The sequence below is a fragment of the Rattus norvegicus genome, chromosome 5, assembly GCF_036323735.1.
Source record: "Rattus norvegicus strain BN/NHsdMcwi chromosome 5, GRCr8, whole genome shotgun sequence".
In the NCBI taxonomy this organism is placed as follows: Eukaryota; Metazoa; Chordata; class Mammalia; order Rodentia; family Muridae; genus Rattus; species Rattus norvegicus.
In genome coordinates, this window is record NC_086023.1 from 17,947,643 (window position 1) to 18,091,821 (window position 144,179).

At 39.5% G+C, this 144,179-nt stretch overlaps 1 protein-coding gene, 1 long non-coding RNA gene and 1 other non-coding gene across 6 annotated transcripts; 1 reads left to right on the forward strand and 2 right to left on the reverse strand.

Moving 5' to 3' along the window:
• Window positions 1–879: 879 nt before the first annotated feature.
• On the reverse strand, window positions 880–64,792 carry Rb1cc1 (RB1-inducible coiled-coil 1). 4 transcript variants are annotated; one of them, NM_001107901.1, is made up of 24 exons: window positions 64,489–64,792; window positions 43,610–43,716; window positions 41,793–41,907; window positions 37,826–37,952; window positions 37,513–37,683; window positions 33,894–34,096; window positions 31,909–32,335; window positions 28,073–28,243; window positions 27,347–27,531; window positions 26,974–27,160; window positions 26,813–26,894; window positions 26,660–26,721; window positions 24,578–24,681; window positions 24,213–24,339; window positions 22,240–24,131; window positions 13,714–13,879; window positions 12,022–12,130; window positions 11,694–11,934; window positions 10,374–10,422; window positions 9,420–9,467; window positions 7,363–7,421; window positions 5,655–5,791; window positions 3,740–3,810; window positions 880–2,932 (listed from the first exon to the last, which is right to left on the reverse strand). In NM_001107901.1, the coding sequence occupies exons 3-24, from the start codon at window positions 41,861–41,863 to the stop codon at window positions 2,855–2,857; spliced, it is 4,767 nt and encodes a 1,588-aa protein (NP_001101371.1). In that variant the 5' UTR covers window positions 41,864–41,907; window positions 43,610–43,716; window positions 64,489–64,792; the 3' UTR covers window positions 880–2,854. The 4 variants fall into 4 exon arrangements, with proteins under 4 accessions (NP_001101371.1, XP_006237856.1, XP_038965677.1 ...); XM_006237794.5 differs by having other exon boundaries at window positions 1,597–2,932; window positions 5,664–5,791; window positions 64,489–64,627; XM_039109749.2 differs by lacking the exons at window positions 37,513–37,683; window positions 37,826–37,952; window positions 41,793–41,907; window positions 43,610–43,716; window positions 64,489–64,792 and having other exon boundaries at window positions 1,597–2,932; window positions 33,949–34,088.
• LOC120103270 (small nucleolar RNA SNORA8) lies at window positions 53,878–54,017 on the reverse strand. Its single transcript, XR_005505349.1, has one exon. It is a non-coding gene; the product is annotated as a small nucleolar RNA SNORA8 (small nucleolar RNA).
• Window positions 64,793–73,531: 8,739 nt separating the features above from the next.
• LOC102549737 (uncharacterized) lies at window positions 73,532–116,766 on the forward strand. Its single transcript, XR_592386.4, has 4 exons — window positions 73,532–94,397; window positions 108,645–108,730; window positions 110,762–110,833; window positions 111,748–116,766. It is a non-coding gene; the product is annotated as an uncharacterized LOC102549737 (long non-coding RNA).
• The last annotated feature ends 27,413 nt before the right edge of the window (window positions 116,767–144,179 follow it).

Here is a 144,179-nt window from a genome sequence, read left to right on the forward strand (position 1 = left end):
AAGTTTTAGAGGGAAACTTGAATCTGTAGTGCTCAAGCAGCTGGCACTAAGAATCAGCTGTGTGACTAACAAGTGACTAGCTGCACTAACATGAAATTTTTGCTGCTACAATTGATACTGGTTGGCCAGGGATGAAGAATCAGATGTGAAAGAGGCCAGCATCATGGAGTCAAAAATCTTCTGATAAGTGTTTCCTCAGGGTCACCATACGGAAGCTGTGACTCAGAGGGGCCGATAATATAACATAATTGAATGTGGTAATGTACAAGACAGTTCAAATATGAACTCTGAGCTGTTATCATCATGGACATCTGAAACTGTAGGCCAAACAACAGCCTTTCTTCTACAGGTTGCCTTGGTTTTATCACAGCCAATAGATTTTACTATCTTGTTTGTAAATGTAAAGAAACAAGTAAAGCTCACTCTTGAACTCTTGCAACAGGAATATATTAAAGAGACAGGGAAACATAATGAAGGGGACATAGAAACTCACGTTAGTCAGGCATGGTGGGACAGGCCTTTATTCCCAGCACTTGGCAGGGGTAGGTGGATTTCTGAATTTGAGGCCAGCCTGGTCTACAGAGAGTTATAGGTAAGAGACCCTATCTCCAAAAAAAAAAAAAAAAAAAAAAAAAAAAATCAGAATAGAAAAAAACTACATACAATTTAGTGTGACACGACAAAACTACAAAACATTAGGGGTTACAATATATTTTTTAAAACACAATTTTTATACCTTATTCACTTTTTCAAAACAATAAAATGTTAATTTTAGTTCTGTATACTGTTTTCTTTGAGACAACACAGGATCTTCTCTTGCTTCAAATGCTTGAGTGCTGGATTTATAGGCGTGAGCCAGGCACATATAATGTTTTTATTATCAAATTACCACTGTCACAATAAACATATGTAACATAAGCATTCTTAAAAAGTTGACAGTAAAAACCTTCAGATGTTGCCTTTCCCTGTTGCTCAAGTACTCCTGCCTCAGTCTTTTGTGATACTGGAACCATGTGTGGCCCCTATAAAGCTACATGTTTTTTCCCCCTCAAGACTATACTGAAAAAAGAAACCTTTACAGCAATTAACGTTTGTTGAGTATTGAACACGTTCCTAAAAATTATTTGCATTGAAAGTGTAAACTATATCACAAAGGTTCCATTACCCTGTTTTAAGTATCAGTCAAATGATCGTTTATGGAACTCTAAGTCATATCTAACTAAGTCTGAAAGTCAGACATTCTAGCTGCAAAGTTCATAGTGCTTTTAATTATGTAAAACCAAGAACTCAATGAATTTAGGTTTTTGGAAATGTTTTGTTTTCCTTCTAACAAAATCATTTTAGTTCTCACTTGCTTGAAACGTTATGTGTGAACACTGCTAGATGAATATGAAAGCACTATGTAACAAAAACAATTAACGACCACAACATTAAAGCTCAGTATTAACAAAAGAGATTTAGTGTGTCAGAACACAAAATAATTCCACGCATTAAACCATATATTAAATCTGAAGAGCACCAATTAAGAATAAAGTCATTTGTTACACTTGTAGTCTATATATAAAGATGTAATTGAAGGATTGAATAGAAACGTAATTAGTGAATTGTTTGTTTATTCATTAATATGTTGTTGAATTAGGTATTCTATACACTATGTTTATGCCATTTTTGTTCTACTAGATTACATATTTATAAAAATATCCAACTTATTTTTATGAAGAAATTAAATATTTCTGAAAAAGAATCATTTTATTACTGTTCTCTAACAATAACCCTGAAGAAACTCCTTTCCAATCAACTAGCTACGTCAACATCTTTGTTCAGTGCCAGCTTCTAAACCTTGAGTTTACATGGTTCTGTTCCACAGAACACCACTTCACCCTGTTACATAGGATACAAACAACATTTTGTAATAAACAAGTTTCTCTCTGATACAGAACATTTTTTTTCACCTTTCCCAGCAATCACGCAATATATTAAAAATGTAACCTTCAAAAGGCACACACATTTACACTTTTAATTCTTTATTGTCTTAAAATTATACAGGTCCTTTACAATACAGAATTTTGTTATTTATGACCTCTAAATGTTAATGTACAATGAATATCTTCTTCTGAAGCTCAACCATGAATTACGAGTTCATCAATATGATTATTTTAAACAGTCCTAAGATGCTGAGAGGTCTGAGACCTGCACTTGAAAAGATCAGCGGTACAGACTTTTCCTCCCTGGAGACCGGATGATCTGTGTGAAAAGTGCTTTTGAAGATTGCTCATTATGTATGGTCGATCTTAAAGTCAGTCAAATTACACTTTTTTTTTTTTGAAACATTAAAGGGTATTTTTTTAAAAATGAACAAATTTTCTTTAGCAGTCTTCTGAGGCAAACTCAAAATTACGATTATCTGCATGCAATAACACTCCTCTTTAAATAGTTTGGAAGGATTTATACATTTTATAAAGAACATGTTAAAGAGTGCAAGGACTCTTAAAATCACAAGAGGACAAATGCTGGTAACAACACTGGTAACTACTCAGCTAATGTTTATTAACAGGCAATTAATGAGGCTAATCACAAGCCACAGTTCAGGCTCTGCCCTTGGAAACATCTACTTTGGTCCGCATTTCTAGTTATTTGGGTGGAAACAAAACAAAACCATTTTGATTCAGCCAAGAATTTAATAAATTTATTGTTCCTAAGATGTAGTCACTTAAAAGGTAAGTGTAGTTCACCAATGAAGTATGTTGTCATGTTTACTTTTGTAAAAAAGGATGGCCAGTTGTTTTTGGAGTGGTTTATCAGCACTGAAGGACAAATCAGAAAATGGTATCAGATGTAGAGATTTTTTCTGTGGCTATACTTTCTTATTCCATGACACAGCTTTCACTCTGTAAAACTTTGTCCCCAAAGGAACTTTAAATCTGTTTTGTGCCTAAGAAGGAAAGGGGAAAAAAAAAAAAAGGAGTCACTGAATGACTGAACCAAATTAAATAAGCACCATTCTACCATACGGTTTACTGCTAGAGTATTGCTAGAGTATTGGAGACTGGCTGAGGGAGAGTCTCTACTTTGTACCAAACTATAAACATAGGCTCCTGACTAGTGAGAATATATTAGGTAACTCATATTATCGAGTGTTGGGTGTAGGGAGGATGCTGTAGCTATCCTATCCCCTTCCCTCTAGATCACAGATCAGTCTTACTATACCCTGGATGGCCTGGCACTCATGACGCAGACAAGACTGGCTTCAAATTTGTAGCATCCCTCCTTCGCCTGACTTACAAAGGCTGTAATATATTCATAGCCCGAGATGGCCTAGAACTATATGGATCTTCTGTCTCTGCCTTGGTTTCAAGTGCTTTGGCTAGAGGTATACTACCAACCCTGGCTTGTCAGTTTCATTCTAGCCTCCAAATAAAAACTAGAGAGCATCTTTCATCAGTGGTGTAGCATATAAAAATGACCACAGACCAACTATACTAGTAAAGTTCATTGCTGCTTCTAGTTATACAGTGTGCTTTCAATGTAAGTTACACTGGTTGTTCTCCTTTATAGGTGAATGGACTGTTGGCAATCTACCTCTTCTATCTAAAGATGATAGCAATATTTACTAGGTTTCTGTCTTAAACTCAACTTAATAAAATTATAAAGCTCTAAGTGAACAAAAATCAGAAAATATTACTAACCACTTCCATATAATAAAATTCCTAGGTTTACCATTACAGGGTATAGCTCTTACCTTTTTGGCTTGACAGTATTCCTTTTCCATTACTTTTCCAAGGACCCAGGGTCTTCTAGATACACCTGAAGCTAATAAATAAATTGTTAATATACTTTCAATGTTCATTCATGAAAAAAAAAACTTCAGAATCAAAACAATAGTGATATTCTCAAAAGGATGTTTAAGTACTTTAAAGCCAGTTAAGAATCACTGAACCAAAATTTTTGTTTATTGACGAAAAAAATCTATGATGTGTTCCAATATATAAATATGTGTGCTTTTTAAAATGCACATTATTCAAGGAACACCAGTAATCTAAATAGGAGTCACGAACCAATAACTAACTCAACACTGCCACCTACTGAAGGAACTATAACTTGCGACCTCCAGACCAGAATGGCAGCCCTTCAGTGTGTTTTAGAACCACAGTGCCTAGCACAGCAACACCAACACAACTGGGTCTCAGTGAACAATTAATACTAAAAACCAAATGAAGGGTAGAAGTGCAGAGACTGAGAACAGCCAAGACTACAATACTAATGAGAAGACAAGCACTTTGTTTTCAAATTCACTACAATAGCAGTGCACATTTTCAAGTGCACATGTTTAGAAATACACATAAAAAATACATATAGGGGGAAATGTTAACAGGTCAATCAGGGTAACTATGTGGGTGGTTTGCTTTTTTTTTTTTTGCCTTATGAATCTTCATAGTTCTGAAGGATCATTTTCATCTACGAATATAAAGAGCTGAGGTACAACTTGAGACACAAGACATTAGGGTTGATCCCCAATAGGGTTGAGAAATGAAATCCCCCAGGTAAATACAAGGAAACAAGTGCAACAAGAACAAGGCCAAAGGGCAGGAAGATGAATCCCAGCACAGTGCTCCATGCCTGGAAACAGAGCAGTGGGTAGGTACAGGGGAGATGAGTCATGAGTTCAAAACCAACCTCAGATGCCTGACAGTCTGTGACCAGTATGGGATATTTGAGACTATGTCAACATTCCAAAAATTACAATAAAAAATGCTGCCTATTTCCTAAATTTCAAGGTGAAAACAAATTATCTTCTCACTTTTCATGATTATGTAACTGCTGTCCTTAAATAGGTCACCCACCAAAAGCCACGATGGAGTTGTCAAGTGACACTGCCCTAACCCAAGGATGGGGATTTATGTACAAGTCAGTCCATATAAGAACATCAGATCATGTGGGGAAACTGATTTTCCTTTTCTTTTCTTTGTTATTTGAGCAGGATTTCTCTTTGTAATCCTGGTTGTCCTGGAACACACTCTGGGTCTAGAATCCGAGGTCTAAGTGCATCTGCTGAGACTGAGTACTGGCATTAAAGGCATGCCGTGATCCACCACACTTGGCTTGGTACACTGATTTTCTAAGCAGTCCTATTTACTCTAAGAATCCCAGAATAACTATTTTCTTCTCTTTGAACTCTTTAATGAACCAAAAACTAAAAGGTATTGTTGAATAAAGAAAGCTCAGTTTCTACAAAACAAAACTCCATAAAGCAATAATGATGATGATGAATCAATGAACAAATGAACAAGGTAGGAAAACAAATCATAAATAGTACAGGCAAGGCACTACACCTAAACTAGTTATTTGACAAACACTGGCAATATCTCTGAACAAAAAAAAAAAAAAATATACTAATTGTCAACGAAATGAACATCAAAATTCTGACAGAAATATTGCAATTACTAGGTTACATCATGTTTGAATATATATGCAGTCTGAGCAGTTAATCTACTGTAGAATACTATATTCAAACTTAGAATTATCAATTAAGTCCATAAAAATATGTGGCTAGTGTAGATTTCATTTTTAAAAAGGCAAATTTTCCTAATGACTTAACTCGGGTATAGAATACACAACAGGAAGGATGCATATTTTAGAAATGTGTGTGCACTTACCTCCCTCACCTGGTTTGAGATCCAGGGCAGGAAGAGACTCTGAATGCAGAAAATACAAAGTAGGACTAACAGTAAACAACACATAATTGTCATGCCGCTCATCTAGGATGATGAGAACCAAATCTCCCACCTGAAAACTAAGAAGAGGTAGGTTATTGTCCTAGAGAGCGCTAATCACGTGACACAAACTTGAGAGTCAGCTGGCTCAGTGTCTGTGGGTTCTATACTCTCTGCTTGTGTGGGGAAGGAAAAATACCTAGTCATAAGTTAATTTTTTTCTCTAATCTTTCATTCCTGGAATTTCAATTCTTCGATGTGTTACTCTTTATTTCAAAAGAAATACAAATACACACATGTGCTGAATCAGGCCGTAGAAAGGCACAATACAGATCTATTGAAATAACAGGTGAAGAAATAGTTACAACTACCTATGAGCGTCTACCTCTCAAACTATGCTCAAAACATTTACAGGTTCTGAAGATCAGCCTCAGATTTAGTTACCAAAGTAATTTTATGTGCTAGGTTCTCCAGCTGACAAAGTCAACTATGAAACGTTTTTCCCTTCCCTTTTTTGAGACAGGGTCTTGCTACGTGGAATAGGCTGGCCTTTGACTTGAAATCATCTTTTGTCTTTACTTTCTCAGCACTGGGATTCTAGTAGAAGCACAGTCTAGGAAGTTTTAAATGCTGCTACAATGATGTGGTAAGTAGCGTTTTGACTGAACACCAAACCTAATATATTAAAAGGAGGTAAAGGATCTTTTGCAGCTGTAATGCTAATAAGCTCGTCTCTAATCTTCCAAAGACTACTGATTTGATACAGAGCTGGTGTTAAGCTGACAGCTATCCTGCTACTTCATCAGTTAGAAAAGATAAAACTGAGATGCTAGGGCCAGAACAAGGATATCTGAGATTCATAAAAAAACACAAGACAAATAAAACAAAACAAAAAAAAAACTCTTCAAACCAATTAACAATGAAGATCTACTATAAATAAAATAAGGGTCCTCACAAATACTTAATCCAGAAGTCAAGTCCTGTGATTCACCCCTTTAACCTAACATTTGAGCCAGCAAGGCAAGAAAGTGGTGTGTGGCAGGCCAGAATGGGCTATACGGTAAGACTCTTGTCTTAAGAAAAGTAAAGAAGTGTGTAAAGCTCAAGACTTTTTGTACAACAGGGTTCCCTGAGCTGCTATGGTGCTTTTCTTTATTATTCCAAAGCTCCTACCTACCAAACAACCCCAGGGGAGACAACTACTTCTGACTTAATTTGGTCAAGGAAAGCTAAAACTGTTTTGACTGATAAAAATTTCAAATTATATTCTGAATTTATAGCACATAAGAACATAAAATGGAGAAACAAAGCACAGCAGCTTAAAAATCAACATCTTCCATTTTGAAGTGAGGATGAAAAAACTAAGGATGTTTTCAGAATGGACACTGAGCTGAAATGTTAGCCACTGTCAGGAAAAGCTTCCTGAGTTTTTGTGTGAATGATAGAATCCTAATGGGATAGCTCAGAACACAGTCCCCAGAGCTCCAGGAAAACAGTGAAAAACCTTGCTTTCCAATGAGTTTTTATCTTATCATTATGCACAAGGTATTGGCTTAATGAGTGTGGATCTAATAATCATTGTGACTACAACACATTTTCATTAATTCAACAATTTGACACAAAATGCACAAAATAAGAATGAGATACTTACTCTCTAATGGCTATTTTTTCAGAATGCCTTGAAGATACTGAGGACAAGCTCTGAGACATCTGAGACAAAAAAAAAGTGGAATCATGCATTAGCTGCACACACAGTATCGTGCTCACCAGAAAGGTCTGCTGTTACTGTTTTAATCTATGCTCAAGCTGAGGAGGCCACACGAATGTACGTTCATTAATTCAACACTGAAATCTAAATTTGTGTGCTAAATTCCATCCACTCCATTCCAAACACTATCTGGTACAAAAGCAAGGAATCGGAAACAGAATTATCTGACTAAGAAGGCCTAATAGCTTTCAGAGATTTGGTAAAATTACCCAGGAGAGTGACATATGTCCTACCAGTGAAGTTAAGCCACTTTTAACACATGTTCAATTTTATTCAGATTTTCTAAAAGCTCACTCTATAAAAAGCATCTAAGCTTGGAGAAAAACATGTCCATGTGTGGGAATGCACACTTCTCTGGATATCAGGTCTAGCTGTATGTGCCAGTTCTCTGGGTCACATGGGAGCTCCTCTACTTCTCTGGTTACTACTATTCTAGGTGCTAGAACAAAGCAGTTTTAAAATCTTTCTTTAACTTCCCTATATGAAAACAAAACAACAAAATATTAGTAAAAACGTCAGCCAAATAAGGCTTATATTTCCTTGGGGACTCTCCATAAAAACAATGTATTCGGTGCTGTCATCTGGAATAGGCCACTCTTCTTTAAAGCCTTCTTAGTAATACTATAATATACAACATCTAATTTTTGTTGTTTGTGTGAAGGCAAAGGAAGGAAGCAAGAGGCTGGCAATAAATAGTGGCGTGTGCCTGGCTGGAATCACCACACGCTAGAGGTAGGACTGTGCATTCCATGCCAACTGAAGACCCTGTCTCAAAACAAACAAACAAACAAGGAAACAGAGAGGGGATAAACAGAGAGGGGATAAACAGAGAGGGGATAAACAGAGAGGGGATGCTTCACTGCTACTGTTTGTAATGTGGTGAATCATGCTGACTGTAATATATGGGTATCTGCGTTAAAAGTATTTCTCCTTTTTTTTTTAAATCACTGAACATAAGCCTGAAACTATGTCTCCTTTAAAATATGCAATTAGCAGAAAGTAACTGCTTTAGGTGCTAGGAATTCAATCTGACTTAGAGGAAAATTAAGTAATTGCTCTATTGAAACATTATTGCCTCTAAAGTGGGCTGCTGGAAGAATTTTTAAAAAGACACAAGTCAGGACAGAGTAGTTATCTTCACTGTCAAGATGCATGAGAGTAAATGTTAATTTTCAACAGATTACAAAGCCCTCCCAACTCATTGAAGTAAACACACAAAGATTACATGCATAAATATGGAATCCCAAGAAATGGTAGTTCCTTAATAATAAAGACTATTCACTTTCATTTTTTCCTAAGTATCAAAGTAAGGTAGTCAGTCTCCTTTGTTAAATTCTTGTACAATACACTATTTTCAAGTCAAGAAAAACAAGATATGGGTTAGAGAGGTGGCACAGTGGTTAAAAACAATTGCTGCTCTGGCTGAGGACTGGGGTTTGGTTCTAACATCCATGTGATGGGTCAATTATCCACATGGACTTACAATTTGCACATAAAGTTAAACAGGCAAAACATTTTTACACACAAAATAAATCTATTAAAAAGGGGGGGGGGAGGTGATTCTACAATCAATCAAAATGGAAGCCCTGACTAGATTCCATCACTTGATGGAATCCAGTGATGGCCAATGTACAAAATGGCTTAAAAACACTAGTATGAATAAATTACACACATTCTGGGCTGGAACGATGACACAGTAGATTAAAAAGCAGATGCCACCAAGCCTGATGACCTGAGTTCAATCCCCACGCCCACATGGTGGGAAAAAACTTATTTTGTCCTCCAGTTTCCATAGTGATACCATGGTGGCACACATGCTCCCTTCTCTGATTAGTAAATGTAAAAACAAAATTAGAAAAGGATATATCCCTCAGGTGCATGATGCCTATACCAAAATACAAAGTAAATTTTTAAAAGAGACATAGCCAAAAAACTCTTACCAATCTTTGATTTAACCTCTTGTTTTCTTCTTCTTTCAATTGCAATGTCTACAAGGAGAAAGCAGACCTGTGGTTCATCCTTGAATGGTTATTAGCAAGGTTCTCATCTTCAAAGAGAGTACATGCCTGGAGAGTCTCTAACTGTTCTGATCACTAACCATTTTAGTGAGAATGAGAATACTGTCCTAAAACTTGATTTCAAATCTTGTCATTAGCTGCATAATTTATAAACACAATAAATGCTGCATTTATCCCACCCAAATTTGCCAGTTTAGAGGTGGAATCGGCATTTGCAACATATTGTTACATCCTGTGTGATCCTAAAGTGTTAACCACAGACCAAGAAGAGAATGGCTAACAGGTTTGAGTTAAACTAGACAGTTTGGCTCTGGAATAATTTCACACATCTGAGCTGGTATACAACAGAGACACTGGTAAACATCATCACGACCCAAAGAATGAAACTAGCCATTGAGGGTTCATTCTGTTTTCAAAGTACTTTTAATTCATAAAAATTGTCAAATATTTATCTTTTTATTTTTGGTTGAGTATGTGATCCATGTGTGTGTTTCTGGGGTGTATGATTTTGTATGCAACTTCATTACTTCAATCTTCACTTTTTTTATATTCTTGCTTATCTTAAAAAAATCTACTTTTGTTTTTAAAATAAACTTGCTGAAATTCTTATTGCTATTATATTACTGTTTTCTGAGCTGTTAAGTAAAATTTTATAAAATAAATCTTTTTTTGCCTTCTAGAGATGTCAAGCACTGAAGAAGTTACATAGTGAGACCTAATCCTACTAGGAACACAAATGACAGGCCTTCTAAAACTAACCATAAAAAGACTTAACTCATAAATGCAAATCAAAATGCAATGTGTTTAAAATGAAAGGCATTTAAATCTTGTCCCCGGGTCATCGTAGTAAACAAGTACTGCACAGAGTCTGCTCACCCGTTCTAGGAGCATGATCCTCTGCTTCTCTTCAGATAGCATATTTTCTCTAAAAGTGAGAGAATGGTGGTTTTTAAGGTTTAAGCACTTTCATGGAATGTACGTTCTGAATTGTACATTCATCAACAAGATTGTAGAAGCTTATCTGGGCATGGTGCTACATGCCTCTAATCCCAGCACTTGGGAGGCAGAGGCAGGCAGATCTCGGAGTTCAAGGCCAGCCTTGATAACTTGATAACTAGTAGAGTAAGAACTTGTACTAACTTTTCTAAGGTAGCACATATTTATCAGAACGGCTGATACTCTGTATTCAGACTTAGACACTTCCTAAAACTATAAACATAACTTTGAATGTTTTTATGTAGAGATAATTTCTACAAAATGCATACTTTCTCAGATATTAAACATTCTTTTCCCTACCTGAATTAGTTTTGAAAGAAAAGTATATGAGGTTATATAGCTCCCTTAGAATATTACATTGATTATACTTGGTTTTAGATCCTATTGTTTAATCTAGAAAAGTCCAATTTCTCCTTATATACCAGTATTTATACTCTTCTTAGAGGCATCAATAGCTATACATATAAATAAAGATGTGTTAAAATTTCCAATTGTACAAACTCACCTTTTTGTTAAAAGTTGGGGAAATTGATTGTCATTTCTTTTGTGTGTGTGTGTGTGTGTGTGTCTATGCATGCGCTTATATGAGAAAACCAGGTCAACATCAGGAGTGTTGGATGAGACTATTTGCTACCTTTGTGAGTTTTCTCACTGACCCAGGAGCTCATTAGTTCTGCTCCAATAGCTGGCCAATGAGCTCTGAGGATCTGCCTGCTTCTGTTCCCCACCCCACCAATATAGGTCGAAGATAATAGATGCATGTTTTTATACCTTATACTGAGCTTTCTATATTGTTTCTATATTGTCTATATTCTAAACTGCCTCTCCTGTTCATAGAAGATAGCTGGGTTTATTTCCCCCAGAGGTCAATTTTCCACTCTGGATTAATTTCTGTCATTTATGAGTTTTAATTACCACATTCTCTTAGCATGTCTCTACACTATCTTTTAAAATTACTTTTATATGAGCTGAAAACAATTAATAAAGCTAAAAATACTTCCTTTCTTTAAAATTTTGACTTTTTTGACAGCCTCAGCTAAATTGTTCAAGTTGGCTTTGATCCCACTGTTGCCCAAGTTGAGCTTTAACTTGTGATTCTCCTGCTGAGATTACAGACCCATGACACCAGGGTCAGGCCCAGTGTGGCGCTGTTGAATATAAAAGCCTCTGATGAACTGAGTGGAAACTAAGCCTACTTACTGGACAGACATCATGCTAGTCTCCATTGCTGAATCCACTCTTCCCTCGTCCGTCGTCTCCATGGCTGATCGCTCTGGCTCACCTGGGAGCTCAGGTGCACAAGCGCCATAAAGCTCTGGGGCTGCAAGCACGGGTGCTGAGGGAAGGACGCTGCTGGTGCGCAGTTTACTCACTTCCTCTTCAAGCTTCTTCTTCTCTTCAAGCAAACGAGCTCGGTCCTCAGACAGCGACTCTATCAAATCTAAGATCCCAAATTCAAAGACGCATGCATTACTTACTGAAAACATTTCAAAGTATTTTTAAAAGCATATTGTAAGATAACACTAACCTTTATCCCGCTCTTGCTGCTGCATTGTACTTTTTAGCTTATCGCTAAGATCATTTATTATGTTTTCTTTTCTCATTTTCTCTCTTGTTAAGACTGTGTTAAAATTGGTCTGAAACAATAGTAATAGTCAATTAATTGCACACACTTAGGAGCCAATGCTATGGAAACAAGATTGAGAAGTATTCTTTTCTGGGGGACATTTAGGGAGTCACATGACTAAGCAAAAATGGTATGTATTGCAGTAAAGGTTATTATTTTCTTTATTTGAACTCAATATCTTGAAAACAAATCTTATTTTCTCCTTGTCTGCACTGTCAGAAGAAAGGTATTAGCAAATGCTTGAGATTTTAGGGAAGGAAATTAAATGATGAACGGTTTAAAGAGAGTGCCGTTGTATACATGACTTTTTCTTTGGGAAACTTACTTTCCTCTGCAACCTTGGATCTTTGGCTAGCTCTTGATTACTATACTCCTGTGTGATTATCTTTCTCTCTCTTATTTGGACATGTGCAATGCCCTCCTGGCCTCTTTAGCAACTATACTTATTACTCCCAGGTTTCACCCATTCTCATTGCATGAAGTTCATATATCTAATTGCCTAGAGGGATCTGAAAGACAACTGGCAATTTTAATTGCATTTTAATTAACAAAGGAGATTAAATTTGTTAAACATTTCATTTATATTCATTAAACATATCCATTTATTAAAATAAAACAAATACATAAGTGAGAAAATGATCTAACCTGATTCTTTTATCTGCTTAATTAACATTTACCCAAAACCTTTTGGAAATCCATTAATGGCAACAGATTTTTGTTTGGTTTGTTTGTTTTAGATTTACTTATAATGTGTACATCGTTCTGCCTACATGTATATTTGCGAGTCAGAAGAGAGCACCAGAGTTATGAGTCACCATGTGGTTGCTGGGAATTGAACTCAGGACCTCTGGAAGAACAGCCAGTGCTCTTAACCTCTGAGCTATCTCTCCAGCTGGAGAGAGCTTTAACAGGAAAACAATTTGACAGTTTCAGACAAAAATCTAATGGCAAAGAACAAACTAAAAGTTTCAGGATACCAAGAACATTTGAAGAGCACTTTCTTTGAAGAAAAAAGGGAATCTTACCAATATAACTTACAATGTTTACAAATTAACTTACTTATTTTGTTTACAATGGGAAACCAGCATATAAAAGCACATTAACCATTATTTATTTTCATGAACTGTGCTATTTCTGTAATGTGAAATAGATTATGATGATCACAATTTATAATAAGCAAACTAGACTAGACTCTTATGATAACTCAGGTAGTTGTTAGCTTCCCAGCTTTGAATCCATTAATTCAGCCCCTAATTCATTTTGGGAATTTGAAATTGAGTATATATTATAAAAGAGCACAGTGAGAACTGCAGAGAAAGAGCCCAATTGCATGTGAAGTAAGTTGTGCCAAGGATGCTGCAGTTCTCAAAGGCAGATTTCACATCTATGCAAGTTGATAATTCTTACACAAACTGCTAACTACATTCACGTGACATTGTTACAAGATTTCTTTTTAAAATAAATGCTTTTATCATGAGAAGAGTCAAACAAACACTGAGATGGTCAACTAATGGAAACACAAGCCACAAGCACCCTGGACTGCAGAGCCCTAGTTAGGCCAGCGTCTCTCCAACGTCCTCAGACCTCACACACCTGCTGTTCAGCAATCAGAGAGGTGCGCACATTCTGCATTTCCTCATTCTTTCTCTTCTCCTGTTCTTCAAGTTGTTCTAGAAACTTAGCTTTTTCTTCCTGAAGTTTCTCTTGAAGTTCAGCAACTAAGCTTGAAGAATCTTCTCTGGCTGATTCAAAGGCGGGACTTAAAAAAACAGTAACAGATATAATCAAAATATATTAAACATTACACTTAGGTTATTTACCTCCCAGAAACCCAAGAAAATGAGAAATGTATTTCTGTATGAAGCCTGTCTTTCTAACTGAAAATAAACTGACTATGTAATATCTGAAGTAACACGGCTGATGACAGCAACAAATGTGGCGAAATCAGGGCTTCCACCAGCACCTAGGAAGTCAATGTTCTTGTTAGGCACTTCAAGATTCAGCTTTTCTATCCCTATAAACTGAAGAAGAAACATACCTGATGACTTCTTAGAAAAAAATTTTACTTTACGTAAGATAGATTTTTGGCTCAATTTGACACCTAATGGCAAATAACATGAAGCTAAAACAGAAACTGATTCACTTCAGTCAACTCTTGCCAATCTCTTAGCAAGGCAGCACAGATAAGAATGGCCAAGTGAAGCACAAGATAGCCCAGGTGAATGATTACACACTGGTTAGTAATCGTCAATCTTTTTTCTTATTGGTTATTTTGTTTATTTACATTTCAAATGTCCCTCTTCCCAGTCTACCATCCACAACGCCCCTCTATTCCCATCCCCTTCCTCCTTGCCTCTATGAGGGTGCTCTCTCTCCCACCCACCCGTTCCTGCCTCACTGCTTTAGCATCCCCGTACTCTGGGGCATCAAGCTGCCACAGGACTAGGGTCTTCCTATTCTACAAAACAGAAACAGAAGGAACACTCCCTAATTCGTTCTATAAAGCCAGTTACGCTGATATCTAAACCACGCAAAGCCTCAACAAAGAACTTCAATTTCCCTTATGATTATCCATGCCAAGATAATAAAATTCTCATAAACCAAATCCAAGAACACATCAAAACAATCATCCATCATGATCAAGGAGGCTTCATCAGGGATGCAGGGATGGTTCAATATATGGAAATATATCAACGTAATCCACTATGTAAACAAACTCAAAGGGAAAAACAACCCCACATGATCATCTCATTAGATGCTGAGAAAGCATTTGACAAAATACAACACCCCTTCATGTTAAAAGTAATGGAGAGATCAGAAATTCAAGGTCCATAACAAAATATAATAAAAGCAATATACAGCAAACTATCAGCCAACATCAAATTAAATGGAGAGAAACTTGAGGCAATCCCTCTAGTATCAGCGACTAGACAAGGCTGCCCACTCTCTCCCTACTTATTCAATATAGTACTTGAAGTCTCAGCTATAGCAATTAGACAACAAAAGGAGGTCAAAGGGATACAAATAGGAAAGGAAGAAGCCAAAATATCACTATTGGCAGATGATATGATAGTATACATAAGCAAACCCAAAATTCTACCAGAAAACTCTCTCGTGGCTTATAAACAACTCCCAACAAAGTGGCTGGATATAAAATTAACTCAAACAAATCAATAGCCTTCCTCTACTCAAAGGATAAAAAGGCTGAGAAAAAATTTAAAGAAACAATAACCTTCACAAAGTCACAAATAATATAAAATATCTTGGTGTGACTCTAACTAAACAAGTGAAAGATTTCTATGACAAAAACTTCAAGTCTCTGAAGAAAAAAAATGGAAGGAGACCTCACAAGACAGAAAGATCTCCCATGCTCAGGGATCGGCAGGATTAACATAGTAAAAATGTCCACCTTACCAAAAGCAATCTACAGATTCAACACAATCCCCATCAAAATTCCAACTCAATTCTTCAGTGATTCTGAAGAGCAATTCTCAAACTCATCCAGACAACCACCATCACCACCCCCAAGATAGGGTAAAACTATTCTCAACCATAACTTCTGGGAGAATCACCATCCCTGACCATAAGCTAAACTACAGAGCAATGGTGATAAAAACGGCATGGTATTTGTATAGACAAAAACAGGTAGATCAATGGAATAGGACTGAAGACACAGTAATAAACGCACACCTATGGTCACTTCATCTATGAAAAAGAAGCCAAAGCTATCCAGTGGAAAAAAGGCAGCATTTCCAACAAATGGTGCTTGTTCAACTGGCAGTCAGCATGCAATCTTAAATCTTAATTTGCTTTCAACCTTTTAAAGATTCCTAAAATACTGCTTTCTCAAGTACTGAAACAAGCCATGCATGGTTCATCCCTGCACTCGAGTTTCTGCAAGCTTTCTTACCCATACCAGCATGGGTTTAATATAGTATCTGGTGACCCTGGGCCACATGACAAGTGGTAAAACATACTACAACAAAATAGAGGCTATTGTGTCATTATTAGAAAATGAACTTTCAGTGTACATTTGGTTGATTTTAAAAGATACTGAAATGTTTTTGAATTAGAGGTGCAATTACAAACAGGGTTTTTAGTTAAAAAGTTTATGCTTTTAATGTTCATGCCTAGTTTTCTATTATAATTATGGTGGCAATGTACAATTAATACTATAGCAACTGAAATTATGAAGATCACTGGAAATCTTTTATCCATACATCCGAACTTATGGATAAAGCTAAGCTAAACTTGAATACTCAGACAAATCTTCCTCCATAAGCACTTCAACAAACAGTCTGATTTATGACTTTGTACAGATAGGTTGTAATCTTCTATTTCATATAACACAGCATTAAAAAGTGAAGGGTTTATTTAGTTTCTCCTTGGGGCTCAAAGAAATGTTGCTGTGCAAATTAAAGCTTATCAAATCAAGTATGCACGGCTGCATACAGGAAGTGTTAATGAGAAACACAAAGGCTTCAGGGCTGTGACAATAGATAAAACTAGGCCTAGGCAGCCTGTGATGAGAGGTAATCCTAATCAGCCGACAGCTGGAGGTTCACGGCAGTAATTTATAGTAGAAGGCCATAGCCACATTAGATAGTCAAGGGAGACACTGTACAGAATATACTTAAGTGAGGCTGCAGTCAGCAACAGAGTCCCAATTCAAATTTTACTGTAAATCAAATATTTCTAAATGTTACTATGATGGGAAAGAATATGTAGCAATTAAGTATAGTATCATTCAAATTTTGTGACTTTGTGTATACACAAAGGCAAATACCTATCATTTCTAATTTATTTTTTTATCTCTGTATCACTGTACACTGTGATTGGGGATGAATGCTGGGCTGAGATGACATGGATAGAAGAGATAGTTCTAGTAAGCAAGCACACACAGCTATAACACTCACTCTCTCTGAAAAGAGCCTATGATCCACTGACCCAAAAAAGAGTACCTACGTGATTACCACAGGTATACTGCACAATGACACAAAGGCTAAGGGGGAATAAAGCCTAAGGCCTGAGGCGGAAGAATGAACACTGTAATGGAACAGTAACAGTTGATAGAACACCTTCTGTTCAGTTTTCTTTTTCTAGACTACTACTTCCTGGCTTTGGGGAAGCACAAGAGTTGTGAACTGGAAAAGGAATGGTTGTGGTGATAAAAGGACAGACACACTGACATTCAAACTTAAATGCATACTGGCTAAGATTCTGAAGTGGTTCTGTTTAAGAGCAACTAGACTGAGCTTAGTTATAACTTAACTGAAGTGGTGAAGTAAAACACCAGTAGATTAGGGCATTACATAGCAAATTTTATGAAGGGACCAATGAAAGCTAGGGTTTTGGAGCATGCTTCAGCTGTCTTTTTAAATACTAAAGAGCTTCCATTCCACAGAGCAAAGGAGTCTTCTTTTTCAGATGTATTGGTATCGCTTTGAAGCAGTTCCATTCTCAAAACTCAGCTCCTTTACAAATCCTGTCTCAGAATTCAGCTGCTTCCAGACCTACTGTGACTTTTAAACTTAGGTATACAAGTAAGTTAAAAATCTAACCAAAGGATGTTTGTTTGCATTCTTCAGTTACTCAAATTTATTTTGGCAAAAACACAAAAAGAAAGGGTGGAGAATATACCTAGTATGGGGGACATAAGCTATTAGAATAGGAACAATAACCCAAATCTGTTATGGTACAAACAATGAAAGGGTTAACATAATCATCTCTGTTCTTACTATTCAACTTTGGCCAAAAGCAGTAGCTGAAAACAAATCCATGGATGTGCGTGGTGGGCTGTATTAAAGCTGTGGCAGAAGCTCCCACACTGCTGCAGGACCAATGTCTCAAGTCATACAATGGATGCCTGGCAGCGCAGATATGATGAACTCTTTATATACTGCTTCTATGCACAAATATCTAAGGCAAAGATTAACTCTTGTAATAAAATATAAACGTGCCCTCTCAAGATAGTCCATCATACTATACTCACCCTACAAGTCAGGAGAGATAGGATTATCTACCTGGTGGATGAAATAAGGCAAATGAAGTAGTCACTGTGTTAGAAAGCAAGGGCACTTTACCTCCATTACAAGAGGGATTGTGGCCCATAATGCTCCTGAAACTAAGGAGAAAAGAGGAAGCTAGGGGTGCGCATACGTAACTAGAGAGACAATACACACATTACAAAGTGTGGACAGATTCCTAGACTCCAGCTTGCCAATCCAAGCTATAAACCATCTGCTAATTTTGTTAGAATATGGTTAGCAGACATTAAACATCTACACTTCAAATCTTGATTACAAGCTGACCTTGCTGCACAGATGTCAGAGCAGTTTACTATGACAAAAGGTTTTGTACTTCATTGTCTTTGAAGAATTATATAATTAATGCTCCCTACCCCAAAACTAGTTGGCAAAGATGCTGGTCTTCCCCCTATTCTGAACATCAGACTGATCTATCACATTTAAAGGCAATGGCTGGCTAAACCTCACTTGTAGGGTGAATAAAGAATTTTAAGATATCTTGATGGGGCAAGACATATGCAGGGCACAAAGGTTATGAATATTTGGAGTTAGTCAGCAGTGCCTGTGTCCCCTCTAAAAGGGAAAAAGGGAAGAGGTATTGCTGGGCAAGCCTCTAAATCTTGAAAGTAACACGTCTCCGCCTGTGTATGTTGTTTTGGGCCATTTACCAAAAACTTTTAAGACTGTCTACTTGTTCAAATTACAAAGCAAAAACCACTCTTTTATAAGGTCTAGATTAGCATATAAGCTTTTTAACCCTTAGACCAACATTCGAGCAGATATTTGAAGTATGGCTAACAGATAAATGATGCATAGAAATACTGCATACTCTAGGATAACCATAAGACCCTAGAGATTGGGAGTCAGTATTTTCCTTTTTGCAGAGTTATCATCAAGTACTCTATTTCTTGTACAGACTAAAAACCTTACCACAATAATCTTCTAAATTACTATGTGAGGCCATAGTACTGTCTATAGTAGTTACTTTTCTGTTGCTGTGATAAAACATTATGAGCAAGACATTAGATTCATAGAATAAGAGTGACATTTTTGCATGGATGAAGTATAAAGTCCAAATGTAATAGTACTCTGAACCTAAGACCATTCTGTGACCATTGTCACATAACAATAGCAGAACTTGAAATTGGTGCAAGTAATTGGTGCTTTTCCAAAGAAAAGCAACAGAAATGTGGTCTATGCTTATTTAGAAGTGATTTACTTCTACAGGAAGTAATTCTTGGAGGTCAGTGAGATCGCTCAGTGGGTAGAGTACTTGCCACACAAGCTGATTTAAGCTGGAATTCCAGAAACTACATAAAACCAAGTGTGGTAGCATAGCATACCTCTGTAATCCAGCATGCTACTAGTAACATGGGAGGGAGAGGTAGAGACTCCTGAGTCCTGAAGGATAACTATTCTGAGTATTCAGTAGTAAATGTTAACAAAAGAGGCCCTGTGTCAAACAAAGTGGAAATCAAAGCTGCCCTATGATCTCCATGCATGGCATAATACACATATGACCCTTTCCCCAAGCATTTTTTAAATTAGTTATCACATTGGCCACTGCTGCCCCCTCCATTGTACTGAACCAATAAGTACAAATGTTATATGCTACATAGCTGGTGTAATTGCATACTGCCTAATAGAATAAAGGAAAACAGTTTACCTGGGATGCCTCTAGGCATTACCATGTCTAGTAAGGGAACAACAACAACAACAACAAAAAAAAAACAGAAACAAAAACAAAAACAAAAAACTAATGAAGAACTATACCACCTAAGAATGTGGATGTAGTTCAGTGGTGTACTTGCCTAGCATGTACAAAGCTCTGGGTTTAGACAGACAGACACGCACATACATACACACACACACACACACACACACACACACACACACACACACACACCTTTTAAAAAGTTAAAGTAAAAATCTATGGCAACTGTATTATAAAAGTAAATGGTAGTCTCCTTACAAAGATTTCAGTCTGCCACCAGATAAAGCACTGGCTAACGTAATGAACAAATGGAGTAGATAACAGAAGAAGCTACATATATTTATCAGTTGCAATGGTAATTAGAGAAATAAAGGCTAGTGATTAAATCTAACCACATTTTCTTTAATGTTTCTTAAGGTTTTATAAACCCTTCTTCTATTCTGATGGTTTATGAAGTAAGATACAATAATGGTAGTTATTCTCTATTTTTTTCAGCTTTTAACCTGTAGAATGGCAATCATTGTAACAAAACAAAAAAGAAAAGGAACAAATGTTCAATCGAGGAAGGGTAAAAAACATCAATTTGAGTCTTACCTTTGAAAACAGAGAGGATAAGGAAATCTTAGGCATGTGTGGGACAAAAGTTACATCATGTGAAACAAATATGATATTAATTGAAGTGTCTTTATTTGGACATCCAATATGAATAAAGGAATATCGACATCTGACTACTATGTTTAAAACAGGGTACAATGCTAGACTGCTCTCTCCCATAACACTGCTACCAACTCTTTTGTAATCTCATATATTCTTCAAGGCAGAGATTCTACATTTCCCAAAATCCCTTGAAGAGCTTCAAATATGCAATAAAAGAACACCTGCAAGGTTTGGAAGACAGAAGAGAGGCCCGGTCCTATTCTCCAGAAGTGGTTGTAGCCGGTTGTGTCACAGAAACTTTCTGACAAGTAACTGAAAACAACTCATTTTATGTTGTAGATTTAAGCCAACGTTCGCAGCTTTTAAGAGGTTCTTTAGTACTGTGGTAGCTTCCCAGTGAGCCATGGAGAATCAACTTTGATGGTTACTTCAGAGGATGTCTTGATCTTTAAGAGAGCTTGACAAAGTTTCACTAAACATTAGTCAGTCTTTTTTAGACTCCAAAGACAACTGTTCTTGTCAAGCTTGCACTGCTCAGCTGTAGCATGAAGTCTGTACGTCAGTTTGGAGAAAATTTCCCACTCCTGCAATCTGATCTCTCTCAATACTGGATCAAATTCTTCATCTCCTACTCTTGGCTTCTCATCACTCTAGCTTGCTATCAGCAAGAATCTTGGAAGGTCAATTGGAAAGGCTAAAATTTCCTTTCATTTCATTGCTTTTTTGATCTGTTACTGATCCTGATCCTGTTACCCAGAATAAACTTGCACTAGTCCATGCTATACTAAGTAAGAACTAAACTCAAGTTTTATAGTACAGCTACTTCAATAATTCTAATATATTCTATTACCAGTTTACCATCCAGTTCTTTAATGGGCTTTTTCACAGTCATTACACTGTTTTGACTTTTTGTCTTCAAAGATTTATTTCCACAAGTCTATTAAACCCTCTTACCTCCCATAAATACAAAAAGAGCTAGTCTAAAATCAGCATTACAATACAGGCAGAAACATACATACACATACACACATACATGCACACATGCACGCTAACAATACAATACTCACATTGAGAACTAATGATAGGACTAAATGACAGATTTACCATACTGTGTAAAATCCCACCACAAAATGGAAATACTAAACCCATCTGTGGTAACAAAACAAACAAAAAAAGACATTAAAAATATAAGAAGAAACACATAAGCAAGAAATCTAGAATTTAAAAGAATTAGCTTTCCAACCAGAGAAAACAAAAATGAAATTGTAGTGTCCAGAAAGCAATATTGAGGACCATTCTGCATATTCTCATTGGCATAAACTCTAAAAAATTGTATAGGAAAAGAAAAGCAATTTCAACTGAAAAATTTAGTAAAAAGTACAAATCACATGTTTCAAAAACATTTTTCTGAAAACAATTTGTGTTTCCTTTTTAAGACAAAGTCTAGCCTAAAATTAGTTCACTCTGTAGCCCAGGCTTGACTCCATAGCAATCCTCCTGTCTCAGACTCCCAAGCACTTGGATTATAGGCATAAGCTCTCACGCCTAGCTCCAACAGTAGTAAATTTATGTAATATTATTTTCATGTTTGTGATAAATAGTATTCTACAGGTAAAAATTCCTCAGTTCCTCTACTTAATTATAGAAAAATCAACAAATCAAGATATTATAATTAACACATACATCTGAAATAGTAAATTACATTCTAAGCTTAATACTTACCTTTTAGCTATTTGATTCTCAAGATGTTTAACTTTTTCTAATAACTCTTTCTCAACAAGTTCTCTCTCCAGCTTAAATTCATCTAGTGCAGTTTGAATGGCTTCATCTTTTTCAAAATTAAGCTTCTGAATTAACTGTTCTTTGTCTTGTTCGTGGTTCATGGCCAATCTTTGCTTGTCTTTCTCAAGGTTCTGTATAAGAGCTTTATACTTCTCTTCTTGTTGGGTTATTTTTTCATCTTTCTGTTTTTCAAGAGCACTCAGTTCTGAGTTCAATTTAGTCTGCAATTCAACTATTTGTTCTTTCAGTTTTTTTTCTATTTCAAATGCTTGGTGATGCAAAGCTGTAACACTGTCTAATTCAGCCTTAAGTATATTAGATTCTTCCTCATGTCTACTGATTAACTCTGAAATGCACTGATCTTTTTCAATTGTCATTAAAGATCTTAACTCTGATAAACCCACCTGATAACTCTCACTATTATCATGAATTTTTTGGTTTAATTTATTTATTTCTGTTCTTAAGTTTTCGGTTTCTTGTTCAAGTAGAGACTTCAGTGTTTCCTTCTGCTGTGTTCTGCTCTCTTCCAGCAAGATCTTTATTTCATCTGTTTCTGCTTCCTTCAGTGCAAGTTCAACCTCTAACTTACACCTCATGTCTGACAAGTCAGAAACCTTGACTTTCAATTCCTGCAGCTGCTGCTCTTTCTCCTGAATAGCTGAGGCATGAGATTCTAGCATCTGGTCAATTTTTTGCTGATTTTCCTTTTTTAATTTCTCCAAAGATACTTTGTGGTCTGTTATAACTTTCTCAAACTCCTCTGTGTGCCTGATGTGCAGTGTGTCTTCTAATTCCTTCAAGTGATTTTGTTCTAGGCACTGAAATTCAGCTCTCAATGACTCTATTTTTTCATCATGCAGTTTTTTCAGGTCTTCTAACACCATTTCTCGTGACTGCTTCAGTTCTTTAATTTCACTGTTTTGAGTATGCATTATATTTTCCATCTCTAACAACTTCTGATCCTTCTCATGCTGCATGCAGACAATAGCATCCTTTTCATGCTTAATTATCGCAAATTCACTGTCTTTATTTTGTAAAGCCTCCTCAAGGGATACTAAATCTTCTTTCAATTTTAAAATTTTATTTACATTTTCTTCACTGTCTTTTTCTAGAGTATTAAGTTTACATTCATACTCAATTTTTAAAGATTGGAGTTCTTGCTGATGTTTTTCCTTTAGTGTTATTTCTAGGGAACATTTTACTTTGTCAATAATATTTCTTATTTCTACAGCTGTACATTTTAAATAATTTGATAAGTCACACTGTTCTTTCTGTACAAATGTTCTGAAGTGGCACAGATCATCCTTGATGGTTTGTATACTGATGTGAGAGTCTTGGGCAGCAACTCTGCATTTCTCGAGCTGGACATGTAGCGCAGCGCGATCCCCAAAGCCCTCGTTTCCACGTGTGCTTGTGTCCTGCATGCGCCTACTATCTATTGCATTGATGACTGAAGAGTAAAGCGACTCCACCATCATTTCTGGACTTTGTGGATCACTTATAGGGTTCGGAGATGATAAATTTTCTTCTATCACAAACTCATTCACAGCAGACATAAAATCAGACTCAGGGCTTTCTGCTAATGAGTCCAAGTCTATAGAAGCCTGGTGAACTGTTTGCTCTGTGTTTGGATGGGAGACGGTTTCAAAATCAAATGTGTGAGCATCGATGCTATCCGGAGACAGCTCTTCTAAGGGACACGCTGCCGGATATAGAGTATCCTGAACAGTTAGTGGAGGAGGAGCTTTTGGTGAGGTAGTAGTTGTAATGCCTGTTGTACTTTCTATTCTTGGAGAAGCAGCTGACTGTGGAGATGCTTGACTTGTGGATACCTAAAACACAAAGTGAAAGTCTCAAAAATCTATAACAGTGCAAACATCTTATATTAATAAATATATTTAAAATTCATTTGCCTTTTGTTCATTCAGCAGATCTGTAATGGTCTGTGACATTTCATCCAAACTTTGTGCTGCTTTTACCAAATTATGTAGGGCAAGTACATGCTGGTGTAGAGGTTCAAAGTCACAAAGTAAAGGAACCCTGAAAAAGAATGATAGATTTTTAGTTTCTAACAAAAACTGCAAACAAATTATTTCACTCTGTTAAAAACAATGAACAACCTGGCCAGTCCTTCTTAAGCAAGGACAGGCAGACTGAAAGAAGCCTGTACGATCATTAAAAACATCCAGTGTAACAAGTTAGGGAAGCCACAAGAAAACAAATCATAGCGTTCATCATTTTAAGGTCAATTCTAGTCAAAAGTAGTCATGGCTGTTACCTGAGGAATGGCTGCACTTCTGAAGGACAAAATGATTGAAGAAACTGTAAATCTTTTAATGATATATCTGGAAGTTCACAGTCAAATTTTCGAGGCTTCTGAGTCTATAAATGGAAATTTATAAGAGGAAGTCTATAAATGGAATTTATTTACGATGATGTCTTGCAACAATTAAATCCACTCTAAGAGACTGACAAACACATATCAAATGATCTTCTCACAATTACAAGAGAATAATAATAAAACTAAACAAAAGACCGTGCAAACATGACAGAGCACGCTAGCTCTATGCAGCTTTAATCGTCTGGAAATTGAGTTTCTCGGTGGTAACTAGTAGGCTTGTTCTTTAGCACCATTCTATAGACATTCTAGTATCTCACCAACACTAAATGGCGCCATGTTACACCGGGTAGACGCTATTCTCCAATCTTCCCTGGACTTGAGAATGGTCACGAGAGGTCTCTCTACAGTAAACTTTGTTGATGTACCTTAGGAAGATTTTTTTTTCTTTTCTCTTCTCATTTTGAAGAATTCAAACTTTAATTCTAGATGAAAAACGAACTGTAAAGATCTACTAGCTGTTTTCTTATAATCCTGGCCAGAATTAGTATCTTTTAAAAGTAACTCCAATTATCTTAACCACTAGTCAAGAAGATTTAAGCATGTCAGGATAATCTTCATAAAACAGGCTCACTGATAAATGAGTATGTGAATGCTAATTATAACTGTGCATTCTGAAGAAGTACTGCCATGCAGAAAAATGTTTGAAATTGATGTCTTAATATGGTGGGGGGACACAGCATTTCCTAAATTTCTTTGATCATGAAACATGTTTCTTTCTATTTAAATAATTGATAAGCCCAGCTAACTGCCCTTAAATATATCGAGTGATATTTTCATGTTTAATTTTAAGGAAGATTTACTGAAGATTTAAGTTATTGACTCAAATAATGAAGTGGCATGGAGACAATGGGATGAAATGACAACAGACAGCAGAAAGACTACAAAAAGATACAATGAAAAGCAGAAAAAACAAAAAAACAAAAAAAAAAAAAAGAAAAAAAAACAAAACTGCATTGCCGCTGATTATGCCAGCCTACTCTGAGCTCTTGGACAATAAACCAGTGGTGAAGCACTCACTCACGCCTTGGTAGTAAGCTCGCTAACTGAAGACCTGCTCAACAGAAAGAGACCATGTCTGGTACTGGAAACCTAACTGCTACTCAGTCCTAGTGATATCAGGATTATTATAGGAGAACACAGAACCACTGATTCACTAATAACATAATCCCTCACAGCAATCTTCAAATATCTGTCCTTATACCTACAAACACGCATACATTCTCACCCTTCATCAAGGGAACTGCTCTTCTGCAATAAGGACTACAGAAAACTAAAACTGAAGGATACCTCTATAAATACTTCAGCACTAAAGACTCAATGGAAAGAGGGGACAGAAAGATTGTAGGAGACAGGGGATCGGGGACTTCTAGTAACATCAGAAGCTATACCCACACATATCACCAACATGACCACCTGAACATGAGTTAAACAAGACAGACACTAACAAAACACCAAGATGCATGGGGGAAAGCCCACAATGCCTTAACCCTACATAAAGAACTACAAACAACTGAGTAAAGCTGGGAGCAGGAGAGGTGACCTTTCCCAGGGTTGGGCACACTAATCAATTGTCCAGTGCCAAATGGTCAACTCTGAAAATATGCATGCATGTAGGTAGCATTATATGAACTCAGATTATGCCTAAGAATATTTATATATACACATATATGCATATAATACCAACGGCTTTTTAAAGTCCATGATTTGAGATTAGAAGGTGTATATAGGAGATTTTAGTGGGAAGAAAGGGAAGGGAGAAACACTGTAATTAAAATATAATCTTAAACACAAAATTATTAACACATATTAAAGCTTACACCAGATAACCCTTAAAGCCAGAACATTTTATGGTAATTCAATCCTATCACTCACAACTTCTTCTGTTTCTGATAAATGCCTCTAATACTAAAAAATGAGGCTTTATAACATAGAATTTAGTCTTGGTTAGAAAATACATACACAAAATGAGGAAGGCCAGGAGTCCAGTCCCTTAAACAGACGATTTCTTAAAAAGGACTTCCCTGTACAAAGAAACCAGGAACATAATTATTTTAGAAATTACTTAAGGGTCAAAAAATAAAGAAAGAAAAGGGTAAATAAATGAATACTTACTAAATAATTTCCCAAAGGACTCCCTTTTTGACTTTTCAGCTTCATACAATTGTTTTCCATCTTTGACTAAAGCACCGGCCCACTTAGAAGACGAACATTCATATTAATAAATATACCAATTATGAAAACTAGTGCATAATTAAATAATTAGAATTGCTTACCTCTCTGTAGTGTTTAATGAACATTTTTCTCCTTACAACCTCAACAACAGCTAGGCAGTACATCTGAGGAACTGTACTAAGAGCCTCAACAATTCTGACTCTTTCTAATAGCTCTATTACAAGGCGGAGTAGTGCTTGCAGTTTTTCTCCATCTTGATCAGCATGAAGCATCACAAAACAACACCACCTACAGATAAAGAATCATTTTTCTCAACAGCTCCAATATTTGCTAAAAGTCATCTTGTAGGTAAGCTATAAAGACCAAGGCTCTATAAAGTCCAACCCCAAGGTTAGTCAATACGCATTTCAATGTAATCATTAGGGGGAAATTACTGTTGTTCCTGGGAATATTAAAATATGAAGAAGTTCTTACTTCAGTCTGACATGCAGATTGTTTGCTAGCTCTTGTTTGGCAGTGGTACACTTCTGTTTAATGTCCAACAGTTTTCTGTGGTTTTGCAACATAATCATTAGCTGATTTGCATGACTCAGGCACAGATCAGGTAGCACAGATGCATCCTTCAAGTTTTCTGCTCTCATCTGATTAGCTAAAAATCCCTTTGGGAAGGAAAAGTTTTAAGAATGTTTAATTTTGTTACATAAATGACATAAGCTGTCAAGTAAGAGAAAAATGGACAACGAACTACTTTTCATTTAGATTTCTAAAATTTCTATCTCATTAACGGGAGAAAACAAAAGAAATAGCCATTCTAAGGACAGAAAGCCAATTTACAATAATCTGTACCTTGAAAGCTTTATTACAATAATTAACCCAAACACAAGCCAAAAACAAACAAATTCTTTGAAATGTCAGGGAAACACAAAATCTAAGCTATCTTAGACTTTTATAATATTTGTGTTTCCTTATTAAAAATAAGCACATGAAACATCAACATCACAAGGAATAAAAATGTAACAACCACCAGAAGACACAGCACAGCAGGAAGACGACCTGGGCTACCCGGGAAAACTGCAGTCCACGAAATACGGAATGACTGGTAGGAGAGGGTGAAAGGAATGAGGGAGAGGGATGGTGGCACAAAATGAAATTCAGCTATTTGGTTCTGGGACTGGAAACAAGTGGTGCTGAACACAATACCTGAGCAAGCTCTTTCTGTTCATTCACCAGCCTGCTACAGCTAGCAATCATCTGGTCCAAGGCATACAGCCGATCTTCAAGTCCTTTAATGGCTTTCATATTCTGATTATCAAGTTTGGCAATAGTTTGATGGCATTCTAACATAAACGGTTGAATAATCTTTGGGTCAAGCTAAATGAGAAGGAAACACATGTGAGTAGAATCTACGGAGTCAGATACAAAAGAGAAAATGATACAAAAAAAACCAATGCACTAGGAATCGAGTTATAGTTCCAAAGAAAGGTTGATAGAATGAACCTCATGCTAAACAACTGGTGTTAAACAAACCACAATACAAAAATCAAGAGCATAATTTCAGGAATCACAAATCTCAATCAATGCTCTAATTTGAACAAGACTCAGTATCCCTAAGAATATGTTATTTTCAAAGTGATCAAGGTCATATAAAGTGGAGCTAATGACGAACCCATTCTTTTGCTGGTAACTCATCAATTCATCTTCTCTCAAAGCATCTTCCACAGCCAGGTAGTTGACATATGTTTGTAATTCAGAACTCAGGACACAAGGTAGAAAGACCAAAGGTTCAGGCCAGCATTAGTTAACTCAGCAAGGGTTAAAAGAATTAAAAGAGTTGAAAAGGCAATGTTTTTCTTCTCATCTGGGACAGAATGCTTAATTTAAACTTTCTACTGTAAGGAAATGGCTTGATCAATAAGGCTTCTTAATCTTTAATCGTTCCTGTTCTCTGACTTTTTATTTCTATCTGTTTGTAGTGTAAAATTTAATTATATGATGCATTTGAAGGTGATTGTTTTCTAGTAAACTGTCTGGTCACAGGTATTAAATGACCTTGTTTCATAAAAGGCTCCTAGAACTGTGGCATAATATACTACCTTTGTTTATCTCCTCATCCTCAGGTTCTGCTGCTTCCTTCACAGATTCCTCCTCAGATTTGGATTACTCTGTATGGTTTTAGCATTCATTAAGCATAACATTTATTTATTTATTTTGAGGCACAGTCTCATTCAAGGAACTCACACTACATTGCCCAGGCTAGTCTCAAATTTTCAGTGTTGGGATTACATGTGGGAACTGTCACCAATAACTTGAAAGAACATTTTATTTCTTTATCACTATTGATATTGTAGTACTAGTAACTAAACCTAGAGCCTTGGTGGGTAAAAAGACATGAGCCAAAAAGGAATGCCCTCTCTCCTTACACAGTGAGTCCTGGGAATTAAGATGAGGTTTTAGGCTTTTACTCACTGAGTCATCTTGCCAGATCCTAAGCTCAAGTTTTAATGAAGAAAAACTACCACAGCTTTTCAAGCCTCAGAAGGCACTATGAATACCTGCCAATATAAACACATGGATAGCAACCAAGTGATTTCTTCAACTATGTTTATTTTGTGTTTGTGCAAACACATGTAAATGGATACACGTGTGTGGGCATGAATGTATATGTATGTATGTGTGTGTGTGTGTCATATATATATATACACATATATACATACATACATACATACATACATACATACATACATGCAGGTCAAAGGACAACTTGTGAGAGTTAATTCCCTCCTGAGGCCATCTAAGACCCAAACATCAGATTCAAGATATCCTTTACCCACTGAGTTATCTCATTGATCAAGGTCTTTTTGGCTACTCTTGATGTGTAAAGGAAGAATTTGACTAGGCTCTTTAAATGAGGTTAGAGGAAGGTAAAACAGGAAGATAATTCAAGTGATGTGAACAGTGGTCAGAAAGAGAAAAACAATGGATTTATCTTGAATTAGTTTAACATAATTCCTAAAAACCTTACTGTAATAAAAATTTATTTAATATTTTATGGATGATTTTATTTCATTTTCCCAAAGATAATAAAAACTACAACTTCCAGGTAATGTTTTTATTGATATAAATCATACTAATAATTATTTAAGTTTCCACCATCAGCATTTATTGATATATTAATCTTTACTCATGAGTGAAGTTATAAAACCAACTCTCTAATCTTCTCTATTCCTAACTATACAACCTTCAAACAAACTGCCCTCCCTCTATACAGAGCTAATTATCCAATAAATAGAACAGTGCACACATTTACTCCCAGCATGTGAGAATCAGAAGAATTTCAAGGCAAGGACTACATAATGAATCCCTGACTTTGAGAGACAGAAAGACAGACAAATAAAGTGGCTTGAAAGATATACTAGAAATACTAAAGATCAATAAACTCTGGAAAGTGTAAAGTGAGCTAAGTATAAACATGCAACCCACGTATACAAGCATAAATCCTCTACATTTGTGAAATAGAAGTCTACAAGAAAAATCAACAATTATAGAATCTTATGTATAAATTAAAACTGTGTTGCAAACAAAACAACTACAAAAATTATCATCTAGCAGTCAATACAAATATAAAGCTAGGGATTCAAATTTATAAACACAAGAGTAATTCACAAGTGTCAGAAATTACAAAAATTAAAACTAAAAAAAAAAAAAAAAAAACCCTTATGTCGCAACTCATTTCCTGAAGCAGTTACTGAAATTCAGAGCTGGAAACATACATTATGAAACAACAGAATTGGACTAATCTATAAAACTAAGGGCTGTAAATAGCATTTAAAAAAAAAACCATCAAGTTAAGCACCTTTTGCTTATTATATTGCTGGCAAACAAAACTACTGCTATGAGATAAACAGTACTAATTGAGAGATTAAAAAACAAAATATCTCGTGGTGGATTTGTTAGCAAGTCCTATACAGTCCCAGGTACTCAAAAGGTTGAAGCAGAAGGACTGTAAAAGGACTTAACTGGACCACACAGTTGAGTTCAAAGTCAGTCTGGATAAGTTAGTAAAACTGCCTATATAGTACAGGGGATACAACAGTAGTGGAACACTTCCTAGCAAGCATCAGGTTTTATATAAAATTATTCTGAATTCCAGCACAGTTTTAATTATAGCAATGATAACAGTTATTAGAACTACTGTTATATGGTTGATCATGCAGTCATAAATGGAAGTGTTAGTTACTAAGATATTAGTATTTAAGCAGAAATACTTGTCTCGCTTTCATTTTTTTGGCAATTTTTGCTGAATCGAGTGCCTTAAAGTGAATTAAATAATTACCTATCAGATGTTATCAAAGGCAAAGATATTAAGAAGCCAAGATCTTACGGGTCTCATTTTACTTACAACTTAAACAATGTAGGCATGTGCTGTTCTAGGTATCTTAGACTAAATATTCAGGTATTTCATTTTGTTGAAGACCGAATGAATCAAGGACTAAATCTGTTTTCAAACTAAGTACCCCTGTAAGCAAAGTCCTTTATATTCTGACAACTGAAATCTTCAAAACATTAAGTATTTTGTGTCACTAAAGCGATTTCCTTTCTGATGCAAATGTTTTCTATCAACTTACAGAGCAAATATGAAGAGAATATGAATATGAATTATCTCATGTTTACTTCTAGAATTGTATCTGAAAGCCCAATGTCTTACTGATAACTTCTTAAGGAGATGGAATAATTACTATTCTCATATAGGAAGGTGCTTACTGCGAAAAGACCACTTTCCAAATTATGGAAATGTTCAATAATACATTTTAATTGGTAGTGATTTATCCTTGAATCACTCAAAATGTATTTATGAAAACTCTTCAAACTGCACTAAAGATTTACCATCTCAAATAATCTTCCCAAGTTTATAATCAACTCAAGAGCATGATTACAAGTGATTTGATCTAATCTCAAGTTCTAATGCAAGTTGTTGTTAATCATCCCCCCCATAACACACACACACACACACACACACACACACACACACAACTTACCCTGCTCATAGAATCAAAGCACTTCCTGACCAGAGATTCCACATCATTAGGTCTATCTTGAACATTTATCCAGTCTAACAAAGAAACATTAAAAAAAGGCAGATCACTGTCTTTAGCATCTACTGGAGCGTCTTCTTGCTGGACAGTACTTTGACAAGATTCTCGAAGTTCTTTGCCTTGTTCAGCATCAGTGACATCTGGAGCTACATGCTCCACTGACTTGTGAAATGAGGTTAACAAGGATGTGTTAGTTGTTCTAGGCATATCAGGAGAGAGCACCAGTTCAGTAGATCTTTTCATATCAGCTTTCTCTGAGCCTTCATGTTCATTTAAAGAATCCGGTCTTCCCAAACATTCCCTGTAACTATGTCTGGTTAGGCACTCCAACAGTGGAATCTTGGCCATTACTGAAACCGCAGTTCCTAAACTTAATATATAAAACATGAGTCAGTAAAACAAGTGTGTTCATCCAATGAAATCACACTGTACTTCAAAACACCAGCCTTACCACTGCTCCGAGTCTTATTCACATATAAGCTTATTTATTAGCCAGATAAAAATACAGCTTAGAGGGTTGGGGATTTAGCTCAGTGCTTGCCTAGGAAGCGCAAGGCCCTGGGTTCAGTCCCCAGCTCCGGAAAAAAAAAAAGAAAAGAAAAAAAAATACAGCTTAGTAGAGAGGTGACGACTAAAATTAAAATACCAATTTACACAAAGCTAGCTACATTATACTGAAGTAGACACTGACTTTCAAACTAGTTTCAAAGACAACCTATTTATTAAAAAACATCAAAACTTATGAAGATTGACCATAGCAGTCCCTCACAATGTAACTGCCTTTAACACAATCAAATATACTTAATATATTGAAAATACAGGATTAAATTAAGAATTCTAACCTTAGAATAACTCTTATACTAACCACATCAGGCAAACAGACTGAGCGGGTTAAGCTACTGAAGGGTATGGAGGAAAATACTTAATCTTTAAGCTATCATAAAACTGTATCTTTTAATATACAGGTCCTTCAAGTAAACTAATGTGGTTAGGGTTAGAGGACTCTCCCCAAAATAGGCACTTGGGAAGGTTATTGTAATAAACATTTAAAATGGTCCTTTTCCAATTACCAATTATCCATTCTCTTTCCTACTAATTATTTCTTCCTAAGTCAACTAAGGACCAAAATTTGTCTTAAAATACTCAATCTGCAATATTAAAAACTGAAGAAAAGAAGGAGTCATGGGGGTTGGGGTACAAAATTGCTTGTTTGAAATAGGAAATGATGAGGGTTGAGTTACCAGCATCACTTTAAAAAAAAAATTGTAAAATTTGAGGAAGGAAAAGTAGATACATGCTATCACCTCTAAGGTAAATTCAAAGTAGAGGGGAAAAAAAAAACCCAAAACCAAAAACCTACTACAAAATCTGGAGAGTACATATACTAGCATGCACTCATAATTATTATTCTAAGGTTGAAGCATTGCTCATTTGCATATTAATTATAGATTAGTTTAGTACTTTCCTTCTAAAGCACAGCAGTACTTGTTGATTTATATGTAAAGGACCTATACTAATTTTCCATGTCTGTGAGTTCTGGTCTTCCTGTCCCCCATTTACATTTTCTCAACTGGAGGAAAGCTAGGAAGAGATTCTTAGACAGATGGAACAAAAGAAACCAAGAACAAAGCCAAAAGTGAGACTGTAAAAAAGGGTGAGATGGCTGAGTGGGTAACAAGAATGGCCTCAATCCCACAGCCAAAAGAGAGAACCAACATCAAAATGTTATCCTAGCTTTTCGATAAGCACTATGAAGCACACATCCCTGTACTTACACACTTATATTTAATAACAATAATTATAATAACAAAAATGCTTTAAGAGAGTCTTAAAAATAATCATTTAAATAGTGTCCTCCAGCCAACATCCAGCGACTAAAAAAACTACTGATATAGGCATGGTAAACATCCACTTAATGATAAACATACTGAGTAAGTTTTAACTTGATGTCTTCTATGGATTGCAGATAATCAGAATAAATACTTTCAAACTTGAAAAGGAGTTTTTGGTATGAAGTTGAACAGTCCTCCAGATTGGCCATGATTGCAGCCCAGCCTTGGTGCTGAAGATGTTCATCATGGACAAGGCCTTCACAGAAAGAGCAAAGCTTCTTGGCAACTTCATACATTTCCTGTTTGAAATGGAAAATAAAGAAGCAAAGATCTGTGTGTATGTTTACATACATATGCATTTTCAAACAGTTTTTCTAACATGAAAGATTGAAAATGCATTATCAGATTCTAGGATAATATAACACATCTTCAAACTGTAAGGCAGGAGTCCTCAATTTTAAAAAAAATTGTGTGTATGTGTGTACGTATGTGTTATGCTATGTGTATGTTGTACATGTATGAACATGAAAGCTTTAAGAAGATGCTGGGTGTCCTACCACTTTCCACTTTATTCCTTTGAATTGAAGTCTGTGCCTGGAGCTGGGCTGGTGGCTAGCAAGCCTCAGTGACACTTCTGTCTACTGGTTCCCAGGCACTGGGATTAGCACATGCCATCATCCCCAGCTTTTGTACAGGTACCGGAGGTGCAACTCTTCATGCTTCACCAGCAAGGTTTTTACCAACTGAACCACTCTGCAGCCCTAAGAGCTGAATAGTTATTTTTAAAAACAGATGACTGGAATTCAATTATAACGAATGAAGTATCAAGTACAAACTAATAAAAAGCAATGTGGGAGATTTCTGAATGAGAGAAGTTGCCTGTCACAAGAGATTCTGCTCCTGTGGAAAATAAATAACATCCCACTGTTCAACGGAACTCTGTCAGCAGCTCAGACACTTAGGGAGGTACAAAGAGAATACGGAGATAAATTAAGAATGGAATTTTCCAAAGGCTAGAAAATAATGAAGTAGAAAAATAGCAAATGTAAAATATAACTATGTAAAAACAAATAATCTAGAGGAGAAAGAGAAAAAGAGAGCTACAAATCTCACAAAACACTATGAAAAAAATTAATCAGATTTTACTGTGGGCCACCATGGTGGTGTACTCTTGTAACACTAGCATTAGAGTTGCAAATGTATGAGGAACAGATAATATACACATTGTATGTTGGGAGAAGTGACAGAAAGAGCAAGTTACTATTATAAAACATAGCACTGCAGAGAGGATACGTATTTTAAGATGTCAGTGGAGGAGTGTGCCAGAGGACTGCCCCACAAAAATACAACGTAGGTTATCACTCACTGTTCTTTTTTTTTTTTTTTTTTTTTTTTTCGGAGCTGGGGACCGAACCCAGGGCCTTGCGCCTGCTAGGCAAGCGCTCTACCACTGAGCTAAATCCCCAACCCCTATCACTCACTGTTCTTGGTTGTCGGTGAAAATTTGCAGTAGGACCCTACAGCTGAAGACAGCTCACACATTCATCAAAAAATGAAGAAAAGATAGTACTGACCAGGAAGCTTATTCTCTGATGACTGACTGCCTCTCATAGTATTAGAAGTTGCTATTCAAGCAACTAGTGTAGAGGGGATAGGGGACATCAACATTCTTACCCAGCTGAAACTCTGAACTGCTATTACTGGGTATGAATAGTGATCTTGCAAGATCAACGCAAATGTAGATGCAAAGTGTTACTAGGGTAATCATTCACTTTCTGATTTAGGGCTTGTTCCATAGAGAAAGCACACGCATGCCTGTGAAACACCATGCCTGGTGAATCATCTATGGTTGGAAGCTCACAAGACCCAGGTGAACCTACTATTATTGTGCAAAAGGAAGAAAGTGAGTATCAGTGGACAAACACTCAGGAATCATACACGGCATTTGCTTACCCATAGCTGAATCAATACATAATAAAATTAGAAATGAGGGAATATAAAAGGACAAAATAAAGATATTCAAATGACAGTTGTGTGGTGGTGATTTTTTTTTTTTTTAAGCTCCCTTGGTAGATAGAAGCAGGTTGATGTCTAAATTCAGGGCCAGTCTGGTCTACAGAGTGAGTTCCAGGACAAACAGGGCTAAACAGAGAAACCCTGTATCATGACACACTGACACACACACACACACACACACACACACACTCACGCCCCTTTTTATTACACAGGGTCTCTCTCTGTGTGTAGCTTGACTGTTTTGGAACTTGAAACTTGCTTTGTAACCCAGGCTGGCCTTGAACTCACACCTTCTGAGTACTAGGATTAAATCAAATGTGGCTGCTGCTGCTACCGCCCAGCTCACAGTGTTACCCTTAATACGTGACTATAATCCCACTGAAATTTCTCCTTCTGTTCAAGCTTTTGTTGATTTACACTTTATCACCACATCCTCTAATAAGGTAAAAATTATATTAAATATTTAATGTTACACTTTCTCAGGAGACCAAGAAGCTAATGCAAGAAGATGATGCCATCACCAAGAGGATCTCAGCTGACTCAAGCACTACCAAGTCTTTTATTATGACGATGACAACAGCAACAAAATGGACTCAGCAATCCTGGGTTAAGTCACTTCCTACTACCAGCCAGTCGCAAAGCCAGAATGCTTGTGGACAAGAAGAAAAGCATCTTTAAAGTCCATGACTAATTAATATACAGACAAATATCAAAGGTTAACCCACTCCAAGAAAACCAAACAAATGTCTGTGGCTCCGCATTAGGCTGAATAGCAGCCTCCTCAGCATTCATTCCCTTCTGCTTCCCATCAACCAATGTGCCACTTTGACTGTAAGGGCAAAGTGTTCTCACCGCTGTTTTCCTGCTACAAGCATCTTTTGTCCAGTATTACATAACACATCTATATGAGTTCCTAAGTTTTACTAACCAACACTGACACTTTTCTAAATGTTACTTGTTACAATAAAATATAGACTGTGTTACTTCACAGGTCCTAAGAAACATTTTTCTTCCTTATCTAAAACTAAACACAGCAACTTCTTGACAGCTTGGAGTCAATGACACTTTAGTAAAGTAGTGGTTAACTAATCAATTAAAGACTGTTCTAAACTAATAATGTGACTATCACCATCTTGGGGAGATGCTTGCCAAGTCATATTTAAGACAATCTTTTCACACTACCTAGTAATGCAGAGGACCAAAATTTTAAAACTTGGTATATTAACTATAAAATATAAATTTTTTTATTAATTTCAATTGTGTGTATGTGTGTAATAAATAAGTACAGGTTCTGTGGAAGTTAGAAACATCAGATACCCTAGAGCTAGAGTTTCAGACAGCTGTGCATTGACCAAAATGGATCCTGGGATCCAAACCTCAGGTCCTCTGGAAAAACAATGCATGCTCTTAAACTATGATCTACCTAACTTTAGCTCCAACCCTCAACCCTACACTTAAGTAGAAGAGAATGTTATAACGAAACTACTAAGCAGATGAGTTAATCCCTGAAACTATATTGAGAACCTATTGAGAGCCATTAGATATTCTTTGACAGGCGCACATACGATAAAAAACAAAAACTGTAAGAGGAGAAAGAGCTGGAATTTCTCATGTTACCTATGCACAATTTTGACTTCTTTGCTATCTAGACTTGAGTGCTTTTAGAAGCATTTAGTTAAAAGTATTGTTTATATCATACCACTGCAAGCTGTGTCCTTGAAGCGACAGTGTGAAAAACTGCAGGCATCATAAGAGACTCTTCGACTTTTATTTCCATGTCATTTTCTGTTGAAAAGGTGGTTTTAGGAATAGCAGGTGCACGGTCACATAAGATCATTTCTTTATTAAAAAGAAAAATTGGATTTGTGTCCTATGTCAAAAAAATGCAGAAATGATAGAAATATAAGTGTTATAAATGATACACTTGTATACTGTCCTTAATATAAAAACAGAGTCCCTATTCCCTTCTGCTAAGAAAGCAGAATACACAGTCCAGGGTCTTTGACACCTACCGTCCCAGCGCTGTAAGTGCACACTCTTCGATCTGCAGTCATGCATTCTCCTCCATTGACAACTAGCACCTGGTGCTGAACAGCAATCTTGTATTTGCTTTGAATGGCATGCTTCAGATCAGCCACACTTAGAAAAACAAAATCTAGTTATTTACATGTTTGTAACACCTTTGTAAAAGCACTTCATAAACACACACACACCCCATAATAAGACTACTAATTTCATTCTAAGGTTTTTCTCAAATAACAGTAGTAAAAGTTTCCCCTTTTTTAAATTGGATACCACCATCAACTGGCTGGCCGTGAATTAAATGCCTATGTTTTTCATATCTAAAAGTGAACCCATAAGATATAGGCGGGATACAAAGTTACTTTTTTGGGTTTTGTATAATGGTAAAAGGTATAAATTAACATACATGTATGTTTAAGCTGACATCTATTTTGGTAGAACTCCTCAGAACACAAGATGTGTGATTAAGATTTTCAAACTACATTATAGAAAGTACATTAAATCTAAATCACATGAAAACTGGTTCAAAAAATAAAATTCCTATAGCTACTTGCTAAAATCTGTGATCCTAGAAGGATCCTGGGCACTTGAACTTAATGAGAAATCATTCTTTTAGAAGTAAAACTGTATCAATAAAAAATGAATGTATGGGCTGGAGAGATGGCTCAGCAGTTAGGAGCACTGACTACTCTTGCAGAGGTCCTGAGTTCAATTCCCAGCAACCACATGTGGCTCACAACCATCTGTAAAGAGATCCGATGCCCTCTTCTGGTGTATCTGAAGACAGCTACAGTGTACTTATATATAATAAATGAAGAAATCTTAAAAAAAAAATGAATGTATTTAAAACATAAGTTCATGATAGCTGGGTGGATAAACTGCCCACTGTACAAGCAAAAGGACTTGAGTTTAAATCCCCAGGACTCATATAAAGGCAGTGAGTTGGTCAAGTCTGTAACCCCAGCACCAGGGTAGCAGATCCCCTAGGCCCCTGGGATGGATTGGCTAGGCAGGGTAGCCAAATCAGAAAGCTGTAGGTTCAATGAAAGCTCCTATCTCAGTAGGAGAGAAAAGGATGAGGGTGATAGAGCAAGACATGACACATCTCTACACATGACCAACATTCATAAGCCTGCACCATGAATGAATAAAATAAAACAAAAATCACAAAGTAACCCCTTAGTGGCATTTGTGCGTTTATGTCTATTTGGTGTATATACTGGCACATTCATCTGTGCCTGCATGTGGACACGAGAGGTTAATGCTGAGTGTCCTTCTCCATTGCTTTCCACTATGTTTCGAGATGGGATTTCCCCCTGAACCTATAGCTTGCTATTTGGCTAGACTGAATTGACAGCAAGCCCTACGGATTCATCTGTCTCTGCATGCTGCTGCTTCCCTTCCTACCCTGCTGGGGTTACAGGCACACAATGAAACATCACACATTGAAACACTGGGTTTATACATGGGCATTGGGAATCCAAACTCAAGTCCTCATGCTTGCATAAGCAAAATCTTCCAAGGCTAACTCTTCAGCTCCTTTAGTGCCATTTTTAAAAAGCTTTTTATTAGCACATATTAATTATACATATTAATTGTACATCATAATTAATATTTCATTAAATATTTTCACAAATTTTATTTTCACTCTTTTCCTCTTATCTCCCTTCTACTCTCATTAGTCTCCTTTCTCTTTCCAGTTACTTCCTACCTTTCTTCTACTTTCATGCTAAAACTTCCTTTTTAAGGTTTAATTAGAGTTATTTCAAGAGCTTGGGGTTAAGGGCTGGGGATTTAGCTCAGTGGTAGAGCGCTTGCCTAGGAAGCGCAAGGCCCTGGGTTCGGTCCCCAGCTCCGGAAAAAAAAAAAAAAAGAACCAAAAAAAAAAAAAAAAAAAAAAGAGCTTGGGGTTATATACAGACGTATAAGCAACTTACTACTGGAGCCACTACTAAAGAAAATATCTCTCTGCCCCAGAACTCACGAACTAACTACAGATTCTTGGAGAGAGTAGAACTAACTTAGTACCATTTTTTAAACATTTTTTTAAAGATTTATTTTAAATTATATGTCTACTCTGTAGCTGTATTCAGACACCCAAAGAGGGCATCAGATCTCATTAGAGATGGTTGTGAGCCACCTCGTGGTACTGGGAATTGACCTCAGGACCTCTGGAAGAACAGTCAGTGCTCTTAACCACTGAGCCATCTCTCCAGTCCCCATTAGTTCCATTTAAAACTAAAAAACCAACAAACATGAAAAACAACAACAAAAACCCTCTTTAGTTTGTGTGTGAGAGCTTTTCAGGTACAAGCACAGATATGCATGCATGCATGGTATGCTTCCTGCCCAGAGGAACTGGAGTTTCACAACAGGAGGTTGTGAGTCACCATGTTGGTTCTGCAAACACGCCCTAGCTCCTGTGCAAGAGTAGCAGTGCTCTTAACGGATGTGCATCTTTCCAGCTATCTTCCTGCTCTCTTCTAAATAAAAGTTATTCAAAGTGTCTGTAATAACCTCAGTAGGAGACTATTCTGCAATGCTATCAAACCACCACAATAAACAGCCTTGAAGGTGGTATGTACCTACTTGTTCTTCTCCCTGGGAGAACTTTTTTCCTTGCCCTGAGAACTAACCTTTGTACTTTATAAGCTTATGAGAATATTCAAATATTTGATATCCTGGCCAAAATAGAAAATGACTAGAAATGAGCTTCACTAAATTACAAAAGAATAGTCCATTTGTTTTATTCTCACATTAATAAGCAAAACAAGCCCATTGATTTAATTCGTATAAGAATAAAAACAACAAATGGACAAGATGGCTCAGTGGATAAAGGATACTGTTAAGCTTGATAACCTGAATTTAATCCCAAGGATCTAGATGGAAAAGAGAACCCAGCTGCACAAATTGTCCTCTGGTTTCCTCATATGTACTTTTGCATGTGCAAGCGTTCACATAAACACACACAAATAAAATGTAGTACAAAATTAACGAAAACAGCAAAGTGACGCTACTGCTCTAATAAACCTAGCTTAGAACTACCCTTTTTTAAAACTGTGAATTACAGTCATGCAAAACCACAAAGCACAATTTCCAGAATTTAATTTTAGCATTTTATAATAAACTATGTATGATGAGTAGGAAAATGATACCGAGGTTTCAGATTTACAACATGACTATTGTTTGTTCTGAGACCCAGGTATCACTACGTATCCCTGACTCATGAAACGCAGATGCCTGTCTGCCTCCAAAGTGAGTGCTGGAACAAAACGTGCTTAACATTCCCAGCTGGCTAGTTTTTTCACATAGATTGGTTATTTTTTTAAAAATTAGATTTATTGATTTTATTATTTTTATGTGTATTGCACACTGCATATGGGCCTGGTGTCACAGAAGTCAGAAGAGGGCACTGTATTCCCTGAAATTGAAGATACAGACAGTTGTGAGCTACCATATAGGTGCTAGGACTCAAACTTTGTTCTCTTCATAATGAAGCGACAAGTGCTCTTTAGTTGCTAAGCCAACTCCCTAGCCCCCAGTTGTTTTAGAAACAGGGTTTTAAAAATGTTTGTATGTGTATTCAAATATCTATATGTGTATTCATATGTGCATGGGTACAAGTGCATGCACATGAGGTTACATGAAAGCTTCCTTAGGAAGTGTTATCCTTGGGAAGAAGATTTACCTCCTTGAAGACAGTATCATTGTCTTGAATTTCAACAAATTCAGCTACACTGTCTATCCAGAGGGATCTTCCCAAAGTTCACTTACAAGAGCACATCATAACAACTGTCACTCCTATGTGGGCTTTGGGTATTAAACTCAGACTGTTCTTGTAAGTGTTTTTATTGACTCTGTCATCCCCACCATGGTAGAATATTTTCTTAAAAATAGGTAATTTTTTTTTCATTAAGTCAAGTTGGAAAAGCAAAGGATAAGTGAAATATAACTCACGTTTGCACAGTTAGCTCAGTGTCAAATGTCAGAGTGGTTCCAGTGTTAACCAGAAACACATATAACTTCATGATGATCTTTCTGGAATCTGACACCTCACCCTCCAATGTGGTTCCTAAGTGAAAAAAAACAAAGGGAATTATTCAAGAATAAGATTGATCACTATGATAAAACAACCTTGCTATACAACAAAAAATAAAGTGTGTGTTGATTTTAAGATAGCTAAATTGGATCATGCAAACAACTTTTGTTTTGTTTTATTTTGAATAAGACTAGTGAAAAGCGCAACAGTCCTACACTGGACAGATAGCTTTTGTATAGAAAAAAGAGAGGCATACCACTAGAAAAATGTGTATAATTTTTCATGTTTTCTACACCCTGAATAAAAAATTGAGGAGGGGGGTGTGTAATTCACCAGAATAATTGATTTGCATGCAATATGCAAAAGGTTCTAGATTTAATCCTCAACAGAGAATTAAACAACATAAAACAATATATATGTGTGTATTAAGAGAAGGGAGCAGTTACATACTTGCAAAACCAGTACTCAGGAGGCTGAGGCAGGAAGATGGCTTGGAGTTCAAAGTCAGGCTAGGCTACATATTAATTAAGTTCCAGGCCAGCCTAAGAAGCAGTGATTTTAATCTCAAAACAAAAACTCCAAAGGCACCGCTTCCTGTTTCTGGGAGCATATAAAAATACAATTGGCCACTATCGGGCTGAGAAGATGGCTCAGCAGGTCAAAGTACTTGCTACTTAATCAAGAGGATATGAGTTCAAATCCCAAGGACCCATGTAAAACAGCAGGGCAGGTCACAGGGAAACTGTTAACACTGTGAAAGGAAAACACTGAAAGCTCACTGGGACTTGCAGGTCCCCAACCTAGCTCCAGGTTTAAAAAAGGATTTTGTCTCAAGAAAAAAGGTAGAGGAGACAAAGAGCAAAGTGACATCCAACTCTTGCCTCCATTCCAGGATACAGGAATGAATATATATATCATGAACTGTGTGCACATCCCTCCCCGGAGACAGACAACAGCTATTAATTTCTAAGTTAAATACACACAACACACACACACACACACACACACACACACACACATACACACACACACACCCCTACACACCCCTTCCTCCTTTGTTGCTGCTTAATCTGTATTCTGTCTCTGTAATGAACTAGATCACTCTACAAAAAAACCTTAACCCTTTTCCTCCCCACAAAAGCCGGCAGCCAGGGACTGGACAAATGGCCCAGTGGTTATGAACATTGCAGCTCTTATAGGACCCAGGTTCAATTCCCAGCACTCACATGGTGACTTACAACTGTCAGTAATTTTATTTCCAGGAGATCTGATGTTCTCTTCTAGCCCCTAAATGCATCAGGCACAGACATACATGCAGGCAACCACTTATACACAGAAATAAAAATAAACATATCCTTAAAAACAAAAGCAAAAGATCACCCTCTACCACTAACTAGAAACTGGATGGATCTCAAAATGAAATTATTTAAAGCTACTATGCCATCAACTTGTTCAATTTAAAAAGTCATTTGTGAGCATTTCATAATCAATAAAGTACCACAACTGTACTTTAAGACCTTTGTTACTTTTTCCATCATTATTTTATTGTATTTGTTTTTAACAAGCAGCAGGTAGAAATCCTATGAAATTGATGAAATTAACCTCTTAGATTAGAATGGTTTATGTCCTTCCCTTCTGAATCATAAAATTTTCATGTACAAAAAGGTAAATAAAAGGTAAAACTTTGATGTCAATGGAACAAAAACACACTTATGAAGGTTTAAGTATGACTTACCGCCAGGTACAGTGAAGAGAACTACTTTTCTGCAAAGATTACAAGTGTCTTATATGTGCTTGCTTGATATTGGCAACTGAGTGGCATTACTGGTGAAACTCAGAGAACTGGAAAAGAGAAATTTCAAAGACATATAGAGAAATCAATGCCAACATTGATAACAATAACAACATAATGTTAATCATTATTTTCCTTTAAAACTGCCATCTATAATAATAGCTCTCTACCTAGACCAGTTTTTCCACCTGACCATTCACTTAATGCACAACGATGATACCACATTATCACCAGTGCTTAACAGCCTGCAGTACTAATGCCTAACAAAATATACCCCTTCAAGACTACATGATATTTACTTATTATTAGCCTCAAGAGTTTAATCTCACAGAATACATTTCTTGTCCTCAGAATTCTTTCTTCTTTTTTAATTAAATATTTTTAATTGGATATTTTTTATTTATATTTCAAATGTTATTCCCTTTCCCGGTTTCCCAGCCATAAGGCCCCTATCCCATTCCCCTCCCCTTCTTCTATAAGGGTGTTTCCCCTCCCAAACCATCCCCATTCCTGCTCACCCCCCAACATTCCCCTGTACTGGGGAGTCCAGCCTTGGCAGGACCAAGGGCCCTTCCTCCCATTGGTGCCCAACAAGGCCATCCTCTGCTACATATGCAGCTAGAGCCATGGGTCTGTCCATGTGTACTCTTTGGGTAGTGGTTTAGTCCCTGGGAGCTCTGATTGGTTGTTGTTCTTATGGGGTCTCAAGCCCCTTCAGCTCCTTCAATCCTTTCTCTAATTCCTCCAACGGGGATCGACTCAGTTCAATGGTTTGCTGCTAGCATTCGCCTCTGTATTTGACATGATTTGGCTGAGCCTCTCAGGAGAGCTATATCAGGCTCCTGAAATCATGTACTTCTTGGCTTCACAGGTATTATCTAGTTTTGGTGGCTGTATATGCATATATGGACTGTATCACTAGGTGGCAGGGCAGGCTCTGAATGGCCATTCCTTCAGTCTTTGCTACAAACTTTGTCTCCATATCCCCTCCTATGAATATTTTTGTTCCTCCTTTTAAGAAGGACTAAAGTATCCTTATTTTCTTTTGTCATTCTTCTTGAGTTGATGTGGTCTATGGACAGTATCTTGGGTAATTTGAGCTTTTGGGCTAATACCATTTATCAGTGGATGGTTTTAACTCCTTTGGTAAAGGTCAACTGAGCATGGGTGTGTGAGTTCATTTCTGGGTCTTCAATTCTATTCCACTGATCTTCTGCCTGTCTCTGTACCAATACTATACAGTTTTTAATCACTATTGCTCTGCAATACTGCTTGAGGTAAGGGATGGTGATTCCCCCAGAGGTTTATTGTTGAGGATAGTTTTTGCTATCCTGGTTGTTATTCCAAATGAATTTGCAAATTGCTCTAACTCTATGAAGAATTGAGTTGGAATTTTGATGCGCATTGCATTGAGTTTGTAGACTGCTTTCAGCAAGATGGGCATTTTTACTATATTAATCCTGCCAATCCATGAGCATGGGAGGTCTTTCCATCTTCTGAGATCTTCTTCAATTTCTTTCTGCAAAGACTTGAAGTTCTTGTCATACAGAATTTTCACTTGCTTGGTGAGAGGCACACCAAGATATTTTATTTTGTTTGTGACTATTGTGAAGGGTGTCATTTCCCTAATTTCTTTCTCAGCTGTTTATCCTTTGAGTAGAGGAAGGCTACTGATTTAGTTGAGTTAATTTTATACCCAGCTACTTTGCTGAAGTTGTTTATCAGGCTTACTTGTTCTTTGCTGGAACTTTTGGGGCCACTTAAATATACTATCATATCATCTGCAAATAGTGATATTTTGACTTCTTTTCCGATCTGTATCCCCTTTTGTTGTCTGATTGCTCTGGCTAGGACTTTGAGTACTATATTGAATAAGTAGGGAGAGAGTGGGTAGCCTTGTCTAGTCCCTGATTTTAGTAAGATTGTTTCAAGTTCTCTCCATTTAGTTTGATGTTAGCTACTGGTTTGCTGTATATAGCTTTTACTATGTTTAGGTATGGGCCTTGAATTCCTGATCTTTCAAAGACTTTTACAATGAAGGGCTTTTGAATTTGGTCAAATGCTTTCTCAGCATCTAATGAAATGACCATGTTTTCTTTGCATTTCTTTACATAATGGATTGCTTATATGGGTTTCCGTATACTGAAACATCCTTGCATCCCTGGAATGAAGCCTACTGGATCATGATGAATGATCATTTTGATGTATTCTTGGATTCTGTTTGCGAAAACTTTATTGAGTATATTTGCGTCAATAGTCATACAGGAAATTGGCCTGAAGTTCTCTTTCTTTGTTGGGTCTTTGTGTGGTTTAGGTATAAGGGTAATTGTGGCTTCATAGAAGGAATTGGGTAGTGTTCCTTCTGTTTCTAATTTGTGGAATAGTTTAGACAGTATTAGTATGAGGTCTTCTATGAAGGTCTGATAGAATTCTGCACTAAGCCCATCTGGTCCTGGGCTTATTTTAGTTGGGAGACTTTTAAGAACTGCTTCTATTTCTTTGGAAATTATGGGACTGTTTAAATCGCTTATCTGATCCTGATTTAACACTGGTACTGGTACCTGGTATCTGTCTAAAAAATTGTCCATATCATCAAGATTTTCCAGTTTTGTTGAATACAGGCTTTTGTAGTGGCATCTGATGTGTTTTTTTTTTTTAATTTCCTCAGATTCTGTTGTTATGTCTCCCTTTTCATTTCTGATTTTGCTAATTTGGATACACTCTGTGTGCCCTCTGGTTAGTCTGCCCAAGGGTTTATCTATCTTGTTGATTTTCTCAAAGAACCAACTCCTGGTTTTGCTGATTATCTGTATAGTTCCTTTTGTTTCTACTTTGTTGATTTCAGCCCTGGGTTTGATTATTTCCTGCCTTCTACTTGTCTTGTATGTATTTGCTTCTTTTTATTTTGGAGCTTTTAGGTGTGCTGTCAAGCTGCTGACATATCCTCCCTCCTGTTTCTTTTTGCAGGCACTCAGAGCTATGAGTTTTCCTCTTAGCACAGCTTTCATTGTGTCCCATAAGTTTGGGTATGTTGTGCCTTCAGTTTCACTAAATTCTAAAAAGCCTTTAATTTCTTTCTTTCTTCCTTGACCAAGTTATCATTGAGTAGAGCGTTGTTTAACGTCTATGTATTTGTTGGCTTTCTGTCTTTGTTGTTGTTGTTGTTGTTGAAGACCAGCCTTACTCTGTGGTGATCTGATAGGATGCATGGGATTATTTCTGTCTTCCTGCATCTGTTGAGGCCTGTTTTGAGACAAGTTATATGGTCAATTTTAGAGAAGGTACCATGAGGTGCTGAGAAGGTATATTCTTTTGTTTATGATAAAATGTTCTATAAATATGTTAAATTCATTTGGTTCATGACTTCTGTTAGCTTCTCTATGTCTCTGTTTAGTTTGTTTTCATGATCTGTCCATTGAAGAGAGTAGGGTGCTGAAATCTCCTATGTTCTATAAGGTGCAATGTGTGATTTGAGCTTTAGTAAGGTTTCTTTTATGAATGTAAGTGACCTTGCATTTGGAGCATATTTAGGATTCAAAGTTCACCTTGGTGAATTTTTTTCCTTTGATGAATATGAAGTGTCTTTCCTTATCTTTTTTGAGAACTTTTGGTTGAAAGTGGATTTTATTCAATATTAGAATGGGTACTCCAGCTTGTTTCTTAGGACCATTTGTTTGGAAAAATGTTTTCCAGCCTTTTATTCTGAGGTAATGTCTGTCTTTGACACTGAAGTGTGTTTCCTGCATGCTGCAAAATACTGGGTCCTCTTTAAGTATCCAGTCTTAGTCTATATCTTTTTATTGGCAAATTAAGTCCATTGACGTTAAGAGATATTAAGGAACAGTGATTGTTGTTTCCTGTTACTTTTGTGGTTAGAGGTGAAATTATGTTTTTGTGTCTCTCTTCTTTTGGGTTAGTTGAAATTAGATTACTTTCTTGCTTTTTCTAGGGTGTAGTTTCCCAACTTGTGTTGGAGTTTCCCATCTATTATTCTTTGTAGGGCTGGATTTGTAGAAAGATATTGTGTAAATTTGGTTTGTCATGGAATATCTTGGTTTCTCCATCTATGTTAATTGAGAGTTTTGCTGGATATAGTAGCCTTGGCTGGCATTTGTGTTCTCTTAGTCTCTGTATGATATCTGCCCAGGATCTTCGGGCTTTCATAATCTCTGCTGAGAAGTCTGGTGTAATTCTGATAGGTCTCCCTTTATATGTTACTTGACCTTTTCCCTTTACTACTTTTAATATTCTTTCTTTGTTTTGTACATTTGGTGTTTTGACTATTATGTGACGGAAGGAGTTTCTTTTCTGGTCCAATCCTTTTGAGTTCTGCAGGTTTCTTGTAGGCTTATGGGCATCTCTTTCTTTAGGTTAGGGAAGTTTTCTTCTATAATTTAATTGAAGATATTTACTGGCCCTTTAAGTTGGGAACATTGGCTCTCTTCTATACCTATTATCCTTATGTTAGATCTTCTCATTGTGTCCTTGATTTCCTGGATGTTTTGGGCTAGGAGCTTTTTGCATCTTATATTATCTTTGATGGTTGTGTCGATCAACGTTTTCCGTGGTATCTTCTGTCCCTGAAATTCTCTTCTATCTCTTGTATTCTGTTGGTGATGCTTGCATCTATAACTCTGATTTTTTTTTTCCTATCTCCAGGGTTGTCTCCCTTTGTGCTTTCTTTATTGTTTCTATTTCCATTTTTAGATCCTGGATGGTTTTGTTCAATTCCTTCACTGTTTGTGTTTTCCTATAATTCCTTAAGGGATTTTTGTGTTTCCTCTTTAAGGGCTTCTACTTTTTTACCTGTGTTGTCCTGTATTTCTTTAAGGGAGTTATTTATGTCCTTCTTAAAGTCCTCTATTATCATCATGAGATGTGATTTTAAATCTAAATCTTGCTTTGCCAGTGTTATTAGAATATCCAGTATTTACTTTGTTGGGAAAACTGGGCTCTGATGATGTCAAGTAGCTTTAGTTTCTGTTACTTAGGTTCCTGTGCCTGCCTCTAGCCATCGGGTTGTCTCTGGTGTTAGATTGTCTTGCTGTCTCTGACAGTGGCTTGACCCTCCTGTAAACCTGTGTGTCAGCCCTCCTGTAGATCTGTTTTCTTTCAGCTGGATCTGGGAACAGACAGCTCCTCCTGCGTTTGTGTGTCCTAAAGCTTCCAGGTGGGTCGCTTGGAGCAGAAGAGTTGTTCTTACCTCTACTCTCAAGTGTGTAAGTGCTCCAGGAGAATGGCTTTCACCTCTGGGCTCAGACAGAAACTGGAAGGTATTCAGGGGGCACTAGGTAGGTTCGTTCCTCTTGGTTCAGGAATATAGGCCGAAGTTGTTGTCTCCTCTGAGCTCTCAGGATTTTCTGCACTTCTGAGAGACCAGCTCTCTCCCACAAGGGATTTGGGTAGAGAGAGTTATGGGACTGGTTCAGTTCAGTTCCGAGTGCAGGCAGCAACCAGAAGGTCCCTGACTGCTCCTATGTTCTTGTATCCAGAGGGCACTAGGCCGGTTCCTCCTGGGCCAGGAATGTGAGCAGGAGTGGTGTCTCCCCTGAGCTCTCAGGATTGTCTGCACTTCTGAAAGTTCAGCTTTCTCCACCACAGGATTTGGGTAGAGAGGCCAGAATTATTTTAAAAGACTAGTTTTTGAGAAGTAAAATTGCAACATCAAAACACTCAAATTTTTTTTGGTTTGTTTGATGTTGAGAAATAGTCTCATTCTTCAGTCCAAAATGGCATAAAACTTGCCTCATACTCCACGTGCTGGGATTACAGTGACACATCACTATTGCTTACTTGAAATATTCAAGTATTTTAGTTACTAGAGTGTATTACAAACATGCTGCTTTTACCAAACCATATTCCTCAGGCCATACATCCCATTTACACTCTTACACCATATCCTTCCCTGTAGTAATTCATTTCTTTATATTCCATGCCATCTTTGACAGCCAATAAGTTTGTTACTCATTCACAGATTCCCTACTATAGCGGTTTCAATAGTTATAGCCCCTACAGTCTCTTGTTTTTGAATGCTTGGCCCATAGGCATTGGCACTATTGGGAGATGTGGTCTTGTTGGAGTGGGTGTGGTCTAGTTGGTTTAAGTGTGTCACTGTGGTGGGGTGGGCTTAAAGGTGTCCTATGCTCAAGCTATGCCCAGTGTGGGAGTCTCCTTCTGCTGACTACAGATTAAGATGTAGAAATCTGGGCTCCCCAGCACCATGTCTGCCTGCAAGCTTCCATGCTTCCTGTCATGATGATAATGTCCTAATCCTCTGAAACTATAAGTCAGCCCTAATGAAATGCTTTCCTTTATAAAAGTTGCCTTGGTCATGGTCCCTCTTCACAGCAATAAAAAAACAAAACAAACAAAAATAAACCCAAAAAACTAACTAAGATACCCACCAAACACATCAGGCAGTATATCAAAGTATAAGGACGCAATGACCAGGATAAACATAGCCTCTAAAGTACTATAAACTTCAATCCCTAGGAAAAAAAAATAAACTCGACTGTTAAGGGCCATCTTAATTAAAGATTAGGCATGGTTACACACACACACACACACACACACACACACACACACACACACACACTTACATGCATAAAATATGAGGTAGGTGTGTGTGTGTGTGTGTGTGTGTGTGTGTGTGGCATTTGCTATTTAGCTCAAGTCTAGAAGCTACTTAAGATATGTTGAGAAGCATAACCTGAGCTATTTAGATATGGAAGTCTGTGCTTTCATTCATTGATTAGCAGCTTTGCAGAGTCCTTTAGGATGGCTACTGTGAATTCCAAGGTTGGCAACTTTACTCAGAAGCTCCCTCTTGAATTTCCACACTCATTCTCACACCAAATAACTGCAGCTAAGAAAGTGCTGCCCAAGAACAACAGAGAAACCAAGCCACATAAGGTTCCACCTATATTTGTCGCCTAAAAAAAGTCAGTGGACAGATTTTGGCCACAAATGCTTTTATTCAGCCACAAATCCAAGAACATGATACAGAGAGTAGCAATCACTGCTCTCGCCTAGAGACTGCTCACTTTCTGAATTACTTTCTCAAGTACAATCATTATACTAAATAGCTTTATATACATTGCCTCATTTAACACAAAATGTAATATAATATTACTGTTTTTTCTATTTGCAAATGAAGAATCAGAAGGTACTTAGTCTGTTTAGAGTTAGAAATGCAACAAATAAAAATTCCAGGGGTTAAACCCAAATCAGTTTGCTATATAATTTCAACTAAATAGCAGCTTAGACTAGGAAAGTTGGCACTGACACACTTGCAATTCCAGGACTGCAAGGTCTTATATTCAATATCTAATACTATTAAAAAACAAAACAGCATTTTCAGAGAAAAAATGCATAATAAAGAAGTAAAAGATGGGCTGGAAATGGAGCTCAGTTGTAGGATTCTGGTCAATGTCCTAGTTCAACTACAGGGGTATAGGGATTACTCTGAAAATGTTAATACCAACAGCGTACATAACCCTTTCCAGGAAATGTATTTCTTTCACAGCATCAATAAAAGCAATGCAGCAAAACAGCTTTATGTACCTTTGTAGTGAAGAACCATCCTCAACTAAAAAGAGGTCTGATTTCTGTCCTTACCATCTATTGAATAATCTCTAGGCCCCCTGGGATTTCACATCCAAAGGGCTTCAAATAACCAATGACTCTACAGGTCTTGAAGACCTCCTAACACCAGGAAGTATTACAGGCTGAAGATGACAGCAAGACAGAATCCGATCTGGATTCCTTCCAAATTCTAATTTCTACTTACCCTTCCCTTTTTGGGGTGTAAAAATCTCACAGCAGCAAGTAAATGTCAGTAGCTGCTTGGAAGAGAAAGGAAAGAAAAAGGCCATGCAATTTAAACTGATCAAGCATGGAGGTCAGCCACAAGGCAGACAAGTAGCCATAGAACCAGGTAGGAAGCTTTAGAAAAGTGAACTCCAAAATGCTAGGGAAAGCATGCTTAAAACGTGACAGAAAAGGGAAAGGTATGGGTTTTTGAGTAATTCAGAAAGTGAGCAGGCAGACTTCTGAAGCTGCAGGGGTTCAGCTCTATAAGCAACAGCCTGATTTTAGTTAAGTATAGGGCTTTCCTAAGTCTGTGAGCTATTCCACTTGGGGGATGGGGGGTGAGGGTGGGGGTGAGGGTAGGTGTTCATCAGGGGTTGGAGGTGAGGGCCTGCAAATCACCATGCTTGCAGTCTGTGTCCAGAGTAGAGGCTGCCTTTTCTAACTCTGTAATTGAGTAAACTCACTGAACACTCAACATTGTGGTTTCTAAGGGGGCTATTAGAAGTTGCTGAATTTAAAAGTCTAAAGCAGAAAAAAAAAAAAAGCCCCAATCACATATGCTTAGAATATCTTAATGTGCCATAGGGCAAGAAAAAAGTGAGACCATGACAAAAGGGCAAAAAAACGAACATTATAATGGCTTTCACTGGCATAGTTTAATCATCAAAACATCCAAAACAAAAACAAAAACAAACAAACAAAAAACAAAAACAAATAACTAAACAACATCAAATCTGTAAAACTCATGTGTCTATAACAATAACTTAAACAGAGGCTAGTGAGGTAGCTAAGCAGGTAAAAGCACCTGACAACCTGAGATTAATCCCCAGGATTCAAGTTGTGAAGAGAATTAACTCCCAACCAGTTGTTCCCTGACTCTCACAGGCTTTAAGTTATGTCTTTCTGACCATACACACAAAACAAATAAATCAATTTAAATATTAAAATAAAACACTTTGGTGAACGTGTTTCAGAACCCATTATAAAACTGGAGAAAGAAAAATTAAGCTCTTAACCTTTCTACATGCAATGTGCTTTAAGAAATGTGGCCCTAGTCAATAACACAGTGAAGGACACCCACAGTGAGACAGATGAAATACTATGAACTATATTTCATAGTATACTCAAATGATTTAACTGGATACACTTATCATTTCCTGTCTACCTCCCAAAATTAAGCTTTTTATACTGATCAGCAATACAGTAAATGCAGAATAGATAAAAAACTAATCACTGTATGACAGCACTCAACTAAATACAGGATAGGATGATGATCATTCCCTAGAACATTGCAGTTTCTTCAACAAATTGTTTCCAAAATAAAAGAAGTTAAAATAAATTTAAAAATAATTATATGCATATACCTTTTTAGTGTTAAACAAAACAAAACAAAACAAAACAAGGGGCTGGAGATATGGCTCTGTGCTTAAGAGCCCTGTCTGCTCTTCCAAATGTCCCGAGTTCAATTCCCAGCAACCACATGGTGGCTCACAACCATCTGTAATGGGATCTGATGTCCCTGGATATAAGTATACATAAAACAAATAAAATGATTCAAAGAAAGAAAACCACAAATAAATAAAATAAAATAAAATAAAAAGCAATTAATAAAAGCCAATTTTTAAAGGAGTATTGTAATCTAAGACTAAGTTAGGTACTAGGTATTAAGATTTTTAAGCTGCAAGTTTTTCCGCCATGGAATGCTTGCTCAGCATGCATATTATCTTTTCGTTTGATCCCCAGCACAAACCCCCACCACGCAAAGGTTTTCTAAAGTTTTTATTTGATTGGAGACTGGAGAGGTTGCTTGGGGTTAAGAGTTCCTACTGCTGGTTTTCCAGGCACCTCAGCTCAGTTCCTAGCACCACATTTAGTGGTGGCCCTAACCAAGCTCTAGACAGATCCACCGCCTCTGGTCTCCACAGGAACTAGCACACATACCCTGGATATACACACTATTAAAATAATATTTGTAAACATGCTTGTTGGGTTGAAAATGGTACTATGGTTAAGGCAAAATAAGCTGAAAAACTAATGTGTAAAATGATACTTGATTTAAACTATTAGTCCAATGAAAACAAATGGTGAAAAAAAGAAAAGTAAAAAAGGGTTAGCAGAACTGAATTGTGTTGAAAGATAAATTGAATGTTGAATAGTACCCCCCAATGAGTGAGGCTACTATGTTCATTTGTAAATTTCCACAATAAAACCATTATAAACAGTAGTAAATCATTTTAATCATATTCAACTTTTATAATAAAAGTATCAATGTATCATAAATAATTATAAGCTTTCTAGAAAACCACTGGTTATTTGTTAAGGTAAACAGAAATTTTATAAACTCAGACTTCCTTTAGTTCAGTAATAATACTAGAAAATTCTTACATTTTTTTCTTTAAAACTGCATACATAGAAATACCAGGTTTAATAAGCACAAAGTCAAGAAAATCAACAATGCTAGATATTGAATTTCTATAGGGCTGTCCTTGAAACATTCTAGCAAGAGGAAACTGCCGAGCACAGATGCCCATACAGTACAATAAAGATCCTTCTTAAAGAAATCACAGCCAGGCCTGGGGTGCTGCTTTCCTTTAATCTCAGCAAATTCTCTACAAGTTCAAGGCAATCCTGGTCTACATAGTGAGTTCCAGGACAGCCAGAAATACACAAAAACCCTGTCTTAATCCCTCCCAGCAAAAAGAAAGCCATTTTTCTAATGTGTTTAAAATATATAAAAAATACTTTACATTAATAATAAATGTAGGTTACTCATTGTTTTGGTGTAAATATTGTGGGAAAACATGGGATAGCTAAAGAGCACGGAAAACATAAGCGCAGCCAGGTGTGATGACTCACGCCTATAATCTCAACAATGGGGAGAGTGAAGCAGGAGGACTGCTGGAAATTCCAGGTCAACCTAGGACACAATTTTCTGCTGTTCCCTAATTAATAACATAATCATAGATATAGAGAAAATGTTCACGGCATTGCTTAGAGAAAAAAATGATACTGTTAAGTATTAGATTAGCAACAGTCTTTCAAAACAGTAAGATTTTTATGGAAACATTATTTTCTAGTTATATTTGTTTTTTTTGTTGTTTTGAGACAGGGTCTGACTTTGAACTTGTAATCTCTCCCTATACAAGCCTCAGGAACACAGAATTAGACCTGTGCCACTATGCCTGTTACCTGATTACAATATGTCCCCAGTCAACATAAAAACTGATTGCTAAGTGAAAAGCTTTAATAGATCTGGTTCAAATCCCTCTCCCACTATTTCTAGGCTGAACAATGAGAAAAGTATTCTAACTTCCAGCTTTCTTCTCAAAAGTAGGGAACATATTCCTTACAGTACCAAATAAGAAGAAAAGGTTAAAGTCTAGCTAAAGCAAGATGGGAGCTGAAGGAAGTTACTAAGATGCAATATTGGTATACTAGGCAGTCTTCTATGGCCAGGTTTTTGTTTCTCGTTTCTGTTAAAAAATGAAATGAAATGAAACGAAAAAATAATAACCGCAATATAAAAGCAAAGCTTACAAAGAGTTCTAGGTTCCCGTCTCTATCGACAGGACAAAAAATTATGTAGGTAGAAGTTTCCATCAATAAATTGGTCTTTTGTCTGTTTACTTGTTTTTCAACAGGGCCAAAGGAATGATTTCTCAAAAGCAAATCCATCTTCTAAAAGCCTAGAAATACTAGGTCTGCTATGGAACCGGAAGCACAGAATTGGAATAGTGTCTGTACATTAAGCATATATATTAAGTATGACCTACATAATCCCCCCTATTCAAAATGAACAAAAACTAAACCTTTCCCATACCAATTGGCCATCTTTACTCACGCTGATGTACCAGAACCTCCCAAAACCAGGCATGGTGGTATATGCCTTTGGGCCCAGCAGAGGCAGGTGAATTTCCATGAATTTGAGGACAGTCTGGTCTACATAGTGAGTTCTAGGCTTAGCTAAGGCTACACACAGCAAGACCCTGTGTCAAACTAATCTGTTTCAATTCTCTAAGACTGAACTTACTTATTTTCTTTCCTGTAAGATCTCAATGAGAATCAAGTTCTTAAATTATGTATGAGAGCTGGAGAGATGGCTCAGTGGTTAAGAGCACTGCCTGCTCTTCCAGAGGTCCTGAGTTCAAATCCCAGCAACCACATGGTGACCACAACTATCTGTAGTGAGATCTGATGCCCTCTTCTGGTGTGTCTGAAGACAGAGACAGTATACTTACATACATGAAATAAATAAATAAATCTTTAAAAAAAAAAAAAAAAAAGGGCTGGAGAGATGGCTCAGCGGTTAAGAGCACCCGACTGCTCTTCCAGAGGTCATGAGTTCAATTCCCAGCAACCACATGGTGGCTCACAACCATCTGTAAAGAGATCTGATGCCCTCTTCTGGTGTATCTGAAGACAGCTACAGTGTACTTATATATAATAAATAAATAAATCTTTAAAAAAAAAATTATGTATGGCTGAGCCTATGTCAGGTCTTAGCACACTATTTGTAGCCAATCCAAGAAGATAAGCAAAAATAAAATCTAGTAATGCCTATACAAACGGACTTTAAACACCCTGTACACAATGCAGGATATAAGCAATAAATATACTTTACTAAAAACAAATGGTAATAACTGATACACTAGTTATCTCAGCCACCTCTAAGCCCATCATATACAAATCTAATTTCCACTGCGCATCAACACCTAACTAACTTGAGGTATTTAAGATTGTTCTCATCCTTAGGTAATACCCAGCTTTCTAGTTTTAAAATTAAAAATCAGACACAAAGAAAATGAATTATTTTGCCTGGTTAGTACATAACCTTACTCAAGAGTCTACTTACTCAAAGTAGTGTCCTCAAGCTTTGAGTCTTACTCAAAGTAGTGTCCTCAAGCTGGCTGCAGGGAAGCAAACGAAATGGGAGCTACCTGATTGAATGGCTTTAAAACAAAAATGTGGGGGAGGCAAACTCAATGGCAGTAAGGGACTGGAAATATACATTCGCATTCAGCCACAGATCAAGATTACTAAGCTTCTGCCACAGATCTTCTCTTCCATCACAGAACCTCTTTCTAAAGCTACCATTTTCACAGACCCTTCCTTCTTTCTGTCTTGGTGCTCACCCTACCAACTCTTTAACAAGCATTTCTGGGCTACGTGTGTAGTGCAGGGATAAAAACAGTCATCTTTTTTCTTTATTCTTGGGGAAATGATCCCATGGATACCCAGATCTCAGTAGCAAGTCCTGTATTTAAATGGTGTAATGTTCACTGACACACAGCCTATGTCCTATATTTAAATGGTGTAATATTCATTGACAGACAGCCTATGTCCTGTATTTAAATGGTGTAATGTTCACTGACAGACTGCCTATGTGCTGTATTTAAATGGTGTAATATTCATTGACAGACAACCTATGTCCTGTATTTAAATGGTGTAATGTTCACTGACATACTGCCTATGTCCAATATTTAAATGGTGTGATCTTCACCTGACACACAGCCTATGTCCCGTATTTAAATGGTGTAATGTTCCCCTGACACAAAGCCTCTGTGTTTTAATCTACTACAGTATAGATGTAAACAGTAACTAGAGGGCTGGAGAGATGGCTCAGCGGCTAAGAGCACTGATTGTTTTTCCAGAGGTCCTGAGTTCAATTCCGTGCAACCACATGGTGGCTCACAACCATCTGTACTAGGCATCCAACCCCCTCTTCTGGTCTGAAGGGAGCAATGGTGTATGCATATACATCAAATAAACAAACAAACAGTAGCTAGAATGAATTACTGAGGAAATTATAGGTGGAAGACTTTGAGTTTAGATAGTAGTAATAATATACTTGATTGCCTACTACTATTTATCTTTGGTCCTAAACTCTCAGTACTCTTCCCTAAGCTCTGAGAGTTCAAGTATGTACCACCATACCTACTTGTTTTTTATAAAAACTTATTTTTATTTTATGTGTATAGGTGTTTTGCCTGCTTTTTTGTGAGCACAACACAGGCATGCCAGGTGCCTTCAGAGGGCAGAAGCTATGTCAGATCCCCTTGAATTGGAGTCACAGAATTGGAGCCTTCATAGAGGTGCTCAGAATCACCTGAGAATCCTCTAGAAATATAACAAGTGCTCTTAACTGATGAGCCATCTCTTCAGCACCCCAACTCCCAACTCCTACTATTTATTGACCACCTGCCTAAGTTTACCATTAGTTTCTAGTCAATGAGACAAACTTAATACATATTTCACTGAGACAACACCAGAGAAAAATATCAAACATGTCAGTCATGCTCAAACCTAGTGAGAAAGATACACAACATGGTTAATGGTGTGAAGAGCTTGCCCAGATGAGCATAGAGAAATCTCTGGGTTCACCCCCAAACACTGTCTAAGCCAGGTGTAGTAATGCATACCCCACTAATCTCAAGCCCTGGGAACTGGAGACAGGATCATCGACCATAACGTCAAGGCTATGCTCACTTACACAGTGAATTTAAGGCCGAGCTGAGCTACAGGAGACCCTATCTAAAACTTTTTCTAAAAAAAGATATATTTATTATATGTAAACACACTCACTGTCGATCTTTTCAGACACACCAGAAGAGGGCATCAGATCCCATCACAGATGGCTGCGAGCCACCACGTGGTTGCTGGGAATTGAACTCAGGGCCTCTGGAAGAGCAGTCAGTGCTCTTAACCACTGAGCCATCTCTCCAGCCCCAAGACCCTGTCTAAAACAAAAACAAAAAGCCAAGACCTTATAAACTGCTGAGCTACACATCCAAACCCAGCCAAAAAGTCCAATTTTCAATTTGATGCTTTTCCTTTAAATCTTTCCCTTCATTTTATTGTATACAAAACTATCATTCCCCTGGTATCCAAACTCATCTCTGTTTAAATTCTGCCCATCTTTTCTTTTAGAACAGAACTCCTAATCTGTCATGGCAGAACCTTTAGACTGCAAATGCTCTATTCTTTTTACTTTCTATTCCACTCCTTCAACACTCCTATCAGCTGGCCTCAAATTCTGCTTGTCGTTGTCATCCCTGCCTTCTCTGAAGCTACCTTTCATGTGCTATAATGTTTAGTTAAGCACTGCTTTCTTCAAAGCAGGCTTTTCTTCCTTCTCATTGAACCACTCTGCAAAATAATGTGAAAAGACAATTCCAGAGAATGACAACCTACAGGATCCCACTTACTTCCTTTAGTTGGCAACCCCACTACAGATGTGAACTTGACAACTCTGACACATAATTAACCTAGAAAGGTAATGTTTGGAACAAAATTTATCTCAATTAAGATTCTACCTACTCCACTGGGACTCAATAACTTTAGCATCTCAGTTTACGATCTACAAACTGAAAATGATACACTTACAGAGTTGGTAAGGAGGAGAGCAATAATAATGTGAATGAGAATCCTTTACAGCGCCTAGGAGTGTATTTTAAAAAAAAAAAAAAATCACTAAAAGTGGTGGGTACTAAGCTTCAATGTTTAATAGCTTCATAATTAACCCCAGTTCCTTTTTCCTGAAATATCATCAAAGGATCCCACACAGGAAGAAAACTATACCAACACTTTGCATTTTCAGGCCAGGTAAAAATCTCTCCTCCAATCTTTGTTTATCTGAATGTTTAATGTTAGGTGTAGTCCTAACATTGTTTCTGAGCTGGGTGTGTAGCCCAGCAATTTATGTGGCCTTTCCCATTTACAGTTGGCTATAAATGATAGAAGGAAGAGACGGATAGATTAGCCATCTATCTTTGAAAGAACTTTGTTCTTTCAAAGTTCCCAGCATCCATATGGCAACTCCAAATTCTCCACAACTCCAAATCCAGGGTATCCAACGCCATACAAAATAATCTACAAAAATTTAAAATTTTAAATTAAAAATGATTCCACTGTATTTATATGGAATATATGGGTGATGGTTGACTTCCATGTCTATATAAAATAACTAGAATCATCTCAGAAAAAAAAATGCATCTGGCTCTGTCAAGTGTGGTGATAGACACCTGCACACCTTTAATCCCAGTCCTAAGGAGGCACAGGTAGTAAAATCTAGAGATGATGGCAGCCTGGTCTATATAACAGGTTCCAAGCCAGCTGTCTAGCCAACTTTTCAACTGAGGTAATTAAAAATTTCATCCTGAAAAATTACCACTGTGATAATAAGGCCCACCGCACTAGCCGTAACACCAATTTTCTATAATACTAAAACCTCAGAATTAGCTTTCTTACATTTCAAGGTTTTCAGAACTAAACACTGACTAGACTCCCAGTACTTGGGGTGGGTGTGGAAGTAGGGGAGATCTAAATAAGCCAGGCATGGTACTAGGTGCTAGGAATATAAATAACTTTCAAGTTGCTTTCAAGTTTAATAGAGCACAAGATCTGGATGTTACTAAAGAAAGCAAACTAAAGGTCTTATGGAGAAAAGCAATTTGAAATAATTTTGTCTTGTTTCCAATTCTGCAAACTACAATTCTTAGTAATTCTACCTCTTTGAGTAATGACTGGTTTCTGCTTCAATGAAAATAAAATTCACCACAAAAGCCATATAGGTGGCTCAGACCAAGAACTGGGTATCAGTCTCTGCAAATCAGATATACCCCATATACCACCACCAGGAGAAAACAGAGAGTAGCACAGGCATCTTCTTCACACTGTACAACCTGTTTCATAAAGGTTCCTATCTAAGTGTGTGCTTTCTCTAACACTAGATAAGCATGCTCAGGTAAGCCTTACACGGAGATAAGTAATACAACATGCTTGTGACCAAAACAGAGCAGAAATACTTCTGTGATTGGAGGCATATTCCATGAAAAAGGTTCCTGAAGACTAATGCCTGAAGTGAGGGGTAGTAGTAGGAAGAGACATTCTGGAGACATTCAAGTTTTATGACACAGTAGTTTAAAAAAAAAAAAGTAAAACTGTGGCTGCATGTGTAAAACAGAGTTGAGTGTCCGTAGATTCAGCAGGTCTGGGGAACAGCTGGACCGGAATCTATCCCTCACATATGGATTGGTCCTATCTAGTTTACTTGTGTATAACAGTAAGGAATAGAATAGGCACATGCATATATATAATCTGGTTTTATAAAAATGAGGTCAGCCAGGGCTACACAGGTAAAAGTGTCTGTGACTGCCTGTTTTCTTCCTTCTACAGACAACAAACAAACAAACAAACAAACAAACAAACACATGTGTGAACATGAATGCAGGTCCTGAAAGAGACCAACAGATGGTGTTGGATCTCCTAGAGTTGGAGTCACAGCTGGTTGTGAGCAATCTAATGTGGGTGCTGGAACTGAATTGGGGTCCTTTGGAGGAATGAGTGCTCTTAACTGCTGATACATTTCCAGCCCCCAGAGTTTTAAAGATTGCATTTATTGGGGCTGGAGAGATGGTTCAGCAGCTAGGAGCACTGTCTGCTCTTCCAGAGGTCCTGAGTTCAATTCCCGCAACCACATGGTGGCTCACAACCATCTGTAAAGGAATCCTATGTCCTCTTTTGGTGTGCCTGAAGACAGCTACAATGTACTCATAAAATAAATATTTAAAAAAGATTACATTTATTTTATGAGTATATTTGTCACAGTACATGTGAAGATTAAAGAATAAGTAATTATATTCAGTTTTATTCCCACCATGATGCCATTCATACTAGCATGTGTACCTTACCTGAACTGCATAATATGGAAATTACTGGACATTAGAGCATTAACATATTACCATTCTGGCATCATATCTAACCATCAAAACTATATAAAATCCATGACTTTAGAGAACATTTTTCTTTTTTTTAAATATTTATTTATTATATAGAAATACACTGTAGCTGTCTTCAGACACACCAGAAGAAGACATTAGATCTCATTACAGATGGTTGTGAGCCTCCATGTGGTTGCTGGGATTTGAACTCGGGACCTGTGGAAGAGCAGTCAGTGCTCTTAACCACTGAGCCATCTTCCCAGCCCTAGAGAACATTTTCTAGTAGTATATTTTACTTTACAGTGTATACCAACTAAACCCAAATCACCTATATAATACTGAATTAGCTTTTACTCTATCAAACCAAGTCTATAAACATAGGCTTCTTTATAGGGCAGTATCAAGGAAGCATTCTCAAATGTCATTTGCTGCCAAAGTCACCAAAGGCCATAGAAAGAACAGAAAAGTAGTGAATTATAATCTGGACACGTATTCTGTGGGCAGTGACTGACCAACTTTTGTATATGGCTAGTGAAGGAAAAACTGATGTTGATATTCTTAAATTAGTAACAAGATGAAAACATCACTACTACATCAATGTTTTCATGAACAATAACATGAGAATTCAACCCAGCAAAATCTGTAATCTTGAGGGCCCTCATTAAACACCTAAGAAAGCCGAAACTACTTATAAAAGGCTGCTTGTGAGCGTTCAAGTTCTGCATACACTTGCAGGCTCACTAGACTCAACTTTACAGAAGGGTGAGAGGAAGACTAATGCTCTTAGGACCTTCAAGAATGACCAGCTTTAGAATAAGCAAATTAGGCTTCCTAGGTCCATAATACAGAAATACTAGAGAAATGTGCTCAGTAACATTATGTTCTTATCTAAAAAGTACATTGGGGCTGGAGAGATGGCTCAGTGGTTAAGAGCACCAACTGCTCTTCCAAAGGTCCTGAGTTCAAATCCCAGCAACCACATGGTGGCTTACAACCATCTCTAATAAGATCTGATGCTCTCTTCCGGTGTGTCTGAAGATAGCTACAATGTATATAATAAATAAATAAACCTTAAAAAGTACATTGTTTAACCTAATACTCCACAGTCTGCTTCTCTAACCTCTTTTCTAAACCAGCAACTGATATTTGTCATTTTGCCTTCTTTAAAATGCCCAATGGTTGCCTAAACACATACGAAATGTGTGTTTCTCTAGCTTACTGTTATACACAAGTAAACTAGATAGGACCAATCCATATGTGAGGGATAGATTCTGGTCCAGCTGTTCCCCAGACCTGCTGAATCTACGGACACTCAACTCTGTGTTTTACACATGCAGCCACAATTTTACTTTTTTTTTTTTTAAACTACTGTGTCATAAAACTTGAATGTCTCCAGAATGTCTCTTCCTACTACTACCCCTCACTTCAGGCATTAGTCTTCAGGAACCTTTTTCATGGAATATGCCTCCAATCACAGCCTTCCATAGTTCCTATTTCTCCTCATCCCTCAAAAAGGATCCTTTTGTTTCTTAAAGTCTCTTGGGTCTTGACTCAAGACAGTAAGACACCTTACCCAAAGTTTCAAACCCACCCTCCAATACAGACAGACATTTCTTAACCTTTCTGGCTTGCTTAAATATCCACTTATGTTCTCACTTTTCTTCTGAATAATAGAGCCTTGAGTTTGTCTGCTGCTTAATACTTACCAACACATCACTAATGAATACTTGCCAAAACTTAGCAAAACTCTGAGATGTGTCAGGTATGACAGGTCTTAACAAAAGGGGGTCAGGAGCTGAAGGCCAACCTGAGCTACACAAGGTGCACCTCTAAACAAAGCTCTCTTAATCAGGTAGTCTTGGAAACACTTTTTTCTCAGGTCTAAGAGTGAATCAGGAATAACGCTTTACAGAGCATGCAGAAAGCTCTAGGATTTATTCCTAGCAGTACATACTAACAAGGCAAGAAACAAAAACATACAATCGTGGAGAAATCATTTCTTTTATCTTATGTCTTTTGGTTTTTATGGATTTATGTGTAAACTCAATCTGCTGTGCATTCTAACCCTGATGTCTGTCATAAAGAGCCAAAACAAAAAACACTAACCAATTACATTAATAGATTTATCAATGTAAATGCTACGTTACGTGCCTGACACACCCATGGCATAAGTATGTAAATACCATTTTTGTTGTTTTTTCCTTTTTTCAAGACATATTCTCACTATGTTTCCCAAGACTACCTTAACTTACTGTGTAATGCAAATAGCCTAAAGCCATCTTTCTGTCTCAGTCTCCTGGAATGCTGAGATGAATAGAGCAGCTATGTTCTAGCCCTAGGCTAACGTTTAAAACAGAGATAAACACTAAAAAAAAGACAAAAACCTAATTGGAAAGTGATATTTGTGCCATATTTTGTAATAAAATATTTCTCGCATAGCAGCAGTCCACTTATCCAGTAATCCCAAAACACAAAAAACAAAAACAACAACAAAAAAACCCCACCTACTGAAATACAGTAACATGAGCACACACAAGCCGGTGCATTTTTAGGCTGCTTCTAAACTGCTAGCTGTGCAAACCCTCAGATAAGTAAGTCTCATCAGTTATTTACAGAAAATGGTTAGCAAAATGGAAGTTTTTAACGCTCATAATAGACGTGTCAACATCCCCACCCAACTGAATGTCTTGCAGAGACTTTATCAATAAGTGAGTGCACGAGTGTTCTGTAGCATCAGGCCTATACCAACCAGTTCATGGAATGATCACACTTTAAAGACTCATGACGGAAAGGACAGGATTACGAAACCATAAGCAGTCACCACAGGACATCCACCACTCTAGAGAAAGTATAGACACCACGTTCGGAAGCTGTCATTTGTACCAAGTTTTGGAACCCGCATAAACCCCCTACTCCAAATCCATTCGTGGGGCGAGCGAGGCTGAGTCATTCCAAGGAGTAACTTTACACCGATGCTTGCACTCCGGGGTCGGGACAAAGACATCACCTCTAGGTTCCTCCCCTCTGGGCACTCCGGCCCTGGCCCAAACCCTCTCCGGTTTCCCAGGCCGGACACTCCAGTGCGCCAGCCTTGGAGACGGAGGCCGCAATTCAGGCCTCCGGTGAGCACCAGCGCCCTGCGGCTCCCGCGATCCTGTCAGCAGCCAGCCGGCCTCACGGTCCCCGTAGGGCTGGCGCCGTGACCCTCGGAACCGGCGCCGACGGACGCTCGGGCGATCCCGTCAGGTGCTGAGAAGCCCGCCGCCAGATGGGAACAGGGAAGGCACTTACCCGGCAGCGCCTCCTCCGCCCGCGGCAGCAACACAGCCGGCGGACCCCCGCACCATCTTCTGCCGCCGCCCTGGCCTCGGCGGCGGCTACCAACCGCCCCTGTGGCGCCGCCAACCGACACAACCGTCGGCGCCCGGCCGCCGAGCACCCGGCTAAGCCCGGAGGTCCGGCGGGATGGGAGTAGGGCGCAGCCGCTGCTCCGGCCCCTCGGCTCCGCGCGGGTACTCGAGTCCGCGGGCCGAGGCACTGGGAGCTTGGCAGGGTTGGGTCGCGGCCGCCGTGGGGTTTGTTATTGTCGACTCGGCCTTTCCGCCGCAGAGCACGCCGGGAAACAGCCTGCCGGGGGAGGGGAGACCCAGGCGTCTGCGCAGATCCGGAAGTCACTGGGCCTCCCGGACGGGCGCGGCTCGGCCGGCGAGCGAAGTCTCTGGCTAGTGACATGTCTGTCCTTCCCTGACCCTGGAAGGTATTTCGGTGCTTGCCGTGGACGGCCTCAAGGTGAGCGTGACCTTCTGGCCCGGGCAGACCGACCCCGCCAAACCTGGAGCAGTCCCAGCAGGGGAGCGGGAGGCTGAAGAGTGAGCACCAGTACAGCTCTGGGGCCCTCGTCGGCCGCCCGGAGGTCAGCCGACTGTCACCTGGGCCACCGGTACCGCTACTGCCTGGTTGGCAGGCAACTCCGAAAGTATGCCAGGCATCTTTGCAAGGGTGGGGCAGCACAAAGTCAGACCAGGTAAGTAAAGACCACGTCCAAAAGAGAAGAACCGAAGCAAAGTGTACTGGACTTTAATCGGCACGACCGTACAATACGGAATTCGATATGGGTCAACAACATCAAGATTAGATAAGAGAATGTCAGCTTGGGAGAATGTTGCATTTGTATTCAGGCTCAGGCAAGGACTTGAAGCTACAAAACTTGAGTATTAAAATTTGATGAGCAGATGTTACATGCAGACTAATCAATTATGTGACATAAACAGGTACTAAATTACTATTTCCAGGAATATCTGAAAGAGGTAAAAGTTTAGGAATGGTCTCTCTAAGCCAACCATGAGTGGTTCCTAGCAATATGAGACATGAGGAGTATTAAACTAATAGAGATCTGCAGCTCTTTATTGTGAAATACACTAGGAAACATTTGCTGAGTTTCAGAGTTGTTTGGAGAGGAGCTCTTGTTTATCTCACTTTGTTTTTAACTCTGCACTTCTGCTATATCCCCGGAAAAAAATGTTGTCTTCATGGTTTTTGACCACACTCATACATATTGAGTATTTTTTCCAAACTGGAATTTTAGTACATTACACCAGCAAAAGGGGGGGGGGGCTCAATTATTGTGCACCAGGAAAGTAGTGAATTGGCAAGACTAAAACAAGAAAAACTGTTGCTATATTAGCACATGTAAGCTATGCCTATCTCAGTCTAGCTAGAAACTTCGAAAAACAAAGCTGGCCCGGAGGTGCAGCCCATACCTTTAATCCCTTCACTCAGAGGGGGAGGCCTGGTCTACAGAGTGAGCTCCAGGACTGCCAAGGCTACACAGAAAAAGGAAAAATCAGGGCTAGTGAGATGACCCAGAGGTCATCTCCTGACTACCAAAACTAACCACCTCAGTTTCATCCTAGGACTGACATCGTAGACGAGAACCATACTTGAAGTTCATACACACTAAAAGAGCACTAAAGAGCTTCGTTTCCTCACAGTTAATCAGTGGCATTGATCAGGAGAGATACACTCCAGTTTCAAATGTTAAAGCACCACATATCTCATGATGTCCCTGACTTCTTTGGGAAACTGTTACAACAAATGTCTGTTACTTTATACTCCGATGTAAATGTTCAAAATCTATATGCATCTCAAACTATTCACTAAGACTAAAGTGAAAATGTGATATGAGTTCTGCTAAATAAACTTGAGTACACAGAAGATAAATGTTACTGATCATGCATGTCCATGAGTTTTCTGTCACAAGCTATTTTCCCCCCTTCTCTATAATCATCGAGAACAAACTCCTCCTGCATCACCACGTGAAGCGTCATAATCCACTTTGATGTTTGGCTTCTGGGCTTTTCTCAATGAAACTACAGACAGATGTAAGGACCTTAGAATTGTCTTTCATAGAGAGTGCTGAAATATTTAAACTTACTGATGCATGGGCCATTCTTCATTCCCCTTCCTGGGTTATCTCTTTCCTGTTGCTTATAATCCCCCATCCATTTTACTGGATTCTTTTCCCGATTATCAACTAGAATACACTGGGTGATGCAAAGATTAGGTTCTTTGTAAGATAAGAAAAGTTCTCATTCTTGGCCTCCACTAAACTTTTTTAAAGTTAGTATCTGTCAGTGTTTCAGTGAACTTTAAGGGAAGGAGAATAAGTAAAGGTGCATCCTACCAAGAACAGAGCTGACTCCATTCCTCCACATGGCGTGTGCACACACATAAAATCAATAATTGAATTGATAAATATAATTTTTAAAGTCATTTTTTCTTTCAGAAGTGTGGAGGGATTATGCAATCTACCTGAGTACTTCAAATCATTTGAAATTTTAAATCTTTTTCTCAATTTTAATCTGTCTCCTAGTCTTTACTTGACACATCTGTAACTCTTGATCTTTTAAATGTCTAACATGCTGATTGTAAGCTCCCCTTTAAATTTTAACCCTGCTGCCTGACTAATGATATCCATTTAGTACTAACTTTTGCACCTTGTTACTTGCAACTTGCTCAAGACCCGTGCTTCTGGCTGGCCTCGTATTACCCTTCATTATTTTTCTATCAAAAACCATACAATTATGTCTCTCTCCCTCCTAAGGATTTTTCAGTGGTTTTGTTTTATAGATGGATAAAATTTGTACATACCACAACAAATCTTGTCTGAATTGGGATTAGGTACCAACTCATCTCACACTATACTTGATTAAATTCTCCTCTTCCTATAAATCTTTAAATTGGATGAATTTTTTAAAGTTATAGGATTCTGAAGAAATTGACACAATTATAGGTCATTTACAGAACTCAATAAACTGTAAATATTAAATATCACTAAAAACTAAATTTTAATATTTAAGGCCAAGTAAGTTTCTATGAAATATTCTTGCCGTCGGATGTCTCAAAGGCCACAAGTAGTAATACAGGGGCCACTCAAACAGAACTGCACGGATCGCTGAGCACTTGGGAAGCAGAGGAAGATTAGGATCCTTAGCTACACAGACATTTAAAGACAAGACTATGGTATACCTGTTACACGTTGTAAAACAAACTGCAACAAGTTCCTATGGCGTCTCTTAACAAAAATTCCTTAAGGATACTGGGAAACACCTAAATTTTTTCAGCTCTGCCTAATTTGAAATTCAGTTCAAAAACATGTATTTGTTATTTCTTAAACTTAGTGCTATTACCCTAATTTAAGGTAATGTTGAATAGCATTATACTTTAAAGTATAAATTGATCAGTTATGCTGGAAGGACAGAGCCAGGTCAATGGTTAAGATGACTTAATGGTCTTGCAGAAGACCATTTGGTTCCCAGTACCCACCTAGTCACTGACAGATATCTCTAACTCCACTTCCAGAGCATGAGTTACCAACCTGACCTCTTTGGGAACCAGGCGTGTGTATAGTTCAGGCAAAGCGCTCTAATACAGGATACTTTTTACAAGATCGTAAGTCAGTTGTCAGGCACTCTTGAACATGCTAGGGGCACTGTTCATGTTCATGTTCTGTTTTCAGTACTGTTCATAGACCTTATAGCTGATCTGTGTAGTTGCTCTGTTGGTGTTCATAGGTGTTACTAGTGATTATGATAGTTAACTTGAGTGACTTCGAGGACAGTAATGAATCTGAAGAGCTAGTAACTAATGCTGTCACATGCTGCAGAACATGCAAGAAAGATTTGAGTTAACAAAGACAAGGCTTTTTTCACATTTGAAAGAGATAGTATTCCTAAGATTATAAAACATTCTTATATTAATTATCTCAATTATCTCAAAACTTACCAAAATGTCCAGAAGTAGAGCCAGTACTTTGTGGAATATTTTCAATGATAAATTAGTCATTCATGTATACAGAACTGACTCCAGATGTCCAGTGATAGTTGGGCTTTTAGTAACATACATTACAATATACATTTTTAGTTGAGATGGAGGATGTAGCTCAGTAATACAATGGATGCTAGAAAGGCCTTGAATTTCATCCCTACTACCTAAATTCATAAAACAGCTGGATGAAGTAATGCATACTTCTAATCTTAGCACATAGAAGCTAAGGTAGGATGACTGAGGCCACCCTGACTAAATAACACCATGACATGACCAAATACTTACAAATCTCTATCTATATCAAAGAAACATAGGGAAAAAAATACCTGTTGCTTCTGAGGCAGTAATATTTTCTATTCTTCATTCCTCCAATTCTAATATTGGCCCACCATTGCTTTTTATCATTCTCTAAATGGCTTGAAAGTCGACCATTTGATTCAATAACAGGAGTCAGATCTTGAGACGTGTACTATTTTGACTTCATACTTATGGCAATGCTTGACATGTTTATTTTTATTGAAAATACTAAAATGTTCTTAGATTTGTATCCCTTGGATTTTCCATTACAATTCTACTTAGCTGTCTTAACTAATCCAGATTTTATCACTTTCCCTCAGTTTTACAGGTGACAGATTGATTCTTGAAGACTAAGCTTCTGAATCAGTACACTTTACTTAGTGTTCTTTAGCTTGTAACTTAACAGGGCTGGAGTTTAAAACCAAATGATCAGTTCTAAGGCCATAATCATAGTACACAATGTTGCCCCTCTAGCATCAGTTCAAATTAAGGTTAAGGGGTTGGGGATTTAGCTCAGTGGTAGAGCGCTTGCCTAGCAAGCTTCAAGGCCCTGGGTTCGGTCCCCAGCTCCGGAAAAAAAAAAAAATTAAGGTTAAAAAGGTATGAACTTGGAAGTTTTAGCAGTAAGCTAAGGTTTTCAATGAAAGTACTGTTTGTTTTGTGGGCATAGGGCAGGGGATAGCTCATTTAATTCTTTGTTGTAAAGGACCGTCCCTGTGAGTGTTAGAATTTTTTAAAATTTATTTTATTCTGTTTGGGTATCCTATCTGCATGTATGACCATGCACCAAGTGCATGCCTCATGCTTAGAGGTCAGAAGAGGGCACCAGAGCCTCTGGTGTTAGAATTACAGAAAGCCGTGAGTGCTGGGACCTGAACATGCTCTTTGTCAGAGCAGCCAAGTGCTCTAGATGGCTGAGTCCAGAGCCCACTCCAGCCCCATGGTTTAGGATTTTTTGACATCTCTGACTTCCATCACCTGGTACCAGTGGCACTCTGGCACTCCTAGCCATAACTGTTTGGTTTCAGACCCCAGGACAAGGGGCTGAGATGCATATTTTACATACCAAAGCAGACCTGGCTTCCAGGTTCTCCCAGCATCCTTCAGTCCCTATCTAACATACCCCATCCCTGACCTTGAATTTTCCAGCCTAGGAGCTGGGCTGCTCCTCTGCCAGAGACTTCCCTATATAATCCAGAATTTGTGAACCACACCCCTGGCTGTGCTCCTTCTCTTCCCCTCCCTTCCCCATAAATCTGCTTATGTACACTTTGGCTAGAATTGGCTCATTTCACTGGTGGAGAAATAACTTAATACCAACTTAAAAATGCCTCTCCAGACACCCCAGTTTGGGATTAACAACACTAGCAACTGGAGCATTATCTGTACCATGCCACATCATACAGTTACTGAAAATTATTTTTCAGGAAAACATTAGAAGACATGGAGTCAGACTACTGTAAAACACATTTTTATATTAATCTGTGGAAATCTGAATACAGTTAACTGTGCATGAGGATCCTAAAATCTTGCCACTCATTCCCTATTCATATAAAACTTCACCCATGCTATCTTAAAAAATAAAATTCTAAAGATTTCTAAAAAGATTTTATTTCTAAAACAGTCTAAAATGATATAAAAATGAGGTAGTGGTATGATTAAAAAATAAGAGTAGTGGAATTTCTCAAAACTTCTTTGCCTCACTTTGGATTTTCAAGACAGTGTTTCCCTGTGTAGCCTTGGATGTTCTAGAACTCAGCTCTGTGGACTGGCTGACTTTGAACTCAGATATCTGCCTGCCTCCGAAAGAGCTAGAGTTGGGCCCAATCTGGGGCCAGTGGGAAAGTTCCCACCACAAACCTTCGAGCACAAGGACCCTTCCCTTCTGGGAAGTAAAAAGCTGGTTTAGATCCTGGAAAAGCTGCAGGGCAAACTCGCACAAAGCTACCTGTGGCTTCCAACCCCTACCCCCCCCCCCCACTCCTGTAGAAAAGTCTTAAACAATACACTGAGTCTAAAAGCTGTTTTGATCCACCAAATGTGCATAGTACCCTCCCTAGTTACCATTGTTAAAAGTCTGCCACAGTTGTTTGAATTCTGCTTCAATTGTTTACAAGGTATATAGCTCCCTGTTAGAGTCTGCTCAGGGTTGGCTCCCCTTGAAGTGAGACAACCCCAACATGTCAGAATGATTAAACTCCTCTTGCTTTTACATCAATCAACACCTCTGATTCTCATTTAAGAGCTGGCAGAGGTTCAATTCGGACCTCATAACTCTGCCTTTTGATTGCTGGAATTAAAGGCTAGTGCCACTACCTCCAGCAATCAAAACTCTTAAGTAAAATACAAAGGGATTTTTTTTCTTATTTGTACTTATTCTATATCTTTTAAACTGTACCTCTTTATATCTTTTAAACTGTGTGTCATTTGTAACCTATAATAAAATTAAGGTGCCTTTCTAGTTTCCTGAAATCATTTTATTTTAGTAGCATTTGTTTTCAATCTTATGTCCTCCCTTTTGTTTTAGTCAGGCTGCGTCTGTACATATGTTTATGAGAAGGTACCTTGTAGGAGTCAGTTCTCTCCTTCAAACATGGGTTCTAGAAATTGAGCTCAGGTCATCAGGCTGGGCAGCATGTACATTTACTCTCTGAGCCATCTTACTTGACAAACCTCCCATATATTTTTAAGGTGACTTACTAAGGAATGTTAAACTGAATAGCTGCAAACCTGGGTTCTCAGTTTTACCTTTCTCCCACCCTCCAAACTTTAGTGTCCTCAAATCCCTAGGCCCTTCAAATCCCAAATCCCCTAGCTACCCTTTCCCAAGATTTCTTAATTCATCAGAGAACATCCTCACATTTTGGCCATAAAGTCTTCACTCCTAGTTAAATCTGTTGTCATGGGCTGGAGAGATGGCTCAGCGGTTAAGAGCACTGACTGTTCTTCCAGAGGTCCTGAGTTCAAATCCCAGCAACCACATGGCTCACAACCATCTATAATCAGTCCTAGCGCTCTCTTCTGGCCTGCAGGCAGAAAGCTGTATGAGGTATACATAATAAATAAGTAAATATTAAAAAAAAAATCTGGGGCTGGAGAGATGGCTCAGTGGTTAAGAGCACTTGGTGCTCTTCCAGAGGTCCTGAGTTCAATTCCCAGCAACCACATGGTGGCTCACAACCATCTGTGATGAGATCTGATGCCCTCTTCTGGTGTGTCTGAGGACAGCTACAGTGTACTCATATAAATAAAATAAATAAGTTGATCTTTAAAAAAAAAAAAATCTGTTTTCATGCCAGTCCTTATTCTGTACCTTGTGCTCATGGAACAGGACTTTAAATCTAGCCCATTTTACATCCCATTCAGTCTTTCTATAAAACCACTTGGTAAGTGCTGTGAACTGAATTTACCAGAGAAAAGCCAGAACTTTGTTAAGATGTAGGGGATTCATTAGAGACTTTCTGATTGTGGAGAGCTGGGATAGCACAACTTCAGAGCTAAATTATCTTGGGCTAACAATCCTCTTAATAAAACTATTCATTGCCTACTTCAGTATGACTTAACAGTCTTGTGACATACGTGGCATGATTTGTAATGTATTATTCCAACAGATTGCTCACTTCCTTCAGCCTAAACTCAAAGAATGACATCAGATAACAAACATCTCAGACCTATAATGAAGGCTGCTCCTACTGTACTATAATACCAATGTTTCTATCAATTTGAAAAAATACCTTGATTTGTGTCTTTCCCAGCTGTTCTGGAATGCCATGTGTAGACCAGACTAGCTTCAAGTTCAGAGATCATCCTGCTTCTCTCTTAAGAATATTGTTGTTAGAGACATTTGCTACCATATCTGGCTTGATTTTCTTAAACAACAAAATCCTCACAAAACTATTACTATAATTAGAACATATTATTCAGGTAAACTGAATGACCAGTGGTATCGTCATCCATATTTGGCTACATACAACCGGTTTTTTTTTTGTTTGTTTGTTTGTTTTTTATAGTAGGATATAGTACATGATTATATGCTTTGCAGGTGTTTTCTTTTTAATAACAGATGCCGGGTTTTAGCTCAGTGATAGTGCGTAAGGCACTGGATTTGATCTTGTTTTATAAAATATTAGTAGATACTGAAAATTAACATGTAATATGGTTAGCCATAACTTTTAGGCAGATGTAAAAATGTAAATAGGGGCTAGAGAGAAGACTTAGTAATTAAAGGTACTTACGGCGTTGACAGAGGACCCATACAGATGCTTATAACCATCTGTAACTCTAGTTTGAGGGATCCAGTGCATTCTTATAGCTTCTATGAGCATGAGGCACATTCATGGTTCAAACATAAAATAAAAATAGATCTTAAAAAATATTGCGGGGTTGGGGATTTAGCTCAGCGGTAGAGTGCTTGCCTAGCAAGTGCAAGGCCCTGGGTTCTGTCCCCAGCTCCGAAAAAAAAAGAAAAAGAAAAAGAAAAGAAAAGAAAAAGAAAAAAAAATATTGCCAGTTATGGTGGTATACCACTTTAATCCTGCACTTACAAGGCAGAGCGGGTGAATCTGTGAATTCAAGTCCTGGTCTATGCAGGGAATTCTAGAACAAGCAGGGTTTCTTTTTTTTTTTTTTTTTTTTTTTCCGTTCTTTTTTTTTTTTTTTTTTTTCGGAGCTGGGGACCGAACCCAGGGCCTTGCGCTTCCTAGGCAAGCGCTCTACCACTGAGCTAAATCCCCAACCCACAAGCAGGGTTTCTTAGACGCTGTCTCTGACATCCTAAGTATTAAGAATAGGATAGCACTTGCTTTTACTCTTAGAACTCTTGAGTTTGAGGCTATCTTAGTCTATAGGGTTACATAGTAAGAACTCTCAAAAAGCACAAAGTATTGAATAGTTTAATTTTTTGGTTTTATAATTTGTTTTAGATTCCCTTTAAATTTAGACTGCATTTAAACAAATTGTTTTAAATGTGTCCATTCTGAATGTTACACACTAATTACACCACTAGCAAGACAGGAATTCTAGGGAGATCTTTATACATGTATGTATTTTGCATAATGCTAGGAATGAAACCCAGGATCTTTAGTCAGTGCTTAAAGCATCTTCCTACTGAGCTCCACTCTTGACTCCCTTTCAGGAAGAGTATTAATGCAGGCACCTCTGGGAACCTCCCGACCTCTAGCCATGGATGGATCACACCTTCTTAAGCTGCATACCACAAGGAAATTCAGGTCTACTCCCAAAGCTTTCTGAATTTTTATAGATTTGGTCTGAGAGTAAATTGAATTTATCTTCCCTAAACTTATTTAGAAAATACGTATGTAGCTTACAAATATAGCTAATAAGTTAGGTGACATACAGGAGCTGGGAAAGGTGGAGTCCATTTACATTTGGACTGTGAGCAAAGTCTCCTTTTTGTTTATTTAGTTGTTTTCTTGTATTAAGACAAATTTTTAATGCCAGAGGTACATTTGGGAAGCAGAAAAGGCAGATGAATCTCTCAATTAGAGGCCAGCCTAGTCTATATAGAGGCTCTAGGCTAGCAGTATTAGTCAGGGTTCTCTTCAGACACAGAATATAATTATTAGAATGACTTACAGGATGCAGATCAACAAACCCAACAATGGTAAGCTATGAATGGAAAGTTCTTGAATCCAGTAGTTGCTCAGTCCCACACGGCTGTTGTCTCAGCTGGAATCCTGGAGAAGTAAGTTCCAATGCCAGAAAAGGAAAGGATGTCCTAGCAAGGTAAGGGGAAACAGTGGAAGAACAAACCTTTCTTCTTCCATTGTTTTTTTTACAGACTTCCAGCAAATGGTGTGGCCCAGACTACAGGTGTCTCTTCCCACCTAATGTCTGAATTAAAAGCTTGTGTCTTCCCAACTCAAGTTATGGATGATAAGCCTCTCTTCATCAAATTGAAAACCAACAGTAGCGATCCAGGCTACCCCTTGTCACTTGACACATCTTCTTATATCATATCTCCTTATGTCATGGTTAATATCCAAATAAAACAATAGCCAGGTCATAATAATACCTAAACATAATATAACTATCCCATGTACAGTTGCAAATATGCATTACATATTTTAAAATAAATCTTTTTTTAATTTACTTTATTTAATGTATATGAGTACACTGTCTCTGTCTTCAGACACACCAGAGGAGGGCATCGAGGGCATCGGATCTCATTACAGATGGTTGTGAGCCACCATGTGGGTTGCTGGGATTTGAACTCAGGACCTCTGGAAGAGCAGTCGGTGCTCTTAACCACTGAGCCATCTCTCCAGCCCGCATTACATATTTAACCAGGTCATAATTACCACTAACATAACTCATACAACCACAAGGGCAAAATAAATTTAGAATAGGTGGCATTATCCCTTAAGGGACGTCCTATTAGTATTCTCTTAATTCATGCTACAACATAGGATAAAAAACAATCTAAAGAAAGCACAAATATCTGTACAAATCCATTTTAAATAAAATACAGCAGAAGCACTCATGTCAATTACAAGCCGCATTTTTGCAACTAGTCATGTGGCCCTAGATGGGATTTCTAACTGCCTTCCTCTACTATCCATTCCTAATTCTTTCCACCCTCTGTAAGGACCTCAGCAGGTCTTGGCCCTTTTCCTAGAGAAGTGACCCATATCATAATTACTGATGAGTCTGTGCTGCCCTTTGTCGTCCTGCCTGGATTAGGCTGTTGTGGTTTCCCGTTGACTTCAGTCACAGGACACAGTAGTACCAAGAGATGCCCTAAAGGATATCCTGTACTCCAGACATGATGCTTCTGACCTCCCTTGTGGAGAAGCAACCCAATTTCCCCATGGTAATCTGGTTCTATTACCCCTCCTAACACTGTTATTCTTTTCTTAGCCTATTGGTTTAAGGACAGTAGAAGCCTAAAATGAGCAGGGGACATCAGAGCCTGCAGGTCTATGAAATATTCGTTGTAGCTCCTGGCAGGAACACTCTCCACTTTGGAAGCAAAGCTTCCAGGCCAGCAGAACTTAGGGTTGTGAGAACAACCTAAGGGAGAGAGTGAGAGGAACTATTTGCTTTTCAACCCCTTGATTCCTGGACCCATGGATTGTGGCTATAGGAGAAACTACTATGTATTGGGTTTACCTTCTGGAAAACCCCGCCCCAGCCCTCCAGGCTGCTGCCACCTAATTAGCACCCTTACTGCCTTCAAAGGGCCATTCTATCTTTCTAATAAGCCAGCTGCTTCAGAATGATGGAGAATGTGGTAAGATGTTCCAGCCTCAAAATCTGCATCAAGATCCAGTCACAACTATGCTCTCCACTTCCGGACTGTCGTTCCGTCCACATTGACAACTAAACAGTAGCCATCACACCAGCCAAGGCTGCATAGTGTGGCTGTCTCAGAAAACAACAGAAAAAGAAAGCATTTATATATCATGTGTGTGCATTTGAGAACAACTTGTGGGATTGGTTCTCTCTCTACACTTCATGGGTTCTGAGGATTAAACTCAGGTCCTCAGCAGGCAATTTATGGAGCCATTTACTGCTGTTTAGGTTTTTCTCTAAAAGAAAAACCCAAACTAACCTCAAACTCTTGGTTTTCTATCTCTGTTTCTTGGTTGCTGAGATTACAGGTAGGTTTGTGCCCCAAATTCTCCTTAAAATCATATTGGGAACACTTAAATTTGTGTCACCTGATTCTGTACATTGTAAGGAAGATTATACAGTTCTGGCTGTCTACTAAGTATCCATACAAAGTCAGTTCTTATTTCAAAAATGTCAAGTAACATTGACTCACTCAAGAACATGAATTCAGGTTGCTTCAGGGGAATGATTCTAAAAAGTATTTATAGTTTCAAAACAAAAGAAAGTCCTAACTCAAGGCATTTTCCAAATAAATGGGTAACAACATCCAGTTAGTTGGGTTACTGGACAGTGTAGAAATCTCTTTTGTAGGTCGTCACTGTTACTAATGGCATTCAGCTTTTGGGGTAGTGGAAGCCTGGGGGCAATGAATGTCTATTATGTGAGCTAAAGTTTGCCATGGATAATTTCATTGTGGACCTGCAACATTTCAACTCTCCACAATCACAGAAGTTGTAATCAACCAGTGAGCCTTATACAATCTTTAACAGCCATGCTTCTTTTCTAAAAAAAAGAAAAGAAAAGTACAAATTCCCCAGTACACCCTACTATGCACTCAGTACTTGAAAAATGAAACTAACCCCATCAGTTTTTTTAAAAATCTGTGATGTTTGTATGTGTTTGAGTTTAAACACTGACTTACACCTAAAACAATATTTAAAAATAACTTTTGAAATATTTCTTAATGTTTTTACCCATTTATATTCATGTGTTGGAGCCTTTGTTTTCTCCCATCTTGGATTCCAGAATTCTGGAAGCTGACAAAAGACAAGTTTTATGCAAATGCTTCTTTTCTTTGCATCTATGATGCTCCCAATAATAATTTTACCATCTCATTTTAAGATTACCTTTTTAAAATAATGAGCGTCAACATTAATAAGCTCAGCCAACATTCATTAAATTGCAGGGGTTAGTTTTATTTTTATTTTTATTTTAAATACTTTTTTTAAAGATTTATTTATTCTATGTATGTGAGTACACTGTCGCTTTCTTCAGACACACCAGATGAGGACATCAGATCTCATTGCAGATGGTTGTGAGCCACCATGTGGTTGCTGGGATTTGAACTCGGGACCTCGGGAAGAGCAATCAGTGCTCTTAACCACTGAGCCACCTCTCCAGCCCCAGTTTTATTTTTTATTATGTACTTATTTATTTATTTTTATTTTTACACTCCAGATTTTATTCCCTCCCGGCCCCTGCACTCCCCCCTCCCTGTCTCCACAAGGATGTCCCCACCCCACCCACCCCACCAGACCTCTGAACTTCCTGAGGCCTCCAGTGCTATGCAGGCTGCTGAGGGGAAAAGTCATCAGGCCTTACTCAGCTGTGGGTCCTACAGGGTATATTACTGACCAGACAGGTAACGTGCCCACTTGTGTAGTAGTGGAAAATCTGTTGTGAGTATAACCAATGACTTTCTGCTTAGTTTGTAGGCCTGTTCCTCAGGAGAGAATTTACATCTGGTATTATAAACCTGACTGGAGCCCATGGCTGGGAGCTCATATACCCTAGCATGGAAACTATAGCTTTTTTTGCTAAGTGAACATGATACACCTGACAAATTCCATTCTAAATAATTGTGTTTTTTTTCCCATAGATAATGTGGTTATCCGTGTTGATCAGAGAAGCTTTTTTTTTCTTTTGCAATGACCAATGGTGACTGCAGACTCACAAGGGACCAAAGTACTAAACATAAATGAGTGACGGATATTCAGCCATAAGTGAGGCATCTGTATCACCCCCTTAAGGAATACTTCATAATAGAGAATGGAAAGAGGCAGAAATTAGGGTGTGGAAGATGTTGTGACACGCTGTCTTCTAGGCATGACATGCCAACAGTACTTTGCACCCCTGTTATCACGGGCATGGAAGAGCAGTTCCACCACTAGAGAAGTGTCAGCAACAAAATGGCACAAGTTCCGGGCATGGTGGAACATGCCTTTAATCTCAGCATTTGGGAGGCAGAGAGGTAGACAGATCTCTGTGAGTTCCAGGCCAGCCTGGAATATATGGTAAGTTCATGACAGCCAGGACTATGTAGAGAGACCCTGACTCAGAAACACCGATGATGATGATGATGGTGGTGGTGGTGGTGGTGGTGGTGATGGTGATGGTGATGATGATGATGATGATGTATGCAAATGCTTATAAAATACAATTCACAGCAGCTAAAATGTGGAAGATCCATGTAGGCTAGCTAATGAATAGGTGACCAAATATAATTATATGTTCAAACAACAGACGATATGTGATAGAAGAATTTAAGCAGGGGATCGCAGAGATGACTCAGTGGATTAAGAACACATACTGGGGGTGGGGGCAGGCTCGATTGATGGTTCATTCAGTGGTTAAGAGCACTGACTGCTCTCCAGAGATCCTGAGTTCAATTCCCAGCAACCACATGGTAGCTCACAACCATCTGTAATGGAATCCAATGTGATGTGTCTGAAGAGAGCAACAGTGTATATTTATTCATATACATAAAACAAACAAAGTTTAAAAAGAACACATACTGTTGCAAGCAGAGGTCCCAAGTTCTGTTCCTAGAACCTACTATACCAGGCTGCACACCAGCACCTGTAACTGCAGTTCTAGGAGATCCGACACCCTCTTCTACTCCATGGCCGCCTGTATACACATACTCACACAGAGACTTACAGGATTCCCTAGAGAAACAGAACTGATATTTTTAGAAGAGATAGGCTCTAATGCCAGTGAAGCAAGCTTGTTCCACATGCTATTATATAGACTGCCACCAGAAAGTGTGGCCCAGATTTAAGATGGGTTTTCCTACCTCAAATCATCCAGACTAAAAGACAAAAACTTTCACAGGTATACCCAGCAACCAGCAACTGTGGTTTTATTCCAGACGTAATCAAGTTGATAACCAATACTCATCACATGTATATGCACACAATTTTAAATGCTTGTGTTTTTTAAAGAATGTAACAAGCCAGGCAATGACACATGCCTTTAATACCAATACTTCAGAAACAGAGGCAAGTGGTTATCTATGAACTCAAGGCCAGCCTGGTCTTCAGAGGATATTCTAGGAAAACCAGGTCTTCACAAAGGAACTCTGTCTCTCATACACACACACATCACGCGCATGTGCGCACACTCGAACACACACACAGACACACACACACACAAAGAGAGAGAGAGAGAGAGAGAGAGAGAGAGAGAGAGAGAGAGGAGAGAGAGAGAGAGAGAACTAATTGGCAAAGTACTCGCCTAGCATGCAAAAACCCTGGAGTCAGAGGCCAGCACTATACAACCCAGACATAGGCTAACCTATAATCCTAATACTTAAAAGAGGTGCGTACAGGAGGTTCAGAAGGTCGAGCTTGTCCTTGCCTACTTAGTAGTTAGAAGACAACCTGGGATATTGTGTCCTTGTTTTAAAAACAGAAGGCCATTCCATTCCTAGGCATGCCTAAGAAACCTAAAACCTTCAGGTATTCACAGTAAGCATTTAGGATTTCAAGTTCCAGGGCAGCCTGAACTATGTAGTGATACCCGGTATCAAACAAGAACTAGATGGTTGATGGTAGCACATACCTTTAATCCCAGCACTCAGGAAGCTGGGGCAGTTGAATCCAGTTTGAAGCCAAGCTGGTCTACTGAGTTCCAGGACAGACCACAAGGAGAAACCTTGCCTTGGGGAAAACAAAAGCAAACCAAGCTCAGGACACTTGCTGTTCATGCAGAGGATCTGGTTCTCAGCATTCACTTCCTCTTCTGGCCTCTGCAAGCTACAGCATATACATGCAGGCAAACACCCATTCACATAGTTTGCTGGAGCCACATGGTGGAAGGAAATCTGAAAGCCACAGGTCTTGTCATTTATATTGAGGCAGTGGTAGCACACGCCTTTAATCCTAGCACTCATAAGGGAGATACTGTAGGATCTCTGTGGAGTTCAAGGCCAGTCTGTTCTTCAGAGTGAGTTCCAGAACAGCCAGGGCCTCACACAAAAACCCTGTCTCAAAAACCAAAGACAAAACCAAAAAAACCTTTATACTTACCTTGTTTTTTATGTAGCTGCATGAATGAAGGCCAGAGTTAGCTCTTTCCATCATGTGGTCTCATGGGTCCAATTGTGGTCCCGTAGTTCATCTGCACCATTGTTGGACACACACACACACACACACACACACACACACACACACACACGTGTGCATACTAAATGAGCATAATGAAGAAAATAAACACTTCAATGAACTAGTTTCAGAGTCTATAATAAAAACTTGAAAAGAAGAAATTAGGCTTTTCCTTTTACGTGAAATGTGCTTCCGGATAATGCACTATCTAATGACACACACAACAGTTACATTGGTAAAACACCAACAATGGTGCAGATGAACTACGGGACCACAATTGGACCCATGAGACCACATGATGGAAAGAGCTAACTCTGGCCTTCATTCATGCAGCTACATAAAAAACAAGGTAAGTATAAAGGTTTTTTTGGTTTTGTCTTTGGTTTTTGAGACAGGGTTTTTGTGTGAGGCCCTGGCTGTTCTGGAACTCACTCTGAAGAACAGACTGGCCTTGAACTCCACAGAGATCCTACAGTATCTCCCTTATGAGTGCTAGGATTAAAGGCGTGTGCTACCACTGCCTCAATATAAATGTAATTTTAAAATAATAAAAATTATTCCTGTTGAAATAATTCAGCAAGCAAGACACCCTCTGCCCAGCTGGGTGACCTGTGATCTCCAGAACCACACAGCATAGAGAACTGACCCTTTAACCTTGTCTTTAGAATAGAAGCCATCAAAACATTAACCAATGAATAGTAAATGTGCTCGATTGCTTAGAAAAATAGATAAGCGGGGCTGGGGATTTAGCTCAGTGGTAGAGCGCTTGCCTAGGAAGCACAAGGCCCTGGGTTCGGTCCCCAGCTCCGAAAAAAAGACCAAAAAAAAGAAAAAAGAAAAATAGATAAGCAAGGAATTCACTGGACTTCAGTAACCCCCTTGCCAAGTAAACACTGGTTATTTAACCACCATTGTGTGGTGTTTAAGACAGCTCTTAGACTTAACTCCCCACCCACCTTGCATCTACACTAAGGAGACCAAAATAGCACAGTGAATGAGAGCTCTGGATTGGTTGTATGGGATTGCATGTGGCCAGCAAGGGACACACTGTTAAAGCTATCATTGACCTGTCATAAAGAGGCAGATATAGTGACCCTTGCTTATAAATCCCAGCATTTAGTGACTAAAGCAGTAGGACCCTCAGTTACAGTCCAGACTAGGATAGGTAGTGAATAAAACCTCCTCTCAAAATTAGTAAAGAGAGATCTACCTCATTCTGTGCTGAGTGTGTGGCACCCATCCCAACAGGGTAGTGAAGAGGCCTCCCTGAAAAATACTTAAGGAGCTGAAGACAGTATCTCCTTTCATTTCTCTGCTTAGTCCTAGTAACCCTTTGATGGGCAGTTCTCTCATGTAATTTAAGGTTCTTAAGTGTGCTTCAGGCCCCTTACCATTTAACTTCAGTAGCAACCCCCTCCTTCTGGTAACAGCCTTTAGTATATCCAGATAGTGTCAAATAACTTCAGATTCAGAACCAGATTGAGAACCACTGGCCTAGTTTATAAACCAATGGCCTGCTTTTCTGTTGAACATTAGTGAGTGACTAAGCTTTGATCTAGCACATTTTTATCTTCGCTTTTGGTGCTGAGTTGTATTGTTATCTCCAATTAAATATTTATGCTTTTTTTTTTTTTACTTTTTATTGTCTGTTTTTTTTGAGACAGGGTTTCTCTGTGTAGCCCTGGCTGTCCTGGAACTTACTATGAAAACCAGGCTGACCTTGAATTCAGAGATCCAACGGCCCGTGGGCTTCAAGATGTGAACCATTACACCCTGCCTTATTTTACTCTTGATAAGTTTATCTGAAGTCTTATGTGGTTGTCCCACACATACAAGGACTCCGTTATCGCGTGTGGTGATATGTAGAGTACACTCACAAGGCTGTGTGTTGGGTTGAGCACTTTAAACCTAGAGTTTAATAGCATATTCAGAATAACGATGGTAAACCATGACTGTAAAGCGGCCAAGCCACAAACTGAGAAAGGTTAGTTTTATCATTCTGTGTGCTGATGCCCCTCAGAACTGCAACATTTTCCTAAACATCTTCTGACCATCTTAGCCTAGCTTCAGAGTATCTATTCACATACTAAATAACTACGGTTCTATACATTTTCCCCATAATCTTGAACTGTGTTTAAATTTACTGGGAAAAGTTTGAATTGTATAATATCAATCAAAACCAATAAAATATTGCTGATTCTTCTCATCAGTTTTCATTTTTAAAGGTTTATTTATTATGTATAAGTACACTGTAGGACTGGAAAGATGGTTCAGAGGTTAAGAGCACTGTTTGCTCTTCCAGAGGTCCTGAGTTCAATTCCCAGCAACCACATGGTGGCTCACAACCATCCATAATCAGGTCTGGTGCCCTCTTCTGGCCTGCAGGCATACATGCAGGCAGAAAGTTGTATGATGTATACTAAATAAATAAATAAATATTCTTTTAAGACTGAAGGAACACCCATTCAGAGTCTGCCCCACATGTGGCCCATGCATATACAGCCATCCAATTAGACAAGATGGATGAAGCAAAGAAGTGCAGACCGACAGGAGCCGGATGTAGATCGCTCCTGAGAGACACAGCCAGAATACAGCAAATACAGAGGCGAATACCAGCAGCAAACCACTGAACTGAGAATAGGACCCCCGTTGAAGGAATCAGAGAAAGAACTGGAAGAGCTTGAAGGGGCTCGAGACCCCATATGTACAACAATGCCAAGCAACCAGAGCTTCCAGGGACTAAGCCACTACCTAAAGACTATACATGGACTGACCCTGGACTCTGACCTCATAGGTAGCAATGAATATCCTAGTAAGAGCACCAGTGGAAGGGGAAGCCCTGGGTCCTGCTAAGACTGAACCCCCAGTGAACTAGACTGTTGGGGGGAGGGCGACAATGGGGGGAGGGTGGGGAGGGGAACACCGATAAGAAAGGGGAGGGGGGAGGGGGATGTTTGCCCGGAAACTGGGAAAGGGAATAACACTCGAAATGTATATAAGAAATACTCAAGTTAATAATAAAAAAAAAAAATAAAAGTGACCAGAAGAAAAAAAAAAAGTACACTGTACTGTGATTGTTATCAGTCATACAGCAAGCCAAACTAGAAACAAACAAAGCCATTGCTCTGTAAACTGTCGAGTCTTTAAATTCACAGCTATGGAAATCTTGGAATGTATTGATTGTAGTGGGGGTCGGATATAGACCACTTTGCCTCAGGATTTTTAACACATGATATGTTCTCTTACCCCAGGCTCAAAACACATCATGACACAAATACTAAGTAATGCCAGTATGCAGTTACAAAGTTCTTAAATGAAACTACCATTTTGTCAAAATATATGGACTTAAACTTGAACTTTATGGGCCTGGTAGGTCACTTTCACAGAGCAACCTAGCCAGATGTATTAACTCTGCATAAATATAGCTGGGTGTGGTGGCTGTTAGGGAACTGTGACTATTTTTTTTTATTCAAAACATGGCTCACAGGGCACTATTTACATTAAAGAAGAAAAACCAGTCTTGATATAGTTTCTTTGACTTGACTAGTGTTTATTTTTTGTTTTTTGTTTTTTTTTAAGTTGTGAATCAAAAGAGTAACCAGAGTCCAAGAAAAATAATAGGTTATACAGGGCTTGGGAATGTGGCTTAGTGCTACAACACTTGTCTAACATATTAGAGGCCCTAGATTCAAGCCACCATTGGAAACAAAAACAATAGACTCTTCCCTCTCAACCTGTCCATTCTAGCCTTTAAACAATAGCCACAGACAGATGAACTTTCTAGAGAACACCAGCTGTGCTATGACTACTTCCCTCTGGCATTGCAGTTCCTAAGGATACCAACCAGAGTCTGTCACGTGTCCACACCATGACACCCGGCATGCCCTGCATTCAGCGTCTTACTGATTCATGGTTAGTTCACTCAACAAAGACCTGTCATGGATCAGACACTCTAGCAGGTGTCTTTGTATAACTAATTACAGCTATGCTATGCATGCTTTTCCTCACCGCATAGCATACTGGAACTCTGGAGTCTGCCTTGTTCACCTCCTACAACAAGCCTCGATGGAGCTCTTAAAACACGTTGTTGAGATTAACCTTAACTGTCTGTCCTTCAGAAGGTGAATGGATAAACCATAATACATTAACATAATTGAACACCACTCTATAATAAATAGAAAGACACAAACCAGACCCACATGGATATATTATGGATATGTAGAAAACATATTTAAGTGAAAAGTTAAGCACTTAACAAGATGATGTATTAGAAAAAATGAAAAAGTCAGGCACTATAGTTTTTATTTGTTTTGTTGAGCTTTTTATTTATTTTTTTATTTTTATTTCCTTTAATTTTAGATTTATTTATTTGTTATTTATAAGTACACTGTAGCTGTCTTCAGACACAGCAGAAGAGGGCATCAGATCCCATTGAAGATGGTCATGAGCTACCATGTGGCTGCTGGGAATTGAACTCAGAACCTTTGGAAGAGCAGGCAGTGCTCTTAAACGCTGAGCCATCTCTCCAGCCCCTGAATTTTTTTGGGGGGGGAGGGGGAAGTGGGTTGAGAGCATACAAATACTGCATCCTGAAGGGTGAAGACTTTGGCAGTTGATTACAATATTAAAATTAAAAATAGCAGATCTACTTTATCCTACACAAGTATTTGCATGCGCAGTAAATAGCATGAACAATAGCAGTTAATGCAATATTGTTTTATGGTAAAAGGCTATCTATTACTAATAGACTCGCTAAATTGTACATAAATCTTCTGCATCCAGGACAGACAGACAGACAGACAGACAGACAGACACACACACACACACACACACACACACACACACACACACACACACACACGGAATTTATACAATGTATATAATTTAATTAACTCTAAGACACTTCTAAAATCAGAAGTGCTGTAAACTTTGCTTATTTCCAGGAAGTTACTCTGGGCACCTGGGGCAAACTTTTGGAGGGAAAAAAACTTTTTACTCTGTCCTGGAAACGTTTGAGCCTTGAAGCACAGTCCATCAGAAACTTTTAATAAATCATCACAAAGAATCTCTGGATGAAGGGAGGGCATGAGGTGGGGCACTAGGTTGGGAGTATGGAGCAATGTGGCCTCTCACAAAGCTAGATTCTCAAGATGAGTAGCAGTAGATGAGAAACTTCTCATCTGGACCTTGCTATAGTTCTCTTGCCTTCTCTAAATGTCCTTAGGTTGCTGTGGTCTTAATTTAGATGCAGTGAAAACTGCAGAGACCAAGAGCTGAAGCTGACTTTGGACTCTACCCATGCCTAATAGCAGATGAATGATCTCCCCTCCCCGCCCCCAAAAGTACCTAACTTTGCTGGGCATGGTTGTACACACCTTTAATCCCAGCACTCGGAGGCAGAGGCAGTCGAATCTGTGTGTGAGTTCGAGGGCAGCCTGGTCTAAAGATCGACAGCCAAGGTTTGTTCCACAGAGAAACCATGTCTCCAAAACAAAAACAAAAAAGCACCTAACTTTCTGTATGCCTTAGTCTCTCCACCTCTAAAATGTGAGTGTGCTATGAACAATATTTATAAAGAGTTGAATGGAGCATCTGGTGTGTAGTAGGTGCTTTATTAACATCACCTATTGCTAGTTAAAGACCCTTTTCTCTTCCAAATACATGACTTACCTCAGCCTGTGCTGCTCGAAAACTCTGTACTTCCTGCCCCCAAACTGTCAATCCAGGAACGTTTTGTTTGGTTTGTTTTGTTGGGGAGCGGGGTGTCTAGTCTACCAACTGCGTGTCAGTTTTTGTTGTCTGGACCTTCAGATTGACATTTGTATATTCCGCCTAGCTCATTTTCATTCTGTTTTTGTACTTGAATTTTTAAGATTTTTTTTTAATTTCATATGCATGAATGTTTTTCTTGCTTATGGCATACCATGTGCCTATTGGATCCTCTGGAACTGGTAAATAAACCTGGGTCCTCTGCAAGAGCAGCAAGTGTTGTTGACCACTGAACCATCACCCTAGCCTATTTTTTTTTTTTTTTGGTTCCTTTTTTTTTCAGAGCTGGGGACTGAACCCAGGGCCTTTCGCTTCCTAGGGAAGCGCTCCACCACTGAGCTAAATCCCCAACCCCCACCCTAGCCTATTTTTATTCCTACACTATTTTTTGCTCGTCTGTTTGTTTTCTGAATCAGGGTTAGTCCATATAGCCCCATTCTGGCTTCCAGTTCATGATCTCCAGGACTCAGCCTTTGCAGTGATGTGGTCAAAGGCATTAGTCAGTACACCCAGCTACTAGTCTGCCTTTATCTGAACACTGATCCTATTCTCCATCATAAACTAGAAGTGCCTGAGGCATCTGCATTTTCAAAGATGCCTTTACCAGCTAACGGCACAAAGCAATGAAACAGTTTCTAAAAACGAAGATCTTAGGGTTGGGGAAATAGTGACAATGGATGGCACACACTCATAACTCACTATTTGAGAGACAAAATTAGGGGTATCACATGGTTGAGACCACTGTGGTCTACCTGGCCTCAAAAAAAGATTTTGAATTCTTTTATATAAGTTATTTTTTATTAATCATTTATCTGATTTTGTCTTAAACCACTGTCTTGCTGTCTTACCAATGGAATTGGAATTCTGTCCCCTAAAAATAGAAAGAGAACTGTATTAGGTGTCACCTACTCTTGTAACAAAAACTACAATATGATTTGTGAACAAATGCATTGTTTCTTTCTTCCCCTCTGCCACTTTTCTCCCTTTTTGGCCTTTTTCTCTCATCTCACCATGTACTATGGAACATAAGCAAAACTGTCATTATGCAATTGTATCGAGGATGAAACCTCTAGGCGTGGTCTGAGCTACCTACTGGCAATTTCTTAAATTTGAAATGGTATCATTCATTTAAGATGTTGGGGTTCAGGAGTCACCCCACAAACCACACAAACAGATCTTTGTCAGACAGGGATAGTTTACTGAATGCATATCCTAAGACTGATCAATCAGGGTGGCAGCTCTCAGCGGTTTAGGTGCTGAAGATGTAACTCAGATGTAGAGTCCATACATACCATGGGTGGGTTGTATATTTGATTCCCAGCATCCACTCTTCCAGCTACCCAAATATGGTCTGTCAGATTACAGACATGTTGCCTGGAAAGTCTGGCACAGTTATTGGAGAGTTTGTCTGGCACTCATGGAAGCCTGGATCCGGTCCCTCACACAACATAAGTCTGGTACATTGGCACAGGTCTTTCAACCCAGCATTTCGAGAAAATTGAGACAAAAGGATCTGAGTTTTGAGGCTAGGCTGGTCTACATTAAGTTCTAGGCCAGCAAAGACAACACAGTGAGATTCTGTATCAAAAAGATAAAAGGTTATAGAGATCTGCCCAGATGTGATGGTGTGTCCTTAGAGACGGGAGGATCAGACATTCAACATCAGCTTTGGTTTCTAAACCAAATTCTGATCTCAAAAAACAAACGAAACCAGGAGAGGGACAAAGAGATCTAACACACTGTGTAACACTAGAAGTCACTGCAAGATAGAAATTTCCAACACTATCTGAAAATATCGAGCTAATGTTATTCACAAGATTTATTTTTGTCATCCCACAAACCACACAAACACCAATCTCAGACAGGCATTTATTGAATGCACAGTCTAAGACTGTGACCAATCAGGGCCATAGCTCAGAATTTGGGGACTGAGATTACAACCCCTAAAACATTTTTCTATGTCAGGTTTATAAGGGCAAAACCTGCGAAAATCATGATGAGCTCATATGCAAATGCAAGCATAGCATGATACATGGTTGTTGACCTTTAATTTGATGGGTCCTACATGACTTGTAGTTATGGAAGTTCATAACATATAGAACACATAGCAGGGTATGTAGTTAGCATGACCCTGCTCTGAGTTAAGTTACTTTTCGTGTCAATGACTGACAGGCATATTACAGCTACAATCTGAAATAGCTGGTGGGGATGGAACAAAATGACTGTAGTTATGCTAGTGGGGCAGACCCCACAATCTGAATGCTTGCTTATTCATGAGACTATTTTTAACCATCCTACATTTTTACTTGCCTGTATTACATTTAAACATTTTTAAATTGTCCGATTGTAGTTCAACTAAAAAGAAAACTTATTTAAGATTGTAGAAAGCCTTGCCTTAAAGTAGTTTTGCTTAAAGTGTCTTCAGAATCGTTTTTCCAGCAAAAATGTAATACAATTTCATAGTTCAGTAGATAAAGGCAGACTTGGAATTAGAAAATATGAATTATTAAATCTACTGAATGTGGGCAGTTGCTTATAGATCTTCACTCTTTTTTTTAAAGATTTATTTATTCATTTATTATATATAAGTACACTGTAGCTGTCTTCAGACACACCAGAAGAGGGCATCGGATCTCCTTTTTTTTTTTTTTTTGGTTCTTTTTTTTGGAGCTGGGGACTGAACCCAGGGCCTTGCGCTTCCTAGGCAAGCGCTCTACCACTGAGCTAAATCCCCAACCCCGCATCGGATCTCCTTACAGATGGTTGTGAGCCACCATGTGGTTGCTGGGAATTGAACTCAGGACCTCTGGAAGAGCAGTCGGGTGCTCTTAACCGCTGAGCCATCTCTCCAGCCCAGATCTTCAGTCTTGATCCTGCTCACATTTCTGAATTCTAATTCAAAAATCATAATTTTTCCATTCTACCTATATCCCCCTACATACACTAAATAAATAAATGTTTTTAAAAGACTGTGGCACTGGAGAGATGGCTCATAGGTTTAAGAATGCATGCCTTTCAGCAATCCACTGAACTGAGAACGGGACCCCTGTTGAAGGAATCTTAGAAAGGACTGAAAGAGCTTGAAGGGGCTTGAGACCCCATATGAACAACAATGCCAACCAACCAGAGCGTCCAGGACTAAGCCACTACCCAAAGACTATACATGGACTGACCCTGGACTCTGACCCCATAGGTAGCAATGAATAGCCTAGTAAGAGCATCAGTGGAAGGGGAAGCCCTTGGTACTGCCAAGCCTGATCCCCCAGTGAACGTGATTGTTGGGGGGAGGGCGGTAATGGGGGGAGGATGGGAAGGGGAACACCCATATAGAAGAGGAGGGGGAAGGGTTAGGGGGATGTTGGCCCGGAAACCAGGAAGGGGAATAACAATCGAAATGTAAATAAGAAATACTCAAGTTAATAAAGATGGAGAAAAAAAGAAAAGAAAAAAGAATGCATGGTGTTCCTGCAGAAGACTGGATTCTAGTTCTCTGCACCCACACCAGACATCCTACAACTGTCTGTAACAACAGCTCTGGGAGAATGCAGTCCTTCTGGTCTTTGATTACCCATACCCATACACATACTTTTTGAATTTTTTTAAAGCATTCAAATTATGAGTTTGATAAGGAGACTATCTTTCAGACCAACGCTTTTCACTGTATTCAGGAACTATGGCAGAACATAAGTCAAAGAGGGCTGGAGATGAAGCTCTGGGTTGCAGCAGATACCATGTTCAAGGCCCTTGATTAGATGTCCTGAACAAAATATATTAAAGAAAAAGAAAAGATGATCATGGAAACTCATGAAACAAAGGACTGCACTCATCCTAAGGGAACACACAGCCACTTATTCTAAGGCAAACGTGATCATGCACTGTGGGCATAAAGTTGCCTCAAAACAAACAAGCAAACAAACAAACAAAACATGATCTAGTGTGAAAATAGTTACATGAACTTAAAAAGCAAACAAACACTAAAGTTTATGTAACCACACTCACTTTGTACAAAGTCCTGGCTGACCCCGGAACTTACAGTATAGAGAAGGGTACTGGGATTACAAGTGGCCTGTCACATCTATCAGAGATTTATATGTGTTCTGGGGATCCCAGCTCCATTCCCCATTCTTATGTGAGTCATTCCCCAGCCTTTAGAGGGGTTCTAGTTAGTCAGTCCTGAAGAACCTGAAACAGGTATGTCTCCTTTTGGGGGATGTTTGTTATTTAATGTTGGCCTACAATCCTGTAGCAGGCACTTAAAATCATTGACTTCTTACTTGGACCAACAGAATGAACTGAAAGCAAGATAGAAGCTTGGCACCTACCTCTAGCTTAATTTTGTGTCTCTGTCATTCTGGCTCCAGCTTAGCTTGCATAGGCATGTTAGCCATTCCAGGAGTGTCTGTTTACACAGCCAGTCCAACTCCTTCAAGGCTGAAGGGGCAGACATCTCATTTTCCTACACCTGAATTCACCTTAGATTCCAGGAACAGCAAGACATCATAGGGCAGACCACAGGCAGATAAGGGTAATTATGGAAGAATGTGAGGCTGCTGCTTATAGCTTAAGTGATCAACTTGCAGGAACAAGATTGTTTCAAGTCAGGACTTCTTCAGCCCACCTTGCCGAGTCAGGACTGAAATGCAGATCAAAAGGCAACACTGTGACCATGACTTCTAATACCTATACATCTCCATCCTGTTCCCCGGGAACTGTAGTTACTACGTTTAAACCTAAAGGTAATATCAGAACCTCTCAAAGAGGAACTCGGGGGTCCTTGAAATTTATTTGTTCCTATCCCCAACATGTTGGTTAAATCTCTCTCTGCTTTTTATCTCTTTAATTGGAGAGTTGGTGCAGAGGCCAAGCTGCGAGCTTGTTGAGACAGGGGACTTTGTCCTTCCATTTTGACTACAGTTCCAGCACTGCAGAGACTGTTACAGGAGTAGCACACCAGGGGAGGAATCCAGGCCAGCCTAAGTGTACAGTGAGCCTCAGCCTCAACCATGGGAGAGGGATGCCTAACATACATGTGACTACTGGACTCAATTTCCAGCATCTTAAATTTAAAAAAAGAGCATTAATTTCTATATTGTAACTCACACACATACATCATTCTAGCACTTAGGAAACTGAGGCAGGAGGATTTCCAAGAAATTCCAGGATTTCCAAGGATTTCCAGGCTAGCTGGGCTATACTACATTATGTTACACATATATAATATATTAAGACATTGCTATAATAGTAGGTTTGTATTTAAATCCAACTTTGCCTTTTTAGCTGGGTGGTATTGGGCAAAGTATTAAACCATTTGTTTGACTTTGAAAAATGAAATCTGATCAAAACACCATAAAAAATTCTCAAAGAGCTAATAAATTTTAAAAATTGAAAGTACAGAAAAGGAAAAGATGTACCAGAGGTGGGGCCTGGTGGCACACGCCAGAGTCAGGAGTTCAAGGTCATTCCGTATATATACATATATATATATTTTTTTTTAAGGACTATATACATATGGGTAATTAAGGAATGTATATATGTATATACATATATATATTTAAGGTATATATATATGGGTAATTAAGATATATATATTTAAGGAATATATATGGGTAATATATATGTATGTATATATATATATATGTATATATATAGTCAGAGGACAGCACAGGCTACAGAATGTCAAGTATCAAGGCCAAAAGAACAATTGGTGTGTCTGTTAGTTACTTCTCTGTTGCTGTGATAAAACAGCATGGGTTATAGTCCTCAATGTCTAAGAATCTGTCATGGCCAGTAAGCACAGCAGCAAGTGGCAGCAAGTGGCAGGGTTGCAGAATGAAGCAGAGTTCAAACAGAGAATGCTATTCAGCACCCTCACACTTTTATATTTTGTCCAGAGAAGCCAATGCATATGTCTGCACAAAATAGAACGTAGTCCTCAAAGCTTTACTCACTACATTCAGTGTCACGATGAAGATCTAGCTCAGGTGACAGAGCGTCTTCCCAATACATGCAAGGCCTTGGGTCCATTCCTGGCACAAACAAAAAGGAACAATGTCTGTCAATACATAAGCGAGCCAATCAAGGCAGACAGACTCCTATAGATTTGGAACTATCACTGGTCCAATCCACAGATTCTGGCAGTGAAGTCTTAGCATCCCATAAGCACTAAAGAGTAAAAGAAGGCAGACCAAAAGGGTTCTGTTCATTCTATACCCATCTCTATGTGAAAGATTATATACTATTTCACTCTGTTTCTATAACACTCTAGGAAAGGAAAATTCATAACTAGAGAAGATACCGTGGGTTCTAGGGACAGACAAGATCCTGACTTCAAGGGGACCTTCTTGAGTGAAGGCAAGATATAATAGATTTTGGAGGTAGAGAGAGGTGAAGGCTCAACCTGTAGCCCAGCATGGCCTTGAACTTTAGGTAATTCTTCAGCTATAGTGCTGGGATTACAGGCATAACTCTCCACAATGGGTTTTAAGTACCAAGAATTGAATTCAGGGTGGTTTTCTACACCAGGCAATCAATCTCTCAGCTGAGCTTAACTTAAGCCCCAGTCTTATTGGTAGTCTTTTATATGGTAATTTTGGCGGTAATTACATAGTTTCATATACTTGTCAAGATACAATTTATACATCTGAAATTATATATTTTAACTTTAGCAGGTGTTGTGATACTTGCCTGTAATCTCTAATATCAGGGGGAGAGATTAGATAGAATGAGTTTTAGGCCAGGATGGATACAAGACATCTAGTCTCAAAAAACAAAAGAAAGAAATATATCCAGCCTGGTGGTAACAGTCTGTAATCCAAACCTCCCCAAAACTGAGGACAGCCTTGGAAATACACACACACACACACACACACACACACACACACACACACACAATCTCAAAAAAATTGGCTTTATTTCTTGTAAATTATACCTGACCAGATAACACTTCCATAGACTTTCTGATGAAAACAACAAGGTACACAGAGAGAGTCAAATAGGGACTTGAGATTACAGGAGTCTTGAAAGCTCATCTACAGACTGCCTACTCTGATGCATTCTAGTGAATAATCGCCATGCTTGCCAAGCATGGCGCAGGATGCACTTAATGTCTCCTCACCACTTGTCAGCATTAAGTCATGGGATAAAGAAGGATAAGGGAAAGAATCTATGAAATATCACAAGAACTATAAGAAGACTATGACATTAAAATTAATTTTTTAAAGATTTATTTATTTATTACATATAAGTGCACTGTAGCTGTCTTCAGACACACCAGAGAGGACATCAGATCTCATTTATAGATGGTTGTGAGCCACCATGTGATTGCTGGGAGTTGAATTCAGGACTTCTAGAGGAACATTCAGTGCTTTTAACCACTGAGCCACCTCTCTAGCCCTTAAAACTAAAGTAAATAAGGGGTTGGGGATTTAGCTCAGTGGTAGAGCGCTTGCCTAGCAAACGCAAGGCCCTGGGTTCGGTCCCCAGCTCCGAAAAAAAAAATGAAAAATAATAAAGTAAATATAGTTCATTGAAATGCTACACAAAGTTGTGGGCAGTTGGTTCCATCTGCCTAGAATTTGTCACATAAAGCAGTAGAAACACCTTTCCTCCAAATGCTCTTTATTTTGAGGCAGCATCTTACTCTTTGATGCAGGTTGGCAAGGAAGTCATTATGTGACCCAGGTCGGCTGCAAATTTAAGGCAGACCTTTTGTTTTGACTCAACTCCCCAATTTCTGAGATTGCAAGTGCATGCCGTTGTGAGTGCTTAGTAACTGTTGTTGTGAGTTGGAAAGTAGCTTGTTTCCCAACAGATCACTCCAGGCTAGTCCAATCCCTCAAGAGGTTCTTTATTGAATGGGGCTGGGAGGAGCGGGGGAGGATGAGGAAGAGAAGAATAGAAAGGGGTCAGGGTCTCTGTCTATTATCTGGGGCCGTGAAGTCGATGCCAGGTAATGACATGCACCACCATGCACAGACATACTCCGGGAGCGTGTGGAAGTTGCCTTGGCAACAGGTGCCAAGCGCTCCTTGTCGCCTAGAGATGACGTCATCGCTGGAGTGGAGGCTAACTGTAAGCTGCTTCTGATGCTAACAGTTGTGTTTGGTGACCAAACAAAAAGGAAGTGTAACAGCTAATCATCTTGTCATCTTGTCATAACTCCCCCATAGGACTCTGCAGTGTTGGCTTTGCAAATAAATTTACAAATGAGACATTTGTCGATCCCACTGAGCAAGAATGAGGACCACCACCCAAATTAAGGCCAATTAATTAACTATGCATAGGATTTGACTCTCCAAAGTGGGTTTTGAGAGACCGGTGAGGGTAAATTTTTAGGGCCTGTTTTTATAGGGAAAAGGGTGTTTTTAGAGGAATTTGGCAGTATAAGGATTTGGCAAGCAAACTGCAGAAACTGACAACAGGTATGATTATTTGACAGATCATTTTGGCAGAACATCTATAGGTATCTCAAGGTTCCTTGGCTGGGCATCTTATGAGGGCAGAGTTCAGGATATGTTCAAATTATGAGTTAAACTCCATAAGTGGGAAGCATGTCAGATTCTAGAAATAGTTTAAAGAATGATCAGATTTGAGTTTTACTGTAAAGAGAAACAAAATGGCTTCCAACCTTAAGATGGAGTCAGGCTGGGGGCTGGGGATTTAGCTCAGTGGTAGAGCGCTTACCTAGGAAGCGCAAAGCCCTGGGTTCGGTCCCCAGCTCCGAAGAAAAAGAACAAAAAAAAAAAAAAAAAAAAAGATGGAGTCAGGCTGGCCTATCATTCCCTCTTGTTTTATGTGTTCCCTTCAAATTCTTGATCAGGAACTCTCATTTCTGTTTCACGGGCTGACAATACCAGCAGAGGGTAGGTATTTTATCACTTTCTATATAGCAGTAGACAAAATCTGTAATGCATCGGAAGACACATGGCCTGATTATGTAATAGTGGGCCTGGAGCCCCAGAAATGATAGTGGTTAGCCAGGGAGACAGGTTAAATAGAGATTGGTGCCAATTATTTCCTCCTTGGAAATCTAAGTATTTGGTTTTAAGATCATTTCTTACCACGGTTATTGTTTCTTGAATTACTCCTGATTGGTTAGCATAGAAACAGCAAGTTTCCCCCAGGGCCACACACACACCCCTCTTTGTTTCATAAAGAACAAGATGAGACCTCTCCTGTTTTGGAATACTACGCTGGTCAAAGCATTTAATTGTTCTAATCTAGAGACTGACTTTTTGAAGAAGCCCAAGTCCCATTTAACTTGGGCATTTAGGGTTTTGATCTCTTGGTCTTGTAGGACTAGTATTGATGTTCCCAGGGCTGCAGAAGCAGCTATTCCTGTACCCACTACAAAGTATTATTACAAGGGAAGCCACCCTCTTGGCTCTGGGATGATCTGATGTCATAGCTAGATGTAAGTGGCCAGAATCCCTATCATAAATATAAATTTGAGGAATATGAGGGAAAATACAAAAAATAAAGGATGTGTCTTGTGTACAATGGAGGAGACTGATAAGCAACACACAGTTCCACCAGTACAGGCCTACCAGACCTCTGTACAGGCAGGAAGAAATAGTTGTTTGTTCTCCATGCCAGTGACTGGTTGCATACAATGGTCACACAATTAGCCAAATAAAGATATGCCAAGTGATCTGATGCATTGAAGATAATGCATAGTACCTGTCCTATTCATTGCCTAGGGTTAATTGGGCTGGGACCAAGGACAAGTATCAGCAATAACTTGTGGTAATGCTATAAAAGATTGGTTATAAGCCATCCCCCCATAATAAGGGGGCTTTTGATTCAGACAAAGCCAACAATTTTGTGTTAGGTTAGGTGTAGAATGATTGAGGAAGAAAAAGGCTACCGAGCACATAGTCAAGAGGGGAACTTCCATTGGGAGAGTAGCTGTGGGTATTGGAGGCCTTTCATTTTAAATGAGGGCAAGATATATGGAAATGTATGTGGAGTCATGAATAAGAGTAGAAGTTCCAATGGGTCTGACAGTAGTCAGCAAGTCTTTAGGATGCGTGCCTGCTGTGGTAGGTTGTGGGTGTGATGGGAGAATCTGGGATACTGGGAAAAGATTTTTATTGGTGCCTATAGGTATCAGTTTGCTCATGGCTTGCTTCTGGTTGAAATTATTTTCTTTGAATTGTAGTGAGGGTAGCAGGATCATGTCCAGAGGTATAAATCTAAGACCCCAGGTTCATGAAGTATTCCAGGGGAGTCTTGGGGTTTCTATGGCTGCAACAAAACTTCATGAATAAAAAGCAAATTGGGGAGGAAAGGGTTTATTTGGCTTATACTTCTACATCGCCATTCATCACCAAAGGAAGTCAGGACAGGAACTCAAGCAGGGCAGGAACCTGGAGGCAGGAGCTGATGTAGAGTCCATGAAACGGTGCTGCCTACCAACTTGCTTGCTTTTGGCTTGCTCAGCATGCTTTTTTATAGCACCCAGACCACCAGCCATCCCAGGGATGGCATCACTCACAAGAAGGCTGGGCCTCCTTCCATTGATCATTAATTGAGAAAATGCCTTACAGCTAGCTGGATCTTATGAAGGCATTTCCTCCACTGAAGCTCCTTTTTCTCTGATGACTCTAACATGTATATTCCACATTTTGTTCATAAAGTTTACACATTGCATGACTCTTGTTCAGAATTAGGGTTTAGGGTTTAGGTAAGTAGGGTTTAGGATTATATTATGACTATAAGATCAAATTTGGATTTATCCCAGTGGCAATAGTTACATAGCTCCAGGAAGTATAAAAATATTCACATTCACTGTCTTTGGCCTAAGAGCAAGCTCCATTAGCTGGACTGGCATAAATTTGAGTAACTTATAGGCTTTTTTTCTTGATTCAAATCAGTACAACACCAAGTAACCGTATGTTGTATTTTGGGACAGGCATTATACATAGCAACTTGATTCATGCCAAACTCATAAACAGGCCAAGCATTAATGGTAGGACCTAGATTGAATAGACTATCAAAGTCAGTGCTCAGCTTGGGTTGGTCCTGAGTCCTTACAGTTCTGTTGTCACAGTTCCATTGGGGTGGCTTGTGGGGATTCTCATAGCTTAAGGGAATGAATATAATCCAACAAGTTAGGACTATCAATGTGGTATACATAACAATAAAAGAAAATAGGAACAGAATAGTAACATTAAACCTTGTAGATCTTGAGGGCAACATTCAGTCACTGTCTTACTTCAAATGGCCCATTTCTTTTTCTCAAGGGTCCTCAGGTACATTCCTGAGATGTAAGTGATGAATCCAGGTTAAAAATGCCAGCAATCTTTTTTTCTTTTATTGGATTTTTTAAATTTACATTTTAAATGTTATCCCCTTTCCCAGTTTCCCCCTCCAGAAACCCACTATCCCATCCTCCCCTCCTATGACAGTGCTCCCCCACCCACCCACCCACTCCCTCCCACCTCCCTGTCCTGACACCCCCCTACATTGGGGCATCAAGTCTTGACAGGACCAAGGACCTCTCCTCCCATTGATGCCCAACAAGGCCATCTTGTGCTACATATGCAGATGGAGCCATAGGTCCATCCCTGTGTTCTCTTGGGTTGGTGGTTTAGTCCCTGGGAGCTCTGGGGGGTTCTGTTTGGTTGATATTGTTGTTGTTCTTATAGGGTTGCAAACTCCTTCAGCTACTTCAGTCCTTTCTCTAACTCCTCCACTGGGGACCCTGTACTCAGTTCAAAGGTTGGCTGTGAGTCTCTGTATTTGTCATGCTCTGGCAGGGTCTCTCAGATGACAGCTGTATCAGGCTCCTGTCAGCATGCACTTCTTGGCATCTGCAATATTGTCTGGGTTTGGTGTCTGTATCTGGGATGGATCCCCAGGTGGGGCAGTCTCTGGATGGCCTTTCCTTCAGTCTCTGCTCTACACATTGTTTCCATATTTCCTCCTGTATTTTTGTTCCTCCTTCTAAGAAGTTCCAAAGTATCCACACTTTGGTCTTCTTTCTTCTTGAGCTTCATGTGGTTTGTGAATTGAATCTTGAAATACCAACAGTCTTATCAGCAGTGGGGAACTGAAGACTCATGATATAAGGTTCTTTCTATCTGGGTTCAAGCTGGTCCATTTTGAACTGGTGGATTAACTCAGCATCACTGAGCTGGAAGTCAGGTGAACAGTACCCAACAGGCTGAGCAGTCTGGACCTGAGGAAAGATCTTATCCAAAGTTAATTATAATCCTCTTAAGGATTCAGAGAATGGAATTGGGCAATGTGACAACAGTTTTCTGTGGACCTGAGGGACTATGGAGGTGGTTGCCCATAGATTATCTCATATGTACTGAATTTTTTTCATTTTAGGGCACAGCAAGCCCTCAGGAGGGCATAAGGCAAGAGGTCAACTTGTATAAAGAATATATTTAGTTTATTTTTTATAGCTCTATTCACCCTTTTTACCTTTCCTGAGCTTTGAGGATGATACATACAATGTAAGTTCTAATTTATGTTAAGAGCAGTGGTTCTCAACCTTCCTGATTATGCAGCCTTTTAATATGGTTCCTCACATTGTGGTGAACCCAACCATAAAATTATTTCCATTGCTACTTCATAAGTTTGCTGTTATGAATCATAATGTAAATATCTATGTTTCCCAATGATCTCAGATGACCCCTGTGAAAAGATCATCTGACCCCTGTAGATTGAGAACTACTAACCTAGAGTAATATCCTTGGTAACCTGATCTACATAGTTATTGCCTTATGTCTGTGGTCTATTTTCTTTTCATGCCGTGGCCTATGTATATTATTAGCCAGTTTGGTGGGTAGCCAGATGCTCTCCAAAGGTGTATAATATCCTGGTTATTTTGTATTTTTTTCTGATATTAAATAGCTTCTTTGTTTGTATATCTGTCCATGAACATGAGCTGTAGCAAAGCATATTGACTATCTATAGAAAAGTTTATTTTCTTTCTTTCAGCCCATTTTAGTGTCTGAGACAAGGAACTATTTCCACTCCTTGGGCACAGATGTGTCACTGGGTAGGGCCATACCCAGTGATTTCTTATTGGTCTGTAAAACTACCATTGCCCCTGCACACTTGATTCCTACTTTGGTAAAATTGCTGCCATCAGTGTAGAATGAGATAACAAATCTTTTTAAGTTCCTACTTCATTTTAGAGATCCTGACTAAGTTTGAATTCAGGTAAATTAACAAGCTAGTACCTAGTTTCTAAGGCTAGTACATTAGTTTCTAAGTTATCCTCCGACAAAACCCGAGCCTAACTCCAGTCTCTAGGCTAATCCTCAACAAGACCAGTGTCTCCAGGTTATTATTCCAACAAACCTGCACCCCCAGGTTATAAGCCCACCTCCTAACAACTACCAAGTGCAGAGGGTGGCAGAAATTAAGTTTATGATATGAATCCCAGAACCAGTCAAGGCCACAGTCATTCTCCAATTAGATGCTTGCGCCCATACTCACTGCTTGCTGCTTAATATAAAGTCTTCCCTCAATAGACGTTTTGGTCTCCCCCACGACCAAAACTGTCCTGCGTGATGGTGGTGCATTGAGCAGGCACAGGCTAGCTCAAATTGAATAAAGATCCTGTTGTGAGTTGCATCAGATTGGTTCCTGTGTGTGTTTTGTGGGCTCTCTAAACTTCTTTGGCATTACAGAGATCTGCATCTCTGTCAATAAAAGAGATATCTATCAGGTATGGTTGAGCACCTTGGATGACATCCAATGTTTCAAGGCAGTTATGGACAGTTTCCTCATGGGTGTCATCTGGCAGCAGGGTGGCAGGGTTGATGGTCAAAGATTTGTTAAAAGCCAATCTGTCTTTGTCTAAATGGAAAGCTTGGTATTGAGTCAAACAGTCCATTGACATCTACCAGTTAACTGCATCCCTGACCAGGAACTCTGCTGCATGTGGGGCCATTATAGTTAGAGTTTGTTCCAATATAAGTTGTTTGATTCTTTCACAGGATTATGGTAGCCACTATGATCCACTGGCAGGGTGGTTATCCTAAGGTCATTGGATCCAGGCTTTTTGAAATATAGGATGTCTAGCCTTTTCCAGGGACCCATGGCTTGAGTCTGGACTCCTTTGGTAATGCCCTTCCTTTCATGATGGAAGGGCTTGGTAACATCGGGGAGAGGTCTAATATAGGGTCTGCACAAGAGTCTCCTTTAAGTCCTTAAAAGCCTATGCATGCTTCTCCATTCATTCCAAGGAGGTGTTGCCTCTCACAGAGGCTGAATATAGAGGTCGGGCAATCTTAGCAAGCCAGAGTATCCAGCGACAGCAATATTCAATGGCCTCCAAGATTTCCCTAATTTTCATCTTTGTGTTTGGGGCAGGGTTTATTATAGCCTCTATTCAGGTCTTTGACAACAGTCTTTTTCCTTCTTTTAATTCATACCCCATATAGGTAGCCTGTGGAGTGTAAATCTGAGCTTTCATTTTGGAGGCCTGGGAGCCTAATTGATCTAGAGTTCTAAAGAGACCTTGAGTAGCCCTAAATAAGCCTCTTTATTCACATAGTGGAGTAAGGTATCCTTTGGATACTCACTGAGAAACAGTTTGAGTCCTGGTTAAGAGCCTCATCAAAGATTCCCTGAGATAATTGTGTCTGAGTCAGTTATCCCAACATTCATGAGGCCAAAGATGTCACCATGAGGAGTTGGGGGTGGGGAGTGAGAAAGAGTGTGCACACAGAGAGAGAAGAGAAGGAGAGCAAGGAGACTAAAATGTCTGGATTGGGTAGGGAAGAGCCTCTTGGGAAAGGGCAGCCCAATCCCTGATCTGGAAAGCTCAGGGTTGGGGCCATGGTATGCCAGAAAGGAATTAAGGGATGCTAGGAGAACCTGAGGTCAGGCTTGCATTTATATGTAAAATATACACCTCAGTCCTTGTCCAGGGATGCAACCAAACTATTCCAAGTTTATGGTCCACTCATTAAATGCAAAGATGGGCTGACTTAATTCTGACAGAGGAATGGATAAAAATGCATCTTTTAAATCAAGCACAGTATAGACCTCATGTTCAGATGGTCACATTCTGAGCAAACTGAAGGGATTGGAAACAGTTGGGTGGTAAGTTTCTTTCTTTTCATAAGTAGGTTTCTTTTATTTTACATGTGTGAATGTTATGCCTGTTCGTGTGTGTGTGTGTGTGTGTGTGTGTGTGTGTGTGTGTGTGTATGTGTGTGTGTGTGTATGCATCATGTGTATTTTGAAGAGCAGAGCAGAGGAAATATATCCCCTGGGATTGGAATTAGACCTGATACATGGAGTTGTGAACTACCATGTGGGTGCTGAGGTTTGAACCTGTGTCCTCTGAAAGAGCAACCAGTGTTCTTAGTCATTAAGCCATCTTCGCAGCCCCAGGTGAAAAGTTTGCATCGCCCTGTTAATATCCCTTAATTTTTCTACCAGTATATACTCTTGGGTTCCTGGTTTTTGAACTGGTAATAAAGAGTGGTCCACGATGACTGGCATTGATTGACTATTCCTGCCTCAACCAAGTATCTGATGTGGGTCCTTATCCCTTCCCTGGCCTTGGAGTTTATAGGGTACTGTTTAACCTTGTGCCCTAGAAATCAGTTGTACTATTATCAGGGACACATGTTTGGCCAGGGCAGGAGGATTATCTTCAGCCCAGACAGTAAGAACATCTTTTATCAAAATCTCCTTTAGTTCCTTGTCTGGATCTAGGGTTGGGCCTTGGAGGAGGATATATTCCTTTCTTAAGGGGAAGGTGACAGTCAGGGCTGTGACTAAATTCCCTATTTGTATCTTAGGCTTCTCGCCTGAACCTTAAAACAAATTGCATGGAACTTACTCAGATCTCTCCCCAGCAAAGGAAACAGACATTCAGGAATAACAAGAGAATGAGTCACAGTTCCCAAATCCATAGTCGGTTTTGTAGTCAAATTGTTGTTTTAAATTTCTTCTGTCACCCCTTGCACTTCCATTGTTCTTTTTGTTAAGCGGTCTCAAGGGTTTCAGTAACACCATATATGCTGCTCCTCCATCTACAAGGAGTTTGCAGGTAAGCAACTGTGGTTACCATAGTTTACCAGGGGCCTAAACGGAAGGAGCCATGGCCTCTTTTCTTCCAGAGTCCGGACTGGTTTTGGTTAAGGAAGGCTCATCTGTTGTTGGAAGTGCCACGAGCATGTGGTGCCGATTCATTTTCTTTATTGAAAACCTTCGCTGTCTCTATTGTCAAACACTCCTTGGATTATTTCTAATAATTTTGACCTATTCTTCCTTACAAACTCACCCATCTTTTGTATTTTTTTTTCCATACATCTGAGGCTGACTGGGTTACAAAGGCCAGGTTAAGTGTTTTTCAGATTTGCTGAGTCCTCCAGATCTATAGTAGTATATAGCCAATATGCCTCCTGAAAGCACTCAGGAAACACCGAAGGTGTTTCTGAGTTCTTCTGAGCGCTCTTTTATAACCTATTTTAGAAGGATTAGGTTTGTAATCCTGAGGCCCTCCAGTAGAGCCTGGTGACTTTCACTGGAAGACTTTCTGTCCCATAGTCCTAACCTAACTCTATCCTTCTGGACAGAGCCTTGTCAATTGCTTCCATTCTGAGATCATTGTCAAGAGTGTATAATTTGAGCAGTATCTTGGCTGCTTCTGCTAGGATTCTCTCTCTTTCTTTTTATAGTGAGTGAGAAGAATTTGTTGGCAGTAATTTCAGGTGGTTTTCCAATGGTAAAGATCTGTTACACTAAATGGATCATACAGGTATAATCCTTTCCGGGCCCAGCAGAGGGGAAGGATAGGGCCTACAGTCCTTCTGCTTCTGCTTTGGGCCTAGAAATGGAAACAGAAGCTGCAGGTCGGCAGGGCAGGGTACTGCATTGGGGGTTTCATCTGCTTCAGAAGTAAGAGTGGAAACAGTAGCCACCCCTCCTCTTGCCCACCATTTTCCTTCAAGAAGTAGTAGGCCTCCAAGAGATAACAATACAAGGCAAAAATCCTCAGACACTGCAGGCTGAACAGAACAATCTAATAGGAAGAAATGAGTCTTGAGAACAGGCAGAAGTGTCAAACACTCCAGATCCCACTGTTGGAAATCTTACAAATACACTACTCTAACAGCCATAACATATACATAGAGGACCTGGTGTAGACCCATGCAGACTAGAGCTTGTCACTTCAGTCTATGAGTCCATGTGAACCCTGCTTAGCTGAATGGTGGGTCATGTTCTCCTAGTGTTTTCCATCCCATCTAACTCCTACAGTCTTTCCTCCCCTCTTCCATAGGGTTTCCTGAGTTCTGAGTGGGGGACCCAGTAATATAGGCTTTTTCTCATAATGTGTGGCTGTGGGTCTCTGTACCTGCTTCCCTTTGCTGCCAGAGGAAGCCTCTTTGATGACTACTGGACAAGGATCAATCTATGAGTATAGTAGAAGATCATTAGGAATCAGTGTTGTTGTTGTTGTTGTTGTTATTATTATTATTATTATTATTGCCAGTCCTTCTTGGCTCTATCCTAAGTTTCTGGGATGGCCACCCAGATAGAGTTGGACAGGGGCTCCCTCTGCTGGCATGGGTCTTAAGTTAAACCACTCATTGGTTGGCCACTCCCAAAGTTCTGAGTCACTAGCTCCAGCAATTCTTGCAGGTAGGACAGATTGTATATTGTATATATGGCTGGGTAGGTGTTCAGGTTTCTTCTTCAGTAGTCTGAAGAGTACCTTCCTATACTAGAAACTAGAACATAGGGGTGAAGTTTCCATTTAGGCACCAGTTCAACCTCTCTGCATTCAATGAGCTGTGTGGATGTTGTCCTATGTAATGGGACCCTTCTGTCAGCCTAGTGTCAGCCTTGGTTTTGGGGGGATGTCCACAGGAGCCCCTTGAACCACAAACTTTGACTCAGGATTATTATCTGGCTAGTCACCAGTTCTTTATTGTAGGTAAGGCCCTGTGGTATAGTTCTATATTTACAGTAGGCACTAATGAATATCTCTTCTATGGAGGGTTTTGTGTTATACAAAAAGGTTGTAGAGGGCTGGAGAGATGGCTCAGCGGTTAAGAGCACTGACTGCTCTTCCAGAGGTCATGAGTTCAATTCCCAACAACTACATGGTGGCTCACAACCATCTGTAATGGGATCTGATGCCCTCTTCTGGTGTGTCTGCAGACAGCTACAGTGTACTCATATACATAAAATGAATCATTTAAAAAAAAAAAGGTTGTAGAACTGGGATTCAAAGCCTGTGTGTTGCACTGGAAGCTACTACAAAGTTGGAACCTTCCACAGGAGTTGACCTTTCCAAATCTTCCCTCATCTATAAAAAGAGGTGAAGCTTGGCATGACAATGCATGCTAATATTCCTAGCACTTGAGAGGTAGAGGATAGAGGTTCAAGGTCATCTCAGTCAAAGTTCCAGGTCATCTGAAACCCTATCTCCCTTCCAAAAAAAAAAAAAAAAAACCCCAAATAAATAAGTGAAAGAAACCACAACAAGAAAGGATGATAAAGATACCCATTTCATAATGCTGTGTGTTACTCGGAATACTACTACAGAGCTAATCTCTTGAAAAACGTATTCTGTCAATGCTAGTAGCTATTAGTGATTAATCATTAGTCTACAGAAATCTTCTCCAAAGAAAGGGCCAGACCTTCCTTCCTTCACTTGTCAGCCACTCAGCTTTTACTAAGGACTGGTTATGGAAGACCTTATATACCTCTGAGGTATGTCCACAGTTCCCTAAACTTGAATTTGATATATTCATTCTACTAACAAAATAATTTAAAATTATTTATTTATATTTTCATACTGCTTCACCATCATTTTCTTTAATCAGAACTTTTGAAAATGAAATTTGTCTTCTAGATCTCCTGTATTTTCCTATATTTTCTTAGGTTTTATTTTTTCTGTTGTTGTTTGTTTTATGGTGGTCTTTGTTTGTTTAAAATGGAGTCTCTTGTCCCTCTTGATATCTTTTAACTATTCCTGAAAGCTGGGTAGGATGCATTTAGTTTAAGCTTGATTAATTTTGGTAAGAATGTGTGACCATGAGGTTGTATGCTTCCTAATTCATCAGTGATGGAGTCACGTAACCCGGATGCTCCCAATAGCAATGATGTCACATTTGATGACTTTGTGCTATGCAAAATGGGGCTCAGCCATAATCCCAGCACTTAACTATGTAGAAGGATGGAGAGTTTGAGGCTAGCCTGGGTACATCCAGACATCCCATCTCAAGAAAATGTAAAGGATGTTTCTAAAAACAACAACAAACAAAACAACAACACAACACACATACATACACACAAAACCAACACTAACCACCCCCAAAAAAAGCCAACCCCTAAACAATAAACCTAAAGACACATCAAACCCAAAAAATGCTGAATTCCACATCGAGTAACACATCATTTAGTTTTCATCATACTAGTTGTTGTTTTCTAAGCTAATCTAATATATATGTGCATGAATACACATGTGTAGACTGTTCATGCATGTATATATTATATAAGTGTATTTATGTGTAAATATACATTTTTGTTATGGTTTGAATCTGACATGTCCCTTGCTAGCTTATGTTTCAAATGTTTGCCTTCCAACTGCTGCCGATTTTCTAGGAAGCCATGGCACCACCAGGAAATGAAACTTTGACGATAGAATTGGGGTCACTAGGGCAGGCCTTAGAAACCATCTCTCCTTCATAATCTACAGTGATATGAGAAGTTGGGACCACATATTTTCACTGCCATGAATCTGCCATGTTCTCTCTGCCATAAAGGATTGAAACCAAGTACGGTGTTTCTGTCGGATATTTCAAGCACAGCAATACAAAAGTGATTTCTTCATTGTTATTTTTTTCCCCACTAAGTCATAGCAAGTGGTTTGGGGCCTGGTTACTGAAATGTTAGAGTTAGGAACTTTAAGTTGCTTCTTTGAGAATTTGCTTCCTTTCGTAATTCCTAGCATATGCACGTATGTCCTGTGTCCGTATGTGTACTTGGGATTCCCTAGTGCTAGAGTTTGCTTGTGAGCTGCCTGATTTGGATTCTGGAATCAAACTTGGGTTCTGCAAGAGCGGAACCTCTGACCCATCTCTCTCTAGCCCTCTCTCCCAAGAACTTATATTGGACAGTATTAGAAACGTTGATCTAATTGTTGGTTGCTTGGGTATTTGTTGTGCTCCACAGGTTCTTTTAAGTTGACATGACAATGAGACACACATGAACAAGCATACAATACAATATGTACATACATACATACATACATACATACATATACATGAATTCATTCATACACATGAAATTCCATCTGAAAAACCTCTGTACTTACAATGAATAAAAACTGCATTTCTACTAATATCTTGAGAGTTCCAGCTTCCTCTTCTTGATTATTTGTAACCCTCTAACAGTGAGATCCTTGCTCCGTGGCAGAATTGAAGTCTCCAAAAACACAGCAATACTCGAATGTATTATATCATTTATCAATCATGTCCACAGCACACAAGGAAACTAGTGAGACTAGAAGTCACAAAGGCATCAAAGTTCTCTGTTCAGGGAATTCAAAGCAGGACTATTGAATAGGATTAAGGAACAGTTAAAAATCTTGAAAATATCAGATGTATTTCCTAATGCCTAATGAGAGAATGGCATTTGATTGTGAAACTACAGAATCAAGCAGGGTACAGTGATGTCTCCAGCCTTCAAAAGTGTCCCTCCTGCTAGAGAACAGAGGGATGCAGGAGGGAGGCAGTAAGCTGGCTGCCTGTCATTGAGGGGTACGGTTTTAGTTTGTCTTCTGTCATTGTATTGTTTTATTCTGCAAGACAGCATCTTACAGAATAGCCTAGGCTAACCTAGAATTTATGGTCCTCCTTTTTTCTCTTGAATGCAAACATTATAGTTATGTGCCTCCACATATTTCCTCAGTCAACTCTGTTAAGAAAAGAAATCTCAGCTGTGTGTGGTAACACACACCTTTGATCCCAGCACTCAGGAGGCAGATCTCTAAGGTCAAGGCCATCGCAGTCTACATAGTGAATTCTAAGTCAGCCAAGGCTACATGGTGAAACCCTGTCTCAAAAAACAATACAAAAAAAACTCATCATGATCTCTATCTTATTGTTTGTTTTCTGGGACAGGAATTTTCTGTGCTGCCCTAGTTGTCCTAGAACTCACTTTGTAGACCATGCTGACCTTGAACTCCCGGAGATCCACCTGCCTCTCCCTCCTGAATCCTGGGATTAAAAGTGTGTGCCACCACCGCCTGGCACGATCTCCACCTTAATGAAGTTTTTGTCCACCTTTATAGCCATCTGGCATTAGCATTTATGAGGTTTTAAAAACTGCCATATTCTTTTTTTTTTTTTTCTTTTTTTCGGAGCTGGGGACCGAACCCAGGGCCTTGCGCTTCCTAGGCAAGCGCTCTACCACTGAGCTAAATCCCCAACCCCAAAACTGCCATATTCTTACATGGTCTAAGTTATACAGAGCTTTTGTGAAAACTAGTTAACTCTGCCTTATCAGGCAGAGATCATACCATCTAGTTTGGAAAAGAAGGTCAGATCAGAAGCAGGCTAGGGGAGAGGAAGTAGAGTTTTGACAAACAGAGAAGATGAAGGATGATATGTGGCTACAGAGTAGATTCTGGACTTGAAGGAGTGTACCGCCTTAGCTCTTTCGTTTATTTTCTTTACACATGAAAGTCATTGACCTCTTTCTCATTTCTTCTGCTATCAGCAACTTTCTTTTTTCCGGAGCTGGGGACCAAACCCAGGGCCTTGCGCTTGCTAGGCAAGCGCTCTACCACTGAGCTAAATTCACAACCCCAGCAACTTCTTGTTATCCAATTTTCTGTTGAGACTGAAAATGGAATTTGTTCTGAGTCTGTCCTTTGAGAAATGAACTGAGTCCAGCACAGTTCTGAGTGGGCCCTGGGGCTTGTCACTATCAGCAAAAAATGCAGCTCAACTGCCAGCCATGACACCTGAGGGGTCCCGGTAGAACCTTGCGTGGCCTCCGCGCAGGTGCGCTTTAGTCCTTTGTATCTTTCACAGAAAAGAATTCAGAATGACTGGCTGAAGCAAAGTTAGTGAATCTACTGGCCGAATAGGAAGATGTGGCAGTTTATTGATGTTAAAAAAGTCACAAACACAGAGGGATACATTTGGAAACAGTAAGGTATGGCCTTTAGAAGAATAGAACTAGATATCTTAGAGGTAACTCTGTATATTCGATCCAGGGGCTTTTAAGCTATTCATTTGCAAGTGAGTTTAGATATAAAGAAAATTATGTATTAGCAAACTTTTTTGGCGTATGCGTAATACATCTTTTTCTGACCCGCAGAATTGTGTCCCTAAAGAGACCTTTTGAGGTACCTCGTGCAGCTAGAGAAAAGCTAGTAGAGACGGAATACACATCGAAGGATGTCGGTAGGCATAGTTTGGGTCTTTTGATTTTCTTTTTTTTTTTTTTAAAGATTTTATTTATTCATTTTATATATGATGAGTACACTGTCACTGTCTTCAGACACACCAGAAGAGGGCATCAGATCCCATTACAGATGGTTGTGAGCCACCATGTGGTTGCTGGGATTTGAACTCATGACCTTTGGAAGAGCAGTCAGTGCTCTTAACCGCTGAGCCATCTCTCCAGCCCTTGATTTTCTTTTTTAAAGATTTATTTATTATACATAAGTACACTGTAGCTGTCTGTTTTTTTTTTTTTTTTTTTTTTTTTTCGGAGCTGGGGACCGAACCCAGGGCCTTGCGCTTGCTAGGCAAGCGCTCTACCACTGAGCTAAATCCTCAACCCCCACTGTAGCTGTCTTCAGACACACCAGTCGAGGGAATCAGATCCCATTACAGATGGTTGTGAGCCACCATGTGGTTGCTGGGATTTGAACTCAGGACCTCAGGAAGAGCAGTCAGTGCTCTTAACCATTGAGCCATCTCTCTAGCCAGATTTTTTTTTTAAACAATCTCATCTCTAATGTCTTCCCAAAGGCCATTATAGCTTTTCCTGAGGGCAGTCTGGTCAGTTCTGTGGAAACTGCTGAGTGTCAGCCAGCAGCAGATGTAAATTCAAGCCAGTAGAGTGATGAGGCGTTATTTTCTGTTTCTTTTCTTTTATAAAAAATAATTTTTATTATTTTATGTGTATGAATATTTTGCTGCATGTAAGTATGTGAACTATGTCGGAACTTGTCAGAACTTGTCAGAAGGGGACATCAGATCCCTGGAGCTGAAGATTTTAGTTTTGAAGCTGGGGATGGGATCCGATCCTCTGGAAGGACGAGAAGTGCTTGAAAATGCAGCGCTATCTGCTATCTCTCCAGTCCTGGTCCTTTTCCTGCCTCAGGTGGAGCGTTTTCAGCATTACCTGGGAGTTTGACTAAAAAGCGAGCTCTCTGTTAGGTCCCGTTCCTTCTGGGAGTTAGGCCCCAGGACGCCCTTAACAGACCCTTCAGTTGGTTTCTTTTTTCTTTTTATTTTCTGGTGCGCGAGGAAATTTTATTGGAGTTTAAAAGACAAACTCCAGGGTAGGCAGGCGATAGATCTTATAGCTGTTAGGCGAATAGAGAAGATCAGCCACAAGGTGGCAGGCAACTGCAGAGTGGGAGAGAGCAGGAGGGGCCTTTAGAGAGAGAGAGCAAGGAAGCCCGAGGCTTTGGCTGGAGACTTTAAAATATACTTAGGCTCTGACCAACATCCAAAAGAAAAAAAAAAAAAAAGACAAAAAGAAAGAAGAAAAAAGAAATAGGCCCGTTTGAAAAAATGTTTGCTTCTGTTTCTCAGTGCATCTTTGTTTTCTGTGTATCACTTACAAAGTAACTTTGAGGTAGTTATCAAAGTGCGGAGTTTCATCACCTCCATACACTGATATTTTATCCTCACTCACCCTCATTTCTTACTGCCCTTCACAGTATACCCCTCCTGCTTCCTGCTAACTTCCTTTCTTAGAGCTCAGGTAGTACCTACTTCTACTTAAACGCTCTATTTCCTTCTGTTTCCCAGTTCTCCAAAGCTCTTTCCCCCTGCTCTCACGATCTGCATTCTACTGTTGTGACTTACAATCACTGTTCTGTGGATGACATATCTCTTTTAAATCTTGATTCCACATATGAGAGATGTCACATGGTGTTTATCTCTATGGTACGTTCTCCTGCAGATGTACATAGAAGAGTGGTGTCACTGAATTATGCAGTGAGTACAACGTCCGCGTTCTGAGGGACATTCACACTGATTTCCATAGTGGCGGTACACGCTTATAGTTCCACTAGCAGTGAACTAGCTTTCCTTATTCACAACATTTCCACCAGCTTATGTCACTATTGTTTTCATTGGTGATAGTTATTCTGATTGGGATGAGATGGAATCTCAAAGCAGTTCACTTTCATTATTAAAGGTTTCTCTTTTATTGTTATTTACGTTCTTGGCATGTTCCTGTGTGTGTATGTTCAGGTGTCAACTGCAGCTGTTCACAGAGGCATGAAGAGATCAGTGGATCCTCCGAAGCTCAATTTACAAGTGGTTGTAAGTTGCCCAATGCGGAGAATTGAGCCAGAGTCCTCTTAAAGAGCAGCAAACACTCAGCGAACACTGAACCTTCCCCTCAACCCCTGCCCCATCATAGCAGTTTATTTAGTATTTACTTGGTGGCTAAGGATGTTGAACACATTTTCAAGTACATATTGACATCATTATTTCTTTTTCTTTTTAAAAAATTATCACATTTAAATTTATTTTATGTGCATGCATGTATGCCTATGTATGAGTGTGCATGGGGTGGGGGCGGCACCAGAGGACCTTTGTAGGAGTCTGCTCTTTTTTCCTACCGAATGGGTCTGAGGATTAAATGCAGGTCACCAGGACAGCTGCAAGCGTGTATTCCCTGAGCTCCCCCACTGCCCTGTATTTCTTTTCTGAGAACAACTTCTTGGGTTCATTAGTTCATGTTTCAATTGAGTAACTTATTTTGGGGTGTTTCATTTTTTTCAGATCTTTATATATCTTTGATAGTAATTCCCTGTCAGATATGTAGATATGAAAGTTACTTTCCTTTTTTTGTAGCCCCCCCCCACCCCCCAAGTTTCTCTGCATAACCTTGACTGTTCTGGAACTAGCTCTGTAGACCAGGCTGGCTTGGCTTGAACTCCCAAAAATCAGCTTCCCTTGTCTCTCAAGTGCTGGTTAAAGGCACGATCCACAACAGCTGGGCAGTAGGCTCCCCTTTAATCTGGTTATTTGTTGCCCTTCTTGGGCAGAGACTACTTAATTTCCTATAGTTCCATTTGTTAATTTGTAGGAAAGTTTCCTATGCTTTTGGAGTCCTATTTAAATAATCTTTCCCTGTATCTTGAGGGTATCTATCCACAACAGTTTTAAAGTCTGGGTTATTGTAGTAGTTCATTTAATCTATTTTTAATTAATCATTTTATTTTTTGCAGGGAGAGAGGATTGGATCTGGAAATTCAGTTCTTTTTCATGTAGAAATTCAACTTTTCCAGCACCATTTGCTTGTTCCACAATGTACATTTTTGACTGCTTCATTTAAAAAAAAATGGGGGACTGGGCTAGGCACCATAGTGTACCCTTTTTAATACCAGCACTTGGGAATCAGGAGCAAATAGATCTCTGGATTTGAAGCCATCATGGTCAACATAGTGAGCTTCAGACTATCCAAAGCTATATGCAGAGATCCTGTCTCAAAAAAAAGAAGAAATAAACCAAACCAAACAAACAAAAGAATTGACTGTAACTGTGTGTGTCATCTCTGGTCCTATATGCTATTTTTTGATTTACAAGTCTGTTTTGTAATAGTACTATGCTATCTTTGTTAGTATGACTCTGTGTTATAACCAGAGATTGGGTATTGTGATATCTGTAATGTTAGTGTTTTTACTGAGGATATTGTAGAGGGGTGTGTGTGTGTGTGTGTGTGTGTGTGTGTGTGTGTGTGTGTGTGTGCGTGCTTCCATATGAAGTTTGGGTTGCTTTTCCTAGTTCTGTGAAAAATATCACCAGAATTTTGAGGAATACCCTGGCAAATCTATGGATAGCTTCCAGAAATAAAGCCATTTGTACAATATCAATTCTGCTGACCCATGACCATGGAACCTTTTCTCATCTTCTAGTGTCTTGTTAAATTTCTTTTCCTCAGTTTCTTAAAGCAGTGATGTCCAATCTTTTGGCTTCTCTGGGCCATACTGGATAAAGAAGAATTTTCTTGCACCACACAAATATTAATGAAATACACAAGTATTAATGAAAGTTAATGGGAAAACATGGCTCTGTTTATAATTTTTATATCTGCACCAAAGCTAAGCAAAAACTTCCACACATAATAATCCCAATTTTTTTTTCTTTCTTTCTTTTTTTCTTTTTTTCAGAGCTGGGGACCGAACCCAGGGCCTTGCGCTTGCTAGGCAAGCTCTCTACCGCTGAGCTAAATCCCCAACCCCCAATAATCCCAATTTTTAAACTTGGTGTGGTGGCACAGCCTGTGATCCCATCACTTATAGATAGCAATGGGAGGATTCAAGTTCAAGGTTATCCCCACATGTCGTGAGCTTAAGGGTAGCTCACTATATTAAAAAGGAAAACCTGGGCTGCAGAGATGGCTCATCACTGACAGCTCTTCCAGAGGTCCTAAGTTCAATTCCCAGCAACCACATGATGGCTCCCAACCATCTGTAATGGGATCTGATGCCCTCTTCTGATGTGTCTAAGACAGCAACAGTGTACTCATAAAAATAAATAAATCTAACAAACAAACAGAAAACCTTTTAAGACAGTGTCTCTCCTATCCAACCCAAGGCATGTCTGGAACTCACTATTGTAGCTCAACATTCCTCAAATTCATGTTCTTACTGTCTTGGTGTTGGGGTTGTAAATGCATTCCACAATGACCAGCTCGTGATTCCTTTTATTTTTTTTTAAACTTAATTTTTAATTATGTGAGTTTGTGCTTGTGAGTGCAGTTCCTGATAAGGCCAGAAGAGGGAGTGGTATCCTCAAGAAGTGGAGGTACAGGTACCTGCAAGCTGCTTGATGTGGGTGCTGGGAACTTGGGTCTTCTGCAAAAGCCCCTTAATTATTTATTATTATTATCACTGTTACTATGGTTGTAGATTGTAGACTCTGATGGAGAGAGAAGAGAATCTAAGAAATCAGTGTTTGGGGGCTGGAGAGATGGCTCAGCGGTTAAGAGCACCGACTGCTCTTCCAGAGGTCCTGAGTTCAATTCCCAGCAACCACATGGTGGCTCACAACCATCTATAAAGAGATCCGATGCCATCTTCTGGTGTGTCTGAAGACAGCTACAGTGTACTTATATAAATGAATAAATGAATAAATCTTTAAAAAAAAGAAATCAGTGTTTGTAATATCATAGTTAGCTCAAATCTAATATATTAAATTTTTCTAATAAAAGTGCTCTCTAGAAAGGACATAATTATGGCATAGTTCCCACCACTGGAAAGGTGTGTGAGCATTGACTCAGCACTCTCCTGACACCCTTAGCCCTCACTAACGATGAACCTCAGAAGCTGCAGAAGGGCCTCTGCTCAGGCTCAGGGCAGCCAGATCTGCCAGAAATCATTCAACCCCAAACACACCTCTACAGCTAAGCGCTTCTGTACCATGGGGCACACAGATGTGTATTCTGTCATTTTCTCCAGACCCTGGGCACTCACACTGAATCCTCCCCCGTTCGCTTGTGACCTTCTCTTCTTGGAGTTACTTTTCCCTTCCTCACCCAGGTCAAGAGTTTTCTCATAAATTGCCTGTATTGTTGTTATTTGAACTCAGGACCTCTGGAAGAGCAGTCGGTGCTCTTAACCACTGAGCTATCTCTCCAGCCACTGTGTTGTTGTTATTGACCCAGGCTGCACATAGGAAACCCAGACTAGTTTAGAAATACTGTGTCATTTGGTCATCAGAACTGAGAGGATAGCAGGCTAGTATTATTTCCCTTTTAATAGAAGCAGAGCTGTCTCTTCTTCAAAATCACTATTAGGATTAATCTTGATGTGACTACAGACATTGTAGATGAAAACGTTATGATTGCCAGCGTGCTGCTAATCAGCACCACTTACCATAGTGTCCTAGCACACCAAAGTTAACAAAGCCACCACAGCGATATGGCGCTGACAGACACGCGTGGCTGTCAGCACCATGGATGTAACTGAAGGCTTTACTAGTACAGCTGCACACTGCACAGGATGTGTTTGCTTGTCTGTTTGTTTTAGGAAACACGGTCTCTATATGTAGCCCTGGCTGTTCTGAAACTTTCTATGTAGACCAGGCTGGCCTCAAACTTACAGAGATCCACCTGCCTCTGCTTCCCCAGTGCTGGGGCAAAAGGTCTGCAAAGATTCGTAGCTTTGCTGGGATTGAAGACATATGCATTGCTTGGGGCTCCTCCTCCTCCTCCTTCATCATTTTAACTCAAGGGTTAATGACCTAACACAATGAATCTCAAAAAAAGTGAGAAACAACTCCCAAGTCAGCATACCCATAAGAAGACCTGTAGGACAAGAGCCTACACTGTGGTAAGAATCCCTGCAAGGAGCTTTGGCCTGGAAGCTACAAAGAACAAATCTCAGATAAAACTTCCTCCCCCAAAGTTCCTTCTGCTCCAATAAAGCCCCAAGCCCCACCCCACCCCCATTTCCCCACCGTGCTTGGGCACATTCTCCGCATTCACAGAGAGACTGCTAAACTTTATCCACCTCTACAGAAGCCACTCTCCTTCTTTTATTTCCACATCTCCTTAATCAGTCTAGACCTAACACTAACCACTAACCATACCTTCCTTCTGGCCCGAATCATGGGGATTGTCCTGATCTTGCTGATGCCCAGGGTCCTACTTCTGTCAGTAAGTTCCCAAAAGATTATTCACGCTGCTCTATTTTTCCTCTGGCATCTTGAATTCGACATTAAATTAATACACGCATGTTGTGTTTTCCCCCCCGCAAAATAGGTAGGTTCCAATGAGAATTCACAGCTATATGAATTCAAGTAGGAACTACGAAGCAATTTCTTTCCTTTTTTTTTTTTTTTTTTGGTTAAAAATATATTTTCAGAAAAAGATGCGTGGTTCAGTGTAATGAATTAAGGTAAGAAACCATCCAGGAGCACAGGATGGTAAGAAATATGTTCAACTAAGATGGTGAGTTAAAAAGGAAAAGCTAGGGGCTGGGGATTTAGCTCAGTGGTAGAGCGCTTGCCTAGCAAGCACAAGGCCCTGGGTTCGGTCCCCAGCTCCGAAAAAAAGAAAAGAAAAAAGAAAAAAAAAAGAAGAAAAGCTAGGTAAGTTCAAATGAACCAAAGGTCCTCTCAAAACATAAAAGGAAGACTGGGAAGGTGCTACTACTATTCTTGCTATCTCTAGAATAGAAGCTTCTGATTCATTAGTACTACTGTGACTCTGGGATAGATAGGACTCCCTTCTGAGTCTGAATTTTCATTCAAAAATAGTTTTGGGGGCTGGGGATTTAGCTCAGTGGTAGAGCACTTACCTAGGAAGCGCAAGGCCCTGGGTTCGGTCCCCAGCTCCGGAAAAAAAAAAAAAAAAAAAAAAGAACCAAAAATAGCTTTGAAACACCAACAGGAGTCATAGCTTTTGGGAGATGTGCTTGTGGTCATTAAGACAATAGAACTTCAACTTTATAAAAATTCTAGAAAGTTGCACTGCTGAGTTTGAAATATTACAAAAAGGATTTCACCTTCATTTTCATTATTCTATTCCACCCCTTCCTCCAATTTAACTCTCACCTCGCCCACATGTATTCTTCTTAGAATCAGTCTGGCAACTGGAGGGTTGAGGCAGACCAAAGAATTTGAGACCAACCTGAGCTATACCACGTTTTCAAAAGGAAATGGGAGGGGGGGGAGATATAAAGAAAGGAAGCAAAGCTTACACTTTTATTTATTTGTATTTGTTAAGTACCTGCATGGGTTCATGTGCAGGTGCGCTTGGAAGCCAGCGTGCACCAGTTCCCCTGGAAATGGAGCTACACACAGCTGAGGGTGGCTAATTTGTGTGTTTAGAACCAAACCAAGGTCTTCTACAAAAGCAGCAAGTACTTTTTTTAACCACTGAGCCATTTTACTAGCCTCGAGAAAAGAATCTTGATGCTGCCTGGCTACTGACTTCTAGACTATTCTGTTCCTTCTAGTGACAGTCATTATGTGCTACCAGAAAGCTAGCCTTCTAGACACATACAAGTCCTTCTGTTGTGTCTGATCCAATTAATGAGAGGAGCTTAAGCCATTGTTCCTACCCCACCCCTGAGTATTGTTTTCTCTGAATTCGCTTCAGACCCTTTTCAGTCATTCTCTTTCTCGACTATTCTTCTTCTTGCATGCCATGCTTCAGAATGTAGGACAGCATAGAGCTCAATGTTGAATGCAGGTGGAAGGACAAGAAAGGCCAGGCAGGAGAAATGAGTTTTTCACCCCCATCACAGCATATCTCACAGCAACAAACAAGAAAGCCCAACAAACAAAAGTGAGGGGCTGGGGGCTGGAGAGATGGCTCAGTGGTTAAGAGCACTGACTGCTCTTCCAGAGGTCTTGAGTTCAAATCCCAGCAACCACATGATGGCTCACAACCATCTGTAATGGGATCTGATTCCCTCGACTGGTGTGTCTGAAGACAGTGACAGTGTACTTATATATATTAAATAAATAAATCTTTAAAAAAAAGGGGTTGGGGATTTGGCTCAGTGGTAGAGCGCTTGCCTAGCAAGCGCAAGGCCCCCTGGGTTCGGTCCCCAGCTCTGAAAAAAAAAAAAAAAGAAAAAAAAAGTGAGGGGCTATTTCTAAATCAGCCAGTGTTTGGTATTTATATTCCTCCTCCTCCAGAAGTTCTGGACATTGAATGTTGCTGTTGACATGCTTTAAGACTGGGCCTCACTATGGGGCCAGGCTGTCCTTGAACTCTTGGTTTTTCTGCTTCAGTCTTTACCTTTGTTTAAAAAAACAAAAACAAAAACAAAAAACAACCAACCAATAAACAAAGAGCAAAAACAGAGTACCTAATTATTGTTGGGTTCCAGAAATCACTTCATAAACCATGCAAACACCTATCTCAGTCAGGGACTGATTGATTGAGCCATTATGAAGTGTATACCTCAGGACTAATTGACCAGATTTAAGAACTGAACCATGACATTGAGTTAAGATCCTATAGGGCTTTTAAGCCTAAAATTTATAAACATCTGTGCCTAGTTATTCCACCAATCAGGAGTTAGGGACAAAGGATTTCCTTAGGAACATGTTTTAATTGAGTATTCATTCTGCTTCCAATGGTTAGGGTATTCGATTCTGACAGGGGACTTACCTTGTCTAACATTCATGTCTTAATTTGCCACCAAGATGGGACTTGTCTTGTCTATCATGTCTTAACTTGCCAAATATTAGGATATCAATGTACATGTCTCTTTCTGTCAAGTAGGATGTCAGTTCCCAGGGAGGTCTTGGGAACTTAAACTTTACTTAACCACGACTCAAAATAAAAGTTTTATTTTAAATAGTCTCTTTTATCTCTTATGTTGGGGTACATCACAAGGGCAGCTTATAAAAGCAAATACTGTAAAAAACTTATATACAGGTGCAGGAAATGCTGCTGCTTGATTCGTTTGGGTCCAGGTTTATTGTGGGTAACTATACAAAGCAGTTTTACTACCTTCTCTTATGATTGGTTTCCAGGGGCACAGAATACAACAGAGTATGTAATCAACTTGGCATAGAAAGGTTCCTAGGAACAGCAGAAACACATGAGAAAGTTTTCTTATACTGGCAGGCCAGCCAAGTCACAGTTACCTAGGCTTTAGCATCCCATGTAGATCTTAACATTTCATCTAGGCCTTAATATTTTTTCTAGGCTTTAAGGATCACTTTTGATAGAAACAATAAAACTCCAAAATGGTTGTTTTGATTCTCTACTTTATTTTACTTTTTTTTGAATGTACCTAGAATATGTTGACTATGAAATATCTGGTAAAAAATAAAGTTATTGTTACAATAAGTGATGGCTTCAGCATGCTTTAAGGTGAGCCTGGTCCCTTGACTGAGTGATTGACCTCACCCAACTGGAAGGTGAAGTTTTTATCCCAGCTAGAAATTCTATTCTCTTGACTAGAAGAATTTTGTCTTAACAAGCCTGCAGTGATTATTTATTTTGGTTTGGTATTGTTTATTTTGTTTTTGAGGCAGGGTCTTTTACATTGCCTTGGTTGTCCTGGAACTCACTATTTATCATTTATCTGTCTGTCTGTCTATCTATCTATCTATCTGTCTATCTATCTATCTATCTATCTATCTATCTATCTATCTATCTATCTATCTCTCTCTCTCTCTCCCCACTTCGAATTTACAGAGATCCTCCTGTTTCTTTCTATAGTCCAGAGAGTAATCTTGCATAGCCTTGTTTTTGTTTTGCATGATATAAGTAGCAGATAGAAACAGCAGTACACAGTGGATCCTCAAACTGAAGTTTACAGTGCCCAGCAGAATTCAGCTAAGGAGGCCTGTTAATCTACGATGTTGAAGTTATTATTATTGCAAGGTTCTCTCTCTCTTCTATCTCTCTCTCTCTCTCTCTCTTTCTCTCTCTCTCCCTCCCTCTCTCTTCCCCTCTCTGTTGGGAGGCAGAAAGTCCTCTCTATTCTCTCCATGGACTAGTCAATCTTAGTCAATTGACTGTTGCTATGAAGTGACACCATGACCACTGCAACTCATATAAAAGGAAACATCTAATTTAATTGGGGCTTACTTACAGGTTCTGGGGTTACTCTATTACCAGCATAGTGGAAAACATAGCAGCACACAAGTGCTGGAGAAGGAGCTGAGAGTTCAAGATCCAGATCCACAGGTAGCAGGAAGAAGAAAAACACTGGACCTGGCTTGACCATTTGAAACCCCAAAGCCTATCCACCCAGTGACACACTTTCTCCAACAGGAACACGCCTACTGTAACAAGGCCACACCTCCTAGTAATGCCACTTCCTGATGAACAAGCATTCAAATTTATAAGCCTATGAAGGTCATTCTTATTTAAATCAGTCATCAATCTTTTACTTTACTGTTACTTTGTTTTAGAACCTGTAATCTAGAGAATTCAGAACACAGAAAACTGTAAGAGATGCCATCAACTTGTTCTTCTCCATAGCGTGTTTATATCATTGCGACTGGAAAACAGAAACAAAAGCAAGAGTGCCCAGGGCCTAGAAGTGCAAGAATGAAAGCAGACAAATGGCATGGAGCAAAGGAGTCTTGGGAAGGAAGAGGATATTTTAAAGAAAAACAGGCTTGAAGACACTGGGTAAAAGAGCAGGCATTAAGACTCAGCACAGACTGCTTCTCTAGCCTCCTTCCCACACAGTTGAATTGTCTTTGCTTTCAGCCAAGATGGAGACAAAATAACATGGTAAACTTTTGCTCGTGATGAGCTCAGTACCAGGATAAAAGAAGCCTGTCTTCCACCAAGACACACCTTCCTGTGTGATTCATGTACCTCACAGATTAAATGTGAAGCCACCCTCTTTCTTTAAAAAGACATGAGAGATGGATTAGTGTTCTAGAGAACTTACTGCTCTTGAAGAGGACTCGGGTATGGTTTCCAACCCTCACATGGCAGTTCATAATTGTCTATCTGTCTATAATTCCAGTTCTGGGGATCTTCTGACATTTTTGGGATTCTATATGCATGTGATACACACACACACACACACACACACACACACACACACACACACGCACGCACACACACACATACAATCAAGCATGCAGACACATATACACATAAAAGAAATATTAAAAAAGTATATTTGAGGTTAGCATAGATAAAAAAGACATACCAGTGGACTAGGCATGCAGGAAGAAAGGAGAAAAGCAAAGACTCATGAAGGAATTTCACCATGTCAATACAAGAAATATGAATCCATATCTTACCACACAAACTGCAACAGAAGACAAGTGATATCAAGTAGTGGAGCTAAGCTCCACTCAGCTCACAGACAAGGTGTTACTGGGAAAGGAACTCATGAAGGAAGTAAGAATGAGGTGTTCCCACTGCCAGTAGATGGAGCTATTGATTTGTTGCACAGAGAAACTGGGAGGATTCCTTTAGCATTGTTTTACTTCATTCAAGAATGGCATATATACAGTCACCAAAACTAGATAAGATTGATGAAGCTAAAAAATACATGCTGAAGGGGACCGGATATAGATCTTTCCTGAGAGACACATTCAGAGACATGTCCAATACAGAGGTCAATGCTAGCAGCAAACCACTGAACTGAGAACAGGACCCCCTTGGGGGGAATTACAGGAAGGATTGAAAGAGTTGAAGGAGCTTGCAACCCCATAAGAACAACAATGCCAAACAATCAGAGCTTCCAGGGACTAAACCACTACCGAAATCTGTACAGGGACTGACCCAGGGCTCCAACTATAATGCTCCAACTCTGCGTATGTAGCAGAGGATAGCTTTTTGTTGGGGCACCAGTGGAAGGGGAAGCCCTTGGTCCTGCCAAGGTTGGACCCCCCAGTGCAGGGGAATATGGGGGGGCAGTAAGGGGGATGGATGGGGGTAATACCCATATGGGGGAGGGAATGGAAGCTTATGGAGAGGAAAGTGGGAAAGAGAATAACATTTGAAATGTAAGTAAAGAAATTTATCTAATAAAAAATTAAAAAAATAAAAAAGAATGGCATAGGCTGTAATCAGGTGGATCTGGAAAATTCCCACTACAAACCTTTGAGCACAAGGACCTCTCTCTTCCAGGAAGAAAAAAGCTGCTTTAGTTCCTGGAACAGCTACAAGCCAAACTGTCATACAAAGTTACCTGTGGCTTCCAACTGACCCCCCCCGCCCCACCTTGGGAAAGTCTTGAACAGTACACTGAGTTCAATCTGAAAGTTGTTTCGCTCCACCAAATATGCACAGTACCCTGCCTAGTTACCATTGTGCAGATTCTGCCCCAATTGTTTGCAAGGTATATAATCCCCTGTTAAAATCTGCTCAGGGTTGTCTCCCTTTGAAGTGGGAGGACCCTGACATGTCAGAATTAAACTCCTCTTGCTATTACATTGATAACTGCCTCCGTGAGTCTCATTGAAGAGGTTCAATTTGCACCTCACGAAGAGAGCAACAATGTACTCACATTTAAAATAAATAAATAGATAGATCTATAAATAAATAATTAGATCTTTAAAAAGTTAATCCTGATTAAAAACCAGAGTAGCCTTACAAGGCAGTTTTACTTAGAAAAGCATCTGCTTGGGGGTCACAAGGTCTAGGGTAATATCAGACCTAAGTGCACTGTTTTGCTTCCTTCTTTAAACCCGATCCAAGCACTCCGAGGTTTTCTGAGGAAACATGTTTGAGAGGGAAGAAAAGAGAATCAGTGTGGGTCATGATGGAGGGAGGGAGAGAGGGAGAAAGAGAACGAGAAAGAGAGAGGGAGAAAGAAGAATGGAAGGAGGAAGGAAGAGAGAATAAGAGAGAGAGAATGAGAGAGAGAATGAGAAGACAGAAGTTAAACTGGGTTTTGGAAGGTCGCTTCTTCCACATTGTTCATGTCTCTGTAGCTCAGGCTACAGAATGGAGTGTATGAGCCTCTGGGGCAGCCAAAGACAAATTTCTTGTCTAGGGGAATTTATTTTATTTTCTTGGAGCATTTTTGGCCTGATTGTTTCTTATTTTGGTGCTTGGTGCTCAATCCTCTAAGAATTTCTAACATCTAAGTTGGGAATCCCTTAGATGTACAACCCTTCACTCAGGCACTCAAGTAACCTCCAGAAAACGGGACCACCAAGCAACTTTTACCTCACTCTGCAGTTTTCCTGGTTGCTGTGGTAGTTACCTGGGCTCTTTCCTCAGATTTCCAAGAAATTTTCTCTCCTGGTGTTATTACACATCCAAAAGAGAGTAGTTCACTTGAGGCTCAGGAGACCACAGCAACACAACGGGGATGTCTTTCTCCCATGGGAGGGTTTCTGATCTGAGTACTCTCCAAGATACATTTTTAATCCCAAAACTGTTGAAAACAAAGAGTGATCTCGATTGTGCACAAAAAGATAGGGGAACAAAGCAAATGCAGCTTGGCAAGGTGACCCCTCCCCCCTCCTGTTTTTGAGTAAGGATGTGCCAGGGCCCATCTTTTATCCTTGATGTAGGTGGTGACCATGTGTCAAACCATTGGTAGGAGCTCTGCTTCACACTCTACTACAGTTGGCTCCCCAACGCTAAGGGGAAAAGGAGGTTCAGGAGATATAAGTACTCAGTCAGGCTGATTACCTTTGACATAAACAACAAAAAACAACTCTTTTCTCCCAATAGAAGTACACCATTCACCATGCTGATCTTCAACTTCTTCCTAGTTCACAAAATTCCACATTTATTTTACAAAACCCAAAGCGCTACAGAAAGAGTAGCGCTCTTCCGAGATTTTCAAAGCAGTTAAATATTCATTCCCCTGCTTTTTGCTACAGCATCTTCTTTGTTTTCAGCTGCCTTCCATCTCCATTGGGTGCAGGAGATCTGGGTTGGGGCTGAGGAATGAAACAAAAATCTAGAAGTGGCATCGTTCATGGAATCACAATGTTGTTGAATGGGAAGTTTCTGTCTTGGGGGTTGGGGATTTAGCTCAGTGGTAGAGCGCTTGCCTAGGAAGCGCAAGGCCCTGGGTTCGATCCCCAGCTCCGAAAAAAAAAAAAAAAGAACCAAAAAAAAAAAAAAAAGGGAAGTTTCTGTCTTGGTGTAGTGATTGATGCTGGCCCAGATCATCCTGCCAGGTGGGTGAAGTGGCAATGACTTGCTCCTCTTTCCCAGGAGGAACCCATTGTCTTCACTCTGGCTATGGCACTCTGTAGCATGCATTATCCCTTTAGTACACTGTCTCAGTTAGGCTTTCTCTATACTGCTAGCAGCCATTATCCAAAATGATTTCTTTCTGCTCAGCTACAGACATGCTATTTCTATTTCTAACTGGCAACAGCTTGTCACCTGTCTGAGATATCTCTTTTTTACAATGAAGTTCTTATGGCAGTCTTTTGCATAAACTGACCAATATTTTCCACTGTAGTTAGAATAAATGGCAAACTTTGTAATGGCCTCCATGGCTTCCTGTGTCTGTCCCAGCCTCCAGTTACATGCCCTCCTTACTACAAGGCACAGACACACCTTGCCTTTTCAAAAACACTTCAGACTCATTTTCATTTGCTGTGACCTGGTTCCTTCTTTTCACTAAGGGCTCAGTCTCAGGGGGGGTCCTTCCCACCTCTGCCTTCTCCCACCCACACAGTCTCATTTTTATCACATCTCCATTCTGTTTTATTCCAAAGAAAGAGTCACAGTAAAAACTCATGCATAGATTATTATTGTTAAATTTGTTTTCCAACTTTCCATTTAAACATAATTCCCATGAGTCAGGGGCAACCTTTATGTGTTTTCCATCATATTTCCCTCAAGTGTAGAAAGATGTGTGTCAGTAAATACTGACTAGGTGAGGACAATATATCAACACCAAAGATTAATCATCAGTGGGATTTCTGCTCCTGTGCTAAGCAGATAAAGAAAAGATATTACACAGAATGCAGTATAGGAGTGGGACCTTAGGCCCTGCATTCTTCCAAAAAAAGTCTCAAAATTATTGATATAGGCAAATAGAAACAAGTAATTATTTTAATATGCAATATTTAGTTACTACAGTTAATTTGATAAGCCACTCTTAATGATGAATTTGCAACATTTTTCCCTGTTACATCAACTGGGAAGAAATAAAATACAAACAATTTTATCTGGGGAAAGCCTTTAATTCCAGAATTTAGGATATTGAGGCCTAAGTGTTGAGAGTTCTAGGACATCTTAGGGAAAATGATGAGCCATCTTAGGGTTTCTATTGCTGTAAAGGGACATCATAACTATAGCAATTCTTATAAAGCAACACATTTACTTGGGTGTGGCTTACCATTCAAAGGTATAATCCATTATTGTCATGGGATAAAGCACGGTGACTTGAGAAGGAGTGGACAGTTCTATATCTGGATGTAACATGTAGTTTCTACTACCCCACTTTAAGCTCTGGGTAGTCTGCACTACCAGCCCCTGCCCAGGTTCCCTTGGATCTGAAGATGAAAGACAGACAGACAGACAGACAGACAGACACACACACACACACACACACACACACACACACACACGAACACTAACTCATTTTTAACCTGCTTTATGCATCAGTGGCTGGGCTCTTCTAAGCCTCCCATGGCTAGCATGCTCTTCTCTGTATTCCTTGCTCAACTTTCAAAATCAGACCTCAAGTTAGTTGCTGCCTAGTTACCTTCTCCTTGCTCAGCATCCTAGTTCTGCCTCCAGTTTAGTTGCATTTTTAATTTCCTGCCTGTTACCCCAGGCTTAGCCAAGGAAATAGTCAATGACCACTCTACCTGAGATCTCAGGTGGCTGGTGGCTCTCTCTCTTTCTCTTCAAAGCAGAACTTATTCTCCTTGAATGCCTGTGGGAACCTGGAAGTCCTACCTCTATCACCCAACCATTGGCCACTGGCATCTTTATTGATTGATCAAGAACCAATTGGGGAACAGGAACTTCAGCATTCACATGCAGATTCTGGGTCAAAGCATCAGAACCACTCCCTACACCTGGATCCGCAGGCAGCAAGCAAAGAGCTGGACTGAGTTTCTGAGACCTGAAAACCCCACTGCTAGTGACACACCTGCTCTAACCTACTTCAACAAGGCCACACCTCCCAATAGTGTCATTCCCTATGGACCTATGGGAGCCATCCATTTTCATTCAAACCACAAGAGATAGTCTCAAGCGATGATAAAAATGGAAAACAAAAACTAAACTAACAATACTGGAAGTAAAACTGGAATCAAATATACACATAATTTGGGGCGATACTTGGCCTGTACTGGAGTTTAGGAAAAATAAGTATTAGTTCTCCAACAAAATTATAGGATTCACTTTCTTTTTTTTTCTTTTTTAAAGATTTATTTATTTATTATATATAAGTACAATGTAGCTGTCTTGAGATATACCAGAAGAGGGCATCTGATCTCATTACATATGGTTGTGAGCCACCATGTAGTTGCTGGGATTTGAACGCAGGACCCCTGGAAGAGCAGTCAGTGCTCTTAACCTCTGAGTAATCTCTCTAGCCCAGGACTCACTTTCTTTAGCCCTTAACCTCAAACCTATCCCAATTCCTTTTCCTATTTTTGTTTCAATGTTTTTTTTTTTCCGGAGCTGGGGACCGAACCCAGGGCCTTGCGCTTCCTAGGTAAGCGCTCTACCACTGAGCTAAATCCCCAGCCCCTGTTTCAATGTTTTAAGAGATGAATACCCACCTGCGAGCACCAATCTTCTTGATAATTTTGGGGAAATATTTGGACACTGGTCTAGTTTGATTTCAATGACAAACTGCTAACCAAAAGCACCTTGGGAGGAATAGGTTCATTGGACATCTACTTCTACATCACAGTTCAACACTGAGGGAAGCTAGGAAAGGAACTAAAGACAGAATCCTGGAGGCAAGAATTGAAGCAGAAGGCATGGATAAAAGCTACTTACTGACTTGCTTCCCATAGATTGCTATTTGCTTTTTTATATAACCAAGGACAACTCACCTAGAGGTGCTACCACCTCCAGCATGTTGGCCTCTCCCACAGAAATCACTAGCCAAGAAAATCCCCACTAGGCATGTGCATAGGCAATCTGACGGAGGTAATCACTTAGTAGTGACTGATTTTCCTAGGTGTCTCTAGTTGGTCTTGAGTAAACTAACAAGAAAATACACAGTGCATTCCTGATTTCTTAAGTCCTATATTTTCATAGGAGTTTTATGCTAGAACACTGACATGCCTCTAACATTATTATTATGCAAGTCCAATCTCCAGGGTTGTGTTTGATAGTTTTATGTCAACTTGACACAAGCTATAATTATGTGAAGAGAGGGAATATCAATTAAGAAATGACTCCATAAGATCCAGTTATAGGGCATTTTTCTTAATTGGTGATTGATGGGTGAGGGCGCAGAACATTGTAGGTAAGGACACTCCTAAGCTAGGTCTCTATAAGAAAGCAGGCTGAGAAAACATGGGAAGCAAGCCAGGAATCAGCACCTCTTCATGGCTTCTGCATCAGCTTCTGCCTCCAGGTTCTTGCCCTATTTGAGTTCCTATTCTGACTTCCTTTGATGATGAATAATAATATGGAAGTATAAGCCAAATAAAAACCTTTCCTCCCCAATTTGCCTTTTGGCCATGATGTTTTGTCTCAGCAATAGACGCTAACAAGACAAGTTGGTACCAGGATAGCAGAGTATTGCTGTAACAAACCTGACCAGGCTGCATGCTGGAAGATAGTGCTAAAAGCAAATTGAACTTTGGGGCCCAGCTCAAGTTTCACAAGAGAAGAATATTAGTAAGTAGCCTAAAGAACATTCTTGTGATACTCTGAGAAAATATGGCTGCCTTTTGCCTTTTTACCAAAAAAAAAAAAAAATCTACCTGAAATTGAAGAGTTTTGGATTAATGGTATTGGCAAAAGAGATTTCAAGACAGTTTAGTATTGACTGTGTTACGTGGTTATTTGCGGCCATTCTCATGCAAATCTGTAATGCAAACTAGCAAACTAAGCAAGGAAAAATACAAAATGTACATTATGAGCGCCAGAAAATGTAATGATGCTAAGTTTAGTGCTCAAAGAGATAAAAAGTTTAAAGAAAAGTCTAGGTGAATAAAGGGAGTGGGGAACCTTAGGGTAAGATTTCACTCAGCTAAGCTTCTAACCTATGAACAGAAATAAAGGAAACCTTAAGCAGTGAAGGAGACCATCAAAAACAGAAAGCAAACAAGTGAAAATGTTTTTGAATGAGAAGGTCAAGTTCCAGCCTCAGCAAGCAGAAAAACTTGGCAGTGCTGTTCATGTGATTCTGGCTATAGAGTCAAGGATACAAGAAAGGGGTGGTAAAATCCCCCTCCATAGCTAAGGAAAGCCATTGAGGCCAAGAATGTGTCAGAAGTGTCCCTGTATTGGAGCCCAGAGAGGGCATTATTTGAAGAGGTGAAGGTGAAGCCTGTATTGCTTTGGAGATCCTCAAATTTTTGAGATGCCAGAGCCATGGTGTCATGGTTTAAATATTCTTGACTCAGGGAGTTGCACTATTTGGAGGTGTGGTCTTGTTGGAATAGGTGTGTCATTGTGGGATTGGGCTTTTACACCCTAGTCCTAGCTATCTGGAAGTCAATCTTCCACTACAAGACTTCAAATGAAGATCTAGTAGATGTAGATACAGCTCTGTCTGTATCATGCCTGCCTAGATGCTGTCTTACCCCCTCCTTGATGATGACAGACTGAACCTCTGAACCTGTAAGCCATCCCAGTTAAATGTTGTCCTTGATAAGACTTACCTTGGTCATGTTGTCTGTTTACAGCAGTAAAACCCTAACTAAAACAGTAGTTGGTACCAGGAGTGGGGTGTTGCTGTAATAGGCCTGGTCATGCATTTGTTTGGAAGAATGTGGATTTTGGGACTTGGGATTTGGAAAGCAGTGGAATGCCTTAAATGGGGCATAATGAGCTATCCTAGTAGGAATATGGAAGACTTTGTTACTGAGAGTGATTTACATTATGTGGACCTGGCCCAAGAGAATTCAGTGGAGAATTTCAATATGTGGTCTAGAGACTGTTTTGTGTTATTTTGGGAAAAATTCAGTCTGCTTTTTTGTCATTGTAAGAGTCTGCCTGAGGCTAAGGTGAAGAGATTTAGATTAATTGCTTTGAAAAAGGAAGTCTCAAAATAGCCTGGTGTAAATTCTTTTGTGTGGTTATTAAAGTACACTTTTATGAAGAGCATTTTAATGAAAAGGAGCAAGTTGACAAAGGAAAAATTCAAAATATATAGTCTGAGTATTAAAGGGATACCAGGAAGTGAAATGGAGCTGAATCCTATGTTCAAGAATATTAAATTGAATTAAGGGCATAATGACCTTGGGGCAAGATGCCATCCAACTAAATTTAGGACCAGGCACAATAGTTAAACCTTTAATCCCAGGTGGCAGCATTGAATTGCCAGAGACAACATGATCATAGTTATTATAATGAGCAGCATAGAAAAAACAATGTTTATAATGAAATATCTCATAATGGTCAGCAAAGGAGATGTGACATTTATTATGGCATGACTCATTTGGAACTTTGGTACTGGCTAATCAGTCATGGTGTTTCCAGGCATAAAATAGATAGGAAGCCCACTGTATGTCTGTTTGATCTGTATAAACAGAAAATTTATCAAACAAATGAAAGAAAGGCTACATTAGATCATGGCAAAAGGCAATCTCAGCCAGTGAATCAATTTCCAGACTTGAGTCAGTTTGCAGACCCCTTGAATGAAGGGGTGGCTAGGTTTCCCTGAGGAAGGATCTTGGTAAAACGCCTAAAAGTTTTGTTGTTAGTCTATCTCTAGTTCTTCCCCAGATGAACCTATGTCCTTTTACAAGGGTAACTGAACACTGGGGAAAAGGAAGTAATCAGACTTTCCATGTCTATTGGATACTGGTTCTGAATTGATGCTGATCTCCGAAGACCCCAAGATGTTCAAGATGTCTGAGCAATGGACAATCTGCTGAGGAAAGCTGCTAACAGAGAGTGGAACCACCCTAGGAGAAAGAGGTTTGTTGCAGTGAACAAAGATGAAAAAGGAATTGGAGATCTGAAGACCATTTACATTAGACATGGAAATGAAGAGTTTGGACTTTGTCCAGCTGGTTTCCTATCTTGCTTTGGGGATTACGGTTAAGTGATTGGATGAATCTCAGAAGAGATCTTGAACTTTGGACAATTGACATTGTAGAGACTATTATAGCCTATGGGGGCTTTGGAAGTTGGATTAAATGTATTTTGCATTATGCTGTGTTTAGGTATGGCCCCCATAAACTCATATGATTGAACAAGCCTATGGGAGGTCAGGGAGTGGAATGCCATGATTTGGGTATGCTTGGCCCAGGGAGTTGCACTATTTGGAGGTGTGGTCTTGTTGGAATAGATATGTCACTGTGGGCTTGGGCTTTTACACCTTAGTCCTAGCTATCTGGAAGTCAGTCTTCCACTACCAGACTTCAAATGAAGATGTAGAATTCTCAGCTCTGCCTGTATGATGCCTGTCTAGATTCTGCCCTGTTCCTACTTTGATGTTGACAGAGCGAACCTCTGAACCTATAAGCCACCCCAGTTAAATGTTGTCCTTGATAAGACTTGCCTTGCTCATGGTGTCTGTTTACAGCAGTAAAACCCTAACTAAAACATATGGGATACCTCTTGAGGAAAGCTGAAGACTGTAACTGCATGATTTTCTACTCACACCCTAGTTCCTGAACAAAAACTTTGAGATTTAATTATTTAATAAGAGATGCCCAGGCCTTAAATTTGTGCTTGTTCCCATACTACCTCATAACTTATATATCCTGTTTATTCTGTGTTCAACCATATGGATGGCTATTTCTCAGTTTTTAAAAAAGATTTATTGTTTTTTTTTCTTTTCTTTTTTTTTTGGAGCTGGGGACCAAACCCAGGGCCTTGTGCTTGCTAGGCAAGCGCTCTACCACTGAGCTAAATCCCCAACCCCTTATTGTTTATTTTATGTATGTGAGTATACTGTCGCTATCTTGAGACACACTGGGAGAGGGCATAGGATCCCATTACAGATGGTTGTGAGCTACAATGTGGTTGCTAGGAATTGAACTCAGGACCTCTGAAAGAGTAGTCAGTGTTCTTAACTGCTGAGCCATCTCTCCAGCCCTCTTCTTGAGCAAGTTTTTTTATGTTGGATTCCTCAGAGTGTTGGTAGTGAATCTTCTGGCCTTTGACTAGTTCCCAGAGTTCCTATCTCTCTACTAAAATTTACACCCTAAATTTCCCACCTTTTGCCAATAGGCTATCAGCTATTTATTGAGGGGTGATGCTTTCACATAGTATAATTAAGGATTCTAGGGGTTTTTGCCAGCCTTACACCCACTGCCTCAGGTCAAGACTAGGCCAAGAACCAGCTTCCCACCATGGGTCAAAGCTAGGCCAAGTTCCATTATCCAACCACAGTTCTAGGGGGAGCAGGAACATTCTTGAAAAAGTGAAAAATGTACTGACTGATGGTCACCTGACCCTCTTGTCTCAGACAGAGTTTGAATGCATGTCAGATGCTTGCTAGCCAATAGATTCAAAGATCAATATGCTTAGCCAATAAGGTTAAACTGTAACCTTGCTGATGTAACCTGTACCACTAAAAAGTATAAAAATTGCTTGTTATAGCCATTCAGGGTTGCCTTCTAGTCACTTGCCACAGGAGGTTGATTGAGGATCAATCCCTGATGCACCAGAAGAAATAAATCTCTTGCATTTGCATCAAATTCCATTCTCATGTCTCACTTGGGGTGGGAGGAGTGTCTCCCAGTAGATAAGACTCACTTTGAATCTTACATTTGGTGTGTTGGCCAGCAAGCAAGGCCCCCTATGAGATTTTAAGGAATGGTGGTCGGTGAAACAGCTCAAGCTTGATGTCATGTACCATGGTTGTCTGTATCTATGTTGTGTGTATCCATGTTTTCTATCTTGCTTTTGGTTTGCTCATGAGCATCTGTAAGGCTTAGAGAGTCTCTGGCCTTGTACAGTCAAATTGCAGCTGGCAGACATGCCTTAAAGTTGTGACCAGGTAAGTCTGTGACTGCAGGGAGTTTGGAGGATGCTTCATGCCCCCACACCTGGAGGGAGTCAGGAGGACTCTGCTCTTTTTGGAACATGTTAGACTCAATAACAGCATAAGTTGGCCAAGTCACCTGATTACATGGTTTCTGTGCCCATGGCAGGGGCAAGCTGTCTGTGTATTGATTGTCTTTCTCTTTGTTTTTGGACTTCAGTATCAGCAGGAGCCAATCGAGTCTTGCTCTGCAAGGGTGAGCTGTTTGAATTTTGATTGTCTTTCTCTGTGTTCTTGGACTTCGACTTAAGCTATTTTTGGACATGAGACAGACTGAATCTAACCTATTAAACATCCTAGTTAACCACTGGAGGGAGGTTGGGGAAAGAGGAGAAAACTTGTCAGTAGTAGTAAAGAAGGGAAGGTTAGTTACTTTCTGCTCCTCCAAATTGCCCACCTTTGGAGTAGGGTGGCCACCTGTAGAGACCTTTGACTTTCAGGTGATCTAAGAAATAAAGGAAAGAGTCTTTAGACTAGCATCCCTCAGCCACCCAGACCAAGTGCCCTATATAGTTACCCAGAAGGATTTAGTAAAGGACCTCATCCCTTCCCTTGGATAAAAGCTTTTTTTGTCTCCAAGACTGTCCCAGGTCCTGGTCATGAAGGAGAAGAATCTCATAGAGAACAACGAGTCTGTGAAGAACATCATCATCTAGGACCCTTCCACAGCAGTTCTGATACTGATGGATCCTCCACCCCCTTACCTCCCTACCATGGTCCCAGTTCCCACAGCCCCTCCTCAAGGATCTCCCTTGAGCCCTCATACAGCATGCCTTTATCCCCCACTTCTTCTGGTCCCAGCAAGGCGGAGGGTGGGGAAGGACCCTCAGAACTGGGACTGGCCATGGGAACCTGGAGCAAAAGGGCCACTTCATCTGATACAACAGTGGCCCACCCCCTCTGATCCTGCAGGCCCATAGATGAGGATTTCAATCAGGCCATGCAATATTAGCCTTTCTTTTCAGCTGACTTGTATAACTAGAAGGCCCAATACCCCCCTTTTCAGATAACATCAAGGGGCTGATTAATCTCAGACTGTTTTATTTACTCATCAGCCCACCTGGGATGATAGCCAACAACTCATGAGAGTGCTCTTCATGACTGAAGATTGAGAGAAGATAGCAGGAAGCCAGAAAAAATGTCCCCTCAGATATGGGGGCACCAACAATTGACCAGGCTGCCATTGACAGGGGATTTCTGCTGACTAGACCTGACTGGGACTTTAATACAGCAGGAGGTAAGGATCACCTGAAGGTCTATCACCAGATTCCATTGGCAGGGCTCAAGGGAGTTGAAGGATGACCCAGCCATTTGACCAAGGTACATGAAGTTAAGCAGGGCCAGATGAGCACCCTTAACCTTTCTAGAGTGGCTCTTGGGAGGAATTCCACCAATATACACCCTATGACCCAAGCAGTGAGGAGCACAAAGCTACTGTAACTTTGGCTTTCATAGACTAGACTAGTAGAGATATCAGGAAAAAGCTTCATGGGCTAGAGGGACTACAGGATAAATCTTTGAGGATTTAGTACAGGTTTCTGAGATAGTCTACCATAACAGGGAGACAGAGAAGGAGCAAAAAAAAAAAAAAGAGAGAGAGAAAAGAAGATAAAAGGGAGATTGAAAAATATGACAGGAAAGGAATTTACAGAAAATCTTGGGTACAGTAGTTAGGGAAAGGAGAGAAGAGAGACTACAACCAAAGAGAAACAGAAAACCCCTTGAAAAGGACCAGTGTGCATATTGCAAGGAGAGGGGCCACTGGGCCTGAAAGTTTCCCAACAACCAGAAGCCAGGGGCAGGAAATTCCAGGCCTTGGGTAAAGCACCTGCAAAGGTGAAGGTGTTAGCCCTGAGGGAAGAGAGCAAATAGGGAGGACAGGGTTCAGACTCCCTCCCCAAGCCCAGGGTAACTTTGAAAGTGGGAGGGAAGCCCAACCAATTCTTGATAAATACTGGGCCCAATACTCAGTTCTCCTCCAAACTGATGGGCCAGTCTCCAGCAAAAAAGGTCCAAGAAGCCACTGAGACTAAACAGTATTCATGGACTACCTGAAGAATTGTAGACCTGGGTGTGGGCTGGGTATCCCACTCATTCATGGTCATCCCTGACTGCCCTTATCCCTTGCTCAAGAGATATTTGCTTTCCAAAATGGGATCTCAGATCCACTTCCTTCCCAAGGGCCATCAACTGATGGGACCTGCTGAAGAACCTGTCCAGGTTCTTACTATTAGGCTGGAGGACAAATATAAATTGTTAGAGATTAATACCCAAAAGACAGAGGATATTGCTTGGTGGCTGGGAAAGTTTCTTCTTACTTGGGCTGAAATGGCTGGGCTAGGTCATGTGTATCTATAGCCTGTGTATGTGGAGCTTAAGACCTAGGTTGATCCTGTCTCAGTGTACCAGCACTTGATGTCGTGGTGGGCACAAGAAGGAATTAAGCCACACATCTCATGGCTTCTTCACTTTGGGGTGTTGCTTAGTGCTGATATGCCTGGAACATACTGCTCCTGCCAGATTAGAAGCTGGGCAGTAATGATTATCTCCCAGTCCAGCACTTAAGAGATGTAAACCATGATAGAGTGGCTGACATCCACTTTACAGTGCCTAACCCTTACCGTCTGTTGAGTTCTTTGTCACCTTCCAGAATTTGGTACACAGTTTTAGACTTGAAAGGTGCTTTCTTCTGCCTGACCTTGGCATCCCAAAGTCAAGAATACTTCACCTTTGAATGGAAAGCCCCAGAGGATGGGATCACCAGTCAGCTGACATGGACTAGATTATCCACTGGTTGGGGTCAATCTGGCCACCTTGCTGCCCAATCCCAACTTGGAGCCACCACGACACAAGTATCAAATACTGGAAGAAGCCCATGGGTGGAGGAAAGACCTCTCTGACCGAACCCTTCCAGGAGCTGAGGCTACCTGGTTTACAGACAGGAGAAGTTTTCTTCATGAAGGTCAGATAGGGAGCTGCCGTGGTGGATAGCCCAAATGTCATCTAGGCTGGCTGAAATGCTAACTCCCCACACACCCCCTTTCTCCACAGTTCAGTGCAGAAAGTGGAGCTAATTTTCCTTGGACCTTGGGGCCAGCAAGAATTTTTTTCACAGCTCATGTTCACGGGGCTATATACTAAGAGAGAAGACTCATATCAGAGGGAAAAGAAATAAAAAACAAGCAGGAAATCTTGGAACTCTTGGATGCTCTGATGAAGCCAGCAACTGTGAGTATTATTCATTACCTGGGACATCAGAAGCAATAACTAGGCAGATCAAGTGGCTCAAGAAGTGGCTATGCAGGAGCCTGTCCTGGTTATGGACCTACAAGAGACAACAGCTGGGAAATAGTACTGGACTAAGAAATGGTCTCAATTAGTATATACTGAAAAAAAGAGGACTCACATTGCTAGCCACCCTATCCACTACTGCCTAGAAAAGCAAAGACAATGGTGCACTCAAGGGAAAAACTATACTCCCCAGAAAACAAGCTGAGGAATTACTTGACCAAATGCATAGATGCAATTAGGGGATAAGAAGCTCAGCTAAGCAGTCAAAGGATCTAAGGTATAAGTAATGAACCTTAGGTTTTTAACCAGAGAGACAGTAGAACAGTGTAAGGTATGTCAGCAAGTAAACGCTTATACAACCAAGAGAAAACAGGGCAAGAGACCTAAAAGAGAACGACCTGGGGTATATTGGGAGGTCGATTTCACAGAAGTTAAGTCAGGAAAATATGGTTACAAATGCCTCCTAGTGTTTTCTTTAGATACTTTCTCTAGATTGGTTGAGGCTTTCCCTACCAAGCCAGAAACAGCTACCCTGGTAGCCAAGAAGATATTAAAAGAAATTTTCCTGAGGTTCGGGGTGCCCAAGTTAATTGGACAATGGTCCTCCTTTTTTTCCAAGGTAAGTCAGGGATTGGCAAAGATATTGAGAACTAATCAGAAGCTCCATTGTGCATACTGTTCCCAGAGCTCAGGGCAGGTAGAGAATGAACAGAAACCTAAATTAGACCTTAATTAAATTGACCTTGGAGACTGGTGCTGACTGAGTGGTGCTCCTTCCCCAGCCCTGTTCCAAGCCTGGAACATCCCCTACCATTTTAACTTGACCCCTTTGAGATCCTGTTTGGCTCCCTAACTCCCTTGGTGTTCCCCCTGAACCATCCCCCTGCCCCCAGGTTTCCCAACTCATTGATAGGAACCTCTTCTTGAGGCTCCAAGCCTTTCAGTCAATCCAACATGAGATTTGGCTCAAACTGTCTTCCTTACATGCTCCAGGAATGCCAAAGACCACTCACCATTTCCAGACTGATGACTGGGTCTACATCCAGAGGCATCAGGCACAATTGTTGGAACCCTGGTGGAAGAGACCCTTCCTGGTACTGTTAACCACTTCAACAGTCCTCAAGGTGGATGATATTGCGGCCTTGGTGTATGTGTTTGGTGTGAAACCTGCAGACACCCCACTTCCCAGGGACTCCTGCTGCTGCCATGTGCCCATCAAACCTGGACCATGGTTTGGATCTCAGAACCCATGTCTGGTAGTTAACAATTCTCTCTCTCTCTCTGTCTCTGTCTCTGTCTCTGTCTCTGTCTCTTTCTCTCTCTCTCTCTCTCTCTCTCTCACACACACACACACACACACACTCACACACACAAACACACATATGAGTTTAACATTGAGTTTGACATTTGTGTGTGTGTGTGTGTGTGTGTGTGTGTGTCTGTGTCTGTGTCTGTGTCTGTGTATGTTGTACATGCACATGTTTGTGTAGGTCAGTGGATAACTTGAGGAAGTTAGTTTTCTTCTTCCACTATATGGATACTAAAGATTGCACTCAGGCCATTAGGTATTGGGTAAGTACCTTTTCCCACTAAGCTACATCACTGTTATACCCAGAAATGATGTTTTGGGCACCTATTCAATGTTGTGGTCAATACTGATTGTCATTTCAACAGGTTCTAGAATCACCTTAGTTGCAACTCTCCAGAGGAATCTGTGGGGAATTTTCTATATTAGATTATTTGAGATGGGAAGACCCACCCCAAACACAGACAGAACTCGTCTATGGGCTGGGTCTTCAGCCAAAGAAGAGCTGAAAGATGAAAGCAAGTTGAACATGAATAGTCATTGTTGTCTTCTTCCTGTCTGCAAAGGCAATGTGACCAATTATCTCACATGCCCGCTGCCATGGCTTCTTTTCCATGAAGAACTGTAAGCTCAGATAAACCTTTCCTTTCTCAAAAGCTTTTGTCAAAGCAGCAAGACAAGTAACTAACATATTCAGTGGCATCTCCTTTAGTGAAATCACACCAATCTCTACCTTAGGTCTCCCAAACTAAACTTGTGTCAAAGTAGCTTACTAAAATTTCATGTATTTTGCTAATTAGATATCCTTTTAGGCAAGCTCTTTGATAGTGTCTGAAATATGCTATCATATGTTTTCATTTTTGGAGAATCTCTCAGTTATTTAGGTTGGTATTGACATGAAATAATTAACTATATTTTTTATTATACAGGTCACCAATTATTTGAAAACTTTAGTATAGGTTATGTGCCTGATGTGCATGAAGGGATGGGGTACATGTGCCTCAGTACCTATGGGAGGTCAGAGGACAACTGTTTGGAGTTTGTTTTCTTTCTACCTGTATTACCATTCTTACACAGCAAACTTTTTACTTGCTGGTCCATCTGAAACTGACTTTCCTCTTCTGTCCGTGGTTGCACATTTACTCACCTGTGTACCCCTGTGCTTACTCCTTAGAATCCTAGTATATTTATACACATCAAAAACTGAATTACAATCCCAACAAATACTAAATATATGTCCTTTTGTCTTACTTGCTTTTTCCATGCAATGGTCTGCTTAGAAACATTAAATATCTGTGCAAATAAGTCTATTTATTTCTTGTAGTAGCTAAATACTATTGTATAAAGTATGTATCACAGTGGACTTAACTATTTCTATTGTACTAAATAAACACACATACAACCCAGCTGTTTTACTATTTCCAAAAATCAGAAAGTAGTTATTAGTTTTATTTTATTTTTATTTTTTGGTGCTTAATCCGACTTGAACATATCTGATATTTATTTATATTAAATTATATTAATACTATTTCTTCTTTGCAGCTATGAGGCTTGAACCCAGGACCTGGCACATGCTAAAAACATATTCTTCCATTGTGTCCATCCTCAGGCTTTGGCTCTTTGAGTCAGGATTCCACAGGGTAACTTAGGCTGACTTGGACCTCCCTACAGTAACTAGGCAATATTCTCCTGCCTCAGCCCCCTTAGTGCTGAGATTACAGGGGCATGTCACTCTGCTTGGATATGATTACATTCTTTTTATTTATTTACTTTTGGGCTTTTGATGCAGCATCTCTCTGTTGTAACCCTGGCTGTCTTGGAACTAGCTCTGTAGACCAGGTTGGCCTCAAACAGAGATCCACCTGCCCCTGCCTCCAGAGTGTTGAAGGTCTGTGCCACCTCTCTTGGCAAGACTACACTCTTTTCATTATTTAATTCTTATAAAATTCTTTATTCTTTTATTTTCTGTGATAGTTTAATCACTTATATAGTTTTTCTAAAATACTTAAGTCATGCTTGCTCTTATTCTCTAAATAAACTAGAAACTACTTGTCAATATAGGGGAAATGGCAGTTGTCTTACACTCATAGATTAATTTGGGTTTGTAACTTCTCAAAATAAAAAGGCTCCTACATTTGTTGTTGTTGTTTTGGTTTTTTTGGTTGTTGTTTTGCTTTCAACTTTCTTTGTTACAGATATCTACAGATTCTATCTTTACTGTTGCTTGGATATTATAGGCAGGGACTTTTTGTTACACTATTATGTAATTTATTGTTGTTATATAGAAAGTTCTTATTTTCATTGCATGTTTATCTATTAAGAAGGAAGCTTGTATCTGAGAGCTTACAAATAGAAAAAACAAGCTAATGTCAAAATTAGAAGGAAAGAACAATTTAGCTAATAATTGTGTGAACTCATCTGTAAATGACATTCAGGGATCTGAAAGGATCACGACCTAAGGACTTGTGGGAGGCATAACTTGACCTGATTCTTCAAGAAGAGGTGACTTGTTAGCTGATGGGTTAAAGAAATGAGACTGAGTGTGGTCTTTGTTTAAGAGTATGATGGGCTTGTCTTGATAGATTAGGAAAGAAAGCTAAAACTCAATGACAATAATAGAAAGATAAAGGGGTGTCTATTATTCCCACTCTTTAAACCCAAGAGAGGTGGGCTGGAGAGATGGCTTAGTGGTTAAGACTGCTCTTCCAGAGGTCCTGAGTTCAATTTCCAGCAACCACAAATTCCCAGCAACCACATGATGGCTCACAACCATCTCTCTGTGATTGGATCCAATGCCCTCTTTTAGTGTGTCTGAAGATGGCAACAGTGTGCTCATATAAATACAATAAATAAAACTTAAAAAAAGAAGAAGAAGAATTGAACACCCAGGAGTGCAGACATCCTACACCGCAGGACAGTTGCAACTTCTACACACCTCTACCCACATCCCTGGTCCAAGGGGAAACTGCACAGTGCCTCTGGACACAGGAATATAGGAATAGACAGCCGCTGGTATCCACAGTTCTGGTCTGTGCCCAGGACTGAACTGAACTGGTCAAACAGCTTCCTGCACTCAAATCCCGTGGGGGAGAGAGCTGGACCTTCAGAAGTGTGGACACTCCTGAGAAGTCAGAGGAGACTACCCTCTGCCCACATTCCAGACCCAAGAAGGAATTGCCTAGTGCCAACTGTGCCCCCTGGGTGCATGGACCTAGGAACAATCAGGGGCAGGACCCTTCTGATTTCTGCCCATGCTTAGAGCAGGAAGACAATCACCAAGTGCACCCATACACCTGAAATCAGAGTACCCGTTCTCAGAAAAGGCTGAAAGAAAACAGGAAAAACGGTTCTATAGGAGTGCTGACACAGAGGCCTACAGGAGGGTCAAGTCACTCTCAGAAACAGCAAGACAAGCAAAGAACAGAGACAACGCAAAGGCTAGAGGCAAGCACAGGGACCTAAGCAACAGAAACCAAGACTACTTGGCATCATCAGAGACCAGTTCTCCCACCAAAGAAAATACTGGATATTCAAACACACCAGAAAAGTAAGACTTAGGTTTAAAATTACATTTTGTGATAATGATGGAGGACTTTAAGAAGGACATAAAGAACTCCCTTAAAAAAATGCAGGAAAACACAAATAAACAAGTAGAAGCCCTTAGAGAAGAAACAAAAAATCCCTGAATGAATTACAGGAAAACACAACCAAACAGGTGAAGGACTTGAACAAAATCGTTTAAGATTTAAAAATGGAAATAGGAACAATAAAGAAAGCACAAAGGGAGACAACCCTGGATATAGAAAACCTAAGGAAGAGACAAAGAGTCATAGATACAAGTATCACCAACCGAATACAAGAGATAGAAGAGAGAATCTCAGGGGCAGAAGATACATTAGAAAACATTGACACAACTGTCAAAGATAATGTAAAACACAAAAAGCTCCTAGCCCAAAACATACAGGAAATCTAGGATACAATGGGAAGATCAAACATAAGGATAATAGGTATAGAAGAAAGTGACAACTCCCAATTTTTTTTTAAATTTAGAGAATACTTTATTAGTTTTTGTAATCAAACCCACGTAGATAAGACCTTACATATTTAATACAGTGTGTTACCCCTGTACAAATGGAAAAAACTTAAGTTCAACATTTCTAGACCAATATGGCTGTTAATTTCTGTACAGTGCCAACTCGACACAGTAAATGGGGATACTTTTTTCCAAAGTTGACAGCACAGCTAAAGTTTCAAAAAATTCAAATTATATATCTGTATATATATATTTATATTTATATAAAAAGACCAATAATAGCAGTGTGTTATGCATCAACAGCAGCAACAGCTTTTCCAGGTTCTGCAGTCATCTGAACAAAACTGTAGAGACATCCAGCACACTCCATAAAAAAAAAAAAAAGTAAAAAAACAAAACCCGAGAAAACAGCACAGTTCTGTTACTCTTGTGGTACCTGGCACCATTTTTTTTTTAAATTAGCTTCTCAATCATCATCTGGAAAGAAAACATTCTGAGCAACATCATTAAAAACAGCTCTGATAAAGCACGGTCACTACTACATATCATAAAGCAGGTACAAGCTATTTTACATCCACAGAGGTATGATACAGTACTGTCCTACATCTATAATACTAGAGGATACAATTTAAAAGGCATTATTTGAGACTTGATTCTACTTTTCCAGCAGAGGGCCCAAAGGATGATGTGACACAGCTTTGTAAAGAAACATACTCTAGACAGGATTTCCTTTCACTAGTGGCACAGTTCTAAGGATTCATTCTCTCCATGAATGTCAGCTAAAACCGTTATTAAAAAAATGAAATATCCCTAAAACAAAACCGTATAACCACCGGATTCACATGAAGATGACTTAATGGAGACAAGCTGGACCTCACCTTACCAACAAGCTATCAAATCTGTTATGTTTAAACAGTGAGACCTCCAAGGAAGGAGATGCCAAGTAGTGCTTCAAAGCTTCGGACCACAATCAAACACAGCATCCTTTTCAACAGAAGCAGAAGCTCATCTGAATATGCTCAAGGATGCTGACATCAACATTTAATCATCTCCTCACTCATCCAGGAAGAAGGGGAGATCAGTTACTACTGTACTTTATTGTATTCAACCAAATCACCATGTTACAAAAATAGCAAGCTGCCATAATGAAAAATAAGGCTCCTTTATCCAGCACCAGATAGCATCATTTTACTTTCAAACCTAGAAATTGCACACTTGTATATAAACCAACCGAAGATGAGGATTGAGAGTTCATCTTGGTGGATTTTTCCTTTGATGAATATGAAGTGTCCTTCCTTATCTTTTTGATGACTTTTAATTGAAAATTGATTTTATTTGATATTAGAATGGCTGCTCCAGCTTGCTTCTTCTGACCATTTGCTTGGAAAGTTGTTTTCCAGCCTTTCACTCAGAGGTAGTGTCTGTCTTTGTCTCTGAGGTGTGTTTCCTGTAGGCAGCAGAATGCAGGGTCCTCATTGCGTATCCAGTTTGTTCATCTATTTCTTTTTATTGGGGAGTTGAGGCCATTGATGTTGAGAGAGATTAAGGAATAGTGATTATTGCTTCCTGTTATATTCATATTTGGATGTGAGGTTATGTTTGTGTGCTTTTCTTCTCTTTGTTTTGTTGCCAAGATGATTAGTTTCTTGCTTCTTCTAGGGTATAGCTTGCCTCCTTATGTTGGGCTTTACCCTTTATTATCCTTTGTAGTGCTGGATTTGTAGAAAGATATTGTGTAAATTTGGTTTTGTCATGGAATATCTTGGTTTCTCCATCTATGTTAATTGAGAGTTTTGCAGGATACAGTAACCTGGGCTGGCATTTGTGTTCTCTTAGGGTCTGTATGACATCTGTCCAGGATCTTCTGGCCTTCATAGTTTCTGGCGAAAAGTCTGGTTTGATTCTGATAGGTCTGCCTTTATATGTTACTTGACCTTTTTCCCTTACTGCTTTTAATATTCTTTCTTTATTTTGTGTGTTTGGTGTTTTGACTATTATGTGACTGGAGGTGTTTCTTTTCTGGTCCAATCTATTTGGAGTTCTGTAGGCTTCTTGTATGCCTATGGGTATCACTTTTTTTAGGTTAGGGAAGTTTTCTTCTATGATTTGTTGAAGATATTTACTGGTCCTTTGAGCTGGGAGTCTTCACTCTCTTCTATACCTATTATCCTTAGGTTTGATCTTCTCATTGAGTCCTGGATTTCCTGTATGTTTTGGACCAGTAGCTTTTTCTGCTTTACATTATCTTTGACAGTTGAGTCAATGATTTCTATGGAATCTTCTGCTCCTGAGATTCTCTCTTCCATCTCTTGTATTCTGTTGGTGAAGCTTGTATCTACAGCTCCTTGTCTTTTCTTTTGATTTTCTATGTCCAGGGTTGTTTCCATGTGTTCTTTCTTGATTGCTTCTATTTCCATTTTTAATTCCTTCAACTGTTTGATTGTGTTTTCCTGGAATTCTTTCAGGGATTTTTGTGTCTCCTCTCTATGGGTTTCTACTTGTTTATTTATGTTTTCCTGGAATTCTTTCAGGCATTTTTGCGATTCCTCTCTGTAGGCTTCTACTTGTTCTCTAAGGGAGTTCTCCACGTCTTTCTTGAAGTCCTCCAGCATAATGATCAAATACGATTTTGAAACTAGATCTTGCTTTTCTGGTGTGTTTGGATATTCCATGTTTATTTTGGTGGGAGAATTGGGCTCTGATGATGCCATGTAGTCTTGGTTTCTGTTGCTTGGGTTCCTGAGCTTGCCTCTCGCCATCAGATTATCTCTAGTGTTACTTTGTTCTGCTATTTCTGACCGTGGCTAGACTGTCCTATAAGCCTGTGTGTCAGGAGTGCTGTAGACCTGTTTTCCTGTTTTCTTTCAGCCAGTTATGGGGACAGAGTGTTCTGCGTTCGGGCGTGTAGTTTTTCCTCTCTACAGGTCTTCAGCTGTTCCTGTGGGCCTGTGTCTTGAGTTCACCAGGCAGGTTTCTTGCGGGGGAAAAAGTTGGTCCTACCTGTGGTTCCAAGGCTCAAGTTTGCTCGTGGGGTACTGCCTAAGTCCTCTCCGAGGTGGCAGCAACCGGGAAGATCTGCGCTGCTCTTTCTGGGAGCCTCCGTGCACCAGGGTTCCAGATGACGTTTGGTGTTTTCCTCTGGCGTCTGGATGTGCACAGAGTGCAGTCTCTTCTGGTTTCCCAGGCGTGTCTGCCTCTCTGAAGGTTTAGCTCTCCCTCCCACGAGATTTGGGTGCAGAGAACTGTTTATCCGGTCTGTTTCCTTCAGGTTCTGGCGGTGTCTCAGGCTCAGGGGTCCTGCCGCTCCTGGGCCCTCCCCTACGGGAACCCAGAGGCCTTATACAGTTGCCTCTTGGACCAGGGATGTGGGCAGAGGTGGGCAGTGTTGGTGGTCTCCTCCGCTCTGCAGCCTCAGGAGTGCCCACCTGATCAGGCGGTGAGGTCTCTCTCCCACGGGGTTTGGGAGCAGAGACGACAACTCCCAATTTAAAGGACCAGTAAATATATTCAACAAAATTGTAGGAGAAAACTTCCCTAACTTAAAGAAAGAGATGCCCACAAACATATAAGAAGCCTACAGAACTCCAAATAGATTGGACCAGAAGAGAAATCCCTCCTGTCATATAATAGTTAAAGCACCAAATGCACAAAACAAAGAAAGAATATTAAAAGCAGTAAGGGAAAAAGGTCAAGTGACATATAAAGGCAGACCTATAAGAATTATACCAGACTTCTCATCAGAGACTATGAAAGCCAGGAGATCCTGGGCAGATGTTATACAGACCCTAAGAGAACACAAATGCCAGCCCAAGTTACTGTACCCAGCAAAACTCTCAATTAACATAGATGGAGAAAGATATTCCATGACAAAACCAAATTTACACAATATCTTTCTACAAATTCAGTCCTACAAAGGATAATAGATGGAAAACTCCAACAGAAGGAGAGAAACTACACTGTACAGAAAGCAAGAATATAACTCCCTTGCAATGAAACCAAAAGAGAGACAAACAAATATAATTCCACCTCTAACAACGAAAATAACAGGAAGTGACAATCACTATTCCTTAATATCTCTCAACATCAATGGACTCAATTTACCAATAAAAAGATATAGACGAACAGACTGAATACATAAAGAGGACCAGCATTTTGCTGCATGCAGAAAACATACCCCAGAGACAAAGACAGATACCACCTCAGAGTAAATGGCTGGAAAACAACTTTCCAAGGAAATGGCCCAAAAAAACAAGCTGGAGTTGCCATTCTAATAACAAATAAAATTGACTTTCAAGTAAAAGTCATTAAAAAAGATAAGGAAGGACACTTCATATTCCTCAAAGGAAAAATCCACCAAGATGAACTCTCAATCCTAAATATCTATCCTCCAAATGCAAGGGCACCTTGCATTCATAAAAGAAACCTTACTAAAGCTCAAAGCACACATTGCACCTCACACGATAGTAG

Coding starts and splice junctions, on each gene's coding strand:
- Rb1cc1 (NM_001107901.1), bottom strand. CDS start 41,863: ATGAAGTTATATGTGTTTCTGGTTAACACTGGAACCACTCTGACATTT. Junction 34,097..37,512: donor CAAGGACACAGCTTGCAGTG/GTATGATATAAA, acceptor CATTTCAAACAG/GAAATGTATGAAGTTGCCAA. Junction 24,132..24,212: donor ATCTGCTGAATGAACAAAAG/GCAAATGAATTT, acceptor TTTGTGTTTTAG/GTATCCACAAGTCAAGCATC.